This window comes from Ceratotherium simum, chromosome 39, assembly GCF_057802395.1.
Source record: "Ceratotherium simum simum isolate JZ-2026a chromosome 39, ASM5780239v1, whole genome shotgun sequence".
NCBI classification, from domain to species: domain Eukaryota; kingdom Metazoa; phylum Chordata; class Mammalia; order Perissodactyla; family Rhinocerotidae; genus Ceratotherium; species Ceratotherium simum.
The window spans coordinates 7,959,142-8,103,320 of NC_141938.1; the positions used below are offsets into that span (position 1 = coordinate 7,959,142).

Consider the following 144,179-nt stretch of genomic DNA (forward strand, 5'->3'; position numbering starts at 1 on the left):
TCTGTTTTTGTTTTTTACCCATTGACTTATTGGAGATATCATTTGTACTTAAATTGTCCTACATTATGGACTTGGCTGTTTATTTGTGTTGTTTAACTGGTTTATCTCTCTATCTCCTATTAAAAGTAGTTGGTCAAGAAGCTTGAATAGATTGAGGCTTAAATTTGTAAATTTACCCTTAAACCTAAAGAAGATATTTTAACTGGAGTTAGAATCCTAGGTTGATAGTTCCTTTCTTCTCAGTACACCGAGGATATTGTCCTGCTTTCTTCTGATATCCATGGTTTCTCTTAAGAAGTGAGCCATTGGTTTGTTTTTCCTTTTTAGGTGACCTCTGTTTTTCCCCTGGCTGCTTTTAAGATTGTGGGGGAAAAAAATCAAACACCAAAGAAGAAAAAACTATAATGAATCTAGGTGTGGATTTCCCTTTATTCATTCAGCTTGGGACTTATTGTGCTTCCTGGATCCAGAGGTTAGTGTCCTTTACTAATTCTAGGAAATTCTAGCTAGTTTCTCATCAAATGTTGTAACAAAGTTCTAATCTGGTAGTGAGTCTTTGCATTGAGTTTCTAACTTCAATGAGTATATTTTTTATTTCTAAAAATTATGTTTGTCTTTTAAAAGTACTTGACCATTTTTATTGTCTCATTCCATATTTATCCACGTTTCTCTTAATTTCTTTAAGCTTGCTAAATATAAGTTTTTTTATATTCCATGTCGAAAAAGTCTAATAATATCTGAAGTGTTGTGCTTTTTTCTTTCCTGCTGCCTGTGTTTTAGCTGCTTCTCACCCATGGTACGTTGTATATTTGCATTTCATAAATGTTTTAACTGTGACTTCCTCAGTTTATTTAGAACTTTATATGTTGGATCTGTGAGGCCTGGCTTGAAGTCGAGTTTTCCAGAGATAGGTCCATTTACTCGCACTAATTGTCTGGGGGCAGTGCCACCTAGGACCCTCTTTAAATGAAATTATTCTCTTGAGGTATTTTAGACTGCACAAATAATATGAATTTGGACTGAAACCTAAGATTTTCTTTTTCTCCTATATTTGATGCCAAGGTCTAGACCAGTATATTTTCTCACTGTTCCCTTCTGTATGGAAAGTTTCTTTCTTATCTTTAAAACTTTTAATTATGGATTTTCAGATATACTCACGAGTGGAGGGTGCTATGATGAAGCCTCTCTGTACCCATCACCCAACTTCAATGCTTACCAGTATTTTTCCCTTCTTAATACGTCAGTTCTTTCCCTAGCTAACTATTGTAATTGAGTTTTGTGTTCCTAGAGCATTTTAAAACCAAATACCAGACATCATATCATTTCACCCATAATTTGAGTTGTATCTCTAAAACAAAAGGTCATCATGAGGATACAACCAACCTTAACCCCGTTGGGGGCTAAAACAGGAAGGGAGAACTGTTATAGATCCATTGATAAGAATAAACTTTTGACAGAAGTTTTTTAGCATTATCGCAATACCATTATCACCCCTCCGCCCCCCCCAAATTAACCATAGTTCTTGATATTTTCAGTGGTCTTTGGCTCAACAAGTTGGGTCACACCTATAGTTAAATGGGTTGGGTTTATTCTCATGGCAGCAAGGCAGAACACACACCATGGTGAACTGTGGGACGTCTCAGTAAGAGAGTGTTAGACTTAAAGGATTTGGGTTTGTGTTAGGTGCTTTTGGGGGAGGGTTCTGCATTAGATGTTGTCAGGAAGCGAGGGTAATTCTATGATTGCGTATCTTAGTAAAGCTTACCTAGGAGGAGGAAAAACTAGACCAGAGGTAAAGTTGTTGATAAAGAAACAGCAGTTGCTCATATTAGCCAGAAGAGGGGGATGTGTGGTCATTTTTGAGGCCTAGATAATTTATGTTTTGCCTGTGTTCAGACATACAGAGTGGCCTTGTTTTTGTTAATAAATCATGGTCCCAGAGTAGCCTTGTCTGCTGTTGCTGTTCTGTGAAATTGTTTATGTTCAACAGGAGAACACCCAGACCTAACTGATGGTTCCCAGGCAGCTCCTGGGTGTCGGGGGCTGCTTTTCTCTTTAACTATATTGTCTAATACCCAGTCTGTGTTCAGTTCACCCCAAATGTCTCAAAATGTGTTTTTACCATTGATGTTGTTCGAATCAATATCCAAGGTCCAAACATTGCAGTGGATTGTTATATCTCTTAAGTCTGTTAGTAACAGTTCTCATTCCATTTTCTCCCCCAAACTGGGTTTGGCTGATCGTAACCTCATGATGTCATTTAACATGTCCCTCAGTCTCTCTTCCTTGTCTCCGTCTGTAAACTGCTAATTAGATGAAAAGACTTGTCAGATTTTTTCTTTGGCAAAAATATTTACAGTTGGTGCTGTTTCTTGTTACATCATATCAGAACTCACGTGATGTCCAGATGCCTCTTTTGTGATGTTAAGATTTATCACTTGGTTCTGGTGTCAGCTTGATCCTTCCTTTATAAAGTTTCTCAGCTTATTTATAGAGTCTTAAATTATCCCCTAACTAATAAGATTCCTTATTAATTACAAAAGGAGAAAAGTGTAGCTTAATGGAAAAACCTGTTGCTTACCACCTTAACCAAGTGATCAAAGTTATCGCCAATAATGAGACAAACTGGTGACATATGTCTCCTGAAGTTATGCCCTGAGAAGGACCTGCATCAATTATGTAATGCTTCATCTAAAAATGAACTTTCTGAATCTAATCATAAGAAAACATCAGACAAACCAAAACTGAAGTACAGGCTGGAAAACGTTTGGCTTGGACTCTTTATATCTTGAAAGATGAGGAAAGGCTGAGGGACTGGTCAGATTAAAGAATATTAGAGAAAGATAGTTTGAGGGCATGATCTAGATGGGAAATTTAAAAAGTGATTGCTATAAAGGACATGATTGGGCCAGTTGGTGAAATTCTGCATATGGACTGTATGTTGGATAATAATATTAAATCCATGTTAAACGTTCCTGGTTTTGATCATTTTGATTATGATAGAGAATGTCCAAGTTCCTATGACACTGAAGTATGTAGGAGAAAAGAGTCATGACATCTGCAGTTTCCTCTCAAATGAATTCCTCTCAATATCATTCTTGCTAAAACACACACATGCACACACACACACCCTTACCTACAAAGAGAGCAGAGAGAAAGCAAATATGACAGAAGTTTGACAGTTGGTAAAGAGTCTGTGTGAAGAGTATATGGAAGTTCATCATATTCACATTATTCTTACTTTTGTTTGAGTTTGAAATTTTTTCAAAATTAAAAGTTGAAAAGAAACATCCCCATTCACTTTTCACCTAATATTTTAGTAGCCATTGAGTCACTGCCTAGATCATTAATTTGCTACTGGTTGCACAATGGTGACTTTCTAATAGCATTGTCTTCATAATAAATGAAGCTTCTAATAAGGCTTCTGTGATTCTTCTATAAAGAAGAATTTTTCTTTATCACAACTATTTGGTAATCATAAAATATTGTTCATAAAGGAGAGGGGGCTATATACATGCTTGATTCTTTCCTTTTATGAATTTTCAGAATGGTGAATTGATATCCTGGCCACCTCCAATAGTGACCATTGAGGTTTTTTTTTAGTATTGTTATGGACTCATCATTTTCTTTTACGTTTGATATATTTCAACTGACAGCAGTCATTATTCTTTATTAAATTGTTCCATCTGAAGCCAGTGGGAGCCCTTTTAAGTTGTCTCCTGTGTCTTTTTGACACAACTCCATTAGTCTTTGATAGGCTCCTTGCTTTCGTGGTATAAGATGTTTCAGGCTCATCTTGAATGTTTTTTGTTCTGCACTAGACTCAGCTATTTCCCAAATGAGTCCTCTTTTCTTTCACAGGCAAATGGCATTTAGAGGCATTTTGGCACTACAAGCGCTCATTGCTCTTGAGTCGTTAAAGACGCTAGGCATATTTTGGTGGTTCAGTCTAGGAAACAGTTTAAAAAGAAAAAATAAGTACATACCATATTCCCAATTCTTAATAGTTCTTGGGTAAGGAGATAACATCTTAACAGTGAACTGTCCTGTGTGTTTCTATATGTGTGTGTAGTTACTCTGAAGCTGGTATGAAGAAGCTTCCAAGCCTGTCAGTAATGAATATCTGTCAAGCCTAGACTCATTGCTGCTTTCTTCTTCTCTAGCTCTGCTTGCTCAGAACCCTGCGTGGCCAAGAGGGAGACACAACAGAGGAAGGATGGCTGCAGGATTGCTGCGAACCTGGTCACAGGTATGTGAGAAATTATTCTGTTTCCAAAAATACATCGCTGTTCCCAAAGGACACATCTCTTCCCCTTGACTCACAGCTTCACAGCCTAACCAGGCTGGCCTCAGGCTTCCGCAGTTCTCTGGTCTTCTTAGAATGGGAGAGAGAATGCCTTAGGAAAGGCTTCTATTCCTACAACATTTGTTCATTTTATTTTTTCAGATATTCCTCCAGGGTAAGTATTAGTTCCATATTCCGCTGGGTGCTATGAAGAAAAGAAAGATTTTTCACTAGGAAAATCATTCATTTTTCAAGTATTTTTCTCATCCTGCAGTATGCTCAGTCTATACTTGATCTTGAATAAAACTGGAAGAGTCCTCACAACCTAGTTGTGGAAGTGTCAGGCCAACTATGTGTTAGAAAAGCTGCTAAAACTACGAGCCTGAGTGAGATGGTCCAGGGAGTGAGAGAGAAAGAGGAGCGTTCCAAGAACTGAGACTTGGATCGGTAATGGGAGGCCTCTGAGGCATGTCTGAGCTTCCTAGGCATTGGGTCTCCCTCCCCAGTCCTGTCAGCCTCACCCACCGTCCTCCTGGTTCAGCATTAGAGATGGTCCTTGGCTGAGCCAAAATGTGTGTGCAATGTTTTAGGACTCAGTGACCTTCGAGGAAGTGGCAGTGGACTTCTCCCAGGAGGAGTGGGCATTGCTGGACCCTGCTCAGAAAATCCTCTACAGAGACGTAATGCTGGAGAACTTTAGAAACCTGGCATCAGTGGGTAAGGTTGGCATCATTCCTTCATGTGTGCATTTGTTCATGCACCAGATAGTTCTTCATCACATATCATGTTCCAGGATCTCTGTGGAGAATGGCAATGTGTGGTAAACCCAAAATGCGTGGTCCCTACCCTTGTGCAGCAGTCTTGTGGCTTCCCATGAAAATGCACTAATTTCACTTTCTATGTCATTAAAAGATTTAGGTAGTTTGCAGCATATCTGTGATCCTGGGCATGGATTTCAAGGGTCAGTTCCTTGTAGGATGTGGAGTATGGGGGTTTGTTTTGGGGCCCTTGTGAAAGAGCTCTGATCTGATTGCTTTGCTAGTCCTAAAGTTGCACTTACCTGTCTTCAGAATCCTTTAAGACCAAAGTATTAGAATCAGTTTTGTGTAAGGATTTCTTATCTCCTACACAGTGCCCTGTCTGTCCCCCATGATGTGTCTTTCCCATGAGCAGGGTATCATCTCTGCAAACATAGTCTGGTCACTGAGGTGGAGCAGGAAGAGCTGAGGCCAGAGGAGAGAGGAATTCTCCAAGGTGCCTGTACAGGTAAGCCCCAGGTAGAAGGGTCACTGGGTGGAGCAGCCATAGGTGGTGAGGGGAGGTACATTTGGGAATGTTAATCAGTGCAGGAAAAGAAGGTTGAGGCCACTACGTGAGCTTTCCTTCTTTTACCATCTCTCCATTCATTCATACTTTCATTTGGTCTTGGAGAAAAAAACTGTTGTAATTCCTCTTTCAATTTCACATTTCCTTGAATACTTTTTGTTCAGTTCTCCCTACTTTGCTTTTCAGATAATATGCTCTCTTGTTGTCTCAAGCCTCCAGAATCCTTTCTATGTAAAATACCTCCAATTTCCATTTTTTTGTTCTTTCTTTGGCATCTCTTCCCAGAGCCAAGTTCCTAAAATAATTTCTCTGGTCACTGGTTGCATCTTCTCTTTCACATTTTCTTCCTATGTATATTGTTATTATTTGAAAACAAATCCATAGGGTGCCTGCCTCCTTTTTTCTTTCATCTCTACTTTTTCTCCCAGTAATTATAAAAATTTTCCCTATTCAGTTTCAGACTGGGATACTCAACTGAGATCAAAAGATGCAATCCCTATGCAAAATGTTCCTGGGGAAAAAACTTCCAATGGCAGAAAAATGGTAAGATTCACTAGGAATGATTGCTGTTTTTTTTACAGTAGGAGAAGTCTGTGAATTTCAATGAATTAAAACAGCAGCAGCACTCAAACAAGGGGAGACAGTTGAGGCAAGTGGCATTCACTCACCAGAAAGCTGTCTCAGGAAAGACTTTAGGAGTCTCATAAAATTGGAGGAATCTCCAAACCTACTACAACACTTGGTGCCTTGCAGAGAATACCAAAAAGTAAACATTCAATTAAATGTGATTCCATTATTAAGTATTTAATACGTAATTCATTCATTCACTCATTAGAAAAACTCCATATTTAGGATGCCCTTTGATGGTAATGAATATCATGGAGCCTTGGGAAGAGCATTCAGCTTATTCAACTTGAAAGAACTAATAGAGCGAAAATTATACACACTCCCTAAAAATGGTAAAAATGTCAGTCATAATAATGTGCTTCCTCTATATGGCAGATTCCACATGGAAAGAATTCCCATAAATGTAATGAAAGTGAGAATTCCTTTAGTCACCACTTATTCCTTATTCAACAGGCACCAACTCACCCTGGTGAGAAACCCTTGGGATTTGATCGTTGTGGAAAATTCTTCAGAAGGAACTGTCACCTCATTTGTGCAAGATATTGCAAGGGAGAGAAATGCTACAAATATAAAGAATATGGGGAAGACTTCAGCCATCCCTCAGCTCTTAGGAGTCATGTGATTACTCACACTGGAGAAAAAACTCTTGAATTTAATGATTGTGGAAGAGCTTTCAATCAAGAGTCATCCTTGAGGAAATGCTTCAGAACTCTCACAGGAGAGAATTCTTATGAGTGTTATCAGTGTCTTATATCCTTCAGCTTACACTCTTCCTCTTCAGTACATGAGCCTATACCTACAGGAGAGAAACTCTGTGAATGCAGTGACTATGGGAAAAGATCTTCTCTGAGGGTCCACCAAAAAGTGTGTACTGTGGAGGAAAGCTCAAAATGTAATGAACGTGGGCAAATTTTCACTGGCCCCTTGTCTCTTCAGAAATATGTGAGACCCCACCCTGGAGAGAAACCTTATGAATGTAGTGACTGTGGGAAAGCCTTCATTTTTCAGTCTTCCCTTAAGAAACATGTGAGATCACACACTGGAGAGAAACCTTACGCATGTCATCATTGCGGAAAATCCTTCAGCCAGAGCTCTCATCTTAATGTGCACAAAAGAACTCATACTGGAGAGAAACCCTATGACTGTAAGGAATGTGGCAAGGCTTTCACTGTTCCTTCATCCCTTCAGAAACATATGAGAACCCACACTGGAGAAAAACCCTATGAATGCAGTGACTGTGGGAAAGCCTTCATTGATCAGTCATCTCTTAAGAAACATACACGATCTCACACTGGAGAGAAACCTTATGAGTGCAGTCAATGTGGAAAATCCTTCAGCACGGGCTCTTATCTCATTGTGCATAAGAGAACTCACACTGGAGAGAAAACCTATGAGTGTAAAGAATGTGGGAAGGCCTTTAGGAATTCCTCTTGCCTAAGGGTCCATGTGAGAACTCACACAGGCGAGAAGCCCTATAAATGTATTCAGTGTGGAAAAGCATTCAGCACCAGCACTAACCTTATAATGCACAAGCGAATACATACTGGGCAGAAAGTCTATGAATGAAATGACTACAGGGTAGCCTTAAGTGGTCCTTCACGCCTCACTTCTCATTTTAGAACTCACACTGGAGAGAAACCTACATTGTGACCAATGTAGAAAGCTAGTAGGCACAACTCTTGACTCACATTATACTGGGACCAACCTTATAAATGTTATGGTTCTGTGATTACTCTATCAGTGAGTATTTCATCCCTAAAGTGCAACAACTCATTAACTGTTGAGTGTTAAAGGTTATGTTGCACTCTAAATTCTCCTTGATCTACATCACAAAAGTTTTGATATATAATGTTTTCATTGTAATTTAGTATTAAATATTGTCTGATCCTCATCAAGATGTCTTGGACCTATAGGTTATTTAGAAGTTTATTTTTTAATGTGCAGACTCTATCATATTTTAATTATCTTTTTGTCCTAGATTTGTAACTTAATTGAACTATGCACAGCATGCATGATCTTTGTGATGTAGATTCTATATAACATAGATTCAAACAGAAAATTGTTGGAGACTTTCTGTGTGGCCTAATGTGTGAGACACTACAAGTTGCCATCCCAATATCCATTCCTCCCTTCCTTCCTTAAAGTAACAAAACTACAATTGTGTTCAAGTTGGCAGGGTGGACAATTTTTTAAGGACTTAACTCCCAGCTTTCATTGCAGCTATGACTGCCCATAAGCCCATAGTCCTGGCCAATTAGCAATAGGCAAAGGTCACTGCTTGTGGGTTCTAAAGATGCCCATGGAAATGGTAGCATCTCATCTGGCATCTTCTCTTTACCCTTTGCCCTTCGTCTTGTCTGTTCTTTCCTAGAAAATAGACCAAGAGGCTGACAGTCATAGGCTACTGATTATACAACAGTGACATACAATATTATTTGGCTGTACCAACCCTTGGTTGCTTATTTCTGGACTTCATGGAACATGAGAAAAATAAACTCCTACCTGGTTTAAACCACTCTTGTGGGAAGATTCTGTTACAATGGATATCAGTCTCACCTGATACATCTCATATTTGGTCAAGTTTTATGAATCCTTCAACTATGGTTGGAAGCAATGTGTATTCTGTAATTGTTGGGTATAATAGATTCTCAGTGTATCTAATGGATAAATCTTATTGTGTTTTTTACATCTGTATCATTACAGACCTTATCTCCTCATCTGTCCTTTATTGAGAGTGTTATGTTAAAATGCTCCACTATGACTGTGGGTAGTCAGATTATTTTTAAAATTCTTCTCTCTTTTATTTTGAGGCAATATAACTGGATGCATACAAGTGTAGTCATTTTATGTTTCTGCTAAATTGTCCTTTCATTCTTATATAGTGCCCACCCTTTTTCCCTAATAATGAATGTTCACTAATTCACTTGATATAAATGTGAGCTGTTGACCTAGCTGATAACATTTTCTCCCTATCAATTTATAAAGACAATCAGAAACAACTTATCTTTCCTCGGCACGTTAATTATGATGTTCCTTGCAACACCAAGAGGGATATCCTCGGCCATGACATGCCCTGTGGGAGACAGAGAGATCAGGGGTTCCCCAGCAAAGACACCAGCAGCTGTTGCATCTCTCTGTTGTTCCTTGCTTTGCTTCTGTCATGATTTGTGGGATAGGAGGGATCTGATCAATGGGGACTGGTGGCTCAATGTTTAATAAAAGAGGAAAAGGGGTGGGGCATTTTGTTGTTGCTCCTAAGAAACCTCAGGACGTTTGTAAACTTCCTGGTCAATGTCCTTGGGCTCTCTTGAGTGCCACTGCTTATCAACATGTAAGAGCATCTTCCTAAAAACTAAATTTTTACAAAATTGGGATTCCCTCATGTTGCTCTCTTGGATGTTGACTCCAGTCCCTCTGAAGTTGATAGGGACAATCTAGAAAGGGAGGCTGCTGCTCACAGCAGGGGCCACTCAGGACCATCAGGAGCTTATCAGGTAAATACCTAAAGGAAAAGACAGGGAAAGACAAGAGACCAACAATAAAAAAAAAGAAGTATAAAGGCCTGGGCTTTATGTGGCTGCAAGCAATGCCCTCCTTGCAAAAAAAAGGGAACTTTAAATTCTGTGTACCAAGTAGCTGTCAGGTCTAGCAAACATAATGCTAGTCTTAGATTGCTTACTGATTTAAAAACAACAATGAAAAATAAACCCCTAGAATAGGGAAGAAAATAAAAGGTAAATAAGTAAATTATATACATATATGTAATACTTAATATTTGATGTATATAAATAAATTATAATTATATATACACAGACAAATAGAACTAAAAACAAAGATCCATAAGTCAAACCAACTGGAAAACCAAAATTTATATATTAAAAATTTATATACTAAAACTTACATAACAAGTTATATATAATTATCATATATGTAACAAATATGTAAAGAATTTATATACAGTCATGCACCATGTAACGACATTTCAGTCAATGACAGACTGCATATACAATGGTGGTCCCCTAAGTTTAGTACCATATATGATACTAATATGGTACCTAGGTATGTAGTAGGCTATACCATCTAGGTTTGTGTAAGTATACTCTATGATGTTTGTACAACAATGAAATCGCCTAACCACACATTTCTCAGAATGTGTACCCATCGTTAAGCGATGCATGACTGTATTTAAAAATTTATATATCAAAAAGATAAAAGGGACACTGTGATTGGCTTTTGTGCCTCCACAACATGTTATAAATTAAATTTAACATTTGCTAAAATATACTAATTGACGAGACTTGGTCTCAAATTATAGTTACACCTGGGGATCCCACTAAATTTAAACATGATTTCCCCTATAATTATAAAAAAGTAACTAAAAATAAAATAGAGGAAAATAGGTGTACCTCACTTCAACTGTAGCCTTGCCTAAATTTTCCACAGTCAGTGTACCCATTGTCCTAAAATATCCCATCTTAGGCATAGACGCCCTGACACAATGAAAAATAAATTTAAATTATGGTAGGTCTTTGGCATTTTTGAATTTTCTTGATAAAATGTGATTCCATGGACACTTAGTTAAAATAATTAATATGGCCCAATGTATGTTAAAACTGGGCCTTTAAGGCTTAAAACTTATTATATAAACATAATAAAAAGAGGTTTTCATCTCTACTGCTTCTCCACATAATAATTCAATTTTGCCTGTTTTAAAAACTGAAAATAAATAACTATTTCCATCCCCTGGGATGAGCTGAGAGTTCCTAGACTATGCAAATTGCAATCACTGCTAACCATCATATGAGATGAAGTGGAATGTTACTGCTTTCCATCTCTTACCTTAACACCATATACGAAAATTAATGGATAAAGACCAACCATAAGACCTAAAACTACAAAATTCCTAGAAGAAAACATATGGGGAAAACTTAATGACATTGGATTTGGTAATAGTTTCTTAGATGTGATACAAAAAGCACTTTGCAACCAAAGAAAAAATAGATACATTGGACTTTACCAAAATTAAGGCCTTTTGCACGTCAAAGGTCAATCATCAACATTAAATACTATTGTACGCCAAAGGACACATCAAGAAACTGAAAGACAACCCATGGAATGGGAGAAAATATTTGCAATTCATGTATGCGAAAAGGAACTTGTATACAGAATATATAAATAACATAATTATCCATACAATGGAATATTCAACAATAAAAAGGAATGATATACACTACAACATACATGAACCTTGAAAACATGCTAAGTGAAAAGAAGCTACTGGCAAAAGATTGTATGATTTGATTTACATGAAATGTCCAGAAAAAGCAAATGTGTAGAGACTAGAAAGTACATTTGTGGTTGCCCAGATGTTAAGGGAGGAGGGAAATGGGAGTTTGACAGCCAAAGGGTTCTTTTGGATTTTAAGCTACAAGCAAGGGTTTTTATTTGGGGTTTTACGTAGGGGAGGGGGAGCATGTGGCCTTAGGGGCTGAAGTTCTAAGAGTCCTCTGCATAGGCATGACTGTCTGTTCTATGTGTTGCGTGCGGTGGATTTGCAGTCTTTGACATCTCAAGTTTACAATCAGTCATTTTAGCTTCTCAATGTTCCTGCAACATGCTTAATCAGGCGAGGAGCTGTCAGCAAGTTCCTCTGTTATCAGTGGTCCTCCCGCTGTCCTGCAAGGCAAGCTCAGAAACTTTGGTTATTTTGTTTCCCACCTTAACCTTGTGGGTACAAGGCACAGTTTCACCCTAATGCAGGGAAATTTTAACTCTTTCATCCTCAGTTTCAGCACCTAGAGCAGTAAGATGCAACATATATTAATTACCATGAAATTTTTACCACTAAATATTAAAACAAACTAATCTAAAGAGTATGATTTGGGCATAACTATATTACTGGCACAGAAGAGTCTACAAACTGGTAACAGCATATATAAGAATTTATTATTTAATAAAGGTGGAATTTCAAATTAGTAGATCCAGAATAGTTTTTTAGTAAGTGGTACTACAACAATTGGCCATATTTTCTGGAGGAAATAAAAAAATTAGATCCACTACCCTGCAGCCACATGCCAAAATAATTTTGAGGAGGATTAAAGATTTAAATGTCTTTAAAAGAAATAAATTTAAGAAATTACAAAATCTGTGTGCAGACTTGGAAGAGACATTTTAGGCAAGGCAGGAAACAGACATTATTTTTAAAAAGATTCTTTGGCTACATAAATTTAATATTTTGTACAACAGATGAAACCTTAACCTAGCAAAATCATTATCAATTTAATGGATGCATAAAACACATTTGATAATGTGCATATGAACAACTCTTGATAAAATGTTATTAAATTTAAAAATCTTTATTAACTCCACAAAGGCCATCCACTGAAAACCACAGCAAACATGATTACCAGAAAAACTTGAGATCTATTCCTGAATAAGTTAAGAATGCCCAGTATTCAGTGCTATTTCAAATAAATAAAAAGAGAAATACATACTGGAAGAGGAAAAAAATAAAGATTTGCAGAAAACGTCATTACATTGAAAACTCAAAAGAATCAGTTTTAGAATTTAGAGTTGAGCATGGTGTCTCTTTCAAACAAAGGCCTAAAGACGGTTTTGATTGGATGAGACAGACCACTTCACGGATTGGCAGCATTATCAGTACGGGAGAATCACTGAAAGGCTCTAGGAACGAGGGGAGAGGCAGGTAGAAATCCTTTTGATGTGCTCGCTGTGGGCTGGGGCCCTACCCGCAGCCTCGCCCTTCGGGCTTGAATATTTAGGAATCCAAATACTCACTGGGTCTCATCCCACCTCCAGCCCCGCCCCCAGGGATAGGCCGCACCCTGCGCCCGTAGCTCCGCCCATACGGCTAGTTCGAGCCCCACCCTTGTCCCAGGGCCTGATTCGGGGCGCAGCGCCCGCGCCCAGCCGACCAGCAGCCCATCCGCACACACGCAGGAGGAAACCGGAATTTCTCTGAAGCGGCCGAACGTGCGCTGGCGCGCCCACGCTGGAGCCCCGCCCCTTCCCAACCCCAGACAGGAAGCGGAAGTGACGTCACAATTCGCCACGGTCTTCGCCGCTGCCGGCTCGCGGATAATGTTTCTTGTGCTCCGGCCTGGAGCGGCTTGGGTGAGCCCGGCGTGAAGGGGAGGGAAGTGGGTGGAAGAGGGAGTCACAGGACGGGTCTGGCCTGCCCGCCGGGGGCCTGCTGAGTGAGGCCCGGTGCGCGCCGCTCGCTTCCCGGGGCCGCAGGGCCGCCCGGCACGGCCGGGTCCTGGAGGCCGTTCGGGCCGTCGTTCCCGGGAGGAGCCGGATCGGATATGCGGTGAGGGCGCTTCTGTGGGGTCGTTTCATCCACTATGCTCCCCCCAGAGGCTCCACAGCAACCTCTGTGACTTTTCTCCAGGGGGAAGAGGATTCCCGCCTTTCGAGTGGGTTGACTCGGGTCCGTGCCCGCGCGTCCTCACGGACCTGGCGATTCCGGCGTGTCCGGTGAGCCCCGGGGGAAAGCTCGTTCAGAAGGTCCTCTGTTCCCTTTTGTATGCGAAAGAGTGTTTCATCTGAGAATCTGGCTTTGTCTTTGCGTGTTCCTTATTAATTTTTGACACGTTATATTCAGGTAGAAATATGTGCTTTCTTAGATGTCTGCGGTGTGCATATTTCTGTATAGACATGTAAGCGTAGGTGGACCTTAAGTCTGTCTACTAAAGAGAAACAGGAATACCCACTTATCTCCTCATCTGGATTTCCTAAGCCTGTCCGTCCCCACAAAACTTCAAAACATGGGCCTCCAAGAAAAACGGATGAAGGCTTTTTTGGCCCTAGTTCCCACATTTTTTGTTTAAAAATCTTAAACCTAAATAGAGTGTGAACATCCAGTACAATGAATGTCCATTCAAGTAGATTCACCCATTTTAGCATTTGGCATGTTTGCTCTGTCTAGACAAATAAACATCCATTTTTTGGTGAACTGTTTGAAAAAGTAAGTTGAAGATAAATCGCAGACGTGATACTTGGCCTTCAAATACTTGGTAATGCATCTCCTAAAAATAAAGACATTGTGTTAATAAAACCATGATACTATTATTTTCCCCAAGAAAATTTAAAATAATAATGTCACCTATTATCTACTCTGTGTAAAAAGTAAAATTCTCCACATTGTTCCAAAGTATGCTTTTGGATGTTTTGGATCTGGGATGCAATCAAGGTTTGTATATGGCAAATTTTTTTTTGGCTTTTGGTCTCTTTTAACCTAGAGCATTGGCTGTTGTTTCTCCATTATATTGACTTTTTGAAGAGTCACACGTTCTTTTAGAAATTCAGTCACACATTTTGATATTTGTTTTTTAATTCAGATATACCTGACATACGACATTGTCTTAGTTCAGGTGTACAGCATAATGAGTCAGTATTTGTATATTTTCTTAAAAGATCACCCCAATAAGTCTAGTTAACATCCGTCACCACACATAGTTAACAATTTTTTTTTCCTTGTTGTGGGAACTTTAGTTTTATTCTCTTAGCACCTTTCAAATGTACAATATAGTATTATTAACTGTAGTCCCTATGCTGTACATTACATTTACCCAGGACTTATTTATAACTGGAAGTTTGTACCTTCTGACCCCACCTTTACCCATTTCTCCCACCCCCTGCTTCTGACATCCATTCATCTGTTCACTATATCCAAAAGTTTTGTTTTTTTGTTTGAGTTCCACATATAAGTGAGATCATACGGTATTTCTCTTTCTCTAACTTATTTCACTTAGCATAATGCCCTCAAGGTCCATCCATATTATTGCAAATGGCAAGATTTCCTTCTTTTTCGTGGCCGAATAATATACCATTGTATATATATACCACATTTTCTTTATCCATTCATCCATAAGGTATAAGGTGATAGCTCATTGTGGTTTTGATTTGCATTTCTCTTATGATTAGTCACGTTGAGCACCTTTGCATGTACCTATTGGCCATCTATAAGTCTTCTTTGGAAAAATGTTCAGATCCTCTGCCTGTTTTTTAATCAGATTGTTTATTTTTTTGCTCTTGAGTTGTATGGGCTCTCTATATTTTGGATATTAACCCCTTAGCAGATAAATAATTTGCAGAAATTTTCTCCCATTCTGTAGGTTGCCTTTTCATTTTCTTGGTGGTTTCCTTTGCTATGCAGGCTTTTTAGTTTGATGTAGTCCGACTTCCAAAAATTCATCTCCAAGACTTATTGCCTATGTTTACTTCTAGGAGTTTTATGGTTTCAGGTCTTACATTCAAGTTTTTAATCCATTTTGAGTTAATTTTTGTTTATAGTGTAGGACAGTAGTCCACTTTTATTCTTTTGCATATGGTTGTCCAGTTTTCCCAACATCATTTATTGAAGAGACTGTCCTTTCCTCATTGTATGACTGTGTGTGCGTGGGTTTATTTCTGGGATCTGTTCTGTTCTGTTGATCTATATGTCTGTTTTTTGCTGACACCATCCTGTTTTGATTACTATAGCCTTGTAATGTGGTTTAAATCAGGCAGCATGATGCCTCTAGCTTTGTTCTGGTCTAGAGGCTTCAAAAGTTCATTATTTAAGGGAGCGATCGCCAGAGCCCTCTATTTTAATGATAGACTTTTCCTTTTGAATAAGAAAGTCATATGGGGGGTGATATTTTGACACTCAGAATATCTTGTACCCCAGCAGTCTTTCTATCGATTGTTCTAGCGTCTCTGAGTAACCAGCAGTGATCTTCTGTATATGTTGTTTCACATTTATAGAAGTGCATTTTCATGGCAGGATTTTAAGGTTGGATTTCTAGGTCAAAGGACAAATACATATTTAATTTTTATGGATGTATAAATCCCTTCCATAAATCTTGTGCCATTTGGTAGTTTCTGAATCAACTTCAAAACCTGTTGGGGCCGGCTCCATGGCGTAGTGGTTAAGTGCGTGCGCTCCGCTGCTGGCGACCCAGGTTCGGATGCCAGGCGCCCACCGACACACCGCTTGTCAGGCCATGCTGTGGCGGCGTCCCATATAAAGTGGAGGAAGATAGGCACAGATGTTAGCCCAGGGCCAATATTCCTCAGCAAAAAGAGGAAGATTGGCATGGATATTAGCTCAGGGCTGATCTTCCTCGAAAAAAAAAACAACATGTTTAAAAGTCATTCTAGAGAAACATAAGGAACAAATTTTAGTTTTAACTGCAGGGCACTTGTTTTCAAAAAGAATATCTGGTTCTTCCTGAGTAAGAATACTCAAATACACTTTCAGAAGTACAGTGTTTTGGCTTATATTGTATTGTTCACAGACATTTTATATGTTTCCTATTTAATTTTTGTGTTGTAGTTCTATTTCTTTGTGACTTCAGTTTGTGTGTATCGCCCCGTAACATTTGTGATGAATGGCACTTCTCTGACAATCCACAAATGATCATTGAATTACTCTAATGAGCTATGCTGTGTGCCAGGGACAGGGAAACAGTGGTCATAAAAACAGAGCTAGTACTGCCACCGTGAGGTTTACAGTCTGTTTAGGAAGATAAATTTTAGATGAATGCTGACAAGTTTGTTATCTGGACATAATAACGGCTTAATATGAGGGGAGAAGGTATATTGAGAGGGATTTATATTTCAGTTGAGAATGAAAGCATGGATATGATTTAGCTAATCAGGTCGTTGAGCTAGGGTGAGGAGGTGTAGAGTGAATGAAAACATTTCAGATGAAGGGAATTTCGTGAGCAAAATACCAGAGCAGTTGAGAGCTTTAGTGTATTTCTAAGCTGAGGAAAGAGGGTTGGCAGAAGCAGAATAGAACCAGAGAATAGTGGGAGGTAAATTCGAGAGCAGGGGCAGGACCAGGGGAGTTACATACTCTGAACTATATTCTGAGGCCATGGGAAACTTCTGAAATATTTTAGAAAGGGAGTAATTTGAATCTACTTACATAGATTCTACACAACCTTAAATAGAATGCACAAACTCCTATTTTGAGAATGGTCTTCAGGAAGTATGAGTGTGAAGGCATGGAGTCAGCATAGAAGCTTATGAAGAATGAGTTTTAAAACACAATGGTGGTAACCTACAACTGGATAATTATTCTGGAAAAGAACATAAATGAAACGACCTGAGAGTTTTATAGAAGGTAAAATTGAGAGAATTTTAGTTACTAGATGAAGTTATTCCTTCATCTGTTGATTTACTAGAGGACATATTGTACTTAGTGCTTCAGTGGTTGATTAAGGTGTAGTGAAAAAATTGAATTCTTTGAATTTCATCACAGTCTCACTGAATATTCTGTTTCCCAAAGAATAAATTGTATTGTTAACTGCTAATAACTTGTATATAAAATAAAAATGAGAAGGAGATAGAAGAGAATGGTTAGTTTATTGGTCTTGAGGTTGCAGTTCGTATCCATGGGTTTACTTCAACATCCAGTTCCATAGTTTCCCTGCTCTCAGTGAGAACCTTAGGTGGTCGGGGTTGTGTATCTAGTGGAGCAACCCAAATCTTTATTCCCAGAGTTCAAGTCCTTCATTGTCTTGCCTTTTTTCAGTTGTAATTTTCTGTTAACTTTTTCTGTGGAGTATGCAACTGCTAGGAGGTTTGAAGTTCATCATCCTTGCCTCAGTTTTATCACAGTAACCCAATTTGCCTTTGGTAATAGAGACCAGTTGCTCTAGGCAGTAGGTGAACCCCATTTTTCTGCCTCTGATTTAGTGGTATACGAACCCCCAGATGGCCAGGTGGCAATCTCATCTTCCATTTTGGTGGAACCATAATTGTGCCCTCTCCGGGAAGCATTCTACATTAGAGGCTAAGCTCTCCAAACCTGCAGTGCTCTAAATTCCTGGGATTGGAAGCAAAAATTTTGTCAGTGAGACATTCTCACATTTACCCATCAATTCCTGGACCCATGTATTCTGGCTGTAGGGAGACAATACCATGTAAGGCCATATGATTCAAAGCATATACTATGTCCTGTGAGACAGAATATCATTTTTTCATAGGTTTGTTTCCCAATTGGTGCTTGAATTGGGATTTTCACTGAACAATTCCACCTTTCATTTACATCAGCTTCTTTTGAGTGATGGGGATATGTGATAAGACCAGACCAGGTGATTCCATGAACATGCTCCCATTGTTGCACTTTGTTTGAAATGCAGTGTGTTTCTTGATTAGAAACAATGATGTGTGAATGCCGTGACTATAGGTAAAGCATTTTGCAAGTCCATGGGTGGTGGTACAAGCAGAAACAGGACTAGCAGAAAGGAAAATCCATATCCAGAACATGAATTTGTTCCAGTGAGGATGAATCTTTGCCACCTCCATGATAGAGGAAATCCAGTTTAATCACCCTCCCACCAGCTGGCTGACTGGTCCACTCCCGGGAATGGTGCCATATTGGATACTCACTGTTCATTTCTGCTTTGAGCACATTAGGCACACAGCAGTAGTGTTAGCTGGGTCACCCTTGGAAAGGGGAAGTCTCTACTGTTGAACCCATGCAGAGGCTTTATCCCTACTACCTTGGCCATTTTGATCATGGGCCCATTGAGCAAGCACTGGGGTGGCTGGGGAAAGTAAGTGACACTTACAGACTATGTAATTGTGTGCACCTGATTATATTAATGGTTTTATTTACAGTGGATTGCCTTTGGTGGACATTCACATGGGGCACAAATAACTTTACAGTCTGTCCATTCGGAGATGTCCATTCATATACTTTTTCCCATACTTCCTTGCCATCAATCTTCCAGTCTTGTTCCATCCACATATTTGACTGTGTAGCCATAAACCATTGTCAACTTTTCATGAATTAGTGTGTATCCATATATGTGACCATTTCTTACTTCATTCCCAGCGGACAGCCAAATATAGTCCTTGAAGTTCTGCCATTGGGAAGATTTTTAATTACTGCTATCTTTCAGGGCCATCGCGTCAGTGGGGAAATAGAGCTTCAACTCTATACCTCCATGTGGTACTAGCTTGCTATGCAGACTCATCTGTAAACCAGACTTTTGTCTCAGTCAGCTGGATGTAAGCACTACCATGGAAAGTTATAGACATGGACTGAGGGAGAGGAGGTAGTGCAACTGCAGTTGGTGTTGAAGGAGCCTTTGCAACCTACCATACAGTTTACTTGTATTCACTGTAATTGCCTAAGCTTGATCTCTTAGGAGCTTACATGTTCCCTGGTTTCTTCTGGTATATATTTGCAGAGTTGGATTTATTTTGTATGTCAGCTATTATCTCCTGCCTTATGTTTCCTACCTGTTGCTTGGATTTTGCACTAGTTGTGAATCTAGAAGCAACAGCAGGTGATTGTGGTGGGTCTTGAGTATGAGAATTCCTTACAAGGCCTCGGCTCCGAGTGAGATTATCACAGAGTTGTCAGGCAGAGGAAGGTTAGTCTCCTCAGAAAGCAAAGGGCAAGCTACTTCATGGTAAGGGAGAGTCAGAGTGTCTTGGGTGTTCAAGATTGTAAGTTTCATCTGGGTCCAACTAGATGTTCCCATTTCAAGTTTCCTCTCTCATTCTTCCCTGATCAATGCCCTCAATTTCACATTCACAACTATGTGAGACTGAATTTAACTATGGTTGAACAATTAAATTTTGCCTTTAATTTTCAGCAATATCTTCCCCCTCTGACCACAAGAGGTGAGTTTTTAAGAGCTGTCGTGGAATCTTTCTGGTCCCAGAATTTGACTTGAACTCCAAGATAGCAGATTTGAGCTTGTTGTTTTCTGGGCAACTACACTCAAAATAATCCATCCTTCATCACAACCATTATAATCATCGTTATTGCTGTAATTGTTAAGTGTAGCCTTCACTTAGCCTCCCAAGGCAGGTGCTTCAATTGGCACTGTATCACAATCACCCATAGGTACTAGCTTGACTCTTGTGACTCAGTGTCTTTCCCATTGGCAAGGAGCTCAGCTCTTTGCTGAAGTTCAAGGCTTGACCAATTCTATCCCCAAATCGCATCTTTATTCATTTGTCTCCACGGATCACTGTCATCAATTCTGTATGAGTCTGCCTGAAATCAAGAGAGAGAAATCATACTCTGATTTAAACAGGAGAAGTGTAATATAAAGAGAATTCTAACAGATATCCTAGAGTTGATGGAGAGTACCTGAGGAAGGCAAAACTTTTACAGCAGCCGTCTCCCAAAGACTTGACTTCAGACCTTGTTGGAGAAGGTGTCATGGCAGTCCATTGGATGGTGAAGAAGTTTGCTAGGTTGCCCTGGCCAGAGTTAGTCAACAGTCAGAGGGCAAGCAGGAGACAAACCTCTGGAATGCAGACAAGCCATAACTGGTGGGGTAGATGTGAAGAGTGAATTTGGTTGGCAGTACATGTGCAAGGCCTAGAGCACTAAGTGTCCATGTCAGGACGCCATAGGAATCAACTAACTGGTGTGCAGATAAGCTGAGGCTGGTGGATGAATGCTGAGAAGAAGACAGTGTTCCTTCCACCCTTACATTCTTAAGGTAATTAAATACATTTGTGAAAACTGAGATGTGTATTATGTTATGAACAGTTATTTAGCTATAATCTAGGTACAGTTGAAGAGTGGTGTGAAGGTTCACCATTGTCTGTTGATCCCAATCACTAGGTGCCTTCAGTGAGCCAGGCTCTGTGCCACTCCTTGTAATGGAAGCATTGGCATCCAAAACAGAGATGAGATGCAAAAAAAAAAAAAAATTAAAAATACTTCTCCAAAGGAAGCTGACTCTAATGTAAGTCAACATTGTCAAAAAGCATTACCAGGGTTGCAGAGGTCATTAGGATAAAAGAATCTGTTTCTCCTAAAATATAAAAATGCATATATGTATCCACTCAATAATGTTGTTGCAAATATATAAAGTATTGCTTGACAGAAGTGAAACAAGAAATAGACAAATCCACAATTCTAGTGGGAGATTTTTAATGTATTCCATATTGTTTCACTAAACAAGAGAAGAAAATCATTTAAGATATACATTTGAATTTGAGTGGCAAAGGTGGTGTAATATTTGCAGAAATAGAAGTATAATGATGTACACCTGAAATTTATACAATGTTATAAACCAATGTTACTGCAATAAAAAAAAAAATAGAATTAAAACTTCAAAATAAGTTTAGGCGCTGGCCTGGTGGTGCAAGTGGTTAAGTGTGCGCTCTCCGCTGCAGTGGCCCGGGGTTCGCTGGTTTGGATCCCGGGCGTGCACCGATGCACCACTTGTCAAGCCATGCTGTGGCGGCGTCCCATATAAAGTGGAGGAAGATGGGCATGGATGTTAGCCCAGGGCCAGTCTTCCTCAGCAAAAAAGAGGAGGATTGGCAGATGTTAGTTAGTTCAGGGCCGATCTTCCTCACACACACACAAAAAAGTTTAAACTGTTAAAAAAAGTAAACTGGAGAGTGACATGAAAAAAATATGTATGTTTGAAAATGATGTGTAAACTGCCTAATATACATATATAGAATAGTGTATCTAGTAAGTGAACTCAGAAAGTGCTTGTCTGGGAGCAATGAGTAAGGAGTGGACTGGAAGGGGCAAGAAGGCTTTCTAAGGAGATAAATATGTTCTGTATCTTGTGACTGGTGATCACGCGAGTATATGCAGTTGTCAAAACTCATCCACTGAATACTTAAGATCTCTGAATTTGCTTGTACATTAATGATATTATATGTCAATTACAAGATAAACAATAAGTAAAACATTCTATGCAGACACTACCTGACTAAACATATTCGTGGGCCTATTCAGGCCAAGGAGCCATAGTCAGATACTGTTGGTAGTAAGCGCGGTTATACTGTGAGTCTAGATACACAGTCTCTGTGACCATGTGTGTTTCTGGGTTTTAGTCTTCTTTACTGTAGAATAAGGACTGTGGGGTTGTGGGGGTGACTTTGGTTCATGGATAATGAACTGTGGAACTTTCAGTGGCTGTCATCATTCAAATAACATTTTGTAGATCAGCATTTGGTCTGTTGGTCTGAGTTGGATTTATTGAAGTTTATGCATTTTTAACAAAAAGAAGTTAACCTTTAAATACAGAATGTTGAAAGGCAAACATGAGGGAAGTCTATGGAATAAATGAATAAACATGAAAACAAATTTGGTGGAAAATGGAACTGAAAAATAATATGAACAGGTGGTTGTCTGATAAGACTCATAAAATAGACAAATATTGGGCAAAGTAGGACATGGCATTGCCCCTTTCCCAAGGTGAGGGTTAAGCTCAGACCTGCTTGATTTGAGTGTTTCCAACTAAGACCTGTGGAGGCTTCCCAGTACTTGAATGTATTCTGACTTATTTTATAAAAACTTGAACATACTTTTTCTAATCTTTTTGGGTCAAATGTGGAAGAGCTAATGATTATTTCCCTTTTCTTCCATTATCTAACCCAGGAATCGACAGAATATGTATACTTTGTGTGTGTGTGTGTGTGAGTGTGTCAGTCAGAGACACCCTTTATTTTCTCACCAGCTTGATTGTTTTCCCATGCCAGTTATGAATTGATATATCAATTATTATTGTCTCTATTCACCAATAGAAGTGTTCGATCTTTAATGCCTAGGATGTTTTCTGTATACGTTACTGCTCTCAACTGAATGCCTAGTACAGGGACATAACTTCTTCATTATTTACTGAAAGAATAAAAGAATAAGCCAGTGATAAGAACTTAAAAGGAGGCCCAGAGCTTCAAGCTCTCTAAACATCCAGCACGGGAAACTCAAGGGTGTTGACTGAATAAAATATTTTGTTTTTCTTCCGTTCATATGCCTGCCAGCACTCTACACCAGTGCTGTTCAATACAAATATAATGTGTAGGTCATATATGTAATGAAAATATTTTCAGTACCCACAATAAACAAAATGAAAAAAGTAAGATTATTTCTAAGAATGTATTTTATTTTACCTCATATATACTAAAATATTGCTTAAGCATGTAATCAATATTTAAAAATTAAGGTATTTTACATTATTTTCTTCATTTGAAGTTTTTCAAATTCACTGGATACTTTGTTTTTTTAATCAAATATAGTTTTGATTTTTATTTAGATCATACAGAATTTACAGTTGAAAGAGTAGATTTAAATATTCAAGTTGTTTAAAATATAAAAGTGAGCTACAAGCTCATTTTGAGACTTCTGGTAGATAATGGTCCTCAGTAAAGGGCGATTGATGTTACTGATACTCTTGTTATATAGCATACTGTTTTAGTAGGTTTCAACTATGTCATCTGCATAGAAAGAGCTAACTTATCATGTTGGATGACTGATAATTAATATTTGTTGATTAATGATTGATATGAAGCAGGACTCCAGATAACCCAATCTCCAGAGGGATCGAGATGGCCCTATCCACTTATATTCATAAGCTGCCCTGAAGTAATCTTGGTTCAAGGAAAGGAGTGTTCAGGCACATTTCACCATCAATCTCACAGGATGGTGGCCTATGATATGTCCCATGTCAAGTCCTTGTTAATGCCCTTTTTCAGAGACTACTTCAGGTTCTCCCTTGACAAGGTAGAGTCCTTTGTTCTGGGTCTTAGCAATCATGGTTCTGGTTCATCTAGGAGGAGCTGAAGTGGGCCAGAGAATGCTGTTCTCTAAGTCAGCTTCCTGGTATATATGCATTTGATAGAGTTGCTGCAGAATCTCATTCATCAAGTTTATTGCCTTGACAAATGAAGAGTCACATTACTCAGGGCTTAGGTTTCCTTGACTGTGAAATGAAACAATTGCTCTTTTCCTGAGGGGCATCATGGCTCATAATCCCCTTTTCTGGCTTCAGGTGAGACAGGACTACTCTTGACATTTGATGGCAGTAGTGTGGATTTTCTTGAGTGTACAGGGATATTTGGGAATTCCAAGCTAGAATGGACTGATTTCTAGGCAGGTGAATGTGGGAATCATGGTCATCTCTGGGTCTTCATGCCTTCTTTCTTTGTCCCTAGGCCTTCTTTCTAAGGACTGGGTCTCCCACTCTCAGGAAAAGATAGAGGCAGAAAGGATGGTGACTGACTGTTTGACAAATTGTTCTCAGGTGAGAAGAAAGTGTATTCTACAAAATGACATACTGCATCCACCAGACAGACACATTTCCTTCTAGGTAGACCTGTCTGCAGAGCTTCTTAAAGAAATAAAACCACTCAAGGACAGAGTTCCTGTTGAATTTCCTCACAAATTGGTGCCTTCATATTGGTGATGGATTACCCTGAATAACCTGAGTATTTCAATTATTATTACCAATACTGACTCGGATGAGGGTGGCTGTGTAACTTTTATATTAATTAGTGTGCTCACAGATGGTAAGGAAGATGAGAGTATGCATTTCTCCAAAGTATTGATTCACTAGCATTTACAAATGTCTGCAGTTTTATCAGGAGTGTCCTGCAAAAGGGCAATAAGCTTTTAATCTAGTTGTGGTGAGATAAGTTCATGTGTTACAGGTTCCATTAAAGGTATAACTGAGGGATATCTATAGTGAGAGAGTTTAGATAGAAGAGTACCTAGGGCCATTGCATCCTGGGGGAGATGATGAGAGACATTGGAACCCTCTATTCCAGTTACATCTCTCATCTTCATTCCCCAGTGAATATTGGTAGAGATGTTGCTTTATTGTAGCCAGCTTATGTGTAATCGTTTAGAGGTCCGTGACCTTTGATGATGTGGTTGTGGACTTCACCTTGGAGGAGTGGACTTCAGTGGACCTAATTCAGAGAAACCTATACGGAGATGTGATGCTGGAGAACTACAAGAACCTGACTACAGTATGTAAGGCTGCCATCATTCCTATAGCCTCTCATGAAACAGGTAAATATTATGTACTTACTGTGTTCCTGGTTGCATGATGTCAAATCTGAATACAATGGGAAATAAGAGACACATAGTCTCTGCTCTAATGAGTTTTAATTCAGCCTAGTTGCTATAAAAATGTGGTTGCAAGACTAACAGTGTCACCATCACTGTGTTAAAAATGTGTATTCTCAGAATCCACTTTGACATACTGAATGAAACTCTGGCACTGGGGCCTAGTCCTCTGTGTTTTCAGAAACAAGTGGACACGATTCTGATGGACAGCAGAGTTTGACAACCACTGGTGTAGTGGTTTCTCCATGAGAATGAAAAAATCTCTTTTTGTACTTTATTTCCTTTTTTGATGAAAGTCTTGATGCTTTGTAAATGTGTATATGTATACATCTGAATGTGGTTTCAGGGGTCAGAGATAACCTATTTGGGGCACAGAAAGGGGGTTTTTGCATTTTCATCTCATTTGAAATGATTTTACATATTCATTAGAAATTTAGGACCTGATTCTTCGAAGTGTTTATAATCTTTTGCAAGAGCTTGTCCATTAATATATCTTTCCTGTTGGACAGGGTATTAGTGTTCGAACCCAATCTGATTTCTTGGTTGGAACAAGAAGAAAAGTTGAGGACAGTGGAGAGAGGAGTCTTCCAAAGTGTATGATTGTGAAGAACAACTCTGGTCAATGAAAATTTCACCATGTTTGGAATAATAATGAGGAAGCTTTTTAAGATGTGCTTTTTCTCAAATGGCTGAGGTTATTGGTTTCTGAATCTTTAGGATGTCTTCAACTTCACATACATTCTTACTGTACATTTACTCAAAATTTACTGTGATTTCACAAAAAGACCTGTTCTGGGTTTCTTTTTAAGTTTATTATTTTGATGTATGCTCTTAGTCCAGAACTTTCTTTCCCTGATAGTATTCTGTCTCTTTTCCCATCATAATTTAATTTTCATAGAATCATTTTTTAATCAACTACTCAATTTTAGCTTCATATCCTTATCATTGTTAAATTGTCGACCTGGCCAAACTACTCAAATCTGTCATGCTTTTTCTCTTTTTACCATGTTTAATTTGTAAATAATACAAATGAGCCGTTTTGGTTTTAATTCCTTTAACCTACCATTTCTTTTTGCAAACTTTTACATTTGTTGATCTCTTTTACTTTAGAATGGGAAATGCAACTTAAAACCAAAGACTCAGCAATTCCTCTGCAGGGTATTTTAGGGGAAAAAACATCCAATAGGATAGAAATGAAGATCAGTAAGTTTGGAAAGAGATATTTCTTATTTTCCACATTCACAGAGGATTGGGAATTCATTTGATAGAAGATAGCACAACTGGTAGATATTTGAGGTAAGTGGCATTCACCAAAGAGAGATATAATGTCTGTGGTGAGATATTGTGAATATGATGAATTTGGGGAAAACCTAACTTGAAACTTATTGCTTCACAATTTGCACAAGTACTCATTCCTGCATATGTAACTAGACGTTGGGTTTTTGAAACAATTGCATGAAACTGTACAGGAATCTTGTATCATCAGAATAGATCACACATCATTTGGGCAGAAGGATTCCATCATTCAACTTGAAAGAAATCAGCAGGCTAGGAAGTTGTAGGAATGTAATGAAAATGGTAAACATCAAATCATTATTGTAATGATGTTTCTGTTTTTAGATGGTAAGGTCAATTAATGATTCTGAGAAATCTTTTAATCCTCATTCATCAACAGGAAACAAGCCACAATGGATGGGAACTCGGTGAGTGTGAGGAATGTGGAGAAGACTTCAGTGAACACTTATGCCTCAAGACACACCAAAAGAACATTTATACGGGTAATCAGTATGGAAAAAGCTTCCTTCCTCTGCACAAGAAAACCCCTACTGGAGAGAGAGGTTTAATCAGTGTGGAAAAGCTGTCAGCCAGACTCCAAATACTGTATGCTGGAAAACTAGCATGCAAGAGAAAGGCTTTGTTAATGAATCTTACTTTTAGGAACACATGAGAAGTCACAATAGAGAAAAACTGTATGTATGGAAGGAATGTGGTACAGTTTTTATATACTCCACAAGCCTTGGTTTACATGTACAAACTCAACACTGCTAGGAAACGGTACAAATGTAAGGAATGTGGAAAAGCCTACACTGCATCCTCAAGCCTTACTAATCATATAAAAACTCATACTGGAGAGAAGCCTTTTGAGTGTAATATGTGTGGGAAAGCATTTGCCAATTCTTCATACTTTCCCATTCACTTGTGTACTCACACTGAAGAGAAACCCTATGAGTGTAAGAAATGCAGAAAGCTTTCACTTTTAAGTCAAATCTAAATCAACATGTAAGAATTCATACTGGAGAGTAACCCTATCAATGCAGCGAATGTTTGAAAGCCTTTATTAGGCATTCAGACTTAACCAGACATAAACAGATTCACACTGGAGAGAAACCCTATGAATGCAACAAATGTGGGAAAGCCTTCAGTAGATATTCAGACTTAACTGAACATAAATGAATTCTCACTGGAGAGAAACCCTATGAATGCAACAAATGTGGGAATGCCTTGATTAGGTTTTAAATCTTAACTCAGACGAATTCACACTGGAGAGAAACACTATGATTGTATGAAATGTGGGAAAGCCTTCATTGTTTCCTCAGGCCTAACTGCACACGCAAGAATTCACACTGGAGAGAAACCCCATAGATGTAAGAAGTGCGGGAAAGCCTACACTTTTTCGACAAGCCTGAGGAGACATGTAAGTATTCCTTACCTTTGAATGTAGTGAGTGTGGGAAATTCTTTACTGCTTTCTCATATCTAAGTACATATTTGAGAACTCATACTGGAGAGAGGCCATTTGAGTGTAAGATACATAGAAAAGCATATTTGTATTGCTAAACATTTTGCATCCATATGTGAACTCATACTGGAGAGAAACCCTATGAATGTAAGCACTGCAGAAAAGCCTTCACTGTTTTCTCAAGACTGAACATGTCAGAATTCACACTGGAGAGAAACTCTGTAAATGTCGGGAACGTGGGAAAGACTTCACTTGGTCCTCAGTCCTTAGTAAACATGTACAAACTCACAATGGAGAAAAGCTCTGTGAATGTGAGGAATGTGGAAAAGCCTACAAATGTCTATTTGCTTTGAATACAAGAAAGAACTAACACTAATTAGATGCCCCAGGAATTGAAGCAATGTGGGAAAGCAATCAGAATCTATTACAACCCAGCATGTAAGAACTCACACTCAAGCCCTTAGCTGTAAGATGTTTGTAGAGCTCTCGCTTATAGGGTGGTTCTGTAGATCTATTTTGAGTATGTGCCATTCTGCCCTAACCATTTGTGGGAATGATAACAGCTTTTCATTCTTCTGATAGCAATGCTAAGCCAGTGTAGTTTCTATACCTTCTGGATTGCAGACTGGCCAAAAGTGGGACTGCCAGATTTACAGTTACCTGGATTCTCTTGTTGTTATTGACCTGGTCTAAGATTGTGAAGATAGTGACCACTTGAATCAGTTGACTACTCATAGAGTCCACCTACAGTACCTCATGCTGGCCAAGGTGGGGGATATGTCATGTCTCTTCTCTGTAAATTATCTAAAAAAAGCTTTTCTCTCTCTCTCACACCTGATCCTTTTCGATAAAAGGTCAGGGTCAAGCAAGGAAAGAGTTTAGAGAAAGTGAGGTTTTACTGACTAATTGGAGATGAAAAACCCTCTTAGCACCTGAGGAGGACCTTTGACCTTAGGCCATGCAGGAAAAGGGCGAGAACAGTGAGTGTTCTTTCACCCCTGTATCTAGCACCATAGCGTAGCGTAACAATCAGGTCATCTTCCCAGCTCAGAAAACAGCTGCCGCTAGTGATATGATCTTTTTCTGTGTTTGTCATTCCATCCATGTGCTGTGAAAATGGAGAAACTCATGCATATGTGGTTCCTTCTGATAATCTGCTGTGCTTGATGCAATCACTGGCGGTTTCTGATTGTGAACCTGGGGTGCAGACACAGACCAGCACGACCTCATTGCAGTGTCAGTGATACAAATTCATATAGTTCTGATGATTGAGCAGCCTTGGGTTATATCCTTTATGGCCATCAAGGCTAGAGCTACTTCCTGAGACTTTATCTTGAGGCTTAATCAAACCATTTTAATGATAATGGAAATCCAGCTTACCAAATCCTGAGCAGGAAATACCTGTGCACCTTCATCTTTCTTGCTCCCACTCATCTTATCGAATATGTGAAGAATGCAAGACCCTGACCACTCTTCCCCTTGGCTGTTTCTTAAAAGCATGTTTGCAGTAAGGAACCATGAGAGATGAGATCATCTCTCCCACTGAGTTGAAGAGCCAGCTTGCTTACTACTTGAAATAAACTAGGTCCCATGACCTCAGCATCCCTCTTCTGTAAGACAACTCAATCTGCAGACATCTATGGGGGCCCTTTGAGTCACCTCTGAGAGACTTAGGGACAAAGGTAACCAGTACAAATATGCTGATGCTCATGCTGCTGGCCACACCATGAGTAGATGAAATATTTTGTCTCTGACTTCATTGTCTCAGCTCCCCTGCCAACATTCATGAAATAGTGACAAGATAACTGAATACCTTAGAAGAAAGGAATAATCAAACCATAAGTCCAACAGAATGGCCAATGATTATTATTTCCCTTTTTCTGCCCTTATCTTACCCAGAATATTTGTGCCTGTGTGTGTGTGTGTAAGTATGTAGGATATTCCTTATTTCCCTACCTCCCTGATTTTTCGTATATTGCTTTTGGACTGGTGTATTAATCATTGGTTTATCTTTTTCCTAGTTCCATAGGAATATTGGATCTTCAAGGCATTAGGCGTTTTCTATATACATTGCTTATCTCTTCTCATTTCCTAGCACAGGGAAAGAACCTAATTATTTGCTGAAAGAATAATGGAAAAAGCCAGAGATAAGAACTTTAAAGAAGATACAGGGGTCCAGACTCCTTCAAGGGAAAGTCAGTTGTGTCAACTGAATGCCATATTTCATTTTTCCTCTCTTTATAATGCCCAGCATCAGAAACATAATGTGTTATATAGAGTTTAAAAATTTTCAGTAACCACAATAAACCAAAAAAGAACTCACGTCAATTTTAATAATAAATTTTATTTAATGCAACATATCAAAAATATTTCAAGGTTGTAAGCAATATAGAAATTGAGATATGTAAATCCTTATACTAAGTCTTCAAAATTCCTTGGATACTGTATTTTAATCAGATGTAATTGATTTCTCTTTAGATTTCATAAATTACAGTTGAAAAGGTAGATTCGAATATCCGAAAGATTTCCAGTAATTGTCTACCTAGATGTGGGAGGCTAGAAGCTCCAAGAGCCCTGGGTGCAGATTTTGCCATGGAATGGCTGAGGAGTTGTCACATGGCCCTCTACTGCCCTGCAACCCAGGGCACCAAGAGTCACCATAGGTTGAACACAGCACATCGGTGAAGGGTGTGGGTGTCTTAACATGTTTACTGACCAAGGACTCTATGCTTTGGTCTGCATGATGTGATATGTTGAGAATTAAAGCCCCCACCAGACCCTTTCACTTTGCCATTTCCTCTGCACAAGGTACGGGTGATTCATGGGCTGTCCTAGAATCCTCAAGGCCACTTATGTCAAGTGGAGATCCCCCATTGGCACCACTCAGAAAGTGGAAGGCAGGGTGCCACTGATAAGAATAGAGAGAAAAGAATGATAAAATTGACTCCATGGATGTACTTGATTCCATTTTTCATTGATGGGAAGGGAGGAACAGGATATATGTTTCCCTGGGTCAGAAGTCAAATGGTTTATAAGCTTAGAGTGCAACATCTCACCGTCTCCTTTTGCACACAAATGGAAGCTGACCCTGCTCTACACATTGTTGCTAATAACATTTGGCCTCAATTCAAGGCTCTTACAAAACAGCATTTCCTTTCAGACTGTCTCCTGTGGAAAGACATTTCCTGGGTGCTATAATTTCCTCTGTGTCCCCCACCCACAGGCCACCCTCTATGTGAGAAGTGCCAGAGGAATCAGGGAGAGAGAAAAGGTGGGAGAAAGGTGGCTGTGATAGAGGATGATGGAGGCTAAGAGTGAAGGGTCAGAGCAGTAGGTGCTGAAGTGGTCCCATCAATGCCAGGGGCGAATGGGAAACCCAATAAATGTCACTTCTGGGGATGGGGGAAACAGCCCTGACAAGGTCTTCTGGGACAAGAGGTGAATGTGAAAGCTATATGCCCCAGGCCAAACTTTTTACCATTTGCTTCTGTGGTGATGATACCCAGCATTGGCCCAAAGGAGTACCCACATCCCTGTAAGACATATCTTCTCTCAAGTAGGAGGATCACTCCTACTTCTCAGAGGGACAACTCTAGCTTAAGTGTAAGTCAGGCAAAATCCTCTGCTCCAGCCAATTGAACACAATTGGAGAAGGATGGCAGCCTCACTACAAAACCACTCAATACCCTGGGCTTTGGGAATGCTGGGTGGTGTGGGAGGCACTATTTTAGACTGAAGGGGAGCCACTTGGGAGCTTCCACACACCTTTTCCTCCTCCTAACAGGATCAGAGGACAATGGGAGGAATCTGCGACAGGCTAGAAGATTTTCTGTAACAGTGGTTTTGGAAATCACTGAAATAACTGCTGGCCAGCTTAGGGGATTCTATCCTCTGGCAACCCACCTATATCTTATCCCATCTACAACTGTTTCTCTGAGCCCCTAACCCTGCTAACTGTTCTAGAGACCTAGAGTAGGGGAAGATGAGCTAAAATCCTGACTTTCACTTCTGATGTCACATCTGATGCCCAGTATCTCTGACACCGCTGACAAAATCCCTCACTTGTAGCAACATGGAGCCTGGTTTTGGACACACCCCCAATTTGTCACTGTGGTGCTACAGCTTAGGCTTGTGTGCCACAGGGTATGTGTATCAGGTGGCCTTTGCTGTGTAACAAACAACTCCAAAACATAGCAGAAATAGCAATCATTTCCTACCAGACATTTCTTGAAAACGAATTTGTACAACTCTGTTCTGCTGGTTGCTATTGGTCAAAGCAAGTCATAAGGCCAGCTCAGACAAAAGTATGAAAGAAATAAACTCCACCTTCTGAAGAGAGAAGCGTAAGAGTATTTTTTACATTTGGTCTGATTGTGTCACAGGGAAAATTAGAAAATGACTGCACATACCCAGAGAAAGGCTCAGAAAAGACCTGAGAGACCTGGTCTTTGCACCTTGGGCTGATCCTCAGCATGGAGATAACCAACAACAATCAAGCAAAAACGGTAACAACAACAACAAAAAGACAGCAAAATCTGGTAAAGGAGGATAATCTGGTTTCCAGAGTTACCACAGGATTAGGTGAAAATATCCAGTGTTTCACAAAAAAATTCCAATTTCCAATGTTTAACAAAAAAATCATAAGGCATAGCAAGAAACAGGAAAGTATGGCCCATTCAAAGGAAAAAAATCAATAGAAACTGTCCCAGAAAACGATCTCATAATCAAGTCTGAGTAACAGACAAAAAGAGAATGAAGAAAAGCAAACACAACCTAGGATATCTGTGGGATATCATTAAAGAGACCAACATTGCAGAAATCCTAGAAGGAGAAGGGTCAGAGAAAATAGTTGAGGAAATAATGGCTGAATACTTCCGAATTTGATATGTGAGTTGAATACAAACATCAAAGAAGCTGCGTGAACTACAAGTAGATGAGTGCCAATTAACTAGATGAAGACACATGAAAACCGAACTTTCAAAAGAGAGAATCTTGAAAGCAGCAAGACAGAAGTGAGTAGTCAGACATCAGGGATCCTCAATAAGCAGCTTAGATTTTCCATCAGAATCTGCAGAGGCCAGAAGACAGTGGGCTGAAAAATTCTACCAAGATTCCTATATCTGGCAAAACCATCTTTCAAAAGTAGGGGATAAATTAACACATTCCTAGATAATCAAAAGCTGATGGACTTTGTTATCATGAGACCTGCGCTGTTAGAAATGCTCAAGTGACTCTTGCAAGGTGACATGAAAGGACACTAGACAGTAACTCAACACATGGAGAAATAAATAGCTCAATAAAAGTAAATACACAGGCAATTATAAAACCAAGTACTATTGTAACAATGGTTGATAACTGTACTTTTGGTTTTCTATGTAAATTCAGAGTAATACATTTAAAGAAAACGAGTCACTACTGTAAACCCTATTTTTACTAGGACTTTTGTTTGTAACTATATCTTGTTTTCTATATAATTCAAGAGACTAATGCATTCAAAAGAATTATTACTTTTTGCAAACACCATATATCAAGATGTAAGTTTGTGACATCAATAAATGGCACGGATAGGGATGGAGCTCTAAAGGTGCAATTTTTATATGTTATTGAAATTAAGCTGGTTTGACGTAAAATTAGATTGTTATAACTCTAGGATGTCAAATGTTACTGCCGTGGTAACAACAACGAAAACAGCTGTAGAATATACACAGAAGGAAAGGAGAAAGGAACTTAACCATTTCTCTACAGAAAACCTACTAAACACAAAAGAAGTAATACAGGAAATGAGGGACAAAAAAGGAATAAGGCATATATAAAACAAATAGCACAGTGACAGAAGTAAATCCCTCTTCATTGGTACTTTAAATGTAAATGGATTAAACTCTTCAACAAAAACAAAGATATTGGCGGAATGGATAAAAACACATGATCCAAATATATGTTGTCTACCAGAGATTCACTTGAGAGCCAAAGACACAAATAAGTTGAAAGTGAGGGTGTGGAATAAGATGTTCCATGCAAATAGTAGCCAAATGAGAGCAGAGGTAGCTATACTAATATCAGACAAAATAGCTTTTAAATCAAAAAGGTCACAGAAGAACATTGTATATTAATAAAAGGTTCAATACAAGAAGATATAGCAATTATGCACCTAATGACAGATGATCAAAATATATGAAGCAAAAACTGACAGATTTGAAGAAAGAAATAGTTCTACAGTAATACTTGGAGACTTTAACACCTCACTCACAATAATGGACAGAACAACCAGACAGAAGATAAGTATGGAAAGAGAAAACTTAAACAACACAATAATCGTGCTAGATCTAACAGAGTATACAGAACACTACCCAACAACAGAATACACATTCTTCTCAAGTGCAAATGGAACATTCTCCAGGAAGGTCCGTATGTTAGGCCACAAATTAAGTCTGCATAGATTTAATAGATATCATACAAAATATCTTCCCTGATCAAAAAAGGATAAAGTTAGATGTCAGTAATAACAACAACAACAAATTGGAAAATCAACAAAATTGTGGAAATGAAATACTCTTTAAAACAACCAATAGATCAAAGAAGAAATTACAAGGGAAATTAGAACATATTCAGAGAAGAATGAAAACAAAACACAACATACTAAAACTTATAAGAAGCAGTGAAAGTAGGGCTAAGTGGGAAATTTATAGCTATAAAGGCTTACATTAAAAACAAGAAAGATCTCAAATCAACAACCTAACTACAATTTAAAGAACTAGAAAAAGAACAAACTAAACTCAAAGCTAGCAGAAGGAAGAAAGTAATAAACATTACAGCAGAGATAAATGACATAGATAATACAAAAAATTAGAAAACATCAATGAAACCAAAAGTTGGTTCTTTGAAAAGATCAACCTGGATGACAAACATTTAGCTAAGAAGAAACAGAGGATGCAAAGTACTAAAACCAGAAATGAAAGTGAGATCATTACTAAGATTTCACAGGAATATAAGAGAAAAATTTTTGCATCAAAAGGCATGATCAACAGAGTAAAAAGGCAACCCATTAAATGGGAGAAAGTATTTGCAAATCATATATCTGATAAGAGATTAATATCCAGGATATATAGGGAACTCGTCAAACTCAACAAAAGAAATAATCTGATTCATAAATAGGCAAAGGACTTGAATAGACATTTCTTCAAAGAATGTATATGAATGGCCAATAAACATATGAGAAAATGCTGAACATCACTAATCGTTTGGGAATTGCATATCAAAACCACATTGAGTTACCAATACACACCCTTGTGAATGGCTACTATCAAAGAACAGCAGCAAGTGTTGGAGAGGATGTGGAAACACTGGAAACTTTGTGCACTGTTGGTGAGAACATAAAATGGTAGAGCTGCTGTAGAAAACAGTATGACAGTTCCTCAAAAAATTAGAAATAGAATTACCATAATAAAGCAATTCAAGTCCTTGAATTTTATCAGTGAACAAATACGATCCTCTCAGATGCTGCAGGGAAAGTATTTAATAAATTCATAGCCATTCAGCCTCCGAAATATGAAATGTTAGGAAATTCTACACCCATATATAGAGTGGCTACAAAAGAAAAACAACAACACTAGAAACAATATTTTATCCTTAATTTAAAAACCTATTAGGCCTCTAACATTGTAAATTTAAAGCATACATGTTAACTTGATACATTATATATTTTAATATTATTGCCATTGTAGTGACAACACATCTATGACATTACATAATTATCCTTTCTTTTGAGTACTTGGAATAATTGAGTCTATTCTCATCAAATTTGATGATTATAATACAATATTTTTGGAAATAATCTTGAATCATAAAGAGGAAAGCACATCCTGTTAGAACTGGGAGGAATACAAGACTGCTGCTTTTACTACTTCTAGTCAGTATTGTATTACAGGACTCATTCAGACCAGGAAAGCTAGAATATATATATACACACAGACACACACATCTACAAACTGTCATTATTTACAGACATGATACCTTATGGTGAGAAAACAAAATATATTGTTATTTGAACTGACAAAAATATTTAGGAAGATTGCTAGTTACAAATTCAACTGCATTATCTACATCAACAACAATCAGAAAAATTCTGATAGTAAAAATAGTTACCTTACAATAGCAAGATGATTTTAAAATGCTGAAGAATAAAAGTAACAAAAATACACAATACTTTTTGAAGAAGATTAGAATATATTGAGTGTCTTTGAAGAAAAGATAGACCTTCCTTATGGATTAACAGTCCAATGCATAAAATATTCTAATCCCCTTCCCCAAAATGATTTAGAGACTCACAAACTAAGTGTATGCACTTAGAAAAGAAGAAGTAGGCCTATTTTCCTTTAAAAATTTGGGCAATGATAGAGTAAGAGTATTGCACACCAATGTTACCAAAAAATAACTGCAAAAATTCTTCTCAAAATAATCAGTAAATAAAATAATTCAGGCATTTTAAACAAGATAGTTCATTATATCCAAATTGAATTTTTGTAGAATTACAAAGTTGATTTAACATTGGAGAATCAATGCACCGTATTTAAAAAAACACAGACATGTATATGCAAATTTGATCAATGACAGAAAAGGCACCACAGGGAAAAAAAGAAAAATGATCTTTTCAATAAATGGTCCTGGAGAGTTTTATATCCATGCAAGAGAAATGATTAGACATATAGTTACACCATATATAAAAATGTATTCCAGATGGATTAAGCACATAAATATAAAAATAAAAGACAAGGTAGCAGAATATATATAAACCACAACATAGAAGAAAATTTCTGAAGATATCAGTAAAGTTGGATAAATCCGGCTCTGGCAAAATGAAGAATTCCTTTTCCTTAAGACACCGTAACAAGAAAAAAGACATCATCTTGACTGCTGGCAATTTTTCACATAAATATACCTCTCAGTCATCCACTGACCAACAGATGTTGGGAGCAAATCTGTTCAATTCATCTCATGCAGTATTTAGTCATGCTTTTACTAGGAGTTCAAGCAGTTGGATCAGGCCAACTTGCAGGATTGACCTGAACTGTGACCCCCAAAGATTTGGACTCAGGCAATTGTGAATAATTTTCAGTAGGACTTGTAGATTTTATTGCAGATAATCAACGATGCCATCTAAGGCCAGTCTATTATATTTTGCAACCCACACAAAGGAGTTAAGAGTAACCCCCTACCCAAGAGAATCACATCATAACCCACTCTTCTCCAAATACAAACATAATACGAGTGTACCCAGGACACTTCTGATCAGGATTTATCATTAAGCTTGATTTGGAGTGTATTATACCAGTTTGAGTAATTCCAATGGGAAGTGACATTAAGCAGTGACAACCTCCATGGCCATACATGACATAGCCAAAGGCTGCTCAAGTGTCAGAAGTATATGAATTTTTTATCTCTAAATTGAAACAAGGTTGTGATTGTTTGTCTCTATCCAAAGGCTACTTTCAAGAACTTCCAGTGATGGCATCAAACACATTAGAATATTAGGACCTGCCATATTCAAATGAGGTTTTTTATTTTATATGATATGGAGGGGATGAGAAACCTACCAGCAAGTCACATGCCAGGTGCAGCTCTTACTGAACACAGGCAAACAACACAATTGCTTTTCCAGGCTGTGGTGCTGGATCTAGCAATCAAAGAGACTATTCCCTGTTCCCAGCTTCTCCATGCACTGCCTGAGGTTAGAGGTGTCCTTCTCTAGTGCAGGGTTTATTGCTCTCTTTCAAGGGCCATGAAATCAGGTTGTCTCCCATGAGTAGGTAAAACATCACCTTTTCTAAACTCTTCCCTTGATTGCACCCTGACCTTTTATCCAAAAGGATCAGGTGTGAGAGAAGGACAAAAGCTTTTTAGGACAATTTACAGAGATGTATCCCCTACCTGGCTGACATAAGGCACTGTAGATGGACTCTGTGAGTAGTGAACTGATTCATGTGGTCACTATCTCCACAGTCTTAGACCAGGTCAATACAACAAGAGAATCCAGGCAACTTGATTGGGATTAATTCTAGTCCCACTTTTGACCAGGCTGCAACGTAGAAGGTGTAGAAACTACACTGGCCTCACATTACTATCAGGGGATTGAAAACATTGTTCCCAAAAATGTTCAGGGCAGAATGGCACATATTCAAAAGACATCTACAGAACCACCCTATAAGCTGGAGCTCTATATATTTCTTACATTTAATGGTTTCAGTGTGAGTTCTTATATGCTGGGTTGTAGAAGATTTTGATTGCTTTCCCACGTTTCTTAAATTCCTGGGGCATCTAACTCATGTGAGTTTTTTCATGTATTCAAAGTAAATGTGAACACTTGTAGGCTTTTCCACATTCCTCACATCTTTAGGGTTTCTTTCCAGTGTGGGTTTTTGAGTGTTTTTGAAATGAAGTGGAGTAACTGAAGGCTTTCCCACATTTCTTACATACATAGGGCTTCTATTCAGTGTGAATTTGCACATGTTTAGTAAGTCCTGACATCAACGTGTAGGCTTTCTCATGTTCCTTACATAGATAGGGTTTCTCTCCAGTATGAATTCTTAGACTTGAGGAAACAGTGAAGGCTTTCCTGCAGTGCTTACATTCATATGGTTTCTCTCCAGTGTGACTTCGCATATGGATGTGAAATGCCAAGGAATCAAATATGCTCTTCCACATATCTTACACTCAAAGAGCTTCTCACAAGTGTGAGCTTGCAAACGTGTATTTAGACATGAGGAAGTTATGAAGGCTTTCCCACATTCAGCATGCTCAGTTTTTCTCTCCAGGGTGAGTTTTTATATGTCTAATAAGGAGTGAGGGATGAGTGAAGGCTTTCCTACATTTCTTACTTTACAGTGTTTTATTCCAGTGTGATTTTTTTTTTTTTTGTGAGGAAGATCAGCCCTGAGCTAACATCCATGCCAATCCTCCTCTTTTTGCTGAGGAAGACTTGCTCTGAGCTAACATCTATTGCCAATCCTCCTCCTTTTTTTGCCCCCCAAAGCCCCAGTAGATAGTTGTATGTTATAGTTGCACATCCTTCTAGTTGCTATATTTGGGACACCACCTCAGCATAGCCTGGCAAGTAGTGCGTTGGTGTGTGCCAGGATCCGAACCTGGGCTGCTAGTAGCAGAGTGTGTGCACTTAACCGCTAGGCCACAGGGCTGTCCCCATATTCCAGTGTGAATTTAAATGATGTGATTATTAAGGCATTTGGAGTCTGTCTAAAACATCTCACATTCCTTACATTCATAGGGATTTTTAGCAGTGTACATTTGTACATGCAGAGGAAGTCCTGTTGGGTGAATTAAAGCTCTCCTACATTGCTTCCCATCATAGAGTTTTTCTCCATTGTGAGTTCTCATATGTGCCTGAAAGTGTGAATGACTAATGAATACTTTCCCACAGTCACTTCATTCAAAGCCTTTCTTTGCCATGCTAGTTCTCTCATACACAGTATTCAGAGTCAGGCTGAAGACTTTACCATGCTGATTAAACATAGAAAGTTTCTCTCTGGTAGAGCTTTTCTTGTGCAGAATAAGGAAGCCTTTTCCATACTGATTACATTCATAAGTGTTCTCTCTATTTTGATTTCTCATGTGTGTCTTAAGTAGTAAGTGTTCACTGAAGACTTTTCTACATTACTTACAGTCACAGAGTTCTGCTCCACTGTGGGTGCTTTCCTGTTGATGAAGGGATGAATGATGATTATAGGATTTTCAGATTCATTATAGATTTCACCCTTCTAAAGCTAGAAACATTATTACGATGGTAATGATTCTTATCCTTTTTATTACATGAATACAGTTCCTCTTCATTTCTTTCAAGTTAAATGATAGAACTCTCCTGCTGAAATTCAGTACCATCTACTCTAATCTTAAAATGATTCCTTTAGAATTTTATAAAATTTAAAAAAACACTCAATGACTAGTTACATATGTGGGAATGTGTACTTGTGGTATCTATGAAGCAACAAGTTTTAAGGTAGGTTTGCATTATCCCTAAAGTTATAATATCAGAGTATCTCTGAGTTGTTTTCTCTTGAGTGAATGCCAGTTATCTCAAATATCTCCCATTTGTGCTGATTTTCTATAATAGAATTACAATCACATCTTTTCTGAATGTGGAAAATTAACAATATCAGCTCAGTCTTACTATTTGTATCTCACTGGACTTTTTTCCTCCAAGAAAACCCTGGTGAACTGCTAGCCCTTTGGATTGAAGTTGCATTTCCCATTCTAAAGTAAAACAAAAAAACACAATTAAAGGTGTGCAGAAACAAAAGGTAGGTTAAATAAGTTAAAAATGATAAAGGCTCATTTGTCTTTATTTTCATACTAAAAATGGTAAAAAAATAAATAATAAATTTCAGCCTTTTGTCTATCATGGAAATTTGGCAGTAAGTGTGTGGGTCAAAATTTAGTGGTTTATTAAAACATAATTTCATGAAGATTAAAGATAGGGTAAACAGTGACAGAAGAATGATATGTTCCTTCCTCTGGGCACCCCGGGCGACCTCAGGAACCCGGGGCAGAGGCAGGGACTCGATCGGCGCCTCGTGGGCCACGAGGAGATCTACCTACCAAGTCAGGGGAAGCTTACCGGTGGAGATTCAGAAAGAGTTTGAAATGAGAGTCCGGACTCAGGTAGTGTGGTGCAACCCAGTCAGCGGCTTCGGCAGGGGGAGGCAGAGCTGGAGGACCAAGGAGCGGAGGACCGAGAAGCAGCTGCGTCACTCAAGGTCAACTCCGGGAGTCTGCTTCACCGGGAGCTGGAGGACTGAGGAGCCATTGCATCCCTCGAAGTCGACTCCAGGGCTCTGCTTCTCCAGAGGGCTGGAGGGTTGGAGAGCTGGAGAGCTGGAGGACTGAGGAGCAGCTGCGTCACTCAGGGTCAACTCCAGGGGTCTGCCTCCCCGAGCTTCGATACGCTCGGGATTTTATTGAGTACAGAAGCTTTTGGGGAGGGAAGGGGAGGAAGGAGTAGGGGAGGGGTCCAAGCAGCAGTGTGAAGTCTTTCTGCGAAGTTTTCGTCTGTGGTTTTCCTGTGAAGTCTTCTGCGGTCAGCTAGGTGTTACTTCTTTGCTCTAATATGCGCCCTAGTAAAGAAAGCAATATAATGTCCATTAAATCAGGTCTCTCTGGGTCACACAGGGCCAGGAGAATGTCCAAGTCCCTTTTAACTTGATCCCGGAGCTCTGATTCGGTATCTGGTGGTCCTTAGTTCTTGGGCCGTCCACTCATGATGCCTTTACAAAGAATAGCAGGGGAGATGAATGGGAAATATCTGGATGAGGAAAATACATCCAAACAATAAATGTAAAGAAGAAATAAAACAGGTCATTTTGTGAGATGGTAGAAATTTGGGTAGACAGAAAGTAAGAGTAAGGGAAGCTGAAGAGATCCCCAAACCTTAGAGACCAATGGCTTCATCCTGCTTAGACAAAGTGTATCTTCAAAATTTTCCATGTTAAAGTTTCAAAGATAACGAACTGCTCATTGACTGGTGAGCTTTTTCACAAACACTTGCCTTGGAGGACTCCTCTCTTTAGTGCCCTCAACTCCTTTCCTTGTTCCAACCAAGCAATCAGACTGGATTTGAACAGTTGATACCCAGTCCATGGGTAAAGGTGTATTAATGAGAAAGGCTCATGGAAGAAAGGACAAACCTTCCTATGAATCAGGAAATCTATTTCTAATGAAAGCAGTAAAAGTATTTCAAAAGGACTGAAAAGGCAAACATCCCTTTCTGTGCAAAAAGAATGTTTATCTCTGACCCCTGAAAGCCAAACTCACACATATATACACACATTTGCAAAGAACTATGACTATTCAAATAGGAAATGAGACAAAGAAATCTTTGTCCTGATGGGGAAACCACTAGAGCAGTGGTTCTCAAACCTTGGAGTACATCACAATCAACTGAAGTGCTTATTCAAACACAGAAGATGGGGAAACAAGCCCAGCTTTAAAATTTAAGTATGTCAAAAGTGGAGTCTGAGAATGTAAATTCCTAACAGAGTGACGGTATTGCTGTTGGTCCTAGGAACACATTTACAGAACAACCACAGCAGATTAAAACCCTATTAGTACAGGGACTATGTATCTGTTATATCTCATTATATTCAGATTTGGCATCACCAATGCTGGAACACAGTAAGTATATAATCTACATCTGTTCTCTAACAGGTGATGAGGAATGATGGCAGCCTTACCTACTGTGACCAGGTTCTGATAGTTCTCCAGCATCACATCTCTGCATATGTTTCTCTGAGTGAGGTCCAGTAATGTCTACTCCACCTGGGTGAAGTCCACAGCCACATTGTCAAAGGTGACTGAGTCCTAAACTATCACACACATGCTGGTGTTAGCTATGAAATACCTCCACCAATTTTCAATGGGTAATGAGGACAGAAGACCCAATACCTACGCAGGGTTATGACTTCTCTCATTGTTTTCCCAAGTTTCTGTGATTCTATGTACTTTTTTCTATCTAGACTCACTCACTGCCAATCTCCTCCAATCATATGTCTTTGATGGCATGTCTTAAACATGACCTTATCTCAGCATAACCAAAGTAGGTGGTCTTCTTATCTTATTTCCCTCTATTGCAGCATACTCCTGAGTACACTACAGACACTTGATAAGTGTAGAATGACTAAATTCTTCTAGACAGGGACACTTACATCTTGTTTACCATCTGTCAGAGCATGCAGTGAGTAAGAAACATGCAGTTGGCATCCATGTGGTTCAAGTTTGGTTACTGAGATTATTTTCTGGCTTTTTTACTTTAGGTAGTTCTTGACACAGGTATGCCTAGAAGGAATGGACCCACCTGGTGGAATTAGGTATGTCATCCTGTAGGATATGCCTTTTACTTACTTGATGATAATTTTTCAGCCAGATAATGACCATTCTCTCTGCCTCTGTGCTTTCCTCATGAAGGGAGAAAGGATCGCTACAAAGATTTCAGGGAAAAGAAGGAACACATCAGAATGCAGAATGACCATATTTTCCAGATTTACCTACCTGAAAGTCATTCCGTCCTAGTTGAGATTCCCATGTATCCCTGGACACTCAAGCAATCTCACACAAATACACATGACTACCATAAAATGCCAGAGTAGTCCTGTCTCACCTGGAGTAATAAAAGTGGATTTTAAGCCATGCTGCCTATGAGGAAAAGGGTAATAGTCTTATTTTACATGTACAGAAACTAAAACCCTGAGAAATGTGATTCTTCATTTGCCCAAGATGATAAAACTCATGAATGAGATTATGCAGCACTGATTTCCAAAGCACACGTACCAGGAAGCTGACTTAGTTAACAGCATTCTTGGGCATACTTCAGCTGCTTCTAAATGAACCAGCAGCATGACTGCTCAGGCCCAGACCACTGGACTCTATTTTGTATGGGTGACCTTTAGCATACTCTGAAAATGAGAATCCACAAGGACTTACCATGGGTCAAATTGATGACTGCCATCCTGGGAGGCTGATGCTAAAATGTGCCCGATGGGAAATGTGATGCCAAGATCCCTTCAGTGCAGCTTATGAATAAGTAGATATGGCAATCTTTGTCACTTTTGACACAGGGTTATCTGAAGTACTGTTTCTTATCAATCATTAATCAACAAGCATTACTTGTCATCAAACATCATACATTAGCTGTTTCTCTGTAGATGATATATGTGAAATTCACTAAGAATGGTATACTCTATAGCATGAATTTTAGTAACATCAATTACCATTTACTGAAAACCAGTACATGACAGAAGTCTCACTAGAAGCTTTACATATATAAGCTCGCTTAATTATTGTAAGACTCTTTATAATAGATATCATTACCCCTGTGTAATAGCTGAAAAAAGCCAGATTCTGATAACACTAATAATTGGTCCAACATCATCCAGTTAGGAAATAGAGAACCAGAACTTGAATGCAGGTAAGTTTGTCTCAAAAACTTGATCTCCTGAGGTTGTTCTTATTCCCAAATATGACCAGAAACTGGTATCAACCTGCACTGTACACTATGGTTGCCACTAGCCACATATGCTATTGAGCACTTGATATGCAACTAGGAAAACAGGTTTTAAATTTTCTTTATTTTAATTAAATAAATTTTATATTTAAAATTGTTACTAGATGCACTTATTTGAAAACTTCAATATGTTTGGAAAAACTTGGATACCTGCATTGACTCTCTCAACTGTAATTTTTACATGATGCAAGGACAAATCAAATGCATGTGATGAAAATTTCATGTGCTAAGGGTGCTAGACCAAGAAGGGTGGAATATAACAATAGATTGGGTCAAATTCATTGACATGGATGCAATTAATAGACAGTCTGGATTTAATATATTAGCTGATAGACCTTGGAATGGCTCTAACAGCTTACTTGCTTAGATTGAAACTGAGACTCAATTGAGACCTAGAGTAATGAGTTGATATGCCAGAGCTTCCCCAGCAAAATATGATGGAGTGAATCTAGAGAAATAGGAATGTTACACTGTGTTTATCATGTTGTGTGCACCCCCAATTCCCCATTCTATGTTGAGGGAACGGAAGAATCTCTTAACAAAGATATTGAGCAATAGATTAATAAGTAGAGCACCTCCATCCTTGAAAAGCTCTGTGAATATTTTCCTTTATAGGCCAGATATAACTGGAGAGGATACCATCATTGAGATGAATTCCCTGATTTCATTGGTGATGATGAGAACCCAGAGTAGCAGAAATCAAGTAGGTAGCACTTAATCTCCAAAGACGAAGTGGTACATAAACCATTAAGGGCATTGGGAATGAAGCAGGATCAGAATGCTTTGACCTGCTGAGATCTTTAGTGGTGGATAACTGATCCCAGGCTAATTTGTTCCTAGGAATGAAATACATACACAGCCTATTACAGCAGTGGTCAACAAACCCATCTCGAAAGGTCCATATAGTAAATTTTAGGCTTTGTGGGCCAAATAGTCTCTGTTACTAAACTCAACTCTGCCATTGTAGTAGGAAGAAGCCACAGACAATATGTAAACAAATGAATATGGTATGTTCATATAAAAATGTATTTACAAAAACAGGTGGAGGGTCAGATTTGGCCCAGGGTCTGTAGTTTGCCAACTTGTGTAGTAGAATTTTGCTTGATGTTTGTAACAAGAAATCTCCAGTCTGGTAAGCAAAAATGTGACTTGAATCACTAGTGGAAAAACACAGCCCACCTCCCTATTCCCAGACATAGATCAGTTCACAAACTTAGAATCCTTTCATCAAAGGAAAGACCCTATACCATCACCACAATCAATAGTATAAATCTTCCTTCAAACCCTCCACAAAGGGATTTGCAGTCATTTTCTAGAGAGAGTATGGATTGAGGAAAAGGAAATACCCAAATGGGCTCTAAGATGCCACTACTTCCTAGGGATCCAAAGTACCATTGTGGCCCACCACCAGTCAAAGTGGAGGTTTATGCTTGTCAGGTGATGGATGAAGTCTTAACTCCACTGAACTCATATTGGGCCCGGCTAAACCAAAGACCCACCGTGTGGTTATTTCTCCAGTTCCTAAATGTATAATTGGAACATAGACATTCTTGGCTCTTGGCAGAATTCCCTTAAATTAGCTTTCTGACCCATGGGGTGAGGACTATTATGGTAGGGAAACCTAAATGGAGGATCCTGGACTTCCTCACCACTTGACATAATAATCTAGAAATAATACAACATTGCTGGGGGAATTTCCAAAACTAATGCCAACATCCAACTTGCCTGAGGACAGGGAAATAGGGAATTGGTCTTGAAGAAGTAAACCATAGATATCAACAACAACCTGGAGACCAATTCCAGAAACATAAACTGCAGTATTTCTGCATGTTTTCTCTTTGCTTGTTATATGTATTTGTTTTCTATATGCAAGGATATAAATATACTAACCATCCACTTCTTCTTTATCATTCCTATTTTCGTTAATATAAAAGTTACAAGATAACATTACAATTTAGTCTTTACCTAACAGAATGTTCATGAGATAGTAACTAAATTTGAGGAGTACTCTGGCCTGTGATGGGATAAAAATGACTCAATATAAATTTATAACTTCCTGATAGAATGTAATTTTCTTTTTTGCGGAAGATTGGCCCTGCACTAACATCTGTTGCCAAACTTCCTCTTTCTTTCTTTTCTCTCCCCAAAGCCCCAGTACATAGTTGGATATCATAGTTGTAGAGTTGTAGCTCCTCTACATGGGACACCACCTCAGCATGGCCTGACGAGTGGTGAGTAGGTTCGCGCCCAGGATCTGAACCAACAAACTCCAGGCTGCCAAGGCGGAATGCGCAAACTTAACCGCTGCACCACCAGGCCGGCCCCTAGAATGCAATTTTAAGTGTACTACATCAACTACAAAAGATTTTGTAAAAGATCTTTTGAAGCTTCTAGACTGGAAGTTGGCAAACTACAGCACACAGGCCTGTTTTCATAAAAAAAAATGTTTTCTTGGAACAAAGCCATACTTATGTGTTTACTAAGGTTTATGACTGCTTGTGCACTATACAGGCAGATCTGAGTAATTCCAGACCTTATGCTTTGTAGAGCATAAAGTACTAACTACCTGAACCTTTTTAGAGAAAGAGTTTGCCAGTCTATTTACTGGGCCCAATTACTAGTTTACAGGAATTACAAGACATGAAGGAAACATTTAAACACACCATAAAAATAAAATCAGGAATATCAAAAAATGTGAGTTTCTAAAAGAACACATGACTCTTCAAAGTCAATATTTTGGAGAAACAATAGCTCTGTTCTAGGTTAAAAGAGACTAAGAAAACCATAAACAATTGTCACATATAATCCTTGATAGAGTCCTAGATCCAAAAACATTTTGGAACAATGAGGAGAATTTTAGTTTTTACAGAGTAGATATTAGATGATATTACTTTTAATTTTCTTGGGTGAAACAATAGTATTATGATTTTAGTCCTTATCTTAAAGAGAAGTATTACCAAGTATTTAAGGGTTGAGTATCATGTCTGCAATTTAATTTCTACTTATTCTCAAAGCGTTCACCAAAAAATGTATTTCTTTATCTAGAGAGAGAGAGCAAACTTGCAAAATGCTAAATGGATGAATCTACTTCAATGGACACTGCTTGTACTGTTGTTTATGTAACCACAGGACCAGTTCAAACTGGCCCTCTCATAGCAAAGTTATCTTGCAGGGGTAGTGAGCCAAAACTGAAAGTCATATAGCCAGAGTATGGGCAGAGGAGAAAATTTTGACCCAAAATAACACCTAGAACCAAAGATTCTCCCCCTTATGGAACCCAAAGGACTAGACATAACCAGAACTCAAAGGATGGTCCCTTTACAGAAGTGAGGGGCCTATTGTCCAGGAAGATCCAGTGTTAAACCCCTTTCTATACCTTATCATAAATGGTCTTGTTTAGAGTCCTTCCAATGGAAACTTGTCCTGCCAGCTCTTTTGCATACCAGCCTGCCATCCCTGATCCCTTAAATTTTACCCCAAACTCTGGATTGGGGAGACAGATTTGAGAGCCTTGCCTCCTGTCTTCTTGCAGTCAACCTTGCAATACAGCCTTTTCTTTTATCAATAACCTGTCCTATAGTTGCCTTTCATGCACATCAGGCAGTGGGCCCTTAGACAGTAATGATTTCTGGTGACCTGAAGGTACCTCGGACCTGTGACCACCTGCCTGAGGCTCTGTAGCTCCTGGCAAGATGTGGGTCTCAATGCTGACCATAAGCAGCTGCCTGGACAATTTTGTCTAGAGGCTCAGCTGATTGGGTTTCCATTTCCCTGTTGCAAAAAGAAATTGCTTCTGGATCAGCTGTCTTTTGGGGGAGTGATCTTGTTAAAACACACTTATGTCTAAATTGTCTGATAACCTTGTCAGGATTGTGGGTTAGAGTCCCAACCTAGGGAGACAATATGAAAGGTTACAACTGAGGTTCTCAAAGCGTTGGGTTAGAGTCACGAACCATGTGTTAGAGTCCCAGCGTATTGGATTTCTCTGTTCATGTTTGTCTATGTCTGACCATTTTATTTGTCTGATAGAGGGACACTCTTGGATGGCCACAGCAAAGCTTTATGAGACCTGATATAAATAAGGGACCTACCAAACTGCCATCAGCCTCAGGGGGATTACATTGGCCATTAAAAGGAAAGTTCTGATTAGATAAGATCATTTAAGAAGGATAGGTATTAAGTCTTCTTTGAATGTTTGGTAGAATTCACCAGGGAAGCCATCTGGTCCTGGACTTTTATTTTTGGGGAGGTTTTTTATTACTGTTTCGATCTCCTTACTGGTGATTGGTTTATTCAAATTCTCTATTTCTTGATCCAGTTTTGGAAGGTTGTATGATTCTAAGAATTTATCCATTTATTCCAGATTGTCGAATTTGTTGGCATATAGCTTTTCATAGTATTCTCTTATAATCTTTTGTATTTCTGAGGTGTCTGTTGTAATGTCTCCTCTTTCATTTCTGATTTTACTTATTTGAGCCTTCTCTCTTTTTTTCTTGGTGAGTCTCGCTAAAGGTTTGTCAATTTTGTTTATCTTTTCAAAGAACCAGCTCTTGGTTTTATTAATTTTTTCTGTTGTTTTTTTAGTCTCTATTTCCTTTATTTCTGCTCCGATTTTCATTATTTCCCTTCTTCTACTGATTTTGGGCTTTGTTTGTTCTTCTTTTTCCAGTTCCTTTAGGTGCATTGTTAGATTGTTTATTTGAGATTTTTCTTGTTTGTTGAGATAGGCCTGTATTGCTATAAACTCCCCTCTTAGAACCGCTTTTGCTGTATCCCATAAATTCTGGCATGTCGTATTTTCATTTTCATTTGTCTCCAGGTATTTTTTGATTTCTCCTTTGATTTCTTCGTTGACCCAATCATTGTTCAGTAGCATTTTGTTTAATCTCCATGTATTTGTGGCTTTTCTGATTTCCTTCCTATAGTTGATTTCTGGTTTCATACTGTTGTGGTCAGAAAAGATGCTTGGTATTATTTCAGTCTTCTTAAATTTATGGAGACTTGTTTTTTGGCCTAATATGTGATCAATCCTGGATAATGTTCCATGTGCATTTGAAAAGAACATGTATTTTTTGGTTTTTGGATGGAATACTCTGTATATATCTACTAGGTCCATCTGTTCTAGTGTGTTGTTTAAGGCCAGTGTTTCCTTATTGATCTTCTGTTTGGATGATCTATCCATTGGTGTCAGTGGAGTGTTAAAGTCCCCTACTATTATTGTGTTACTATCTATTTCTCTTTTTATGTCTGTTAATAATTTCTTTATATATTTAGGTGCTCCCACATTGGGTGCGTAGATATTTACAAGTGTTATTCCTCTTGTTGGATTGTTCCCTTGATCATTATGTAGTGCCCTTCTTTGTCTCTTTTTACAGTTTTTGTTTTAAAGTCTATTTTGTCTGATATGAGTATTGCTACCCCAGCTTTCTTTTCATTGCCATTTGTGTGGAGTATCTTTTTCTATCCCTTCACTTTCAGTTTGTGAGTGTCTTTAGGTCTGAAATGTGTCTCCTGTATGCAGCATATATATGGGTCTTGTTGTTTTATCCAATCAGCCCCCCTATGCCTTTTAATTGGAGCATTTAGTCCATTGACGTTTAAAGTAGCTATTGATAAGTATGTACTTACTGCCATTTTTTAACTTTTTTTTTCTCAGCGTTTTTGTAGTCCTCCTCTGTTCCTTTCTCCTTCTATACAGAATTGATGGTCTCTTTAGTTTGACCTCTGTCTGAAAGCTCTACTCTTTAACTCCCCTCCTCCCTCCTTTTATGTTTTTGATATCATATCTAACCTCTTTTTTGTGCATTTGTATCCATTACCCTCTTATCATGGAAATAGATAATTTTTCCTATTTGTGGTCTTCTCTTTTCTTCTAAATCAGTCCCTTTAACATTTCTTGTAGCACTGGTTTCTTGGTGACAAACTCCTTTAATTTTTGCTTGTCTGGGAAACTTTTATCTCTCCTTCCTTTGCGTTTTCAATGTCATGACATCTTCTGTAAATCTTTTATTCTGTTTCAAATATGTATATCTATATTTATTTTTGTGAAATAGCACTGATACCTGGCATTCTTCACTTATTCAGGAATGGTTTTAACGTATCTCTGGTAATCATGTCTGGGGTTTTCAGTGGATGGCCTTTGTGGAGTTAATAGGATCTTTTAAAATACTGATTTAGTAACACATTTTATCAAGAGTTGTTCATGTGCATCATCAAATGTGTTTTATGCATCTATTGAATTGATATCTATTTTGCTGTTATGTTTCATGGTTTTCTGTACAAATCATTAATTTTTCTGTAGCCAAAGAAGTCTGTTTTTTTAAGATAATATCTGGATTTCTTGCCATGCCTTAAAAAGTCTCTTCCAACTCTAGATTGTATACAGATTTTATACTTTTCTTCTTAAATGTATTATATTTAAAGACATTTAAGTTTTTAATCCTCATGTAATATGTTTTGACATGTGGTATGGGGTAGTAGATCCAATTACTTTTTTTCCTAGAGAAAATATGGCTAATTGCTTTAGCATCACTTGTTGATAAAACTAGTCTTGATCTACTGATTTGAAACTCCACTTTTATTAAGCAATAAATTCTGTATCGGTTTCTAGACTCTTGTGTGCTAGTAATATATTTACTTGTGCCCATGTCACACTCAAATATAGTGGTTTTATAGAAGTTTTATGTTTATTGATAAATATATAATGGTAGGTAATAATTGCCGCATCTTACGGTTTTAGGTGCTCAGCTTGGGTACTTGACAGGTTAGCTGGTAGTGTGTACAGGCAGGTGGGTTTGCTGTTGGGGTCTGTGCATTCGAAGGAGCGAATACCTCTTTCAGTGTTTACAAACTGCTTTCACTAGATAAAGAACATCTCTCTGGTCCCTGAGCTGATGGTTTTGCCTCTGGGATCATAGTTGAGTGGAGATGGAGCCAAGTCACGTGGCTGCTGCTGGGTCTGTGGTAGTGTCTCTGATAGTCCTATTACCAGGGAAATTGACCCTGTCTGGTCCCTGGGAGGACAGGACTGCCTCCAGGACCTTGGTCAATAGAGCTGATACTGGGACAAAGGTTCTCTTCAGGGTCCACAGATGAAAGGACTATTACTAGTTGTGTGGACACATGTGGCTCCCATGAGGTCAGTTGGCAGATTCCTGAGTAGGCGGGAATGGCCCCAGACCACAGCTGAGACAGTCCTGGAGTTTCCTGTCACAGGGCTGCTTTAGGGTCCACAGCCAATACCAAGTTCTGCAGGCCTGCCTCAGGGGGCACTCATGGGTGTGTCTCCTGCTGGGTCCCTGCGTGGGCATAACTTGTCCTTCCTCATGGCTGGGAGGATCTGGAGCTGAGATGGACTGCTTCAAGATCTACGCTGAGACCAATGTCAGCAGGCCTGCCTTCAGGGACACAGATGGGCGTGTCTCCTTCTGGATTCCTACCTGGGAAAGGACACTGTAGACCACAGCTGCAAGGGTCTGGAGCTGGGTCACAGGCTGCTCAGGGTGTGCATCTTGGACTAAGGACATCAGGCCTGTTACCTGAGTCATGAATGGGCATGACTCCGTCCTGGGCCTTGATGGGTGCTGGTGGCAAGAGCAATGCCCAATGCAGCTCTAGCCAAGTCCACATCAGGCGTGTTTCCAGATCTGTAGTCAGGACCACAGTCAGCGAGTCTGCCACCTGGGAATACATCCACTTTTGCAAAATTGCCTTCCTTGTTCAGGGCTGTCCTGGAGTTTTGCAGCCTTTTGCCTAAATTCCAAAACTTCCGCAAAGGTACTTTTGGTGTCCATGGATGGCTGCCAAATTATTGTTGCTGTGGGAGGATATGAGTGGGGGACCTTGTACTCTGCCATGTTGCTCAGGTTCCAGGAATTTAAATGTGCTTCAACTTTAGGATACCTATTTACATTTATTTATCACATAGATATATCAAAGCAAAAGAGAGCAAGTTCAATAGAATACAAAATGTATTTGATCATTTTTAATAGCCATTGCTGCAAATGATGCATGTGTTGTGGGAGAGGGGAGGGATTCAGGCTCTCAAAGTAGAGAAATAAGTATATATCTTTAAAATCATAAATAATGTTGATTTTTTAAATAAGTGATAACATTCAATTGATCATGGAAGCATTAAGAAATGACAATGAACATGCAAAGTGACAAGAGATTTTCACATATTGAGGGATATGGCGTAACTATTTGGGTTCGAAACTGATTCAGCATGAACTAAAAAGCCTGACTTATGGCCTATCAAACATACATTGTACATCTGCTTTAACCATTAAAGTAAAGAATGCACTCTCTTAAGATACGAATGCATACTTCCCCTCCTATGCCCTATTGGTAACACCCCAGTGGTAATGTCCTGTTGATAATGCCCTCATTAGTCCATTTCCTGACATCAGGGTCACGTTGACCTGCTAATTTGCAGCTGAATACCTCTTCAAAATTTGATAAATATGTATCCTGGGCGTGTTTAATATATAATTGTGTGGGAGATCAAGATTTGGCCACCCTGAAATATATCTCTTTACCGTGATTGTTTTTTCTGACGGACATTTGACCTCCCCCACTAACTGCCTAAAGAATTTGACATAGTAACTCCTTCCTGGAACAGATCTTCTATCTGATGGCTGTAATATAATGTAAAATAGATGTTACAACAGGAAAGGCACCAACAAGCCCATCTTATGGGAAGTTCTGTCTCTCTGGCCACATTCTCTGGATGGCCCTTCGAGGAGTTGCCAGACAACATTTACATTTATAAGGGAAATCTCCATTTGTAAAGGTATCTCCCTCACTGTTTTGGGAAGAGGGGGGATGACCTCATTTCTAGAAACTTATCATTGTGGAAAGTGAGGCCTTAAATCTGCATAATAACCTTACCCTTGTTTATTTACAATGCTTTAGTGGTAATCTCCTGTAACTGACTCCCCCCACCCCCAACATTCTCCTTTGTCATTTGCTGAACATGGTATTTAAGACGAGAATTTCTGCTATTGTGTGGAGAAACGCAGTGTCCCTGCTTTCTCCCGTGTATACATGTTATTAAACTTGGTATTTTCTCCTGCTAACGTGTCTTGTTAATTATTTGGCCAGCCATAAGAACCTTAAGGGAAAGGGAAGAGGGGGATTCTCCCTTTTCCCCCACAGTTGTTTGTTCTAAAAAAGTATAAGACTATACTAAAAATCATGCTTCTCCAGAAGTCTTTCTTCCTTTCTGGAAAAGTCCTTCCTGGGTAATAATCCTCAGTTTGGCTCAAGTAAAACTCACCTCTCTCTCTTATCTATAGAATGGGTATTGATTATTTTGCATCAACAAAAGGATTGCTGTTATGAACCATAAGTTTTTAATATTATTGTGATAATTCAAATAGATGTATAAGATGAAAAAAAGAAGTAAAACATAAGCATTGCAAAGTAAAAAACAAATATATGATTATTTGTAGATAAGATTATTTGTAGATAAGGTGGAGGGCCCTGAGAGCTCTGAAGATGCAGCCCTGTGTGGGTCCCTCATCATGCATTTCAACAAATCCCCTAGGGCAGTTGTTTTCAAATTTTAGCCATGCCTGAGATCCATCTGGTTAGCTTACTAAGCACAAATGTCTGGGCCTGATGCTGGCGTTTCTGATTTAGTGGATCCGGGGTGAAGGATAAGAATTTGCATGTCTAACAAGCTCCCAGAGGCTGCTGGTGCTGCTGGTCTGGAGACACTTTGAAAGACACTTGTTTGTGTCCCTAGTACTTTGATCTAATAAAAGTTTTCCCTCCAATCTTTACATCTCCCCTCCCACACCCCACCCTCACCCATGTCCTAAGGTACACTGGCTCTTTCAGATGTTCAGATGGCATTATGGAAACCCCTGAGGGCCCTGCCTCTTTCTCTTACAGTGATTTTTCCCCAGAAAGTGTAGGAAGATGCTCCAGGCGGGGAATTCATTACTCATATGTCTGGGAGGCCCAGGATGTTTTGCCCTGGGGACACTGAAACTTTATGTAAAGTTTCCAGGACCTTGGAGGCTGAATTCTCAAACCTTCTCATTAAATAAAGTGTTCCGTTGTCATTTTATTCTTTAGACAATAAAGCTCCCTTGGGGTAGAAGGAGAAAAATGGAAACAAAATTTTCTGCCACTTCCATTGCCCTGAAGATAGCTGCAGAGAGAGCCGGATTTCTTTTTTCCAATTATTCCTTCTTATCTGGCACACTTAAACATTTGCTGTCAATAACATCATTCTCCTGGAGATTAAAAAAGTTTATTTATCTTCTTCAAAGAAGTCTCCCAGGGCTCCTTAAGATACTGTCCTAATTCTTGCCTCCCCTTCACAGGATTTAATTTCAAAGTTAGGAGTTTCTTCCTGAGGGATGCATTAATTTTACAAGGAGCCCAATAGACTTGACTCTCAGAATTGTCCCAAAAATGAAATACATGAGAAAGGTCCCTATTTCCAGAAGGAGAGTACAGCTATTAGTGACATTGCTACTGAAAAATCAAGCATTTTGAAGAATGGAAATATCCCTTAGAATTTATTGAGCACATGACTGTCACTGCAGACTTCAGGGAGAGTAATTGTGGTGGAGGTAGAAAGACTTCAGATGAGTTGATTGAAGAGAGAGTAAGCAGAGTGGAAATGGAAGTTGTAAGTATAGACCTAAGTCTCCAAAAGTTTAGAGCAATACCCAAAGGGGAGTATGGGTTCATTAGTGAGTTTCATTTTCATTGAAAGAAATGGGAATGTGGAATATCCCCATGACATTAGAAATTATAACATTGCATGTAAACACTGGAATATACAGGATAAAGGAAGGATTAGTGATAGCATAAGTTCCCCCCAAAGTTAGGAAGGGATGGGATTCAAAGATCAGATGGAAGTTTTTAAGAGGGAGTCATTAATAAAATAATTATGCAAATATTTAATTATTATGGTGGCTAATGTTGTGATGGGTGGTATACTGTTCAAAGAGAGCATATATCCTGTGATTCTTTATAACTGAGAACTGAAGGATCACGGGTAGGACTCAACCCAGTGTCAGATTGTCTTTCTAACTCCCAACTCTCTCAACAGGAACTTCTCCCTCTTTCTCTACAATTACTTGATTTATGCTGCCACGTGTGCAGACTGATGATCACCAGACCAACACATTTGACCTCTGAGATAATAGCACAAATGTGGCATTCTATTCACCCCTCACTTCAACCTTTCCAAGATTCAACTGATGTTTTATTCTCCCTAAAATATTGTTTTGCCTGTTATTCCCATACTGTGAAAGCTAACACCATCAACTCTGGCACCCATGGATTTGTTCTATTCCAATGATTCTCAATCAGGCTGATTTGCCCTCTGTAGGACAACTGGCAATGTCTGGAGACATTTCTGGTTATCACAACTCTGTTGGCATCTAGTGTGTAGTTAAAATTCTTACCATACACAGGACAGCTCTTCACAACAAATAATTTTATAGAACAAAATGTCAATATTGTGGTGGGTTAGAAATTCCAGTAAAGACAGTTGAGGACTAATGTTAAGATTTTATCTAAAAAACCCCAACCATTCTCTATTATTCTATAAGAATATTGAAAATATTATCTGAAGAAAACTCACAATCTGTCTCCATTATTTTGTGCTACTTCATCTTTTTTATGGTAGTTAAATTTATATAACATAAAATGTACCAATTTAATCATTTTTAAAGTGTACAATTCTGTACATTTTGCATTAAGTAGATTCACGTTGTTGAAGAACCATCACCACCATCTGCCTCCAGAACTTTTTCATCTGCCCAAAATGATATTCTGTCCCCATTAAACACTAATTCCCCATTCCCCTCTTACAGTCCCTGGCACCCACCACTCTACATTCTGTCTCTATGAATTTGACAACTCTTGTTACCTCATGTAAGTGGAATCATATAATATTTATCCATTTCAAATATCTCATTTTTGACATTTCAAAACCTGAAATTTTTTTTTGTTTTTGTCTTTTTTTAATTCAGAAATTTATTATTAATATAGTATTATAAGTCTGAACTAAAAGAAAACAAATATATAATTATGAATTAGGAGAAAACAAATCTTATACTACTATAAACCAAGATTTTCAGTGAAAGAGGAAAGAGATGCAAAAACAAATATTAAATCAAAGAAGTTAAAATAAAACACTGTAAGACTAAATTGGAATTGAGAATATCCATATGAACTCATCTGGATATATATGTCTTGCCTAGATCTTTCCACTGAAAGGGCCTAGAAGCAGTGACACCCTAGTGTCGGTGAGCACACCTTGCCCCCAGATTTTGGTTTCTAAATATTGTTCCTTGAAGAAGAATGTCCTCATTCTTAGGAGATGCATATTGAAATCTTTAGGAATGAAATGGCGTGGGTCTATAATTTATTTTCAAGTGCTTCTGCTGTGTATGGGTGCATGTGGATGGGTGGATGAGTGGGTGGTAAGGATATAATTATTGCACCAAGTAATTCTCTTTCCTGCACCTGGCATAACCTCAGAAGAATTAGCTCTAGCTGCTCACACTTTCTGGAGGACATGGCCTCCATTCTGAAGAAGAACCAAAGCCTGGAGGAACACTCATGAAAAGATCCAAATTATTAAATTACATATCCTTGACTCTCAGAGATCCTAAAAATAGAAAATGCCCTGTGTGCTCTAGTTTTCTGCTTAAAGCTACTTAAATCCTTTCAATTCAGATATTTAAAATAGAACATATGATACTTAACCTTACTAGTCAAATGCATTTATTGAAATACCATTTTTCAGTGCTTTTTTTTGGCAAAACCCGAACTTCTGATGTCCCCTTTCCTTGCCAAATTTGCTCCACCCACAGCCCTCTCTATCTCAAAGGATGCAATTCCATTCTTTCAGTTGTTCTGGGTCCAAAACCTGGAGTCATTCTTGTTTCGTCTCTTTCTTTCATATCTGTTTCCTGACTGAGGACAAAGCCTCTTGGCTCTACCTTCAAAATATAGCTCAACTGACCACTTTTCAACTCTTACACTACTGATCCCACCCAGGTCCTAGCTACCTATATCTCACCTGGCTTGCTGCAGTCAGCTCCAAGCAGGCTTCCTCACACCCTACAATCCATTCTCAACCCGACAGCCAGAATGATCTTTTGAAGTCCTAATTATATCATGTGGCTTCTCAAAATCCTGCAATGACTCCTTACATCACTCATAGTAAATGAAAGCAAAAGCCTTTCAATGGCAGAGGAAGCCTCATATGATCAGCCCCTGATACTGGTCCATCTCTTCAACTGTGCACCCCCTCACTCTCTTTGCTCCAGCCACATTCCCCCAAGGCAGCCTCCCACCCTAGGGTCTTTGTATTAAGCTTACTCCCTGCATGGAGTACTCCTTCCCTAGATATGCACTCACCTAAGTCATTCACTGTTTTTACAATTGTAGCTTTCTCAATGAGGTTTGTTAAGATCATCCTTTGTAGTGTGACGTCCTGCCCTCCACACACTCCTGATCCTTTTTGCCCTGTGGAGTTGAGCCTGAAATAGAGATTGACACATACTAAATATTCAGTAATAATAGGTTTGATAAATTGAATAAACATGTGTGGTTCTGAAGGTGCTGCCAATACTATTGTCTCCAGAGCATTGTTGATTGGCCCAAGGTGGGAAGAGCACATGACTGTGTCAATTAAAATCCTTTTCTGAGATGTTTTTCACACATGAGGAGATAAAATAAATCCAGTTCCTCTTTAGTAGTGAAGCTTTGAGATGTGAGTTGTGAGAACTGTTGTTTTCCGTTTCTCTGTCCGTGTTGGGGTAGGCAGTCTAAGAAAGTAAAACTGACAATCTGAACAGAAATCTTCATAGTGTTTGAGCTCCTGTGTCCAGTGTCCAACTGATATTCTGCTTGGCTATGTTCAGTTGAGTCAGGAAATTCTCTTCTATCCCTTGCCACCAAAGCAGACCTTTCTGGTGCAGCCTTACCTTTACGTGAGCCAGGATCATAAGACGATCATGCCCAATGAAAATCAGCAAGGAGTGCTGTAACAGACCCTCCACCTTCTCAGCTCAAGGCCTTATCAATGAATTGTTGGCAAATTCTAACTCACACACATCTCTTGTGGTAGGTTGAATAATAGCCTTCCAAAGATGTTTAAACCTGTGAATATGTTACCTTAGATGATGAAAGGCCCTTGAAGATGTGATTAAGTCAAGGATCTTGAGATGGAGAGATCATCCTGAATCTGGATGGGCTTAATGTAATCACAAGCATCGTTATAGGAGGAAGGCAGGAGGGCTAGAGAGAGATTTGAATATGCTATACTCTTGACTTGGATGATGCAGGAAGTGGCCACAAGCCAATGAATGCAGGGGGGCTCTAGAATTTGGAAAAGGCAAAGAAACAGATTTTCCTCTAGAGACTCCAGAAAGAAAGCATCCCTGCTGACCTGTTAGATTTCTGACCTCCAGAATTGTTAGATAAGAAATTTGTGTCATTTTAAGCCACTAGTTTTAGGGCAATTTGTTATAGCAGCAATAGGTAACTAATACATCTTTCTTCCATACTCTACTCATGTCATTGCTACTGTTTTTGGTCAAGTCCCCATTGTCTCTCCCCTGGACTATTTCCACAGCCTCCTAACTGTTCCCTCTGCCTTCAATTTCTCCCACTCAGGGTGATGCTAAAATCTTCATATTGTATATATGATTACAGTATGGCACTGGTGCTTAATTGATTATAAAATCCTTACTATGTCAAATTAGACTTTCAGTGGTCTGTCCTGCATTGCGTATCTAACCTTATTTCTAATATCTCAGCCATAAGTTCCATATCTACCTTACAGGCCTCACTCTTGAATGTCATCAAAACCTATTCTCTATTTAAATTTCTACTCATTATTTGTTATTCAACATTCAAGCATATTCTCCTTTTAGAAGTTTTTCCTGAATAACAAGCATGGGTGAAGATGTGGAAAAATTGGAACCTTCATGCTTTCCTGCTGGGAATGTAAAATGGTGCAGCCACTTGAGAAAATGGTTTGGCAGTTTCTCAAAAAGTTAAGCATAATTTTCCATATAGCCCAGTGATTTCTCGCCAAGGTATCTACTCAAGAGAAATGAAAATGCATGTCAACAGAGAGACATGTGCACAAATGTTCATAGCAGCCTTATTCGTAATAACTCCAAACTGGAAATATCTAAACGTCCATCAACTGGTAAAAGCAAAATGTGATATATACCTATGCTAGAATAGTATTCTGCAATTAAAAGGAACAAAATATTGATACATACTTCCACATGGATGATCCTCAAAACATTGGTAAGTAGAAGAAGCTGGATACAAAAGACCACATATTATATGATTCCCTTTATATTAAATTATATTAAATCTAATAATCTATTAAATTATATTAAATATCTAATTATATTAAATATCTAGAAAAGGCATGTTTATAGATGTAGAAAGTAATAGGGGGTTTTCTAGGGCTGAGGTGAGAATGGGAATTAACTGTGAATGGACACACGAGTACTTTTTAAGGTGATAGACATATTCTAAAACTGAATTGAGGTAATGACTGCATAACTCAATAAATTTACTAAAATCGTTGAATTTACATTATCATGGCTGAATTTCGTGTATGTAAATTACACCTCAATAAAAATGTTAAAAAATAGATGTCTAAAGAGTTTTTCCTGGAATTATTCAAGATGAGTTGAAAACTTTAACCTTTGTTTTCCACAGGATCTGTTTACACAGCAATTTTATTATGCTAACCCCTCTGTATTGAAGTCATTTGTATCTCTCTGGCCCTCTATTCAATTTGTACATCATAGACAATAAATGCACATTGGATTAAACTTAATGGAATCAAAGTGAATTGAAGCCACATCAAATAAGTCTTTTGTCTCTAACAAATTATAATTCTTGAGTAGTTTTGCAGTCCTTACTAGGTCTCCATAATTACTTTCTTTTTTTCTCTCAAAGTCCCTAAATCCTTTCATGATATTGTCTTGATACATCACAGTCTATTATCTGTGTTGGTTTTGGTTCCCACAGAAGCAGATGTTAAGCCAAGGATTCATGTACAAACACTTTATTGGAAGGAGCAACGAATGGTTAAGAGTTAGGAGACGTGGACACAGGGAAGAAAATACATCCAATAAAGCTTAAATTAAGTCAGCTGCCAGAGGAAATGAGCAGTTTTTATCCTGTGGAGAAATTCTGGAAAATGGTACAAAATCCAAGTCTCAGAATTATCCCAGCTAAAGGGTGAGGGAAATGGCATATCCCACACCTATCCCTCAAGGTCTGACTCTGATGGAGCATACTTTCCTGTCACTTCTGCCACCACATATTAGACAAAGGAGATTCCAGCTGGTTCTGGCCATTGGAAGTCATGCTATGGAGTTGGTGAAAGGAACCCAGGGAATGTGGGAGGAATGTTGACAGTATCTACTACTTCATCCTTCCCTGAAGACTTAATTCTATCAACATTCTTCTCAAAAAGTGAGCTAAGTTCACAACACCTTCCACACGTGTGTAGCTATGATTCCTGATGGCACTTCCAGAGAGTCTCAGAAAAAAATTTAACATCACGAGAAATAATATAATAATTGTATTCATTATTACATGTTTTAGGATCTTCTAGGGTGGATCACAAAATTGCAATTATGGGGAATAAAGTTCAAATAAAAGAATGAAAGAAAAGAATGAAGGAAGAAAGGAAGGTTCACAAAGAATGAAGCAACATCTGAGAGTTATTCTAGGTGGTATATTACTATGAATCATCTAAACAAACTGACTTTTACATTTATATTTCTCTTTGAAGTAGAAAATTGCATCACTGTTCTTAAGAAAAGTAGGACAGCCAAGTCAGTGTTAGCTAGCCAGGTTAGAGCCCAACTCAATCTCAGTCTCTCTTTTTGAAAAGCAGAGTGAATGAGAGAAAATATCTCAAAGATATGTTTTCAGGATGAAGTTAAGTCACACGTGTAAAGAAACAAGCACAGTCCTGATGGGTAAACACTTTGTTTTGATGACTGTATGATTTTCATTCTGTTTTTTTTTTTTTTTGAGAAAACAAGTACACAACCAAGTGAAGGTAAAGATTATCAATGTTCGAGAGGATGATTTTGGAAGAAACTACGTCAACACTTGGTGTGACAAGTGCTTTAAATCTAAAGGTAGAACATACAACTTTTGCATCTTTCATATTTGTTTATGCATATTATTTGTAAGGATGCGTGTGACTGGTCCTCAACTTTGGTTTATATCGGAGTCACCTGGGAATCTTTAAAAATATTGATGACTGCTTCTCACTACAGATTATAATTGAATTGGGCTGAAGCGTAGCCTTAGCCTGAGGATTTAAAAATTATCCTGGTTGGTTCTCACGTATAACCAACCAAGTTTGTGAACCACTGATGTAATCACATGTTTTGTTCAAAGATGTCTACTATGTTTGCATCATTCACTGCTCATGAGCAGATGCTGAAGTTCTTAAAGTCCTCCTTGCTCACAAGAGGGATAATATGAAAAAGTTCACCCTTGTAACAGGCAATGTGATTTTTCCCAACATTTCTGATGTTTCTTTAGAGACATTCTCCTTCCATCCCATACAATTAGTCATCTGTGCTGGTTAATAATATATTGTCCCCTTGCTCCAAACTCACCCTTCCATACCTTACTTCATCAAAGCTTCCTTCTTTCCATTCACTAGTAACAGTATCTTGAGGACTTCACTTTGAAGATATTCTTCCCTGTCTCTTGTCCTGAAGAATCTATCCTTGAGCTATGATCTGTGTCCACTCTGTTTGTATCCATCTTTCCTTTAGGGATGTTGCACATAGATTCTGAGGCAGTGATCTGGGGCTCTCTGAAAACCTGCCTACTAAATAGTTTAATTTACTTGGCCTTTTGTCACTAAGCTCAATCATCTACCAATTTCACTGATCAGGAACTTTGATACTGGAGAAGGAAATGCCCTTTACAAGGGATGAAGCCCTACCAGCCAGTGAGAAGAGATACTTCCTATTAAAAATGACTAAATTAGTGTTTTGATTCCTTCGTTTTCATGAACTGAAATGAGAATGTTTGGGTCTTATCTACTTTGGAACATTGAGTAGGCTATGTCTCCATTTCTGAAAACCTAAGTAATGTGCCAAATCCCTTGTAATTTGCCAAGGTAATTGTGATGGTTAATGTTATATGTGAACTTGGTTAGGCCATGATGCCCAGACATTTGGTCAAATATTATTCTGGATGTTTCTGTGAAAGTGTTGTATGACTGAGATTAACGTTTATATCAGTGGCCTTTGAGTAAAGCAGACGACTCTCTATACTGTGGGTGGGCCTTCTCCAATCAGTTGAAGGCCTTAATAGAACAAAGACTGACCTCTCAGAGGAGGAGGAAATCCTGCCAGCAGACTGCATTTGGACTAGAACTGCAATTCTGCCCCGAATCTTCTGCCTGCTGGCCTCCCACACAAAATTTGGACATACCAAGCCTCCCCAATCACATGGACCATTTTCTGAAAATAAATTTCTCCCTATATATAAATAAATACACATCCTGTTGTTCTGTTTCTCTGGAAAACCCTGACTAATGCAGTAATGTTGCCTTAGACATTTCATTATATATACTCCCCACAGGTAATGATTTCTTTTTCCTCTTTAAACTTCAACATTTAGAATGAGTGCTACAAATGATTAACTCTATGCTTAGGGTGAAAGTCTGGATGGAAATATGCCAAAAAGGTCCCCAGTCACTATGTAGGAATGGTGCTACTCTCCTTGATATGAGAGAAGCATCACAGGTAATATAAAGAGAATGGGATTGGAAGACACAACTCCATCTAGATCTCAGCAAAAATTTGACACTTGTAGCAATCAGTGCACTTTAGATTCCTCATCAGTGAAAAGGCAATCTGTGGAATGGGAGAAAACATTTGCAAGCCAAATACCTAATCATTGGTTGATATCCAAAATATATAAGGAACTCCTACAGTACAATAGTCAAAAAACTGATAACCTGATTAAGAAATGGGTTAAGGACTTAGACATTTTTCCAAAAAAAGACATACAAATGGCTAGCAGGTATATGAAAAGATGCTCAACAACACTATCCATCAGAGAAATACAAATCAAAACCACACTGAGATATCACTTTACACGTCAGGATGGTTATTATATATATATATATATATAAAAAGAAAACAAGTGTCAGCAAGGATGTAGAGAAACTGGAACCCTTGTACACTTAGTATAAATAGAAAATGTGGCAGCCATAATGGAAAACAGTAAGGAAGTTCTTCAGAAAGTTAAAAATAGTACTTCTATATGAACCAGCAATCCCACTGCTCGGTATTTACCCGAAGGAACTGAAGTCAAGATCTCAAAGAGATAGAAGCACTCTTACGTTCATTTCAGCACTATTCATAATAGCCAAAATGTGGGAACAACCTAAATGTCCATTGAGAGATGAATGGATCAAGAAATGGTGAGATTATATATATATAATTCTCATACATAGAAATCTATCTATCATCTATCTATCTATCTATCTATCTATCTATCTATCTATCTATATGGAGAGAGAGAGAGATTATATAGATAATAGAATACAATTCACCCTGAAAAAAGAAGGAAATATTGCCATTTGCAACAATATGAATGAACCCTAAGGATATTATGCTAAGTGAAATAAGCCAATCACAGAAAGACAAATACTGCATGATTCCACTTACATGATTTATCTAAATAGTAAAATTCATAGATTCATTGGGTAGAATGCTGGCTGCCAGGGGCTGACGGGAAGGTGAAAGGAGAATTACTAATCAAAGGGGCATAAAGTTTCAGTAAAGCAAGATGAACAAGCTCTAGAGATCTATAAAACATTGTTGATTATTGTACCTATAATCAACAATAATATATGAACACTTCAAAAATTGCTGAGGGCAGATCTCATTTTAAGTGTCCTTTCCACAATAAAAAAAAAAGTTGTCCTTAGAGACACAAATAGTAACTGAGAAAATGGAAATACTATCAGATTCCTGATATAGGAGACCTAATTATCCATACATTTTTTGGTCATTTGAATGCATTTGATGATGGTAAAATCACATGTTGATGTATGCTAATTTAAAAAGTGTGAATTATTTATTCGATGTATGAAATTTGAAAGTCAGAAGAAGGAGTCCAAGCAAGATTGCTCCTGGGAAGCGGAAGGCCTCTGATCCTACTAAGGACATCTACTTTTCCTGTGAACCTGTTCCATTAATCTTAACAAATCCTAAGAGACTGGGATAACATGGACCAATTTGGCTGATTATGAGCTCTGTGCATTGAGCTCTCAACCCCATAAAACTGTAAATAATCAGCCTGTGCCCTACAATCTTTCAGTTTTCTGGTCGTAGTATAGTTGGATCTGTATATGTGTCTTCTCTTCCCACAGTTATTGTATGCATCCTGGCGTCTGTGACTCTGTCTTCCTGCCAGTCCTGAGAACAGAGCCTGAGCCTTCATCATTCACCAGTCTTGGGAAGAGTGATGGATCATCATTCCTTTGTTATGCCACTGCATAGAGGCAGCACAGTCCAGTGAGTGCTATTGGAGATACTGGATACAGGAAAGACTGGGGCAGCATTGTTTCTTTATCATCAAGATAGGTTCGATAGTTGTAGTAGCCTGATGGGAGGGCAGTAATATGCAGTTTCAGCTCAGAGGCCTATGAAGTTAATGTTCTTGGTTCTGGTGGGGATCTGGGAACTCTCATTCAGAGTTCTGCTTTCCTCACACATTGGTTCCAGCTCCCGTAGGCATCTTTGTCACAGGAGCAGGAAATGAGTCCCTCTAAACTGTCCCCTAAGCACTCCAAAATGATCATGAAGGTGATGATGAAGATGAGTGGAGGAATGATGCCAGATGATCATGTACATGATATCATGGACCTATATTAATGATTCCCAAGGGCTAGGCTCTGAACTAAGTGCTCCATATGGCTTGTTTCTTTTCATCAGCATAGTGATTCCTAAGATATATGTGCACACATTATTGTTCTTTTACAGATGAGGAAAGGATTATAGACTTTTGATGTAACTTGATCTGGGATAGAATGGGATGAAGCTAGGTTTGAATCAAACAGCCTGGCTCCAGACACGGGGCCCCTGGCCAGAATTCTCTCCCTGCCAACCCAGCAAGCCATGTCCCTTTTCTGGTCATTTCACACAGACAACCTCTGTTCCCTGTGCTCTTCTCCTTGGAGATTACTGGTGGACCACAGTGGAGAGCAGTAGGTGGCATTTGCTGCATCAACTATAGGAAGGATGGCTGAGATGACAGGCAGGGATCACAGAAAGAGCTGGCTCATGACGATTTAGGGCAGATCTGTCTCTTGCCTCAGCTCCTGGGTTTTACTTTAGCTGTCTACTTCCTTCTCTATTCTTGTAATTTAGCACTTCTCCATTTCAAAGGGGGACATGACATCAGCATATCAGAGCCATCCATGCTCAGGAAACCAGAAACTATTAAAAGAGATACAATAGATGTGTCATTGGTTAAGACCTATGGGTCTCTGCCTTAAACTTTCTGAATTTTAACAGAGTGAAGAAGTTAACTGCGTGTGCCTCAGAGATCCATAATGTAATTTTCATCCTATCTGCTCTACTTATTATCTAGTGACATAGAACAAGTTCTTAGTATCTCTGGGCCTCAACACTGTCATCTGAGTTGATTCCCAGTTGATAGCACTCCCTTGAGTAAGGACTAAATAGATAATGAATCCTACCTGTGTAATAAAATATGTGATGGGTACATATATGGGTAAAATACTTAGATATTGTTAATACTATTAGTATTAACAACTCTAAACTTCATTTATACAATTTGACCAAAATATCTTGTGATCTGATGGTTTGGTTTTCAATGGGTACCTGACAAAACATTTTATTTTTGTCCCTGTACAGTTAATATTGAGCCCTTGAAATGAAATGAGTGTGTCACATTCATTTGTGATTCCTGAGAGCTTATATCATCTTTGGCACAGAGTAGGCAACAATAACAACAAAAAACCCCAAAATATGTTAAATATTGAACAGACCCTTTTTTGATTCAGGAAACAGAGCATAGTCAATATGGCTCACACACTGGTGTTTTCCTGACTGTGCCACCGTCCATTTCAGGGACGTCCCATAGGACCGGAGACAAGAGAAAATAGCACTTGTTTGTGTGTATGTCATAGACATTGCATAGGATCTATTATTTTCCACGTAATATCATCTATTGCATTCAGTTGTTCAAAAAACATCACAGTGATTTTCAAAAATATGAAAAAGAAGAGGCAGAATGAGAAGGGGCAGGTAAATTTAATTTTTTGGACTGAGACACATTTTAGGATTTCTAGTGCTGTGAGACGAGAGCCTTCAGATTCTCTGCTGTATAATCAAATAAAAGGTTGTTAAAACTTTCTTAGGGCTGTGTTTCATCAATAAATCTGCTATTCCAATAATGACTCAGATTCTGGTTACAAAGCAATGACCAAATATTTATGAATTTCCACTTCCATTGGATGCCACATATCTCTGGAGATGGCTGTTCTCTTCATTTGCAGATCAGGAACACCAGCACAGAGAGCTTGAGGGAATTACATGCACTTCTGTGAGTTAGCGTAATGAACCAGTGGTTTTAGAGGCGCTTATGGCACTAACATGGTGGAGAATAGGACTTTCCATTAATGGTAATGTACTTTACAGCCCAGTTTGAAGATGTGAATTATGTAAATATTATTCCCTATATAAGATATGAATTTTCATATGGAGTTGTGTAAGAATGACTATTATTAGATACTTGAGAGTATATCTGATTCTATACCTTAATAACAGCATGTAGTTGATAGCAACTGATTTTTCTATTAGAAAAACAAATGTAGGCAACAAATGGCAAAATGGAACTTGCATTGATTTTTACAACACAAACAACCTCCATGCACATATCATATATAAATTCTCACTTGTATGATATGGAGAGAGGCAAAAGACTTTTCATAGGATTGTCAAAATATGGAGTTGATAAATAAGATGAAGTTCATTTCTCAGGTAATACTATGTATGAAATTAATATATCTAGTACTATAAATAATCTTGTGGGAAACAAGAACATTTTAGATGCAATATGTGTAGTAATATGCTATTTAGGCAAATTTTCAAGAAAAAACTTAATAAATACTAACGCGATCAAAACACTGACAAAAAATATACCCACCAAATTAATGACAGTGGTTGCTTCGGGGGACAGGTGTGCAGGGCAATGGAATCATGTAGGAATTTAAATACAACAAATTGTATTAGTAATATTTCAATCCCTATAAAATGTGAATTTGGAAGCAAATATTAAATGCTTATATTTTTAATACAGGTATTTGATATTAATAATCGGAATAATAGGTAATATTAACTGAACATTTTCTAAGTACCTGGCAATATTCTAAGGCATTGATCTTGACCCTGGCTGCATATTGAGAACACCAAGAACTATGTGAGTAGACATTATTGTTTATTGGTTTTAGGCTGCGGCCAGGGCCTCAGTACATTTTATAATATTCACAGGTGAACATAATAATCAACTAGGATTGAGAACCATGAGTCTGACCTCTTTAGTTTAATTTAATTTCTTAAAACAATCCTATAAGTTAAGTTCAATTATTATCTCCATTTTACAAACGTGAACTCTCCTCAGGTGTTTGATATATTTTTCTCTGTCCTTTTCTCTTTTACATTTTCCCCAAATTAACTCATGGTGTGACCTGTCAAAGAAAATGAAGATCAGAGTTGCCTTCAGGGAGTTGAGTTAAGGAGAATTGTATTTAAGGAGAATTGATTTAAAGGAGAATTGATTTAAGGAAAATCCTCCCTGTTTCAGTAAAGATTGAAGTGAAGTGTGCATAAGAAGGCAGGGTTTCAGATACGGTTTGTGGGCCCCCATGGTCCTAAATTCCTTGATTGTAAATAAAAGAGTTGGATTTGATGAGGATACAGCACTTCCAAATGTTTAGGATTAGAAATACATGTAAGCACTTTTACCAAGCCACTAAAAATGGAGATCAAAAAACAAAGAGTAGTGTCAAAACCCAGATATTTCCCTGATATTATGTAGGGTTGATATATAATCCTGCATAAGATGAGAAATTGGAATAAACTGTTTTCTTAAAAAAAATATTAAATGATTAAGAAGTGCACTGTATACTAATGCCTTCTATGGGGTCAAGGTGCTGTATGATTTTGTGCATTTGCCAAAACATATTTACCAAAATTTGAAATGTCCTAGACCAAGATTAGGAGTCATATTTGAAATAGACTTTTAGAACAACACGCATATTTGACTGAGCACATATTTTGATGGAGGAGAGATGTCAGAAAACCAAAGACTGACAGAAACCCAGGAAGATAACTGGCACATAAAAAAAAATGCTTTCTGACTATTAAATTTGACTTTAATTTAGAATTCAAATAATGTAGTCATAGCAATTATACATTTTATCCATATTCCAAGTAAAGAGAATTCTTGCACTGAATCTGAATAAAATAAAGCTGCTTCTAAGTGTCCTTCAATTAGAATGATCTTTTTTTTCTTGAAGGGAGATGGATATTTCATATACAAAATATTTCTTTAAAAGAGTAGGCTGTATTTTACGGTGTTCATGGATTTGTTGTCTCTAAACATCCTAGTTCTTACAACATTCTTCAGGCGAGTTTCGCTAAGGAACGTGTGTATAGAGAGATGAATGACACAGAAACCAATGAGCAAATAGTTCTGAGAAAATTGGATTTGAGACCACTGCCAAAGGTACTGGGGTATATGACCTTACAAGTGAATAGCTTGAATAGAAAATATAGACACAGTACTGGGTGTCCATTTACTTGTTTCCCTTTATCGGACCCTCTTTTCTTTTTCTAAAGATGTCCAAGCTACACAGAGCCATGGAATCTAACACATGTCTCAGAATTCTTCCTCATGGGCCTCTCAGATGATCCAGAACTGCAGCCTTTGCTCTTTGGGATGTTCCTGTCCACGTACTTGGTCACCATGTTGGGGAACCTGCTCATCATCCTGGTGGTCAGCTCTGACTCCTGCCTCCACACCACCATGTACTTCTTCCTCTCCAACCTGTCCTTGGCTGACATTGGTTTCACCTCCACCACAATCCCCAAGATGATTGTGGACATCCAAACTCACAGCAGAGTCATCTCCTATGTGGGCTGCCTGACTCAGATGTCTATTTTTACTCTTTTTGGATGTTTGGACAGTCTCCTCCTGACTGCCATGGCCTATGACCGGTTTGTGGCCATCTGTCACCCCTTGCACTATCCAGTCTTCATGAACTTCCACCTCTGTGGCTTGTTAGTTTTAGTCTCTTTTTTCATCAGTCTTTTGCACTCCCATCTGCACAGTTTGATGGTGTCACAACTTGCTTTCTTCATGGATGTGGAAATCCCTCATTTCTTTTGTGACCCTTCTCAGCTATTCAACCTTGCCTGTTTTGAAATCTCCACCTATAACGTATTAATCTATTTCATTGGTGCCATTTTTGGTGGTGTTCCACTCACAGGGATCCTTTTCCCTTATACTCGAATTGTTTCCTCCATTCTGAGAGTCTCATCAACAGATGGGAAGTACAAAGCCTTCTCCACCTGTGGCTCTCATCTGTCAGCTGTTTGCTTATTTTATGGAACAGGCCTTGGAGTGTACCTCAGTTCTGCTGTTTCACGTTCTGCTAGGAAAGGTGCGGTGGCTTCATTGATGTACACTGTGGTCACCCCCATGCTGAACCCCTTCATCTATAGCCTGAGAAATAAGGACATCAAGAAGGCCATGCAGAGGCTCTTCAGAAGAACAGTCTAATCTCAATACTTGTGCCATTTTTTCAGTGTGTGGGTTGAAAAAGCCAGCAAAACCAAACATCTGGAATTTGAAATCTTACCCATTTGGTTTCATAATTTTTGTAGCTTTTGTGCCTTTCAATCCTCTGGATGTTTCACATGTGAATATTGCTTCATTTGGTACATCTTTAATGGGGCTGAGGGAGTATTGAGGGATGTTACCCTCATTATAACCACTGCATGATTAAATCATATTACAGTTCTAGAGCCTTCTTTCTTTCTCATTTATGACCCAGGCATGTTTAAGATATATACAACTCCTTTTTTTTTCAGAAAAAATTACAATCCTCAACCCTTTCCAAAATTCATGTGTTTCCACACAACTTTTGTGTCTTTCAGATGTGTTTCTGCATGTTATGTGTAAGGATGCATGTAACTGGTCCTAACGTTAGCTTCTTATTGGAGTCACCTGAGGATCTTTACAAATATTGATGACTGCTTTTCACCACAGATTGTAATTGAATTGGACTGAGGTGTAGCCTTAGAATGAGGATTTTAAAATTATCCCAGTTGGTTCTCATGGATAACCAAGACTGTGAAGTATTGATGTAATCACATGTGTTGTTCAAAGATGACTGCCATTATTGGATCTTTCAATGCTCGTGAGCAGATGCTGAAGTTCTTCAAGTCCTCCTAACTCACAAGAGGGATGATATGAAAAAGTTCACCCTTGCAGCAGGCAACGTGGTTTTTCCCACCATTCCTGGTATTATTTTAATATATTCTCCTTCCATACCATACAACTAGTCATCTGTACTGGTTAATAAGATCTTATCACTTGCTTCAAGCTCACTCTTCTGTAATTTACTTCAGCAAAGGCAGGCTCTTTCCTTTCACCAGTAACAATATCTTTAGGACTTCACTTGGAAGCTATTCTTCCCTCTCTCTTGTCCTGAAAAATTGGTCTTTGGTCTCTGATCTGTGACTACTATATGGGTAGCCATCGTTCATTTAGGGATGTCACACAGAGTTTCTGTGGCAGTGATCTGGGGCTCTCTGAAGACCTGCCTACTAACTAGTTCAATTACTTGGCCTTTTGCAGCTAAGCTCAATCATCTAACAACTTCACTGATCAGGAACTTTGAACCTTGAGAAGGGAATGCCTTTTACAGAGGATGAAGCCAGTGAGAAGAGTTACATCCTATCAAAAATGACTAAGTTAGAGTTTTGATTCCTTGGTTTTCCTGAACTGAAATGAGACAGTTTGGGTCTGATCTACTCTGGAACAATGAATAGTCTGTGTCTCAATTTCTGAAAACCTAAGTAATGGGCAAAAGCCCTTGGAATTTGCCAAGGTAATTGTCATGGCTAATTATATGTGTGAACTTGGCTGGGCCATCATGCCCAGATATTTGATCAAACATTATTCTGGATGTTTCTGTGAAAGTGGTTTTTGGCTGAGAATAGCATTTAGATCAGTGGACTTTGAGTAAAGCAGATGACTCTCTAAAATATGGGTAGTTCTTCTCCAATCAGTTGGAATCCTTAATAGAACAAAGACTGACCTGCTGGAGGAAAAAGAAATCCAGCCAGCAGACTGCCTGTGGACTTGGACTGCAACTCTTCCCTGAATCTTCACCCTGCTGGCCTCCCCTGCACAATTTGGATTTACCAAGCCTCTACAATCACATTAGCCAATTACTTAAAATAAATCTCTCTCTATATATAAATATATCCATATCCTGCTGGTTCTTTTTACCTGGAAAACCCTGACTAATACAGTAATGTTGCTTTTTGGTATCTCATTTTATATTTTTCCCAGAGGTTATACTTGCTTTTTCCTTTTTAAATTTCAACATTCAGAGTGAGTGCTACTAATTGATTAACACTATGCATAAGGGAGAGTTTGGATGGAAATATGCCAAAAAGGGCCACAGTAATTATCTAAGTGTGGTGCTACTATCCTTGATACGAAAGAGGCATCACAGATAATAGAGAGGCTATGAGATATGAAGACACAGCTCCACCTAGATCTTGGCAAAAACTTGAGACCTGTGGCAAGTCAGTGCACTTCAGATTCCTTATCAGTGAAAAGGCACCTATGGAATGGGATGAAATATTTACAAACCATATGTCTGATAATTGGTTAATTTCCAAAATATATCAGAAATGCCTCCAACTGAGGGGGAAAAAAACTTACAACCTGCTTAAAAGTGGGTTAAGGACTTAAACAGACATTTATCCAAAGAAAACACACAATTGGCTAACAGGTATATGAAAAAGTGCTCAACATCACTATTTATCAGGGAAATTCAAATCAAAACCACACTGAAATATGACTTCGCACCTGTCTGGATGGCTGATTAAAAAAAAAAAAAAAGACAATAAGTGTAAGTAAGGATGTGGAGAAATTGGAACACTTGCACACTGCTGATGTAAATAGAAAATATCATAGCCACAATGGAAAGCAGTATGGAGGGTTCCTTAGAAAGTTAAAAATAGAACTACTGCATTATCTAGCAATTCCATTTCTTGGTGTTTACGCTCCAAGAATTGAAATCAAGATCTCAAAGAGATAGTAGCATTGGTATGTTCATTGCAGCACTATTCACAATAGCCAAGATCTGGAAACAACCAAAATATCCATTGAGAGATGAATGCATTAAAAAACTGTTATATAGATTCATATATATTTATATATACATCCATATATTGCAAGTACTCCATATATAATGGAGTACTATTCACCCTGAAAAAAAGAAGGAAATCCTGCCATTTGCAACATCATGGATGAAACTTAAGGGTATTATTCTAAGTGAAATAAGCCAATCACAGAAAGACAAATACGGCATGATTATACTTACATGATGTGTCTAAAATAGTTAAATTCATGGACTCATATGGTGGAATGGTGGCTGCCAGGGGCTGGCAGGAGGAGGAAATGGAGAGTTACTAATTAAAGGGCAGGAAGTTTCAGTCAAGAAAGATGAATAAGCTCTAGAGATCTGTTGTACAACATTGTCCTATAGTCAAAAATAATATACGAACACTACAGAAACTGTTAAGAGAGTAGATCTCATATTAAGTGTTCTTTGCATAACAATAAAAAAAGTTTTCTTTAGAGACACAGATGTTAACTGAGAAAATGGAAACACTATCAGATTCTTGATATAGAAAACCTAATCCTCCCTAAATTACTTGGCTATTTGAATGCATTTGACAATAAATTCACGTTGATGTATGTTAATTTAAAAAATGTCTGAATTTCTTATTAAGATGTATGAAACTTGAAAGTCAGAAGGAATACAGATGAGATTTCTCCTGAGAAGTGGATGTCCTCAGATCCTACAATGGACGTTTACTTTTCCCATGAACTTTTCTATTAGTCTTAACACAGCCTTAGAGTCTGGGATAACATGAACCAACTTGACTAATTATGAGCTCTATGCATTGAGCTCTCAAGCCCACACAGCTGTAAATAATCAGCCTCTGCCCTGCAAACTTTCAATTTGCTGGTCCCAGGACAGTTGGATCAGTATGTGTGTCTTCTCTTCCCAGAGTTATTGTATGCATCCAGGGGTCCATGACTGACTGTCTTCCCGCCAGTCCTAAGAACCGAGCCTGAACCTTCATCATTCACCAGGCATGGGAAGGAGGAGGGATCTTCATTCCTTTGTCATGCCCTAGCATAGAGGCAGCGCAGTCCAGTGAGTGTCTTTGTAAATAACGGATACAGGAGGGACTGGGGGAGCATTGTTTCTTCATCATCAGAATAGGTAGGACAGGTGTAGTAGCCAGATGAGAAGGCAGCAATTACACAGTTTCAGCTCAGAGGCCTATGAAGTTAATGTCTTCGTTCTGATAGGGATCTGAGAACTCTCATTCAGAGTTCTGCTTTCCTCCCACATTGGTTCCAGCTCCCATAGGCATCTCTCTCACTGGAGCAGGAAATGAGTTTCTCTAAACTGTCCCCTAACCTGTCCAAAACGATCATGAAGGTGATAAAGATGAGTTGGGGAATGATGCCAGATGACCATGTACATGGTATCATGAACGTTTATTAAATATTCTCACATGCTGGGCTCTGAACTAAGTGCTCCACGTGGCTTGTTTCATTTCATCTGCATAGTCATCCCTGAGATATATGTGCACACGTTGTTGTTTCTTTACAGAGGAGGAAAGGATTATAGACTTTTAATGTAACTTGATCTGGGATAGAAGGGGATGAAGCCAGGTTTGAATCAAACAGTCTGACTCCAGACACAGGGCCCCTGGCCCGAATTCTCCCCCTACCACCCAACTAACCATGTCACTTCTCTGTGCTCTTCCAAACAAACACCCACTCCTCCCTGTGCTCCTCTCCTTGGAGGTTACTGGTGGACCACAGTGGAGAGCAGTGGACAGCACTTGCTGCATCAACCGTAGGAAGAATGGCTGAGAGGACAGGCAGGGATCACAGAAAGAGCTGGCTCATGACAATTTAGGACAGATTTCTCTCTTGCCTCTGCTCCTGGATTTTGCCTTAGCTTTCCACTTCCTCCTCCATTCTTGTAATTTAGCCCTTCTCTATTTCAAAGGGAAGCGTAACATCAGTGTCTCGGGTCCATCTATACTCAAGAAACCAGAAACTTTTAAAAGATATACATTACATGTATCATTGGTTAAGACTTCTGAATCACTGCTTTAAACTCTGAATTTTAACACAGTGGAGACATTAACTGCACCTGCCTCAGAGATCTGTAAATTAATTGTAAGTCCCTTCCACTCTAATTTTTATTTATTGACGTGGAGCAAGTTCTTAGTATCTCTGAGCCTCAACATTATCATCTGAGTTGATTACTAGTTGATACCACTGCATTGAGTAAGGACTAAAAAGATAATGTATACTATCTATATGAATAAATATGTGATGGATGCATATAAGGGAAAAATATTGAGATATTATTAATATCGATTACACTAAGCTACATAACATTCAACCAAAATATCTGTGATCTTATAGTTTGGTTTTCAGTGGATACCAGACAAAAGATCTTATTTTTGTCCCTATACAAAAAGATACTGAGCACTTGAAAGGAAATGACTGAGTCACAGTCCTTCCTGATTAGCCAGAGCTTACATTGTCTTTGGCACACAGGCCACAACGACAAAAAACCCTGAAATACATTGAATATTGAATAGACCTTTTCTTGGTTTGCAGAAACAGAGCATAGTCAATATGACACACAACTGATGCTTTCTTTCCTGTGCCTTTATCCATTTCAGGGATGTCCCATAAGTCAGGAGAAAGGATAAAACAGCACTAATTCGTGTTTAGGTCATGGATGTTCAATAGAAGCTATTATTTTCAATTTAATAACATCTACAACATTCAATTATTTGAAAACCTTCACAGTGATTTTCATAAACATGAAAAAGAAGAGGCAGAATGAGAACAGGAAGGTACATTTTATTTTGTGGGCTGAGACACATTTTAGGATTTCTAGTGCTCTGAAACCAGAGAAACTTCAGATTCTCTGTGGTATAATCAAATAAACGGTTATTAAAACTTTCTTAGTGTTGCATTTCATCAGTAAACCCACTGTTCCAAAGTCCTTGGAACTTTGGAACAAGTTCTTGTTACAAAAAAATGACCAAATACTTATGAATTTCTGCCTCTGTTGGATGTCAAATCTCTAGAGATGGCTGTTCTTCTCTTCGTTTCCAGATCAGGAGCACCAGCATAGAGAGGTTGAGGGATTTACACATAATTCTGTGAATTAAGGTAATGAACCAGTGGTTTTAGGGGCACTTATGGCACTACTATGGTGGATTATAGGATTTTCTATTAATAGCAATGCACTTTCCCAGCCAGCTTGAAAATCTGAAGTATGGAAATATTATTCCCCTGATAAAATGTGAATTTTCATATGGAGCTATCAGGGAATGACTATTATTAAATACTTGAAAATATTTCTGATTCTATACCTTAATAAAAGCGTGTAGTTGATAACAACTGATTTTTCTACTGGGAAAACAAATGTAGGCAATAAATAGTAAGATTGAATTGGCATTGAGTTTACAACACAAACGAGTATCCGCCATGCCCACATCATACAGAAATTCTCACTTTTATGACATGGAGATAGGCAAAAGAATTTTCATAGGATTGTTGAAATAAGAGATTGATAAATAAAATGTTCACTCCTCAGGTAATACTACTTGTCCATTAAAGTATTATATCTGGTATTAAACACAATGCTATAGTAAACAGGAACATTTTAGATGCAATATGTGTAGTAATATTCTATTTAGGTAAATTTTCAAGGAAACCCATTACAAATACATAAATAAATACTAAAATTATGGAAACACGGACAGAAAATATACGCACCAAATTAATGACAGTGGTTGCATTGGAGGACAGGTGTGCAGGGCAATGGAATCATGCAGGAATTCAATCAGAACTCAAATTTTATCAGTAGCATTTCAAATTTCTATAAAATATGAATTTTGAAGCAAGTATTATTAAATGCATATGTTTTAAATATATGTATAGGGTATTAATTATAGTAATAATAGATAATATTAACAGAACATTTTCTAAGTGTCTGGTAATATTCTAAGGTGTTATTCTTTTTTTTCTTTGAGCAAGATCGGCCCTGAGCTAACATCTGCCAATCCTCCTCTTTTTTTTTTTTTATTGATGTTTTAATGGTTTTTAACATTGTGAAATTTGGGGTTGTGCATTTTTGTTTGTCCATCACCATATATATGACTCCCTTCACTCCTTGTGCCCACCCCCCACCCCCCACCCCCCTTGCCCCTGGTAACCACAGTCCAGTTTTCTCTGTCCATGTGTTGGTTTATATTCCACATATGAGTGAGATCATACAGTGTTTGTCTTTCTCTTTCTGGCTTATTTCACTTAACATAATATGCTCCAGGCCCATCCATGTTGTTGCGAATGGGACGATTTTCTCTTTTTTTATGGCTGAGTAGTATTCCATTGTATATATATACCACATTTTCTTAATCCAACCGTCAGTCGAGGGACACTTAGGTTGCTTCCACTTCTTGGCTATGGTGAATAATGCTGCAATGAACATAGGGGTGCATAAGCCTCTTTGGATTGTTGATTTCAGGTTCGTTGGATAGATTCCCGGTAATGGGATGGCTGGGTCATAGGGCATCTCTATTTTTAAGTCTTTGAGGAATCTCCATACCGTTTTCCATAGAGGCTGCACCAGTTTGAATTCCCACCAGCTGTGTATGAGGGTTCCTGTTTCTCCACATCCTCTCCAATACTTGTTGTTTTTTGTCTTGGTGATTATAGCCATTCTAACAGGCATGAGGTGGTATCTTAGCATTGTTTTGATTTGCATTTCCCTGATGATTAGTGATGTTGAACATCTTTTCATGTGCCTATTGGCCATCTGTATATCTTCTTTGGAGAAGTGTCTGTTCATTTCCTCTGCCCATTTTTTGATCGGGTTGTTTGTTTTTTTGTTGTTCAGTTGTGTGAGTTCTTTATATATTATGGAGATCAACCCCTTGTCAGATGTATGTTTTGCAAATATTCTCTCCCAGCTGGTGGGTTGTCTGTTCATCTTGATTCTGGTTTCGTTTGTCTTATAAAAGCTCTTTAATCTGATAAAGTCCCACTTGTTTATTTTTTCTTTAGTTTCCCTAGTCTGGGTAGGTATGTCATCCGAAAAGATTCCTTTATAGCCAATGTCAAATAGTGTGTTGCCTATATTTTCTTCTATGAGTTTTATAGTTTCAGGTCTCACCTTCAGGTCTTTGATCCATTTTGAGTTAATTTTTGTGAACGGCGATAGCAGATGGTCCACTTTCATTCTTTTGCATGTGGCTGTCCAGTTTTCCCAACACCATTTATTGAAGAGACCTTCCTTTCTCCATTGTATGTTCTTAGCACCTTTGTCGAAAATTAGCTGTCCATATATGTGGGGTTTTATTTCTGGGCTTTCAATTCTGTTCCATTGATCTGTGTGTCTGTTTTTGTACCAGTACCATGCTGTTTTGATTACTATTGCTTTGTAGTATGTTTTGAAGTCAGGGATTGTGATGCCTCCTGCTTTGTTCTTTTTTCTTAGGATTTCTTTAGCTATTCGGGGTCTTTTGTTGCCCCATATAAATTTTAGTATTCTTTTCTCTATTTCTGTGAACAATGTCATTGGGATTCTGTTTGGGATTGCATTGAATCTGTAGATTGCTTTAGGTAATATAGACATTTTAACTATGTTTATTCTTCCAATCCACGTGCATGGGATATCTTTCCATTTCTTTATGTCATCATGGATTTCTTTCAATAATGTCTTGTAGTTCTCATTGTATAGGTCCTTCACCTCCTTGGTAAGATTTATTCCTAGGTATTTTATTCTTTTTGGTGCAATTGTAAATGGTATTATCTTTTTGAGCTCTCTTTCTGTTAGTTCATTATTAGCATACAGAAATGCAACTGATTTTTGTAGATTGATTTTGTACCCTGCAACTTTGCTGTAGTTGTTGATTGTTTCTAAGAGTTTTCCAACAGATTCTTTAGGGTTTTCTATATATACAATGAGGTCATCTGCAAATAGTGAGAGTTTCACTTCTTAGTTACCTATTTGGATTCCTTTTATTCCTTTTTCTTGCCTAATTGCTCTGGCCAAAACCTCCAGTACTATGTTGAACAGGAGTGGTGAGAGTGGGCAGCCCTGCCTCATTCCTGTTCTCAGAGGAATGGCTTTCAGTCTTTCCCCGTTGAGTATGATGTTGGCTGTGGGTTTGTCATAAATAGACTTTATTATGTTGAGGTACTTTCCTTCTATTTCCATTTTGTTGAGAGTTTTTATCATAAATGGATGTTGTATCTTGTCAAATGCCTTCTCGGTGTCTATTGAGACGATCATGTGGTTTTTATTCTTTTTTTGTTGATGTGATGTATCACGTTGATTGATTTGCGCATGTTGAACCATCCCTGCATCCCTGGTACAAATCCCACTTGATCATGGTGTATGATCTTTTTAGTGTATTGTTGTATTCGGTTTGCCAATATTTTGTTGAGGATTTTTGCATCAATGTTCATCAGCGATATTGGCCTGTAATTTTCTTTCTTTGTATTGTCTTTGTCTGGCTTTGGTATCAGGGTGATGTTGGCCTCATTGAATCATTTAGGAAGTGTTCCATCTTCCTCTATTTTTTGGAATAGTTTGAGAAGGATGGGTATTAAATCTTCTTTGAATGTTTGGTAAAATTCACTGGAGAAGCCATCTGGTCCTGGACTTTTATTTTTAGGGAGGTTTTTGATTACTATTTCAATCTCTTTACTTGTGATTGGTCTATTCAGATTCTCCATTTCTTGTTGGTTCAGTTTTGGGAGGTTGTATGAGTCTAAGAATTTATTCATTTCTTCTAGATTGTCCAATTTGTTGGCATATAATTTCTCATAGTATTCTCTTATAATCCTCTGTATTTCCGTGGTATCCATTGTAATTTCTCCTCTTTCATTTCTAATTTTATTTACTTGAGCCTTTTCTCTTTTTTTCTTAGCAAGCCTGGCTAAGGGTTTGTTGATTTTGTTTATCTTCTCAAAGAACCAACTCTTTGTTTCATTAATCCTTTCCACTGTTTTTTGGGTCTCAATTTCATTTATTTCTGCTCTGATTTTTATTATTTCTCTCCTTCTGCTGGCTTTGGGCTTTGTTTGTTCTTCTTTTTCTAGTTCTGTTAGGTGTAATTTAAGGTTGCCTATTTGGGCTTTTTCTTGTTTGTTAAGGTGGGCTTGTATCGCTATGAGTTTCCCTCTCAGGACGGCTTTTGCTGCATTCCATATGGTTTGATATGGCATATTATCATTTTCGTTTGTTTCCAGATAGTTTTTGATTTCTCCTTAAATTTCATCAATGATCCATTGGTTGTTCAGTCGCATGTTGTTTAATCTCGACATTTTTGTCACTTTCCCAGTTTTTTTTTCATGGTTCATTTCCAGTTTCATAGCTTATGGTCTGAAAAGATGCTTGTTATGATTTCAATCTTCTCAAATTTATTGAGGCTTGCTTTGTTTCCCAACATATGGTCTATCCTAGAGAATGTTCCATGCGTGCTTGAGAAGAATGTGTAGTCAGCTGTTTTTGGGTGGAGTGCTCTGTATATGTCTACTAGGTCCATCTCGTCCAGTTTTTCATTTAAGTCTACTATTTCTTTAGTGACTTTTTGTCTGAATGATCTATCCATTGATATAAGTGGGGTGTTAAGATCCCCTATGTCTCCTTTCAGGTTTGTTAATGGTTGCTTTACGTACATTGGTGCTCCTATGTTGGGTGCATATATATTTATAAGTCATATGTCTTCTTGGTGGAGTGTCCCTTTTATCATTATATATTTCCCTTCTTTGTCCTTCTTAACCTGTTTTATCTTGAAGTCTACTTTGTCTGATATGAGTATGGCAACACCTGCTTTCTTTTGTTTGCCATTAGCTTGGAGTATTGTCTTCCATCCTTTCACTCTGAACCTGTGCTTGTCTTTAGTGCTAAGATGTGTTTCCTGAAGGCAGCATATTGTTGGGTCTTGCTTTTAAATCCATCCTGCCACTCTGTATCTTTTGATTGGAGAGTTCAATCCGTTTACATTTAGCGTAATTATTGATATATGAGGGCTTAATGTTGCTGTTTTGTCACCTATTTTCTGGTTCTTTTGCATTTCCTTTGTTTCTTTTTGCTAAGACTGGCCCTGGGCTAACATCTATGCCCATCTTCCTCCACTTTATATGGGACGCCACCACAGCATGGCCCGACAAGCGGTGCATCGGTGTGCACCTGGATATGAACCGGTGAACCCCAGGCCACCGCGGCGGAGCCCGCGCACCCAACTGCTTGTGCCACTGGGCCGGCCCCCAAAGGTGTTATTCTTGACCCTGACTGTACGTTAGAACCACTAAGAGATGTGGGTATAGAGATTACTTTTTAATTGGTTCTAGACTTGCCATGGTATTGGTATATTTTACAGTATTCACAGGTAAATACAGTAATCAACTGGGATTGAGAACCACAGGTCTGAGCATTTTATGTTTTATTTAATTTAATTTCTTAAAACAATCCTATGAGATAAGTTCAATTGTTATCTCCATTTTACTGATGTGGAAACTCCCCAGGTGTTTGATATATCCATCTCTGTTCTTTCTTTTGCATTTTCCCCAAATTAACTCACAGTGTGACCTCTCAAGGAAAATGAAGATCAGAGTTGCCTTCAGGGAATTGAATTAAAGAAAATTGTACTTAAGGAGAATTGATTTAAGGAAAATCCTGCCTGTTTCAGTAAAGATTGTAGTAGCCATAAGAAGGCTGGGTTTCAGACATGGTTTGGGTACCTCTCATCGTCCAAAATTCCTCAATGGTGAATTAGAGAGTTGGATTTGATGAGGACAGAGCACTTCCAAATGTTTAGGATTAGAAGTACATGTAAGCATTTTTACCAAGCTACTACAAAATGGAGACCAAAAAACAAAGAGCAGTGTCAAACACCAGATGTTTCCCTGAGATTATATAGGTTTGGTATATAATCCCGAATAAGATGAGAAATTGGAAGAAACTATTTTTTAAAAGTTACTTTTAGTTGAATGATTGAGAAGTGCACTGTACACTAATGCCATCTATGAGGTCAATAATGCTGTATGAGCTTGTGCATTTACCAAAACATATTTATGGAAATTTGAAGTGTACCAGGCCAAAGTTAGGAGTTATATTTGAAAAGATTTTTATTTCCAGTTTTATTGAGGTTTAATTGACATATAGCACTGTATAAGTTTAAGACGTGCAGCATAAGGACTTGACTTACATATATTGAGAAATGATTACCACAGTAATCTTAGTTAACACCCATCATCTCCTACAGATACAAAAAAACTTTTGTTGTTATGATGAGAACTTTTAGGATTTACTCTCTTAACAACTTTCAAATATTCCACACAGCAGTGTTAATACAGAGTCATCAGGCTGTACATTACTTCCCCAGTACTTGTTTACCTTATAAATTGAGTTTGTACCTTCTGACCACCTTCATCCAATTCCCTCACCTGCTACACATGCCACTGGTAACCACAAATCTGATCTCTTTTTCTATGAATTTTTTTTTTAATTCCACATATAAGTGAGATCATACAATATTTGTCTTTCTCTGTCTGACTTGCTTCACTTAGCATAATGCCCTCAAGGTCCACCCATGTTGTCATAAATGACAGGATTTCATTCTTTCTTATGGGTGAATAATATTCCATTATATATACATAACATTTTCTTTGTGCATTCATCTATCGATGGACACTTAGGTTTTTTCCATACCTTGGCTATTATGAATAATGCTGCTGTGAACGTGGGAGTGCAGATATCTCTTCAGCAGTGTATTCTTTTCCTTTGGATATACTCCCAGAAGTGGAATTGCTGGATCATATAGCAGTTCTATTTTGAATTTTTTTGAGGAAACTCCATACTGTTTTCCATAGTGGATGTATCAATTTGTAATCCCAACAACAGTGCACTAGGGTTCCCTTGAAAAGACATTTAAAAGACAACCCACATATTTGAGTGAGCACATCTTTACATGGAGGAGAGAAATCAGAAAACCAAGAATCATGGAAACCCGGGAAGATAACTGGCACGTCAAAAAAAAAAAAAATCCTTTCTGGTTATGAACATTTTGACTTTAATTTAGAATCCAGATACCGTAGTTCTAGCAATTACACTGTTTATCAATATTCCAAACCAAAGGAATTTCTTCCACTGTATCTGAATGAAATAAGGCTGTTTCTAAGTGTCTTTTAATCAGAATTATTTTCTTTTCCTAAAGGTAGAAGGATTTTTCTTGTTCAATATGTTTCTTTAAAAGAGTAGGCTGTATTTTATAGTGTTCATGGATTTGTTATCTGTAACTGACCTTGATCCTATAACATTCTTCAGGTGAGTGTCTCTAAAGTAAGTATGTAGAGACAGGGATGAATAAAACAGAAACCAATGAGGAAACAGTTCTAAGAAAATTGGATTTGAGACACTGAAAAATGTTGCTGAAGACACTGGGATGCACAACCTCACAAGTGAATTGCTTGAATCCAAAATATGGACACAGAGCTGGGTGTCCATTTACTTTGTTCCTTTTTTCTAACCCTCTTTTCTTGTTTGAAATGTCTCCAAGCTACACAGAACCACAGAATCTAACATTTGTCTCAGAATTCTTCCTCATGGGCCTCTCATGATCCAGAGCTGCAGCCTTTGCTCTTTGGGCTGTTCCTATCTATGTACCTGGTCACCATCTTTGGGAACCTACTCATCATCCTGGCTGTCACCTCTAAGTCCCACCTCCACACCCCCATGTACTTCTTCCTCTCCAACCTATCCTTGGTCGACATTGGTTTCATCTCCACTTCTGTCCCCAAGATGATTGTGGACGTCCAAACTCACAGCAGAGTCATCTCCTATGTGGGATGCCTGACATAGATGTCTTTTTTTTATCCTTTTTGGGTGTATGGATGGTATGCTTCTGACTGCAATGGCCTATGACTGGTTTGTGGCCATCTGTCACCTTCTGCACTACTCAGTCATCATGAACCCATGCCTCTGTGGCTTCTTAGTTTTAGCATCTTTTTAAATTAGTCTTTTATACTCCCAGCTGCACAATTTGATTCTGTTATAACTTACCTGCTTCAAGGATGTGGAAATTTCTCATTTCTTCTGTGACCATTCTCAACTCTTCAACCTTGCCTGTTCTGATATCTTCACCAATAACACAGTCATGTATTTTGTTGGTGCCATTTTTGGTTTTCTCCCTTTCTCAGGGATTTTTCTCTTACTATAAAATTATTTCCTCTATTCTGAGAGTTCCATCAACAGCTGGGAAATATAGAGCCTTCTCCACCTGTGGCTCTCACCTGTCTGTTGTTTCCTTATGTTATGGAACGGCTATTGGAGTTTACCTTGGATCAGCATTGTCACCTTCCCCCAGGAAAGATGTCATGGCCTTGATCGTGTACATCATAGTCACCCTCATGCTGAACCCCTACTTATCTTGTGGTACCAGAGTGGGTCTCTTGAAATCACTGCTCTATTTTCCATCTGGCTTTCTTGTTACGTACTTTTAATAATGGTCAGTAAATTTCACTACACATTGAAGTTAAGTAAAGTTCACTACTCCATTTACACCCCTACGCCCTTGGTATTTATTGGCTTCCATCTGGCATCACATTGTTCCATTATTGCCTTCGTATTGCTGTAGCTCTTTACCCAACTCCCTGTACTCAATTTTCTTCATTGAAATAATTAGGTTGTTTTTCTTGACTGAACCCTGAATGATAAATCATAACATAGGGAAAGGTATATTAATTGATGCAATTGGAATATTGCATAATGAGCTCATAAAAAAGTGGTTTTAAATGTGTATTTGTTTGGAGTGCACAACTGACATTTAAGTACTGGAATCATATTTCCAGTTGATGTGTGGCTTTAAGGGTGTCTGAGGATTATTAAATCACAAATTTTCATCATAAATAAATTGAACTTTGTCTTCCTTTACTGTACTCCATGCAGCAAAGGTCCATGTTGTCAGCAAAGGTGAACTCTTCCCTTTCACTAGTAACAGCCTGGTTAGGACTTCATCTTGTTACCATGCTTTCTTTCTTTCTTTTTTTTTTTTTTAATTTTTTGTTTATTGCAGTAACATTGGTTTATAACATTGTATAAATTTCAGGTGTACATCATTATGATAACTCAGTCTTTGGGCTGCATTTGTTTCTTCAAAATGAGTATCCACCTTTCCTTAGAGATGTCATGCATAGTTCTTTGGTAGTAATCTTAGTTCTCTGAAAACTTGTCCAACAACTAGTTTAATTTACTGTGACTTTTTAGTTCTAAAGTAAATCACCTACCAGCTACATTGATATGGAACTTTGATGTTGTAGAAACAAATGAACTTGAGATATGATGAAGCCGTAACAGTTATCGGGAAAATATCACCCACTAAAAATTATTGGGTTTCTACATTTGCATATCTGTTTGTGCAAGCCTATGTGATAGCTAAAGGACCTTGATAAGTGGGAAAGTATGTTGTCTTTTGATATCAAATGGTAGACTCTTCCCAGTGTAGCACTTTGGTTTTTTTTATATTTATATTTAGATTTAGAAGAGTGCTAATGATGAGTTAACACTAAGCACAGTGTGACAATATTTGATTAGAATAGGAAACACAGATAATAGAAAGAATGTGGGCTATGAAGACACTGCACTGCCCAGATATCGACTCAAAAATTTGAAGCTTTGGCAACTCAAAGTTCTTTTCTGAGCCTCAAAATCCTCAGCAGCAAATTAAGTGCAATACTGCTTATCTTCCAAGGCCATGCAATAATTATATATAATTGTGTCATGGACCAGTCAAATAGCAGTTTCCCATCAGATGATAAATCCCATTGTAACATTAAGGAAGTTTATGTAAATCAGCATTCTAGTAATTTATAAGTAGCCTCATGTCACAAACTGTGTAACTTTAAGTATCATAGGTAAAATTTCTATTTAAATTCCTCATCTGTGGAGTTATGATAACAAGAGCATTTACCTGAGGCTGGTTGAGAAGATATTACCAAATGAACTGAATAGAATACTGTTTAGTACATAGTAGTGGATCAATAAGGGCAAACAACCATAATCAATAACTAGTAGGCAGTGTATAGTTTCAACATATCGACTTTGCAGGCTAAAATTTGATTTGCAACATTAGTTCCTCTAACTTATTACCTGAGTACACTGAGATAATTTTTATAACTCTCATGGTCTCTAATGCTTAATTTTTAAAGATATTTGGCTGAAAGTACTCTAGGTTTAAACAGACCATATGCACATGGTAAGAACTAAGTAAATATTGATATCGTTGTCATCATCTACCCTAAGTTTGATGTATTTCTTTTTTCAACTTTTCTGAGATATGATTGACATATAATACTGTGTAAATTTAAGATGTGCAATGTGTTGATATGAAACACTTACACATTGCAAAGCGATTACCACCATAGAGTTAGCTAACACTTCCATCACATTACATAATTACCATTTCTTTTTTGTGATGAGAGCATTTAAGATCTAGTCTTTTAGCAACTTTCAAGTATATGATATATTATTGCTAACTACAGTCACCATACTGTACATTGGATCCCCAGAAATTATTCATCTTATAAGTGGAAGTTTTTACACTTTGAACAACATCTCCCCATTTCCCCCACCCACCACCCCCTGGTAACCACCATTCTACTTTCTGTTTCTATGAGTTTGGCTTTTTTAGATTCCACGTATAAGAGATATCATGCAGTGTTTATCTCTCTCTATCTGACTTATTTCACTTATCATAATCCCATTGAGTGTGTCCTGGGCCTAGTGACTTGCTTATATCCAACACAACATGACTGAACTGATGACACATCACTTTTGAGAGTAGAGTACAAGAAGACTCTGGCTTTCATCTTCCTGGCCCTTGTTTCTCTGTCACCTATCTGCTTGTTCTGATGGAAGCCAACTGCCCTGAGTGAGATTTCCCATGAGAGGCCTGTGTGGGAGAGAACTGAGGAAGGCTTCTGGCCATCAGTCCACAAAGAACTGTACCCTTCCAACAACCATGTAAGAGGGCTTGGGAAAGGTCCTCTCCCAGTCAAACCTTGAGGTGACTGCAGACCTGGCTGACATCTTGATTGCAGTCTTGTTAGATACCCTGGTTTATTTAAGAGAAGTAGCAACTTATAGTAAGAGCATAAAAGTCAATAGTTTTCTAATATACCAACAAATATCAATGAAAGAGATAAACTAGAACTTGGGCAATCATTTAAGTAAGCAAAAAAGCCCCCCCAAAAAATGAAATAGAAAATTTATCTTCAAGCCAGAAATCTTAACAGAGAAAATGGACATGGTTTCGGATTTTTGTTAAAGAAAACCCAAGTCTCCCTAATTTACTTCAACAACACAATGGATTTGCAGATGTCAAAGGCCAAAAGTCATAAATTAAATTGAAAAAGAAAAGAGTCTGCATTTTATGTAAAGATTCTTGAACTTGGAAATCACAAGCAAGGTGTACAAATGAGCTTTCTTCTGAGAAGAGGAAGGGCCCGCACTCTTCTAAATACATTCACTTTTCTCCTTTTCCTCTTCTGTTAATATTGGGAAGTCCTCAGAGATTGAGATAACATGAACCAATTTCACTAATTATGAGCTCTCTGCATTGAGCTCTCAAGGCCTTACGGGATTAAGTAATTAGCCCATTTCTCCAGCCTTTTAATGTGCCAGTCCCAGCTAGGCTATATACTTGTACCTCCTCTCTCAGAGTCATTGTCTCCATTGGGGGATTCATGCCTGAGTCTGTCTTCCTCCAAGTCCTGAGAACAGAGCCTCAGCCCTCATCATTCACCAGGCAGGAGAGGGCAGTGGATCTAATCTCCTGTCATGAACCAACAGAGATACAGCACAGACCAGTGAGTACTCAGGGAGATGGTAGGTGGAGGAGGGATTGTGGAGGATTTTGGTTCCTCATTATCAAAACAAGCAAGACAACTGAGATAGCCAGATGGGAGGGCATCAATACACAAGTTTCAGCTCAGAGGCCAATGAAGTTTATGCCCTTTTTCTGTTGGGGTTTTCAGAAATCTCTGTCAAAATGCTGCTCTCCTCTGCTAACATTTCTAGCTTCCATAGGCATCACCCACACCAGAGTAGGAAATGGATCTCTCCAAACCATTCCCTAAGTACTCCAAAATGATCATGAATATGATGATTATGATCATGACGGTGATGAGGAGAATAACCTTAACATTATGAAGCTTTATTGAGGGTTTACTGTGATAGCCTCCGAGCAATGTGCTATGTAGCTTTTTAATTTTCCTCTACATAATCACTCCCCAACATATAGGTGCACACATTATCATAATTTTACAGTTGAGGAAAGGAGTACAGTATTTTTATTTAATTTGAACCAGGTCCTGGGGTAAAAAGTGGTGAAGTCAGATTTGGATCTGAGCAGCGAGACTCTATTCACAAGGTGCGGGACAATGCCTTTCCTAAGAATTTAGTTTCATGTGGTTATTGAGCCGTTGAAGTGTGCCTGGTCCAAATTGAGATTTGCTGTCAGTATGGAATACCAGATTTTGAAGATGTACCAAAAGAATGTAAAATATCTCAATTTTGTATATTGGTGAAATTATAATATCTTTTGTATATTGGGTTAAATATAATGTTAAAATTTAATTAAAAAACAACCATCATACTCAACCTTTCCTTTCTCTATCCAGGTCACTCCAGGCAGAATGCTAGCAGGGAAATGACTGAGTCTCATTCATTTCTGATTCCCCAACTGCACACTGTGGTTGGCACAGTTCAGGCAACCGAAACAAATATATGGGTATACAAAAATATCTTTCAAATATTGATTACTATTTGTTATTTCAGAGGAACACAGCATAATCAATATGGCTTCCACACTGGGGGCTTTCCTGCCTGGGCTTTCATCCCTTCCAGGGATGTCCTGTATGACTAAAGAAATGAATAAGATCGGTCATTTCCCTCCAAGCACTCTTCACAGAGTGACAAATTAATTGAACCTAAGGAGAAGGTCATGTGAACCTCCAATTTGTAGTAAAGTGGAACAGAATTTGTGGGTAACCTGATGACCTACTACTTATGATTGGCATCTGAAATGGGAGCAGTCTTGGGGGACTGAGCCTTTAACCTCTGGGATCTGACACTCTAGGCAGATAGTGTCATAAGTGACTTAAATTGTAGGGCTTTCAGCTGATGTTGTGGAGAATTGCTTGGTGTGGGGAAACCCACCCACATTTGGTGACCAGAAGTATCAGAAGTGAAGGGTCTGCAAGAGAGTAAAGGAGACAGAACAGGAGGTGAAAAACTACTTAGGTTTTTCCTATATAGTGCCTAAGACTAAATTTAATTTTAATTTAGCCAGAATATCCATGCCCACTATAGGATTTTTGAGGGCAATGGGTGCTATTGCAATGGGGAATTCAGGGAAGATAATAGTTCCAATGGTGAAGGTGAGGCATACTGTTTGTCCACTAATTTTATGTTCAAGAACCTCCCTAAGATTATAGAGAGTACCTCATTCAAATTTAGTGGGATCTCCAGCTATTCTGTAATTTGAGTCCCGGTATTTGTTGAGGACATGAAGATTTGCACATTGGTGCTTTTCAGCAGATATTAAAGCTAAATCAGAACCTACTTTGAAGAGATGCAAAAGCTAATCAGTGCCATTTCATTTTTTATTCTATACACTCTTTTTTTTTTTTTAAAGATTTTATTTATTTATTTTTTCCCCCCAAAGCCCCAGTAGATAGTTGTATGTCATAGCTGCACATCCTTTCAGTTGCTGTATGTGGGACGCGGCCCCAGCATGGCAGGAGAAGCGGTGTGCGCCCGGGATCCGAACTCGGGCTGCCAGCAGCGGAGCGCATGCACTTAACCGCTAAGCCACGGGGCCGGCCCTATACACTCTTTTAATAAATGTGGGACTTCCAATGGGGTCAAATTGTGTACTTCTGTTTCAGTTTTTTATTTCCTCCCTCATATCCAGGTTTCTTTCTTTCTTTTCTTTTCTCTTTTTATTTATTTATTTGTTATCACTAGATATACTTCAAGGGAGGTCTTCTCTATCCTGCTCATATTTATAAATTTCTTTCTCCAGACATCCTCAAACCAGTATCTTCAGGGTTAGGGACCTCTTCCATGATAACGGTTGTTTTATGGGGATTATATACCTTGTGCTTAAATCAGGTATGAATTAACCCCTTCACTGGGCTACAGGGATGTCATGGGTGTTTCTCCCTATAACCCTGAAGAACTGGATCTTTGTTGCTACCAACGCATGGGGCAACGGTAGCCCCAGGGCTATTTATAAATCCTAGTCTATTTTTAGGAGTGCAGACCTCAGCATGACAGACAATGGCTGCTTTTCTTCTTCTTTTCCTCCTCTTTCTTCTTCCTCTTCTATTTTTTCCTCCTTGTCTTTCTCCCCTCCTTCTTCCTCTTCTTCTTCTTCCTCTTTCTTTTCTTCCTCCTTCACCTCCTCTTTCTCCTTTTTTCTCCTTCTTCTCCTTCTTCTTTTTTCTCTCTCTCTCTCTTCTTCCCTCTCTCTTTCTCTCTGTGTCTTTCTCTCTCTGTCTTCCTCTCTCCTAAGTCCCTAAAAGACCACTCTTTCATAAGCAACCACTCAATGGGCCTGTATGTTGCTCAGGGTGTACTCTTTCCACCCACAAGGGCCAACGCCTGGTTGAAAACACACAACCAATCAGGGTAAGAGTCTTTCCCCTGAACCCAGTGTCAGTCACAGCTTCATTCTAAGACATACAGATAGATCTGAGCTGAGACATAAGACCCAGGGCCACATTAAGGAAGGACCCAATCCCATACTCTTGTCTCTAATAGCCAAGTAATTATTGAAATGTCTAAATTAGGTAAGTTATATCTATAAGAGAAGGTTGTGTTACTGAACACAAACACAGGTTCACTATGTGTCACACAGGAAAGACAAATCATTGAATATCAAGCTTGTGGCAAGGAAAGAGGTTTATTATTAAGAGGCAGCCAGATGAGGAGATGAGAATAAAACTCAAATCTACCTCGTTGAAAAGGAAAAAAGGTAGGGGTTTTTATTGGGGCTTTTATGTAAGGGAGGGGGAGCATGTGCTGGGGTTTTAAGTAGAGGAGAGGGAGTATGGGCTGTGCTGGTTGGCACCTTCCCACCAGCCTGCATTTGGCCTTGAAGATGAAATCTCTTTTTCCTGGAGTGTCTGGGCTTTTCTGGTTACTTTTCATCCTCAGCCTGCATTTGGCTGTGTGAGGCTGAATATTCTTTCTTCATGATGTTTGGACCTTGACTTCCTGGGAAAAACAGCTCATTCATATATGAAGGAGGGACAGAAAGACCTGTTTTAAAAAACAGTTGATTATGCTGAGTATGCACAGCTGCAGTTAACAGAGCTTATCTCACTTTTTCTATCTTTTCCTAGCCCAGGGAAGATTTAACCCCTTAATTCTTGGTTTTAGTTGGAAGGACTCAACAAATGCAGCACAGTCTGAAGTGCAATCTTCTAACAAGCAGTAGCTCAAAGTGCATGCTTGTCATCAGGCAGGAGAGCTAGAGGGAAAACCAGAGCAAGAGAAGGAAGACCTCTGAGAGTGGTGGTCATTGTCTCAGTGCCCTACTTGCTGCATCAAGTGTAGTGGACACTCTGCAGAAACAGGATGGACTTCCACTCTAAATTTGGCTTGGATGTTGAGGCTGATAATGCCACACACACACACGAGGATATAAAATGTTTTATTCCTCATATAAAGCTCTCCCTGTCTGGGGAGAACATAGCAGGCCTTCTAAGCTGGTCTGAAATGACAGAAGAGTTCAAAGAAAGTGGCTGGCATGGATTTTTTATTGTAGTTACAGTGTGGGCTCACAGTGACAGTTCCTGCATATGTGCATGGGCTTGTGAGGTTTCAATCTCTCGCTGTCGCCAAAGGAGGATGGACCCAGGCTTTCCATTTTTTTAAATTAAGGTATAATTGACATATAATACTATATTAGTTTCATGTATATAACATAATGATTCAGTATTTGTGTATATTGTGAAGTGATCAGTACAAAAAGTCTAGTTAACCACACATAGTGGTTACCACACATAGTTACAATGTTTTTCCTGTGATGAGAAATTCTAAGATCTTCTCTCTTAGTAACTTTCAAATATGTAATACAGTATTATTACTATAGTTACCATGATGTACATTACATCCCTAGGACTTATTTATTTTATAACTGTAGGACCCAGGCTTTTTGATTAGGTAGCTCAGATGTTGGGCAGAAGGGGAAGAGAGAGAGGCATGATTTAACAATTGTTAGCAGCCAAACATCACACGCAAAAAAGGGAGCCAGGCACTTTATTACATAGTTCTTATAGGGTGTTTATAAATAGGCCAAATCAAGGGAATTAACTCTCCTGCATTTGGATAAAATAAAGTACATTTGAATGCTTATTAATGTCCTTTAATTAAAATATTTTTTCTTTAAAGGAGATGATATTTCTTATTCCTTTTGTTTCCTTCAAAGAAAGGAACTGCTATGTTAACATGTCTATGGATTTTTGAAGTCTGTAACTATCTTTGTACCTCTAATTTTGTTAGTCCAGTCTTTCCAAAGTGGATGCACATAGAAACAGGTGAATGGAGCAAAAGCCAAAGAGAAAAAGAGTTCTAAGAAAATTGGATTTGAGACACTGAGAAATATTGGTAAAGGGGTATGCTCCTCAAGCATGAATACTTTATTTACGAATTGCTTGAATCCAAAATGCAGACACTCTGATGGGTACCTGTATACTTCTTTCCTATATATCAGCTCTCATTTATTTTTCAAAAGGTGTCTCTGCTACGTGGAACCCCAGAATCTAACAGGTGTCTTGGAATTCCTCCTTCTTGGGCTCTCAGATGATCCAGAACTGCAGCCTCTAATCTTTGGCCTGTTCCTAAGCATGTACATCGTCACCATGCTGGGGAATCTAGTGATCTTCCTGGCTGTCTTCTCTGACTCCCACCTCCACACTCCCATGTACTTCTTCCTCTCCATCCTATCCATGGCTGACATCAGTTTTACTTCTACCACGGTCCCAAAGATGATTTTGGACATTCTAACTCATAGCAGAGTCATCTCGTATGTGGGTTGCCTGATTCAGTTGTCTTTTAAAAAATTATTTGGATGTTTGGACTGTTACTATTAGCTGTGATGGCCTATGATCGATTTGTAGCTATTTGTTATCCCCTGCACTACCTGGTCATCATGAACCCCCACCTCTGTAGCTCGCTGGTTCTGGTGTCTTTTTTGATCAGCCTTTTGGACTCCCAGCTGCACTGCTTGATGGTGTCACAACTTACCTTTTGCACAAATGTGGAAATCCCTCATTTCTTCTGTGATCCTCCTCAACTCCTCAAGATTGCCTGTGATGATACCTCCACCAATAAAATATTACTGTATTTTATCGGTGCCATCTTTGGTGGTATTCCAGTCTTGGGAATCCTTTTCTCTTACATTCGAATTGTTTCCACCATTCTGAGAGTCCCATCAACAGGTGGGAAGTACAAAGCCTTCTCCACCTGCGGCTCTCATCTGTCAGTTGTTTGCTTATTTTATGGAACAGTCTTTGGGGTGTACCTCAGTTCTCCTGTTTCGCATTCCCCCAGGAGGGATGTGGTGGCCTCAGTGATGTACACTGTAGTCACTCCCATGCTGAACCCCTTCATCTACTGCCTGAGGAACAGGGACATCAAGAAGGCCATGCAGAGGCTCCTCAACAGAACAGTCTAGTCTCAATATTTGGGCCTTTTTTTTGTTCTGTGGATCAGAAATGGTTGAACAACTAAACATCTGGAATTGGCAAACATGCCTCTTTGGCCACATAATTTTTGTACCTCATGGTTTTCATTCCTCTTGATTTATCATATCTGAAAATTGCTTATTTTGGCACATCTTTGATGGGATTAAGGGAGTATTCTGGGATCCTATGTATGTCAAAATCACTGCACAGTTGAATCCTATTACATCTTTGTAATCTTCTGTGTTTGTCACCTATGACCCAGACATCTTGTAGAAATTTAGAATTCTCTTTTTTAATATATACACAGTTCTCAACCATTTTCGCTTCCCATAACTATTTTCCATAGAACTTTGACTTCAATCAAATCTATTGATGAAGGTTGTGTGAGAGAATGTATGTCACTGGTCCACAATCTTGACTTCATACTGGAAGCATCTCATGAACTTTAAAAATCCTCATTCCCAAGTCCCAGAGTCATAGATTAAGATTTAATTGGACTGGAGAATGAAAAGCGCATGAACGGTTTTAACAGCTTCCCACGTGAGTCTATTGTGCAGTTAAGGTGGAAAACTATTGAATTTTGTGAGACCTTTCATTCAAAGAGGACTTGTATGTCTTGGATCCTTTACTGTTCATGATTAGATCCTGAAGATCTTAAAGTGATCAGGGCTCATAAAGAAGAAGATGTGAAAGAGTTTGCCTTAGTCAATGGGCAATGTGATTTTTTTCTCATATTCCTGGTAATATTTTTTCACATATCTTCTCCCTGCACACTCCAGAGCTGGTCCTATATGCTGGGTATTAAGCTATTGTTTTTCTGCTCCAAAGTTATCTTTCTGTAATTTAATTTGTGATCCTGGGGGAGGGGAATGTGGGTCTGGGAATCTGTAAACCAATGCTCCAATTTTCTGTCTGGCTTCCCTTTATATTCTTCCCATTATGGTCAAAGTTCACATGTGCTAATGCCCAACCTTTTCCCTTTATCCCTTAGCCTATCATATTGTCACTACATCTTACAGCTATCGCTCTGTGTTACCATATTTTTCTTTTACGCTTTTCATCTTTTAATAACTATTTAGCCATACCTATATTAAATTATTTTTATTAAAATAACTAGTGTGGTTTCTCTTTTGTTGATTGAACCCTGGCTGATAAATCCTAAATCTACATCGTGAGATGCAGTTGGAAGATTGCAAAGTGAGCTCAAGGTAAAAAGGTGATTGTGATGACTATGTCTTGGTCAAGGCATACAATTGATATTTAAAGTAATGGTTTGATATTTCCAGTGGCTGTGTGGTTCTACTTGTGCCTGTAGATCATTGTCACCCAAGTTATTATGAATAAATTTAACTCTATCTTCATTTTCATTACTCGAGGATAGCAAAGGACCATGTCCTCAGCAAATGGGAGATCTTTCCAGTCACTAGGAACAGGGTCTTAGGGATTCCACTTTATAAACATGCTCCCCTGTCTTCTGTCATGATCAATGTGTCGTGGGCTCCTTCTATCTTCTGCTACATAGCCAGGTACCTATGTATATATCAACCTTTCCTTTAGCAATGCTACCTATAGTTTCTGAGGTGGCAATCTGAGCCTTCTGAAAAGCTATCTAGTAACTGGTTTAATTTACCCTGCCATTTACCTCTAAGGTAAATTGCCTACCAACTTCACTAACAATGATCCTAGTATTTGATTGGCTCTTCCCATTAAATTCATTCCCATAAAATTACTTGAGCTTTCTTTTTGATTTTTCTTCCCACCCAAACATTCTAAAATGTCTCAACACTCACGCTTCCTTCTCTAATACTTCTCTGTACTCCTGCCATTTGGTCATTTGGCCTTCCTAAAATTTTCCCCTGCCATTGATGCACACACACATAATTAGAATACTTTCTCACATATCCAACTGAATTGGGTAAATACTAAAGTTTTCCTCATCATGGTTAATGAGAAGTCAATCTCTGAGATCCTTATACAGAGAAATGCGAGCCAATAAGGCTGCAAAGATAAGATATAGAGGTTGCCATAAATCGTGATTCTGTTATATGCCACCTTATCTCATTATAATAAGCCAAAATCACTTTTTTCATTTTTGGTTAGGAAGATTGTCCCTGAGCTGACATCTGTTGCTAGTCTTCCTCTTTGCTTGAGGAAGATTGTCCCTGAGCTAACATCTATGCCAATCTTCCTTCACTTTGATATGGGTTGCCATCACAGCATGGCTTGACGAGTAGTGTGTCGGTCCATGCCCGGGATCTGAACACTGGGCCACTGAAGTCGAGCACACAAACCCAACCACTACCCCAATGGGCCGGCCTCCAAAATCGCTTTTTTAAAAAGACTTCAAGAGTTCAAATACAAAGATTCTAAGGAAGATATATTTGGAGAGAGATGAGCCCTTACTAGTTGAGCAGAAATCAGAAGCTTCTAGAGCTGTTTATTGAACTGGTCCTGAAATGGCTGTGGCTTCTCCTGGCAAAGATGAAATGACTCTGTTGGCATAAGAGGAACCAGGGAGACTTCTTCTTACGACATTGTCAGGAGCAGTATGGTAGGATTGGCAGAAGTACCCAAAACAGAGCAAGTTTTTCCATCTACCAGTTCTTCTCCAGTAAAGTTTTGTTGGGAAGATGGTGATGTGGAAATTGGGGACTCTACTGGAAAGCAGAGAGACATCTCTCGAATCTTGTTGTGCTTATAGCCCAAATTCCTGATAGAGGGTAAGGCTTTTGTGGTGGGCAGCTTATAAGATGCTCCCAATATCCCCTGCCTCCTGTTATTTGTGCCCTTGTATTTACCCATCTCTAATTGGGCTGGACCTTGTGACTTGCATCCAATGAATAAACTATCAAAAAATATTGGGATATCACCCCACCATTAAAGTGCAAATAGACTCAGGCTTTCAACTTGCCAGGCCTCTTCTGCTGTCTCACCAGCTCACACGGATGGAAGATAGCTGCCATGTTTTCAGCTGCCTGGTGGAGAAGCCCATACAGCAAGAAACTGAGAGATGTCTGTGGCCAACAGCACACAAGGAACTGCATCCTGCCATTGCCACATGAGTGAGCTTGGAATCAGATCCTCTTCTAGTCAATCCTTGAGATGACTGCAGCCCTATATTTAAGATGCAGACATCTGTGAAACACCCTGTAGTAGTTAAGAAAATTGTCAATTTAATAAGTATGTAAAAATAATTATTTAATGTGCCAACATACATAAATTCTACAGAAAAATTAACTTTGACTGTCATTCAAAATAGCAAAAACATACATCTCTGAACATAAAATCCAAAATCCCAAAGCAGGAATATGGAAAGAAACTTAGGAAATTCTCCTTAGAGACATAAATTTCATTTGAGAAAATGGAAATTGCACTAGATTCTTGGTATAGAAGACAAAATTCTCCCTACATATGGTTATAAATTCAATGAATTTGCAGACATACAAGTCACACATTTCTTTTTTTGATTAAAAACAATCATCTAAATTTATAAAGTCCCTGCAACTTGGAAGTCAAAAATTAAGAAGTATGGGTAAACTTCCTCCTGAAAGAGGACTCTGTCATAGACATTCACTTTTCCCTTTTCCTCTTCTATTAATAATAGCAAGTCCTCGGAGAATGGGATAACAGGGACCAGTTGTGCTAATTATGAGCTCTGTGCATTGAGCTCTCAAGGCCATACAAGAGTAAATAATAAGCCTGTGCCTCTAGCCCTTCAGGATCCTGGTCCCAGTCCAGCGGAGTTCACATCTGTGTCTTCTCCTCTCAGAATCTCCGTATGCATCAAGAGGCTCATGACTAACTCTGTCTTTCTGCCAGTCCAGGGGAAAGAGCCTGAACCTTCATTGCTTGCCAGGCAGGAGACGGGCAGCGGATTCCCATTCCTTGGTCATACTCAGAAGAGACACAGAACAGGCCAGTGAGTACCACAGAGATGGTGGATGAAGAACAGACTGCATGGATGGACATTGAGGGTATTATGCAAAGTGAAATAAGTCAGAGGGAGAAGGTCAAATACCGTATGATTTCCTTCATTAAGTTGTAGATAACAACAACAATAAACAAACACATAGAGACAGAGATTGGATTGGTGGTTGCCAGAGGGGAAGGGGGAAGGGAGGAGGGCAAAAGGGATAATTCGGCACAGGTGTGTGGTGATGGGTTGTAATTAGTATTTGGGTGGTGAACATGATGTAATCTATGCAGAAATAGAAGTATAATGATGTACACCTGAAATTTATACAATGTTGTAAACCAATGTTACTTCAATAAACAAAAAATTAAAAAAAAAAAAAGAACAGATTGTTAGGAGCATTGTTTTTTCATCATTAGGTCAAACAGGAGAGTTGAGACAAACAGATGGGTGGGCACCAATATGCAAAGTTTCAGCTCACAGCCTCGTGCAGTTTACGTTCTTGGTTCTGGTGGGGATCCCAAAACTCTCATTCAAAGTTCTGCTTTTCTCCCACAGTGGTTCTACCATCATAGGTATCTCCCCATGACAGCAGGCATGAGTTACTATAAACTGTTCTCTAAGCACTGAAAAGGGATCAGAAAGGTGATGAGGATGATAGTGATGAAAATGATGACAGTATCACAATATTACAAACCTTTATTTAGGGATTCTAAGTGCCAGGCTTTGAGCTAAGTTATTTATGTAGGCTATTACCTTTTATCTGCATTACCACCCCAAAAACAGGGAAACATGCATTATCATCACTTTACAGTTGAGTACAGGAGCGCAGTATTTTATGTAATTTTTACCAGGTCTTGCAGTCAAAAGGGGTGAAGTCAGGTTTCAGTCCAGACGGTGAGACTCCATTCTCAGGGCGGCTAGACAATATTCTCTCCTGCCAACACAACCTGGCATTTCTCTTCTTTTCATTATAGGCAGAGCCCTCCGCCCGCACTGTGCTCTTCTCTTTGGGTTTCTGGTAGACCACAGTGGAAAACAGTGGGTTGCCCTGGTTCATAAGATATAGTACGTACGGCTGAGACTACATGCAAGAATCACAGAAATTGTTGACACATGATAATTCTGGGAAGATCTCTTTCTTGTCCTTGCTCCCAGATTTTGTTTCAACTGTTCCACTTCCTCCTTCATTCCTGTAATTTATCCCCTCTTGTTCTAAGGGAGACATAGAGTCAAAGTGTTGGGTTCCATTCTTACTCAGAAAACAGTTAAAAGGTATACCCTAGAAAGTTTGGAATAGGTGTCTGATGTCTGCTTAGACCCCCATTGTTAAACAGTGAACAATTTCAGTGCCTGGTCCTCAGAGATACACCATTTAATTTTGAATCTTACCTGTTCTATTTATTATCTGTGTGACACTGGGCACGTTGGTAGTATCTTTGAGCCTCAATGTCATCATCTGAGTTGATCTCCAGTTGATACAACTACATTGAGTAAGATTTAAATATGAAGTGTATTGAATATGTGACTAAATATGTGATGGACACATACAGTAAAGGCAAAGTAAATTTTAGGCCTTTTTATTAGTATCAAGGCTAAGCACCAGAGACCCAGCTAAATTATCCTGTGATCTACAGGTTTGGTGTTCTCTAGATCCTGAGAGAACATTTTATTTCTATCCTTACACAAGTAGACTCTTGATGCCTCATGGGAAACAACTTAGTCTCATTCATTTCAGATTCCTCACAGCCTATCATTGCTTGGCATAAAATATGCTACAAGAACAGCAACAATCTCTGCTGTATATTGAATACACCCTTCCTTAGTTCTCAGAAACAGGACAAAGGTAACATGACTTCCACATACCGAGCACTTTCCTGCCTGTACTTTCATTATTTCCAGCGACATTACACAGGACTAGACAAAAGATAAAAGTGTGGTTGTATCTATGTCTCAAATTTTCTAAGAGAGCCTTCATTCTCCATTTAATAGAATCTAAAATATTCAATTATAAAACGTGTATATTTTCTTAAAAATGAAAGAAAAAAAAAAGAGAGAAAAAGAGAAAGGGACGTAAATCTTATTGTGTGAACTGAGACATCTGTTAGGATTTCCACTCATTCTGTGACTGAATTACTTGGGACCTAGGCTTCTGTCTCTCTACTATATAATAGAATAAAAGGTCATTAAATCTTTCCTGGGATTGTGTTTCATCCATAAATCCACTATTCCAATAATGATCCAATTCTGATTTAAAACCATGGGTGGATATTCATGAAGTGCAAACCTCTGTTATGTGCTACACATGTCCTAGAGACGGATGTTATTCTCCCCATTTCTAGGTAAGGGATACCAGCACAGAGACGTGTGGAAATTGACACACACTCCACATTTAGTGAGAAAGATGTGGGACTCTGACAAAGGTCTCCTGACTGCCATCCCAGGGCTCTGTCCTCTTGAACAAGCAGAATGAATGCTTTCTTTTGAAACCTGCTTTGGTCCCAGATGCGCAAATGGAAGCAAAAGCATAGATTCTTTCTCTTGGAATTTGGTGAGTTCATCTGTGAATTAGGGCAATGGGCCAAATGGTTTACAGGGGCCTGTAATTCATGAATATTATAGAACATAGTATTCTCTATGAATAGTACTGCATTTTGTAGCCCATTTTGGAAATCTGAGATTTGGAAATACTATTTCCTATACAAGATGGGAATTTTCACGTGGATCTATCGTGGAAAGGCCATTGCAAGACAGACTTGAGGGATCTTTCTAATTCTGTACCTTGACCATAAGAGCATGTAGTTGATTTTGTCTACATTTTCTACTGGGAAAATAAATGTAGATAATTAGTAGTAAAATTGCACATTAATCATTTTTACAATTCAAACAATTATCTTTCATGCATATATCTTATGGAAATTCTCACTTGGGTCATATGCAGATAGGTGCTAGAATATTATTAGGAATATCATAATAAGAAATTGAAATATAAATTGAACTTCATCTCTCAAGTAACACTATGATTCATTTAAATTGTTTGAAACAGGTGTGTGTATTTCACAGAGACTTGCAATACAATATTTTGGTAAATGAGAACTTCTCAGGAAACAATACTGTATTATCGTAGTATTTAGGTAATTTTTCAAGAAAACTATTTATGAATACGTAAATAGATACTGATATTATGGAAACATTGAAAGGAAAATACATCCACCAAATTCGTGACGATGTTTGCCTTTGGGCAACTGAAGTGCAAGACAATGGGATCATGCAGGGATAGCAAAAAAACTTAAATTAAAAACTCAAAAATAAATATGAATTCTGAAGCAAGAAGGATTAAATATTTATATGTTTAATATGAGTAGCAGCTAATAATGGTAGTGATGATAAATGTTAACATTAATGGAGCATTTACTACGAGCCTGGCAATGGTTCTCTACCCTGGCTATGTGTTAGTATGACCAAAGGATTTACATGTAGAGATCCTGATTTAATTGGTTCTAGATTGTGACCAGCACATCAGTAAGTTTTTAAAGATTAGCAAGTAATTATAATGGCAAACTGGCATTGAGAACCACTGTCTAAGCACTCTATCATTATTATTTAATTTGACTTTTATAGCAACTTGATAAGATAGGTTCAATTAATATTCCCATTAAACTCGTGAACAAACTACTTTGGTGATTGTAATGGTATTCTCTGTTCTTTTTGCATTTGCATTTTTCCCAAATTAAATCATTTTTGACCTGCTAGGAGAAATGAAGACCTGACTGCCTTCAAGGAGCTGAATTTACGAGAAATGCTATACATTTTATCAAAAAGGATTGACTTAAAAAGTTCTTAAGCTGGGAAAAGAAGGCCATCTTAAGGATTCAGATCTGGATTTCGTTCCAAATTTCTCAACTATTCATAAGAAGTTGGATTTGAGGGAAAAACAACCCTTCACAAATGTTTAGGATTAGAAATATATTTAAGAAGTTTTACAAAGCCACTACAAACAAAAACAGCAAAAAGTGACCTTAACCTTGGATGTTTCCCTGAGATTGTGTAGCCTTGATAGAAAATAATCTGGCAAAAAATGAAAGATAGATACTGATTGTTCATCAAAATGTAATTATTGCTTAATCATTGGTGCATTGTAAATTAATGCCATCTTCGTGATCAGCAATGCTATATGATTCTGTGCATTTACCAAAAAATTATCAAAATATTAAGTTCACCAAGGTCAAATATTTATATATTTGAGTTATTTTGAAAAGACTTTGACCAGACAATCCACACGTTTCAGTGAACATCTATATTCATGGAAGATGGATGTCATACAATCAAATAAAAATGAAAATCCAGGGGGATAATTGGCATATAAAAATGCTACCTAATCATGAACATTCCATTTTAATTCAGAATCTAGTTAATGGGGTTTTAGCTCATCCAGGTCTACATTCCAAATTAAGAGCAATTCTTGCTCTGCATTTGGATAAGATAAAGTACATTTGACTGCTTTTCAGTGTCCTTTAGAATGATTTTTTTTCTTAAGAGGGAAGGATATTTCTTCTTCATATTTTTCCTTCACATGTAGGATGCAGATATTTTACTGTGTTCATGGATTTGTTATCTCAAATGTCACTGTTTATCTAGTAATCTTTGGCTCAGTGGCTCTGAAGTGGGTGTATATTGAAACAGGTGAATAGTTTCAACATGAATAAGGAACGATTTCTAAAGAGAATTTATAACTGAGAAATATCTTTGAAGGTAATGGGGTGTTAGTTTTCAAGAGTGAACGCTTTAGTTTTGAATTGCTTGAATCCAAAACATGAAGATTTAGCTGGGTGCCTCTACCCTTTGTCTTGTTTATTCAACACTCTCTTCTTTTTCAAAAGGTGTCCTATCTAGATGGAACCACAGAATCTAACAAGTGTCTCAGAATTCCTCCTCCTGGGTCTCTCAGATGATCTGGAACTGCAGCCCCTCCTCTTTGGGCTCTTCCTGACCATGTACCTGGTCACTGTACTTGGGAACCTGCTCATCATCCTGGCTGTCAGCTCTGACGTCCACCTCCACAGCCCCATGTACTTCTTCCTTTCCAATCTGTCTTTGGCTGACATCAGTTTCAGCACCATTACAGTCCCCAAGATGCTGGTGAACCTGCAGATACACAGCAAATCCATCACCTATGCAGGCTGCCTAACTCAGATGTCCTTGTTTTCTCTTTTTGCATGTTTGGACAGTCTGCTCCTGGCTGTGATGGCCTATGACCGGTTGGTGGCCATTTGTCACCCCCTACACTACCCAGTCATCATGAACCTCCATCTCTGTGGCTTGTTGGTCCTGGTGTCATTTTTCATCAGTCTTTTGGACTCCCAGTTGCACTACTTGATAATGTCACAGCTTATCTTCTGTGCAGATGTGAAAATCCCTCATTTCTTCTGTGACCCTCCTGAACTCCTCAAACTTGCCTGTTCTGACACCCTCACCAGTAATATGTTAATTTATTTTATTAGTGCCATCTTTGGTGGTGTTCCACTCACAGGTATCCTTTATTCTTATACTCGAATTATTTCCTCCATCCTGAAAGTCTCCTCATCAGATGGGAAATACAAAACCTTTTCCACCTGTGGCTCTCACCTGTCAGTTGTTTGCTTATATTATGGAACAGGCCTTGGAGTGTACCTCAGTTCGACTGTCTCATCTTTCTCAAGAAAGGATGTGGTGGCCTCAGTGATGTACTCTGTGGTCACCCCTATGTTGAACCCCTTCATCTACAGCCTGAGAAACAGGGCTATCAAGAATGCCTTGTGGAGGATTATCAGCAGAATATCCTCACCTCAATAACTGTGCTATCTTTTTGGTTCATAGGACTGGAAAAGGCAGCAAAATCAAACATGTGCAGCAAGAAATTTTGAGTCTTCAGTCATATAGTGTATATGTACCTACACAGCTCTCTTCTCTCAATTTACGCAATTTTCCCTCTTAGTGTAGTTCTAAGGAAGTTTTGAGATTACTTTGGACTCCCCATGTAAGTCATAGCCCCTCGAGGATTATGCATCATACATCAGTATACAATTCTCACTTTCTTTAATAATTACTCAGGACACTTGGTCATGAGCAGTCTTGTTTCTATCATTGCAAAATAATCATAGCTCTTTCTTTCTTGTTATTTATTGTTTCTATACTTTTCCCAAGATTTTTTCTATATGTTAGGAGGATCTAAACCCTATCTTAAGGATAAAGACATCTACTATATTTTTGCTGCCTAATGATCTTGGTCAGATTCTTGAGCAAGTAGGATGATAATTTAATTTCCTGTCCAAACCAGGGTAGTATTTTGAAATTGAAATGGAACACTGTTAATACTGAGTTTGAATAAACAGTTATCAACTTGGACTTTCCTAGGAAAACTGGGATGTATGATTCCCAAGGAGAAAATGGGACAGGATCTACCAGAGCAAAGGCAATTCCCGATTTTTCTGGTAATTCTCCCTCCCATTCCATCTAACATCTCCCCAATCATATTAAATGGCCAGACAAAAAGGGAAAAATTCTATATGATTTCACTTATAGTCAGTCCCTAGAGGGGTCAAATTCATAGAGACAGAGTGTAAGATGGTGGGTGCCAAGGACTGGGGGAGGAGGATGGGGACAAAGTTTCAGCTTGGAAAGATGAGAATGTTCTGGGGATGGATAGTGGCGTAATCCACCAGAATTCTGGAGTTCTGTGGCACAACAATGTGAATGTATTTAATGCCACAGAAGTGTACACTTAGAAACGGTTAAGATGGTAAATCTTATGTTATTGTACCACAATAATAATAATAAAAAGATCTCCTATCTGGAATGAGGGACATGTTGCTCCAAATGTTGGATGTGTTACTCAGCCCTCAGCAATCAAGCCCTGTAGGGGTCTGCCTCAGCTGGAGACAGCCACCTTAACCAAGGGCATGCCTTCTTCCTGGAGCAGCCCACATCTGATGACTGTTTGATGTGAGGATATAAACATCTGGCCCCTTTGCCCCAATTCCAGCCATCTCCATGGGATTATCCTAGCTCTAGAGCTCCCTAGTGGTTTTTGGAGGCCTTGGATGGTTTTCAATTTGGCTTGACTTTTTCCATTGCTCTTCCTTGCTACAAAGAATTTGCCATACTGTAAAGTCTGAAGGAACAGTCCTGCAATACTGCTCTCATTTCAGACAACAGCTGCAAGTTCAGGGGTCCCCAGGGCCACCCTCACTTCATACCAGTTGGCTACAAATTCGGGGACTCCCTCACCTTTGATAATTTCCTAGAATGATTCAAACTGAAGGGACTCCTTCAGGTTTGATAATGCACTAGATTGACTCACAGAACTCATGAAAGCATTGTACTTATGATGACAGTTTTATTAGAGAAAAAGTATACAAATTAGAACTATCCAAAAGAAGATACACATGGGGCATACGTGTATGGATGGTCCCCATAAAAAGCTTCTTGTCCTCTCCCCTTGAAGTCCAGACCCCAGACCTGTTACCTTCTCCTGTATATGATGTGTGACAATACTCAAAGAGTATTTCCAACCGGGTAGCTCACCTGAGCTTCAAGGTCCAGAATCTTTATTGAGGCTTCATTACATAGACATTGTTAGTTGAATTGTTGTCCATACGTTTGAACTCAATTTCCAGCCTCCCTCCCCAGAGATTGGGCTGATATCACTTTGCCCAAAGCTCCAATGCTTTAATCACATGATTGGTCTTTTTGGCATGCCCAGCCCCCATCCTGAGTCATCTCAGCAGCATAAATTATCAGGAATGGTCCACAGGAGGGGTGCCCACCATGAATAACCAATCACTCCTATCACTAGGGAGATTTCAAGGGTTTAAATGGTACCTCCCAGGAACAGGGACAAAGGCCATATCTCTCTTTAGGTGAGGCTGAATTCCTCACTACACATCTACCTTTCCATAGGTGTTGATTTCAGGAGGACTGCCTTTTAAACATCCTCATGTTAATCACTGTCTCAGAGTCTGCTTCACAAAGAACTCAACTTGGGATGCCTTGTTACTAATAAGATCAATTCGAGAAGATTTTAAAGACATTTCCAAGATAGTTCTTTGAATAGTCAGTGATATTTTGTGAATTACAAACCCAATGGGGAGCTCACTGATGGGAAAATTCGAAGAGAGGAGTTGAAGAATAAAAATTGGGACACATCAGGGTGGTCCCCGTAGAAAATCTTAATGAATCTGGGAACCCAAACACAGAGGTGTTTTATAGAAATAGAGCGCAGAATTTAAAATAATGTCTGCATGTGTATTATGTTTCAAAAATTTTATTTAAAAATATTAAACTCTAGGGTGTAAATAAAATATGACTTTAGAATAACAATTTATTTGGCCTCTGTCATCCTCGTGGAATTTCTCCTCCTCAAATTTCTAGAGCCAATGGTTCAATTATGAGCACTCCCTCCGCCGCCATTTTGTTACAAGTTTGACCATGGCCCCTCAATTCTTCTGTTCATTAGATTTTGAAGCCACTGAGCATGGGGATGACCTCATGGTTTAACACTGAGGATATCTCTGCCCTTCTGGGAAGAGGAGGTTTCTAAAGAACTGAGGAACATGAGAAGGCTTGTCCATTAGAATAAAGAGATACACAGACAGTGACACCAACTAGCGGAAGGTGCTTTAATTTCATGCTGGCAGACATACTACTTAACTCTCTTCTTGTTTCCACTGTCAAAATTCACGAGCATATAGCTGTTGAGATTTTCAGATCACTTAGGTCCCCAAACTTTGTCATTTTACTATTACTTTTTAAAACTATTTTATTGAGGTCATATTTCCTTATAACATTGTGTAAATTTCAGGTGTACATTATTATAGTTAGTTTCTGTATAGACTGCATCGTGTTCACCACCAATAGTCTAGTTTTACCCATCACCATAAATCTGTGCCCCTTTACCCCTTTTGCATTCCCCTCACCCCCTCCCCCTCTGGTAACCCTAATATGTTCTCCTTATCCATGTGTTTGTTTTTCTTCCACACATGAGTGAAATCATACTTTGTTTGTCCTTCTCTGTCTAGCTTATTTTGCTTAGCACAACTCCCTCAAAGTCCAACCATGTTGTTGCATATGGTACGAGTTTGTGTTTTTTATGGCTGAGTAGCATTCCATTGTGTATATATACCACATCTTCTATATCCATTCATTCATTGATGGGCACTTGTGTTACTTCCATGTCTTGGCTATTGTGAATAATGCTGTGATGAACATAGAGATGCATAAATCTCTTTGAATTGTTAGTATCATGTTCTTTGGATAAATGCCCAGTTTATGGGATAGCTGAATCATATGATATTTCTATTTTTAAGTTTTTGATGAATGTCTATATTCTTTTCCGTAGTGGCTACACCAGGCTGCATTCCCACCAGCAGTGCATGAGAGTTCTCTTTTCTCCACATCCTCTCCAACATTTGTTATTTCTTGTCTTGTTGATTATAGCCATTCTGACACGTGTAAGATGATGTCTCATTGTAGTTTTGATTTGCATTTCCCTAATAATTAGTGAGGTTAAACATCATTGCATGTGCCTGTTGGCCATCAGTATATCTTCTTTGGAGAAATGTCTGTTCATATCGTCTGCCCATTTTTTGATCAAGTTGTTTTTTTGTTGTTGTTGAGTTGTTTGAGTTCTTTATATATTTTGGAGATTAACCCCTTGTCGGATATATGATTTGCAAATATATTCTCCCAGTTGGTGGGTTGTCTTTTCTTTTTCTTAATAGTTTCCTTTGCCTTGCAGAATCTTTTTAAAATAATATTTTTCCTTTTTTTTATTTGAGACTACGTTAAAATTATTTTTACAGATACTCATTATTTTATATAAGTGCATAAATGTGATTATGTTTTTTAAGTGCAGGTTTTATTTAAAAAAATTTTTTTATATGCAATATGATTCCTGCATCTTTGTTTTTATTTATTTATTTTTTTAATTTTTTGTTTATTGCAGTAACATTGGTTTATAACTTTGTAAAAATTTCAAGTGTACATCATTATACTTCTATTTCTGCATAGATTGCATCATGTTCACCACCAAAATACTAATTACAACCCATCACCACACACATGTACTGAATTATCCCTTTCATCCTCCTCCCTCCCCCCTTCCCCTCTGGTAACCACCAATCCAATCTCTGTCCCTATGTGTTTGTTTATTGTTGTTATTATCTACTACTTAATGAAGGAAATCATATGGTATTTGACCTTCTTCCTCTGACTTATTTCACTTTGCATTATACCCTCAATGTCCATCCATGTTGTCACAAATGCCTGGATTTCATCGTTTCTTGTGGCTGAGTAGTATTCCATTGTGTATATACACCACATCTTCTTTATCCATTCGTCCCTTGACGGGCATTGCAGAAGCTTTTTAGTTTGATGTAGTCCCATTTGTTTATTTTATCTTTTGTTTTGCTTGCCTGAGTAGACATGGTATTCGAAAAGAGACTGCTAAAACCAAAGTCAAAGAGTGTACTGCCTATATTTTCTTCTAGGAGTTTTATAGTTTCAGGTCTTTCATTCAAGTCTTTAATCCATTTTGAGTTGATTTTTGTATATGGTGTAAGATAATGGTCTACTTTCATTCTTTTGAATGTGGCTATCTATTTTTACCAACACCATTTATTGAAGAGATTTTCCTTTTTCCATTGTATGTGCTAGGCTCCTTTGCCAAAGATTAACTGTCTGTAGATGTGTGGTTTTATTTCTGGGCTTTCAATTCTGCTCTATTGATCTGTGTGTCTGTTTTTGTGCCAGTATCATGCTGTTTTGATTACTATAGCTCTGTAGTATATTTTGAAGTCAGGGATTGTGATGTCTCCAGCTTTGTTCTTTTTCTCAGGGTGGCTTTGGTTATTCAAGGTCTTTTGTTATTCCATATAAATTTTAGAGTTTTTTGTTCTCTTTCCATGAAGAGTGTCATTGGGATTGTGATTGGGGTTTTGTTGAATCTGTAGATTGCTTTAGGTAATATGGACATTTTAACTATGTTTATTCTTCAAATCTATGAGCATAGAATATCCTTCCATTTCTTAGTTTCTTCTCCAATTTCTTTCAATAATGTCTTATATTTTTCAGTGTGTAGATCTTTTGTCTCCTTGGTTAAATTTATTACTAGATATTTTTTCTTTTTGTTGCAATCATAAATGCATTGTATTCTTGACATCCTTTTATGCTAGTTTGTTATTAATGTATAGAAATGCAACTAATTTTTGTACATTGATTTTGTACCCTGCAACTTTGCTGTAGTTGTTGATTACTTTTAATAGTTTTCTTACCAATTGTTTAGGGTTTTCTATATATAGAATCATGTCATCCGCAAACACTGAGAGTTTTATGGCTTCCTTTCCAATTTAAATACCTTTTACTCCTTTTTCTTGCCTAATTGCTCTGGCCAAAGCTTCCAGTACTATGTTCAATAAGAACAATGAGAGTGAGCACCCTTGTCTTGTTTCTGTTCTCAAAGGGATGGCTTTCAGTTTTTCCTTGTTAAGTATGATGTTGACTATCAGTTAGTCATACATGGCCTTTATTATGTTGAGGTATTTTTCTTCTATACACATTTAATTGAGAGTTTTTATCATAAATGGATGTTGGATCTTGTCACATGCTTTCTTCTTATCTATTGAGATGATTATGTGATTTTTATTTCTCATGTCAGTAACGTGGTGTATCACATTGATTGATTTGTGAATTTTAAAAAATCCCTGCATCCTGGAATAAATGCCACCTGATCATGGTGTATAATCCTTTTAATGTATTGTTGTATTCAATTTGCTAATATTTTGTTGAGGATTTTTGAATCTGTGTTCATCAGCAATCTTGGCCTGTAATTTCCCTTTTTGTGTTGTCCTTGTCTGGTTTTCGTATCAGGGTAATGTTGGCCTCATAGAATGAGTTAGCAAGTGTCCTGTCTTCTTCAACTTTTTCAAATAGTTTGAGAAGTTTTTGTATTAAATCTTCATTGAATGTTTGGTAGAATTTAGCATAGAAGCCATCTGGTCCTGGAGTATTGTTTATTGGGAGGTTTTTGGTGACTGTTTCAATCTCTTTACTTGTGTTTGGTCTATTCAGATTCTCTATTTCTTCTTGATTCAGTTTTGGGAGGTGGGATGATTCTAAGAATTTGGCTATTTCTTCTAGGTTATCCAATTTGTTTGCATATAGCTTTTCATAGTATTCTCTTATAATCCTTTGTATTTCTGTGGTATCCATGGTAATTTCTCCCTTTTCATTTCTAATTTTATTTATTTGAGCCTTTTCTCTTTTTTACTTAGTGAATCTAGCTAAAGGTTTGTCCACTTTTTTTAATCAACTCAAAGGACTAGCTTAGTGGCATTGATCCTTTCTATTTTTTTTTAGTCTCTATTTAATTTATTTATACTCTAATTTTTGTTATTTCCATCCTTCTGCTGACTTTGGGCTTTGTTTGTTCTTCTTTTTCTAGTTCTGATAGCTGTAGCTTAAGATTACTTATTTGATATTTTTCTTCTTTGATGAGGTAGGACTGTATTGCTATAAATTTCCCTCTCAGTATTGCTTTTGCTGAGAGTTAGTATGCTGAGAGTAACCCATAAGAGTTAGTATGTTGTGTTTTCATTTTCAGTTTCCTCCAGGCATTTTTTGATTTCTCCTTTGATTTCTTCATTGATCCCATGGTTGTTCAGTAGCATATTGTTTGGTCTCCACATATTTGTGATTTTCACAACTGTTTTATTGTTGCTGACTTCTAGTTTCATAGCATTGTGATCAGAAAAGATGCTTGACATGATTTCAGTCTTCTTAAATTTATTGAGCTTTGGCTTGTTTCCCAACATATGGTCTATCTTTGAGAATGTTCTAAGTGTACTTGAGAAGAATGTGTATTTTGATGTTTTTGGATGGAATGTTCTATATATACCTATTAAGTCCATCTGGTCTAGAGTTTCGTTTAAGGTCATTGTTTCCTTGTTGACTCTGTGTCTGGATGATCTATCCATTCATGTAAGTGCAGTGTTGAGGTCCCCTACTATTATTGAGTTGCTGTCAATTTCTCCTTTTAGGTATGTTAATAGTTGCTTTATATAATTTGGTGCTCCACTGTTAGGTGTATATACATTAATAAGTGTTATGTTTTCTTGGTGGAATATCCCTTTTATCATTATATACTATCCCTCTTTGTCTCTCATTATCTCTTTTATCTCGAAGTCTGCTTTGTCTTATATAATTATGGCTACACCTGCTTTCTTTTGCTTGCCATTTGCTTGGAATATCATCTTCCACCTCTATGTTTGTCTTTAGAGTTGAGATGTGTTTCTTGGAGGCAGCATATAGTTGGATCTTGTTTTTTAATCTATCCAGCAACTTTGTGTCTTTTGATCAGTGAATTCAATCCATTTACATTTAGAGTGATTATTGATAGATGAGGGCTTAATACTGCCATTCTATCTCTTGTTTTATGGTTGTTCTATATTTCCTTTGTTTCTTTTCCCTTGAATATATGACTGCCCTTTCAGTTTGGTGGTTTTCTGTGATGGTTTCATCAGTTTTCTCTTTATTTATTATTTGTGACTCTGCTGATTTTTTTTTGAGGGAAGATTGGCCCTGAGGTAATATCTGTTGCCAATATTCCTCTTTTTCTCCCCAAAGCCCCCAGTATGTAGTTGAATATGCTAGTTGTAGGTCCTTCTAGTTTTCTACGTGGGATGCTGCCTCAGCATGGCTTGATGAACAGTAAGCAAGTCCATGCCCAGAATCTGAACTGGAGAACCTTGGGCTGCAGAAATGGAACACGTGAACTTAACCACTGCACCACCAGGCTGGCCCCTCTGCTGATTTTTTGTTTAGTGATTACTATGAGGTTTGTATAAAAGATCTCATAAATGAGATATTCTGTTTTCCAATAGCCTCTTATCTCCATTAGCCTAAGCAGGATCCATCTCTTTCCTTTTCCCCTTCTGTGTTTTTATTGTCACAAATTATTCTTTTTTTGTGTCATGAGTTTGCAACTAAATTGAAGTTTTTATGGTTATTTTTGATGCTTTCTTTCCCTTTATCCTTTATGTTATATATGTTTGCTAACGTATTCTGATAGACAGCTGCAATTTTCTGATCTTTTCTATCTGTGTCTTTGCTCAACTCTTTGTAAACCTTTGCCTTTTTGTTTCAGGTAAGAGGGCTCCCTTCATCATTTCTTTTAAGGCATTTCTAGTGGTGAGGAACTCCCTCAGCTTTTGTTTATCTGTGAAAGCTTTTATTTCTCCATCATATCTGAAGGATAATTTCAGTGGTTAGAGTATTATTGGCTGATAATTTTTGTCTTTCAGTTTATTGAATATATCATTCCATTCTCTTCTAGTCTGTAGGGTTTCTGCTGTGTAATCTTCTAGAAGCCCGATGGGGTCCCTTTGTGGGTTATTTTCTTCTGTCTTGCTGCCATTAATATTTTTTCTTTGTCATTGACTTTTGACAGTTTTACAATTATATGCCTTTGAAAAGGTATTTTTGCATTGATGTAGTTAGGAGTTCTATTGGCTTTATATGCTTGAATGTCCAGTTCTTTCCCCAGGTTTGGGAAGTTCTCAGCTACTATTTCTTTGAATAATCTCTCTGTTCCTTTCTCCATTTCTTCTCCCTCTTTAATACCTATAAACTTTATGTTGCTTTGCCTAACTGAGTCAGATATTTCTTAAAGAATTTCTTCATTTTTAAAAAATCTGTTCTCTGTCCTCTTTCACCTGAAGTATTTCTAAATTTCTATCTTCAAGATCACTAATTCTCTCCTCTGTAAGATATGCTCTGTTTTTTGCTTTCTACTTTACATTTTGTCCCATTAATTGTGTTTTTCATATCCAGAATTTCTTTCTTTTTTTTTTTTAGGGCTTCTAACTCTTTCAGTATTCCTTCTGTTCATCAATTTTATTCCTTAGCTCATTGAACTATCTTTTTAAGTTTTCTTGTAACTCACTGAGTTTCTTTATGAAAGCTATTTTGAATTTTCTGTCATTTAGATTGTAATCTTCTGTAAATTCAGGTTTGTCTTCTGGAGAGTTGTCATTTTTCTTCTGTTCTGCTGTGTCACTGCAGTTCTTCATGATGTTTGATGAATTAATCCTCTACTGGTGCATTTGTGGGAGTAATCACCTTTTCTTAGTTGGCTATAGCTTTGGTTACTTTGATTCTTGTCCCCTGGGTCTTGTATTCCTCCACTGGGTCTCCATGGGCTCAGATGCTGCTGTCCCATGCACCACCTGTGCTGCTGTTCATAGGTTGTCTTCCGGTACTTGTTGCACTGCTGCCATTGGTCCCAGGTTTATGGGTGTCACTGTTGCTGGTGGGGGTCTGGGGACCTGGAAACTCTGCTGCTGGTGGAGCTGGTGTCAGGGTTGCCACAACTGGTAGGTTGGGTCACTGGTTCTCTGGTGGTTCCTGTTGCTTCTGGTTGTAGTTTCCACCTGCCACTGCTGTGGTGGTGGGAAGCGGAGGGCAGGGGTTGTTTTTTCTGTTCTTCTCTGACTGGTCATAGTTGTGCTTGTTGGGCCACTCTATATTTGCACAGGCTAGGCTGCAGCTGCTGGGTGAAGTGCTTTCATATGAGCTGGGCTGCCACCTGTCAGTGGGTTGCACTCACGCCGGCAGGGCCTCTATGTTCAGTGGGTGGGTCCTGCTCATGGTGGCCAGGCACTTTCACATGGGTTGGGCCACTATGCTGAGTGGGCATGTCACACTCAGCAGGTGGGGCTAATGCTGAGGTGGGCTGCCTTTTTGTGGACTTAGCTGATGCCACTCAGTGGGGAGCATTCACATGGGTGGGGCTGCCACAGCATGGTGAGTGCTCCCAGAGGGGGCTACAACTGAATAAGTGCGTGTGGGCCGTGCTGCACTGCCTCCACTCACAGTAGTGCTGGCCTCTGTGTGAGGATCCATGACCTGGATCACTGCTGCTGGGGAGGGGGAGGGAGCCACTCCACTAGTTCCACTGTTTCCCAAGGGTCCAGTCTACCTTCCTTCAGATGTATAGCTGCATGAATCTCTCAGCCTTCCTGTTGTGCTGTGTATGGAATCCTGTTTTAAATAATGGATGTCTGTTTAGTTGTCACTTAGAGGGGAGAGACAAAGAGAAAAACTCAGTCCATCATGATTCTGACATCACCCCCCAAATTTTGTCATTTTAAATCCTTATTTCCTTTTTCCAAAGCAATGAAATGATCTGAACAGCACTCCCTCAGTTATACGATTTGCTTTTCCCACTTGTCAAGAAAGTTCATATAAACATTTTGCTCTTGTAAGAGTGTCCTAAGTGGCTTCTCAGTATTCAATTTATCCCCCTTTATGCAGCAGCCAGATTGACTTTTTAGGTGTAATCAAAACTTGTGATTTCTCTGCTTAAAACTTTCCAATCATTCTCTCTTACTCCTAGAACAAAATTTGAACTTCTTGCCAGGGTCATTATTTAGTCTCTCCTATTCCTTTCAAACTCCCTCCCTAGTTCCTGGACCAGAATCATTGGCATCACCTGGGAACTTATAAATCAAATATTCAAGCCCCACTGCAAGCCTGCTGAATTAGAACCTCTGCATCCAGAACCCAGCTATCTGTATTTTAACAATACCACTAGGTGACTCCATTGCACACCAAGTCTGAGAACCACTTGTCTAGATATATTGGCCTCCTTGTAATTATTCAAACAGATGGTGTTATTTTCAGCCTCTAAACCATTACACTTTGTCCTCTCTGCCTAGAGTTTTCCCTTCCCTACTCAACTTTTCATGTAAATATCAGCACTTAATAATGCCTTCCCTGACCACCCATCTAAATTCTCTTAATGTGCCCTCCATCAAGTTAGTCTCTCTTCCTTTTTCACTAGCATTACCTTCTGAATGAACTCACATATTTTGAGTTTCATGAGGGACAGTCTTTATATAAGGCTGCCTCAGCTATTCTGGTCCAAATTAAATTGATGCACCAAGAAAGTGAGTTTTTCTCCTCTTCCAGTCTGAAGTCCTTTGTGAGATGTGATATTATCAGCTTACAGAGACAAGACATTGGGAAATTTCATTGCCAAATAATACTTTGGTGGAAATTTGTTATGAAGTCTAGATAGTCATTGATTTTACGAAAGGAAAATTGCATCATAGTCCAATGAGTAAGGATGACTTTATTCAGGACTATGCAATACGAGTCAAGACTATTGCAATAAGGCAGAGAGATTAAACTTATCTCCACTGAAACAAAACATGGGAGTATTTTAAAGCTGAGGTGAGCTGATGGAAAAGTACTGGAAAATGTTAGGGGGGAGGTTGGTTGATGTGATTAGGCCATCTGTATTTGCTAATCACTGCTTATTTAATTTAGGCTCCTATCTTCCGCCAGAAGCTGGAAGAGAGGGATGCTCTTTTTCTTGAGGATTACATTTCAGAGGGATGGCTCCCTGGTCTTTAAGAAAGACATTCCAGGATCATAAAACTGGCAAGAACCTGGGAGAAGATTATGTACAATTCAAGAGGGTAGAGAAAGAATTTGCAATGACAAGTTTTTAAAGTAAATGCTCTAAGAAAAGAGAGGTCAAGGGGTCTTTATCCCAGAAGAAACCTGGTTAAAATTTAGTCAAGCTGAGGGGAATGTTAAGATGGTCTTAGTCAATGGATATCCAAGGTTTCCACTGATGTTCCAGCTTTGAAATTCTTGGGTTTTTGCATATGGCCCAGTTAGCTAACCTCCATACTGAAGCAGAAGTTTTAAATTATGTTTACAAGTTTCTTGAGATTTAAGCTCAAATGGCAGCTTTAAACATGAGAGGCAAGGTGGATGATTGAGCAACAAATCTGGAATGGCAGCCAGGGTCCTTGACCCACAGGGATCTGTGGTAGTGGAGAAAGATCATAGATGAGCACACATCAAGAGTATTGTTTGACTTAGATGACCAAAAATATCAAGAACAAGTCAGCAAAAGTCAGATGTCAGCTACCACAATTGAAAATCATGATTCTTCTCCCAGTTTCCAAAGCCAAGCCTCTTTCCAGACTCAAAGCCTAGTGATTAAAGGGGAGGTGGGTACCCTCCTTAGAAGCCAATTATATGATTCTTCAAAATGGTGATCTCCCGTGAGGACTCCACTTGGCAAGTTGATTCCGTCAGACTCTTTCCATCCCGGAGTGGGCAGTGATTCATCTTTATGAAGTTGAATATTAATGCATTTATGCTTAACTTTTCTTCCTACAGTGCCTTGGCAAACACTACAATCCAAAGACATGACACATTATCCAATGTCCTTATGGTGAAGAAGATATGAAAGTAAGTGCTTATCAAGAGATACACTGGTCCTCGCATATTCTACATCAGCTGAAGCTGCTCAGCATGACATACCCAGAGTGCAGCAAATCTGTGATCCGATTCTTACTCTCCTGAATTGTAATCCAGTGCTCTGTCCTGACACTATACTTGAAGGTAGTTCCCTTTCAGCTAGATTTTCTCACTGTCTGGCCTCCTGTGTTTGGTCCTTGGTGAATTCACATGCAAAATGAAGCAACTAGACAGAAAAACATCTTAGAGCCCAATTTAGTTCTAATATTCTGGACCCTGTGGTTTTCCTATCTCTAGTGATATATCTTGACAGTTTATTTTGGAAATGCACCAAACATATGGAGAAAAGTTCAATCTCACTAATCACATAATAAATAATTTATCCACCAGTGTATTTTCTGTTTGGACACATAACGTGATCTGATAAACTCTGAGATCCGGAATTTAAGCTCTATGAGGGCAAAGATTTTGTCTGTTTTTTTTTTTTTTCTTCACTGCTGTCTTCCAGACAGCCACAACAGCCTGGCACACCAAAGGTGTCCTGTAAATTTTGTCAAATGGATGAATTTGATAAGAACTAGCAATGGTTATCAATAGAATACATTATTTCATAGTTCTTATTGATCTATTCTGAGTCAGTACTTGAAGTGGCTGGTGTCAACCTGCAGGGCTGGAAATTCAAGCTGAAGCGTAGTAAGGGATAAGTAAAAGGAGGGATGAGGAGAGCAGACCTGAGAATAACAGAGGAGTCACCATAAGAGGTTAAGACAAAGAGCTCAGAAGGGAATTCTGACCAAAATCACGCATGGAGGTGTGTAATGAGCAAAATTCCATGTGACTAAGAGGCAGGATTTCATTAGCCAACAGCTGCTGCCACTGTCAGCTTAAACACCAAGGATGAGTGTTCTCATCGCTGAACACAGAGTGTTCTCCTGAGAACCTTTTGTAGGACCCTCTTGATGTCCCTGTTCTGCAGGCTGTAGATGAAGGGGTTCAGCATTGGGGTGACCACAGTGTACATCACTGAGGCAATCATGCCCCCCTTCAGGAAGGTGCAGCAGAACTGAGATGCACACCCAGGCCTGTCCCATAGAATAAAGAAACCACAGACAGGTGAGATGCAGGGGTAGAAAATGCTTTATACGTCCCATCAGCTGATGAGATTCTCAGGATTGAGGAGACTATTTGTGTATAGGAGAAAAGGATCCTTGAGAAGGCAAAAACGACAAGAAGGCCAGTCACCATATATTGCAGAATGTGATTGATGAGTGATGCCTCTGAGCAGGCAAGCATGAGGACTTGAGCAAGTTCACAGTAAAAGCATGGAATTATCCAATTGGTACAGAAGGGCAGTTGAAACATCAGCAGACTACAGATCAGAGAGTATAAAAAGCTCATGAACCAGGACACAAGAACCAGCAGGCCACAGAGCAGGAGTTCATGATGACTTGGTAGTGTAGGGGGTGACAGATGGCCACAAACCTGTCATAGGCCATCACAGTGAGGGGAAAAATGTCTATACCTCCAAAAGCCATGAAAAACTACATCTGGGTGATACAGCCTGCATAGGTGATGGATTTGCTCCGTGTCTGGATGTTCAGCAGCATCTGGGGACAGTGGTGGAGGTGAAACAGATGTCAGCAAAGGACAAGCTGGAGACAAAGAAGTACATGGGGTTGTGGATGTGGGAGTCAGAACTGATGGCCAGGATGATGAGCAGATTCCAGAGCATGGTGACCACAAACGTGGATAGAAACAGCCCCACAGGATGGGTTAATGCTCTGAGTCTTACAAAAATCCCAGGAGTAAAAATTCTGAAATACATGTTTGATTTCCTGGTTCCATGCTGCCGATAACATCAGCTAGATGATTGATGAAGAGAAAGGACATGAAACTGACACTGGACAGACTCTAGAGTCTCTCTACCTTTTTACTTCTTGAAGTGAAGGGTTGGGCATAAACACCTTAGCATGATAAAATTTAGGAATCCTACTTTCTGTTATTTGTTATAAGCAGCATTTCTCAATGTTGATCAACCCCTGTCCATTCGTCTCTGGGACATTCATCCATCCTCTTTATCTTTGGCTTAGAATAAAAAAATGTAAAAAGTTAAGAGCAACTTTGGAACTTAGAGATAAAATAGTCCACACTTGCTGTAACAGAAATGTGGAGCATGAGATCCAGTGAAGCTCAGTAACTTGATCTGGGTTATCCACCTTGTCTGGGACCCAGAAAAGGGTTGGACAACCATGCCTCAGAGGTGAGAAAATTTGAGAGAGTATCTTAAATATCTGGACAGAGTATTTCAGGATGAGTAGAATGTAGGTTTACTTATCAAGGGGAATAAAAAGAAAGGAAGAAAAGTGTTTTCACCAAATACTAAACCACATTCACAAACAATGCTTCGTGTACAAGGAACCATCAACATCCTGCAGGAACAAGGCCAGGTGCTTTGCAGTTATTTGGCCACTTGATAAAGTGGCCTTCGTCTGTGCAGTTAAGGAGTTGGTTAAACTATCCAAGGAAAGCAGGAATATCAAGGCTTAAACCATTTCAGTATGATAACGTAAGATACTACAAAGGTCGCAAACAGAATTTTGAGTAAAATCTTCTATGTGGCACATTAAACACTGGAGGGAGAGAGAAATTGCACCAGGATGTTTGCATATGAGCCTGAAAGAATGAGGGTCAGACATGGCAATAACATTAGGGTGATGTTTAGAATGGGGCTGTGAAGATGGGGGCATTCATGTGGAAGACACCTACTTTCTGATTCTCTCCACTTCAGATCCTGAGCGTCCTGTACCCAGACACAGACGAATGGATTCTGTAACCAGGGACAAGGAACAGCATAAGATCATAAAATGATCTTCAATTTTCTGTTTTCCCTTGTTAGAAGTATTTTTGCACAGTTACTATTCTGTAATGCCCCTAACTAGAAAGGAAATAGGCCACCATTGGCTGTCATCATTTTCGGTCTTCTTAGGCATAAAAAAATAAAAGCAAGTGGTGTCTCTGGAGTGATAAAAATGGCCATATCATACACAAATTGTTTAACTATGGATGAACATCTTTATTCTGGCCCTTTGGAGGATGGGCAGTTTGCAATCATCTCTGTTGGTTTCTCTGATCTCTGATCAGTTGAGAAGTGTTCTAAGCAATTGTCATGTTGCATCTTTAAAGTATGATAGCTTGTAAAAGATTCCCTTGACTTTTAATGAATGTGGATTGCTCTCTTGCATTCCAATTTATTTTATTTATTTTATTTTTACTTTTTGTGTGAGGAAGACAGGCTCTAAGTTAACATCCATTGCCAATCTTCCTCTTTTTGCTGAGGGAGCTTAGCCATGAGCTAACGTTTGTGCCCATCTTCCTCTATTTCGTATGTGGGATGCCACCATAGCATGGCTTGATGAGTGGGCATAGGTCCATGCTCGGGATCTGTACCTGTGAACCCCGGACCATTGAAGTGGAGCATGTGAACTTAACCACTACACTACCGGGCCAGCCCCCAAAGTGTCTGTGTGTGAAATACCCAAGATTCTGGGTCTTCCCTGGAGAGTGCTGTGCATGTTAATGGCATCAGTTGCTTTGGAAAAGAGGAAAAACAATTTCCATTCTTACTAGATCTATTGCTTAGATCTAGTAAGATCTAAGTCTTCCTTCCTGGTCTCCAGCCTCACATTCAATTCCCCTACACAGTCAACTGACTGATATTTCCAAAATGGAAATCTGATTGTATCACTTCCCTATGTAAAACCCTTAGAACACCTTCCTACCACCTTCCGAAAACGTGCAAACTCCTTGGTGTATCATCGCTCCATTCTGACCCTCCAGCCTTATTTCTTAGCACTTCTCAACTCTTAAACTAGATTCTGATCATTCTGAAAAGTTTCCCTTTGTCCGGATCAATCATACTTTCTTATGTCCCCACAATTTTCAATACCTTCTTCCTCTGCCTAAACCTCTCTCTACTTTCTTCCCTGAATTCCTACCTGTCATTCTATATTGGCACAGATCTCACCTGCTTAGGTGATTCCTGACCTCCTCAGGTCTCAATACTAGCTGAGTTCTTAGCACACAGGAGACCCTCTGTATTGGTTTGGTGACTTACTAGTAAATGAATGAACATATAAACCAATATTTTTCCATTGCTGCAGCTGGTCAAAAACCCCTGGGTGTCTATGACTCCAAAACTTTCAGCAGTCCTACCCTCCAGGAGGTTACTATATGGAAAGGATAAAATAAAGATGATGGTCGTGGAAGGAAGGTAGGAAGTGAGACAGAAAATGAGTATAAATGTCTGCTCATTAAGTAGCCAGGGCCTCCTCTCAATCCTCATTCCAAATGTTGACCCATCCCTGGTCCCAACAATTTAGCCCATTTTCTCTTGCTCTTGCATCTACCTACTTTCTAACTTGGAATCTTTACCCAAAGAAATGTCAGCAACTGCTTTTCCAGAGCCTTTGTCTGAAATACCTACATGCTTGTCCCTGAATTTCTGTCCTAATTATCTAGAGGTACAAACAGGAGGTCACTGAGAGACTAAATAGGGTTATTACACATTTACAAGAGATTTCACAAAGAATCAATTGTCACACAGTTATTTTTCTGGGATTATAAATGAGGACATTCATCATCTTCCATATTCTCTTCTTGGAGGTACCTCAACATTCATATACTTAGTCCTTTTTCTTGCCTGTGAAACTAATAAATACCCTCCAATTCTGAATGAGGAGACCCTGCCTCCTTTGCACTCTTTCCTCAAACATTTGAAGATCCACTTTCCAGGAGAGAGTAATAGAAGAAATGTGGATAAATTTGCTCATTTCCTTATCTCTGGTAAAAGACCTGGAAAGGAGAGAGCCAGAGGATGGGCAGAAACTGGACAAATGCCCCCCTCTCTCACCCTCCCCAGTATAATTCTAAGCATTGCTTCATGTCTGACCCTCATCCTTTAGGGCTCATAAGTAAACATCCTGGTGCAATGTCTCTTCTTACAAATTTAATGAGCACCATAGAGGATAGTACTCAAAATTCTTTTCATGACTTTTTCTGGCTTGGGAAATGGTTAAAGAAGAAGTCAGCCACTGAAGCTGGAATATGTTCTCAGCTGCATATTGCTTCCCTGAGAAAGAGATATACAGTCCATGCAAACCTTCAAGGTTCAGAAAGTAGGTGTGTTTGATGAAAGTAAGTAGGTAACTATTTGGCCACAGAGATTTTTTTTTTCCTAGTATGGTCAAATATTGCTTCCTCAAGCCAAATAAAAAGATTGAGACAATGAAAAATATTCAATGAAAAAAAATGAATATTAAAATAAAAATAATGAATATTAAGGAGAGAAACAAGCAAGAATCAATCTTGTTCTGATGGACAAAGCTGAGGGTCTGGCTTCTGCAGGGTTTCTGCTTAGGTTCTCAAAATTCAAACTCACTACAGCAATTACTTCTTTCATAAAGTCTCATCTGAAGTTGGAGCAGTGTCCAAGTTATGAATCAAATGGGTCATGAAATTACAAATAATAACATTCACCTTAGGAAGAAGTTTCCCACCCATTACAAGCCTTTTACCTTAGGACTAGAGGTTAGAAATTAGGAGTGGAGGATAGCCATTTGTCACTTACACCTTCCCCTTTATCCGTGCACCAAATAAATATGTCCTATTCTGTTTCTAGTGTCTAGTGTTAGTAAGCAATTTCGCTGAGTCATGCCAGGAAGTATAGAAGAATTGAAATAGACTGTTTGTCAGTCACTGAAAAAGTTCTGGATGCCATTCTGCAAGAAGGGCTTCTTTGGCTCCAGCTACATGTTAGCTGTTGGGGATAGACAGATTAATGGTGTGGTCTTTGTTCTCAGGGAGCACACCTTCCAGAGGTAGAGATGGGTGCAGAAACTGGTCATTGTAATACAGTGAGTTAAATCCTATGGAAAAGGCAGCCTGCAGAATGGCATAGAAAAAGGAGTCCCAACTAGAGCCTGGAGTGATGGATTCAAGGAAGGATTCCTGGAGGAAAAGAATTATGGGTGAGGAGTTATCTACATGGATGACTGAGTAGAGGCTTTTCTGGCAGAGAAAAGAGCAAGAGAAAAGGGCCATAAGCAAGAAGCAGCAGAGATAGAATGCTTTTAGATCTTGCTTAAGCACAAATTGGGATATGAGAATGGTGAAGAATGAGGTTGGAGAGGTGGGCAGGGATCACATCTCTGGGAACATTGAAATGGATAAGGGATACAGGATGTGGGCTGTGTAGGGACTGTGGCCAAAGGAGTAATATGATCCATGTCACAATTTTCACTGGGTGCATGCAGTGAAAGATGGATTTAAGGCAGCAAATCTAAAGGCAGAGAGTTTTTTTTTGAATCCTCACATCATTAGAGTTGAAGGGACCAAACCATTTGTTTTAAGGAAGAGGAACAAAGGCCAAAAGATGTGAAGAAATGATTCCAATGTCTTGCTACTGATTCCCCGTCCCTACTTAAGGATGAGGCCTGGCACCCAAGTGGAATGAAGAGGAACTATAGGGAAGGGATGTGTGGGTTTTAATGTTTCCCAGAATATCCCCAGATTAAAAGGGTGGGACGTTAAGAGGGGACTGGATGTTGGACTTTCTTGTGTGCTTCCCCTTCCCTCTCTTAGCTACCCCACCCCAGTCTTCACACACTGCAGCCCTACATACCAGGGAACAGAGACTCTGCTCTTTTGAAGGCCTCTAATGAGAACTCTGGATAAGGGTGGAATGAGGGGGAAGAACAGATCCTTTTGGAGAAGCAGGAGATGTTCTTAAGCAGATAAAGGTTACAGAGAAGAAATCAGAAATATTTGTGTAGACTGAGTGTTGATGGAGGCTCTGGAGTTCTCGGGCCAGGTAATAGGAAAAAAGAACAAGAAGAGACAAAGACTTCACTGTGAAGGATGTAAAGCTCTATCAAGTATCTAGCAGCATCTGTTTGTACACCTCAGACTGGTAACTGTATCACTGCACAGTGTGGTCCTGGGAAGAGCTATGGTGTCCAAGAGTGGACTGGGGTTTAGCCTCTCCCTCGCCCTCTCCATAATCTCCATCAGCCATCCACCCACATAACATACAATTGAAGTAAAACCTCACTATGCAATGGCAACTTCAAACAAGGAGTCTAGCCGTTCACCCTCCCAAGCAATTATTCCAGAGCACCTGCTCTATAGACATCGTTGGGTTTCCCCTGTCCTGTGCTTAACAATAGTCAATACTGTTTCCACTTGGCCACTTCTTTTCCTGTTTCCCACAACACTTACTGGGCTATGCGTGCTTGGCAATGTGGGCCTACCACATGGACCAACTCCTCTGAATCTTTCTCTCTCCTGGAGGATGGGTGATGAAGAAAAGTCTTTCCTCTAAAAATGCAGGGATACAGAGCCAAGGATGTGGTACAGGGCTTGGCTGATTTCTCCTGGAGAAGGCATGAGTCTCTTGAAAAGGCCACATGGGAAACTCGGTGACTGTAAGTTGATGTGTTACAAGTTTTGTGGATCCCCTCTAAAGCTTTTTAGAGGGATGGATCAATGGATCTTCCATTCCCTAATCATTTTGACTCTTTAAGGGTAGGGGCCACAGAGGAAGTGGTGTCTGACCTGCCAATTCCTTGTACTTGAGAGACTAACAGTGGGGCCAGCTTTGATTCCTGTCTCCTGGGCCTTTTTCTCTGAGAAGAATCATACTAGTCTTCCTTGGATTTTCTCTTGGGGACAAGTACCAGAATTTTCTGACTTGTAGTTTCCTCATCAGGAAGAAGGCTAAGTAGTGAAGGGTCCCAGGAGTCACTAGGGTAATGCTTCTCAAATTTCAGCCTTCATCAGGATGATCTTGAGGATTTGTGAGTCCCATCCCATGTTTCTATCTCAGTAGGTCTGAGTTTGAGTGTGATAAGTTTGATTTTTCACAAATTCAAAATTTTGCTGGTCTCCATGACTATCCTTTTAGAACCATTGTCTTAGTACAATATTTCCTCATTTAGGTTTCTCAAAAAAACCTATTAACTCAGGCTTTTGCTAATATATAGCTTCCCATCTCATCCCAGACTTACCTGGTCAGCATTTCTAGGGGAAGAGCCTGAGAATGTACTTTTAAAAGAAAATTACCACAGTTTTACTTTGTTTTATTATTTACTTATATTTCATTTTGTATACATACATATATGTATAACAAAGTTTACCATTTTAATAATTTTTTAAGTATATAGTTCTGTGGCGTTAAGTACATTAACAATGTTGTGCAACTGTCACCCCTATCCATTTCCAGAAATTTTTCATCATTCCAAACAGAAAGTCTATATCCTTTAAACAACAACTCCTCATTCTTCGATCCCCCCAGGCCCTGAAAACCTCTATTCTAATTTCTGTCTCTATGAATTTGCCTATTCCAGGTACCTCGTCTAATTGAAATCGTATAATACTTATGCTTTTGTGTTGGCTTATCTCACTTAGCATAACGTTTTCAAGGTTTAACCATGTTTTAACATGTATCGGAATCTCCTTCCTTTTAAAGGTTGAATAATATTCCATTTTATGGATATACCACATTTTGTTTATCTATTTATCCATTGGTGGACACTTGGTTTCTTTCTATATTTTGGCTATTATGAATAATTCTGCTATGAACATTGATGTGCAAGAATCTATTTAAGTTCCTGCTTTCAATGTTTTTGAGTATATAGCTACACAAAGAATTGATAGATCTTGAGAGACTACTTTTAAAAGTGTGCCAAATGATCAGACATACTAAGAAACACTGTCCTCGGACACTGAAATCAAATCCTGGACAGTCCAAATGACCTCTATTCTGCAAGTTGATAGTCCTTAGGAGAAAATGGAAAAGACAAAGAATCAATACATGGAGCTGAAAGATTTTGAAAGTGGTTTTTCACCTAGATGTCACTAATTAATTAATTAGTCTTGTCTTTATTGAGTGAGTTAGGTGAACTACTGTGTAAGACCCCAGTATTAAGTGGTAAACATGACATCAGACAGAATTCCACTATAGAAGAGAGATCATTGGCTAATGCCTTGAGAGAGGGGCAGATATGCTTTCCAAAGAACAATCTGGGTTGAAATGGCAACTTCCCCAGTAGATGTCAGGTAGACATTTTTTTCTTTGTTAAATCACATCAAAATTTAAAAGTGAGCAAAAAAGTATACTTCTTGTAGACTTTAAAATGACAGAGGATGTGTAGTACAATGGGAGAAATAAAGTGCAAGAAAACAAAACAGGATCCAAGACATCCATGCATGTCCAAGTACTTCTCCCAGAAGGCCAGCATGTCTATTATCTTCAAGTTACAAATGATCAAATTAAGTGTAGATATCTCAGTGTCAGGGAAGTAAAAGCATGAGTGTGCTGAAAGGACAGTTAAACCCCATTGGTCACAGAGCCAAACCCAGGCTATGCAACCCAGTTGCGGATCAGCAATGTATAAATTTTCAATAAACAATGTAGAAAAGCTGATACAGGAGCAACTGGGGGAGATTTCTGTATTTAAACAGCACATTATAAGTTATGACATAGCAATATTTCATTTCTATCTTGGACAGGACTTAGTATCCTTATTCCAAGTGACCTTGGAAATAAGCCTAGAGATACTAAAGACCAGCTGCAAGTTAATCTTATCCTTGCATTCCCATCAATAGGGAAATAACTGAATAAGCATGGCAAGCATTCATTGGATTCCTATGCAGCACGTCAATGAGGAAAAATAGCAAAACCATATAATCAATACAATCCCATCTAGTTAAAAAACACAATACAAAATTACACATTTACTGTGGTTATAAATGTATGTATATGAAAGAATAGAAAATGTTTTCATGCTAGATGACGGGCGATCACCATGGACACCCCTCTCTCCAGCATGCAGAAACTTTGAAAAGTATAACTGGTGCCAAGAGGCAGCTAGGTTGGATAATATATGAGAATTATGAACCACCTATTTCCTCTCTCTCCCTAAGAGTTTGATCTCTTAGGTTTGGGCAGAAAAAAGAGAGAATTGGATATCTTGAGTTATGGAGATTGTATTGTGTTCTGATGTGATTCCCTAGAAATGGAAAGACCATCAATTAGGATAATTGATACTTGTTGGGGCTAGAATGAAGTCAAGCCTTGGGGACAATTGTAGGGACACTGGCAGGGAAATAGTGCAGATTCAGGTGAGCCACAGGTAGGGCCATAATGTCCAGAAACATGAAATACCATCGGATAGAAGATAAGGACAGTGGAATCTAGTGACTGCCTTTTAGAATAGATGAAAGCTTTACCATCCTCTTCCTTTCTCTCTGTCTCCTTCTATGTCTTACCATTTCGTGTGTGTGTGAGGAAGATTAACCCTGAGCTAACATCTGTTTCCAATCCTCCTCCTTTTGCTGAGGAAGATTGGCCCTGGGCTAACATCCATGCCAATATTCCTCTACTTTATATATGGGACACCTGCCACAGCATGGCTTGATAAGCAGTGCATAGGTCTGCGTCCAGGATTAGAAACTGTGAACCTTGGGTCGACAAAGTGGAGCACGTGAACTTAACCACTACCCCACCAGGCAGGGCCCTATGTCTTACCAATTTAAGAGCTATTCAGTCACACTGTGATTCTCCATGCAGCTCCCTCAGTAAAGCCATATAGACTCAAATTGTGGCAGTTTTAAAACTGGGCACCCAAGTTATTTGATATTATTCTCATGAGGAATGTCTTGTCCCCTGTCTTGAATCTTAATCTGTGATGCTAAGTTTGAATCATAGTTGAAACTACTTGCTACCTCTGGAAAGCTGTAGGTAAGTTTTCCAGCTCCTAAAAACATCAGTTTCTTAGTTTTACAAATGGGACCAATAACAATTACACTTTTGCAGAATATTTTTTAAAAATTGAGAATCAAATATTGCAGTATCTCATCTGTTATTCCCACATGACAAACCAAGCCAAAATTTAATGGCTTAACAAGAACGATTTTACTTTGATCTCTTGATTTTGTGGGTCAGGAGTTCAGGAAGGGCTCAGCAGTTCTTCTGCTCTACATCACATGGTGCTGTTCAGCTAGTGGTTTGGCTGCTTGAGAAGCCTAAGATGGTGATATTCATATGTCTGCTTTCTTAGCAGGGATAACTGGAAAGTTAGCCTCAGCTGAGACTGGTACCAGAGCACCTACACATGACCTCTCCAGCATGCCTTCTCAGAGTAGTCAGGATTCTTATATGGTGGCTTAGTGCTGCCAGAGTAAACAGCCAAAGAGTCCGAGGATTTTATAACTTAGTCTTTCTTGTAGGTGAGGCAGCATCTCTTTTTCTGAACTCTCTTGGTCCAGTCACTGGCTACTCCAGGTTAAAGGAGAGAAGAAATAGACATCACCTCTCCGTGGGAGAGAATTTGTAGCCATCATTAATTTGTTACAATAATGAATGAAAGCTTAGTATTCAATCTAGCACATGGCAAATAATAAATGTTGGCTCCATTAGTATCATAATGGTCTTTTTTTTTTTTTAATTTTATTTATTTATTTTTTTCCCCCAAAGCCCCAGTAGATAGTTGTATGTCATAGCTGCACATCCTTCTAGTTGCTGTATGTGGGACACGGCCTCAGCATGGCCGGAGAAGCGGTGTGTTGGTGCGCGCCCGGGATCGAACCCCGGGCCGCCAGCAGCGGAGTACGAGCACTTAACCGCTAAGCCACGAGGCCGGCCCATCATAATGGTCTTAATCATCGTGTGTGCAGAAATAAAAATATGTGAACAGAAGCAATGTTCATAAAGACACACTCAATCATTAAACTAAACTAAAATTTAACAAACAATACTTTTAGATCATTGTTATTATAATCGTCATTGTGATCATTATCATTGTTTCACAATACTCTTATTTCATGGGATACCTAGAGATGCTTCAAGTCTAAGCTTGGTACTCATTGGTGTAGGTGCCGGAAAGTTGATGAAAGAAAGAAATTTATAGGTAGCAGAGAGGGTAGGAATTCTCAAATAATTACACAAAGAAAACTTGATTTTCCTAATGAGTAAAAATAAAGTTGTAGATGCCCAAGGAATAGTGGGCAAGAAGCAAAGGTATTGAAAGATGAGCTAGGTTTTACTATTGCTACCTACATGTAGGATCCATTTAAGTCACAAATTCATCATGGACAAGAGCATGTTCTGTTGAGGAATGTTTCCAGGCCTCCCATGCAGAATTCTAATATGTTTCTCCAAGATTCCAAGCCCCTAGCATGCACACTTCCTCCCAGTTATTCAATCAAACCCTAATCAAAGTGCTTCTGTGATGGGATTTTGCAGATGAAATTAAGATCCCAACTCAGTCAACCCTAAAATAGGTGATTATCTGGATGATCTTAATCTAATCATACGAGCCCTACAAAACCAGAGTTTACTCCAGCTGGTCAAAGAAGAGGAAGTAGGAGATTTGAAGCATGAAAAGGATTTGTCGTGTCATTGTTTGCTTGAAGAAGGAAGAGGTGATGTGTTAAGGAATGAAGGGAGCCTCTAAGAGTTGAGAGTGTCCCATGGCTGACAGCTACTAAGCAATAGGTACTGTGGCAGACAGAATTATAGAGCTCAAAGATGCCCACTCCAGAATTCCTGGAACCTGTGAATATATACCTTACATGGCAAAGGGAACATTGTAGATGTGACTAAATGAAGGATCTTGAGATGGGGAAATTATCTTGAATTATCCAAGTGGCCTAATCCCAATGTAATCATGAGGATCTTTGTAAGAGGACAACAGGAGGATTAGAGTGAGAAAAGAAGATGTGAAAATGGAAGCAAATGAGAGTGAGAGAGAGAGATTGATGATATTACTATCTTTGAAGATGTAGGAAGCGGGTGAGGGACCAAGAAATATCAGAGGGCTGTAGAAACTGGAAAAGACAAAGAATGGGTTCTCTCCTAGATACTCCAGAGAGGATGCAACACTGTTGATCCATTTTAGACATCTGACCTCCAGAAGTGTAAGATGATGAATGTGTGTTGTTTCAAGCCACCTAGATTGTGGTAATTTTTTTTTTTTTTTTTTTGTGAGGAACATCAGCCCTGAGCCAACATCCGATGCCAAACCTCCTCTTTTTGCTAAGGAAGATTGGCCCTAGGCTAACATCCATGCCCACCTTCCTCTACTTTATATGGGATGCCGCCACAGCATGGCTTGATGAGCGGTGTGTTGGTGCAAGCCCTGGATCCGAACCTGTGAACCCTGGGCCGCTGAAGCGGAGAGCATACACCTAACTGCTTGCACCACAGGGCTGGCCCCTACTTTGTGGTAATTTTTGTAGCAGCAGCTATAGGTAACTAATACAGGGGCCTCAGTCCTACAACCACAAAGGACTGAATTCTGCTAACAACCCAAATAAGTTTAGAAGCAATTTTTCCCTAGAGGCCCCAGATGAGAATTCACCCTGGCTGGCACCTTGATTTTGGCCTTGTGATCCCCTGACCAGAGAACCCAGTTTAGCCAAACCTGACTTGTGACCTACAGAACTATGAGATAAAAAATAGTACATTGTTTTAAGCCACTAAACTTGTAATTTCTTAGATAGCAAGAGAAAACTGAGCCTGATACATCAATTGGTAGATGCAGGGGTTCAGCATGGACACTACTATGGGTGCACATCACTGGAGCTACTGGGCTTTTCTGGGAAGAATGAATCATAGCAGAACTGAGATCTGACCCATGCCTGTCCCAGAGAACATGGAGCCCAATAGACTTGACCTTCAGAGACCCATTTTCATAAAAATGAAATGCATAAGAAAGGTCCCTGTTTCCAGAAGGATAATGCAGCCATTAGTGACATTGATACTGAAAAATCGAGCATTTAAAGAGTGGAAATATCCTTTAGAATTTATTGGGGACATAAGGTCACTGCAAACCTCACAGAGAACAATTTGTGATGGAGGTAGAAAGACTCCAAGTTAGTTGGTTGAATAGAGAGAAAGCAGAGTGGAAATGGAAGTAACAAGTATAGACCAAATTCTCCAAAAGTTTGGAGCAATACCCAAAGGAGAGTATGGATCTAGGCATGATTTTCATTTTCTGTGAAAGAAATAGGAGTGTGGATCATTCCCATGACGTTGGAAATTATAACATTGCATGCAGACATTAGAATATATAAGAGAAAGAAAGAATAAGGGATAGTGTAAGTTCTGTGAAAAATAATGAAGGGATGGGATTCAAAGTTCAGATAGAGGTTTTCAAGAGATAGTCGTTAATAAAATAATTATAGAAATAAAGATTTAATTACAATGGTGGCTAATGTTGTCATGGATGGTATAGTGTTCAATGAGCCCCATATCCAATGGGGCCTTATAACTGAGAACAGAAGGATCATGGGCAGGATTTAGCCAAGCATCAGCTTATCTTTCAAACTCCCAACTCTCTCAACAGGGACTTCTCCCTCTTTCTGTGCAATTAGTTGATTCATACTGCCACCCAGACAGATGATTGCCAGACCAATACATTTGACCTCGGAGAAAGTAGCACCAAGGGGGTGTTCTGTAGTCCCCTCAACTCAACCTTTCAAGGTTAAACTATTGTCTTATCCTTCCTAAAATGTTACATTTCCTATTATCCCACCTCTTTGAAAGGTAACACCATTAACTCTGGCACCCATGGAATTGTTTTATTCTTGTTCTCAACTTGGCTAATTTTGCCCCCACTGGATCAATTGGAGATGTCTAGAGACATTTCTGGTTATCATAACTAAGTACTGGCATCTAGCAGGTAAAGGCCAGGGATGCTGTGAAGCATCATACAGTACACAGGACAGCCCCTTATGACAAATAATAAAGACCCAAAATATCAGTATTGTTAAAGTTGATAAACCCTAATCTACAATGTTGAGGAATAATATTAAAATTTTTGTCTAAAAATTCCCAACCCTTCGCTATTATTTCATAATGATATTGAAAATATCTCAAGGAAATGTTTTCGAGTTGAAATAAATCATACATGTGAAGAAACAAGCACAGTCCTGATGTGGTAAAGCACTTCTTGTGAGTACTGTATGATTTTCATTCCATTTCTTCTGGAAAAAAACAAGGTCACAACCAAATGAAGGTGAAGAACATCAACATTTGAGAGGATAATTTTGGGGGAAACCATGCCAGCACTTGATATGATAAGTGCTTTAAGTCTAAAATTAGAAATCTTAAGAATGACTGCAAGAAAGCTGACCAAACATAAAACTTTAATGCACGGTGTATAAGGGAGAAAGCAAAAGAGGAATTACTGAGGAAGCTGTTGAGGAGAACAGATACAAAAGCAAATAAAAGTGAAGTCAAAAGTGCTTCAAGAATAGAAAACTTCAGGCATGAATTTATGGGAGAAAAACAAAAAGGAGATTTAAATTTTCAATATTTGCCTTTGGAGACCATAATGTCCACTAAATTCTGAGTCCAGTGACCCATCATGGACAAGAAACTGCTTGGCTGAGGAGCCTTCCCAAGGCCCCCTTCACATCCTTGTTCCTCAGGCTGTAGATGAAGGGATTCAGCATCGGGGTGACCACGGTGTACATCACTGAGGCAATTGAGCTTCTGTGGGAAGAATGGGTCACAGAAGAACTGAGGTAGGCCCCCAGGCTTGTCCCGTAGTACAAGGAGACTGCAGAGAGGTGAGACCCAAAGGTGGAAAATGCTTTATATTTTCCTCCTGCAGAAGATATCTTCATTAAGGAGGAGACAATCTGAGAGTAAGAAAAAAGGATCCCAGTGAGAGGAAACACACACAGCAGTGCAGTGGCCACATACAATGAGATATTATTGATGAGAGTGTCAGAGCAGGCTAATTTAAGAACATGAGCTAGTTCACAGAAGAAATGTGGAATTTCAGCACCTATACAGAAGGTCAGCCTCACCATTAGTAGAATACGAAACAGGGAGACAGATAAAATGATGAACCAAGACATCAGAACCAGGAAGCCACAAAGACGTGGGTTCATGATGACCATGTAGTGCAGGGGGTGGCAGATGGCCACGAACCGGTCATAGGCCATTACAGTCAGGAGGAAACCATCCATTCCTGCAAAAACCATAAAAAAATACACCTGGGTGAGACATCCTGTGTAGGAGATGTCTTTGTTTTGTTTCTGGATGTTCAGCATCTTAGGTACAGTGGTGGAGATGAAGCAGATGTCCACAAAGGACAGGTGGGAGAGGAAGAAGTACATGGGGGTGTGGAGGTGGGAATCAGAGATGATGGCCAGGGTGATGAGCAGGTTCCCAAGCACGGTGACCAGGTACATGGACAGGAACACTCCAAAGAGCAGGGGCTGCAGTTCAGGATCCTCTGAGAGACCCAGGAGGAGGAATTCTGATACTTCTGTGTGGTTTCCTGCTTCCATATTGGTGGTATGTCTGCTGGGTAAGGAAGAAAAAGCAATGATCAGTGCACATCCAGCTGACATCTAAGCTACTCAGCACTACTTGATTCCATCTCTAGGTGGACAATCTTCACCCTCCATTCAGTCTTTCCAATGAGAAGTTTCACTCATTAAAGTGGTAGCCCATTTCCACTTTAAATTTGTGTAATAATTCAGACTATCCATAATTTAGCGAAATCTCTGTCTCTCTGTCATTTTATCTCCCACTCATATTTCAAATTCTTTTATCCAAATCTATGCACATAAACCAATTTCTTCTTTGATAAGACTCTTCCAAAATAATTAAAGACCTTGAAAGTCCTTTCTTTGGTAATCTCCATCCTTCCTTTATTCTAATAACTTTGTAATAGTGATTAAGCCATGGGTTATCAATCCAAACAACCTCAATTCTGTGACCTGATCCTTCCTATTGATGTCATAGTTAACTCTCACTTGTTTATTTTTTTCTTTCTAAAAATGCGGTAACTGCTATTACATTCTTTGTCAGGTTTAGAAATGCCTTTGTGCATAGTAGGATCTCAATAAATGATAGCTATTATTATTGTTATTAATCTGTTCCTTTTATGATGATTAATTTGATATATAACTCTCCCAAAGTACAGTAGAGAGATGTGATTCAGTAAATGGGATCTTGGAATAGAAATTGATTCCTCCAGCTTACTATCGCTGTGATGTTGAGGAAGTTATATAATCTCTCCTAGCTCATGATACCTCACCTCTACAAGGGGAGTAGTAAATATGCCCTAAATTGTAAGACTGATGAGTAAATTAAATGAGATGATGCATGTAATTTTTCTTCTGATTCCTGTGACATACAGTGGACACTTGATAAATGTGAGCTTCTGTTCTGAACATCACAATAAATCTATCTTGCGTGGCCATCATTTACCAAATATCTCTTACACTAGGGCAGTCATTGAAGATGGAGTTTGATCATTATAAGCACAGCAGGTCTGTGACTTCTGTTGACTACCATGCAGCAGTAATTAATGCAGATCCCTATGGCTTCCTCTTTCAGAGACTGTCTGTCATATGTATTCCTCCAAGAATAGGGAAAAGCAAGTAGACTATATAGATAAGAGGAGGAAACATAATCATAAAACTATTAAATAAAATACAAAGCATGTGTGAGAGTGTGTGCACATGTGTACATCCTTAGAAGTGGAGATGTGTTGTATTAACAATCAGTGGAATTAGTTTTGAAAAATATGATTGATAGATTTGATAAAAAATATTTAAAGCTTTTACAAAATATATCATCTTAAAAACTGAAAGGCAAATTTAAGATTTGAAAATAAATGTTTACAATCTCCATGATAGAAAAAATTTAGTGTTATTAATGTCTGGAGAATGCTAGTTAGTTAAAGAGAGAAAAATCATTAAGGACCAATTTAACCTGGGGTGGTGGGTAGAAATGAAGGTGGGCTTCTATGAAGGAGGAATATTTGAACTGTGAGAGGAAGGATGGGTAATAATTTTCAGAGGAAATAAGGAAAGGGCAAGCATTTTGGGCTGACACAACAGAATTCCTGTTTGCCTCGTAGGTCAGTGAACTTGGGAATGAGAGGATTTGAGAGGCCAGTGAGATGGAGAACAGAGACTGAGGGTCAGGAGGACAGAGTGAGTGAGACCCACAAGTCCAGCATCCTGTACTATTCGTTGATGTGCCTCTCATGTTGATAATTTTATGTTTATTTGTAGGTCAGAGGATGTGAGTGTTTTTGCTCACCACTGTCTTTCCAGGGACTCAGTTGGTGCCTGACACTTAGTAGGTGTCCAACACATACAAATGTTAGATGTATAATAAAGATTGAGACCCAAAGCATTAACCATAACACAAAAAAGAAATCTTCAATCTCACATATGCCAGATATAGATAAAAAATTCAACAAACAAATTAAATGGATTCATAACCATTTTAAGAGAATAGTACATCAAGAATAAGTAATATCTATTCTAAGAATGGGAAGCTAGTTTAATACTTGTGGGTTTGCTAACATAATTCTTCACAAAAATAGATCAATGAAGACAAATCTTAACCATAATCACAATAGAAAATGCATTTGAGGAAATGTAACAGCCAGTACTATGGTTAGCAGCCTGGACAGAGCCTCTCACTCAATGAGGAAAGTAAGGACAATTTCTAAGCTCAATAAAGAATAGCTATTTTAAAACTGCAGCCAACAGGGTATTCTAAATTAAAACGCTAAATTATTTGTGTTAACTTCATGAACAGACCAAGGCAGACTACTCCAACTTCAATCACTTGATAGTCTCTTGAATATTTAAAGTGATTGTTAAGATGAAAAAAGAAATCGGCCTGAGTACTGAATATCAGAAATAATTACATTATTTGTATATGATATTGTGAACACTAAAGTGAAACAACAACCACAATCAATACAGAACTATTAAGTGCTATCAGTGAGTCAAATCTGCTTCAAAAATAGGGAATATAATAGAAAATCCAATCACTTGAAAAATAAAATAGATAGTACCTTGTGCATATTAGGTCTCCAGTAAGTAGTTAGTGAATAATGATTGGACTCAGAAATTCCAAAAGGAGCCTACAATTGTGGGAAAGAGTAGAGAAGAGGTGGAGACTCTCCAGAAAGTAACTCTTATCAGAGAGAGGCTCTGGATTCCAGAAAGAGACAGAAGGAAAGAGAACAAGAGCTGGAAAAGACTGAGTTCAGTAGAAAGTCAAGTACCTTCAAACTACAGAGACTGCACCATTGTACATTAAATAAATGTGGGACTGTTCCAGCCTCATTAGTCTAGAGGTAAAGCCCAGTACACACTTTCTCTCCTCTTTTCCTCTTACTCCACCAGCCCTCACTGGATACACTGACCCTCTCTGATGGTTATCACTGAAGCTTTCTGTTCTCTGAAGTCTGCCCCTGGGAAGCCCAATTGAGTTTGCATTTGTTTGAGATCAGAGAATTATATGTAAGGGATAACAGAAACATGTTTAAAGTTTCCAACATCTCAAGGGTTGAATACTCAGAGCTCCTCATTAAATACATTGTTCTACTGACTTTCTTCTCTCCAAGCAATTCAGGTCCCTTGAGGTACAAAGATAATGAAATGGAAAATTTTCAGCCAATGTTGTGTCTGTGCAAGCAGCAACAGGGGAAAGGAATTTATTTCCTTCAAGGAGAAACTTAGCTTTCTTTGATTTGACTTAAAAGTCATAAAGTATCCCCTAAGGAAAGTTTAATTTCTCCAGGAGCCAAACCCAGGAGCCAACTATCTGTGATGTTCTTCCCTTGAGGAATCTTGAGAGATTTTATGGATCACTTAATGTCAAAAAATTCATGGAGGCAAAGAGATGTTTCTGAAGAAAATTAGACTGAATAATAGTTTTGGTTGTGTTGAAAGGACTAACTATATGAAGACTTAAAAATATCCCTTGACATTTGCCAGTGACATGGAGGCCTTTGTTGATATTAAGGAGGGCTGCATTTATTACCTCTAAGTAGAGGGGCAGGGGCAGAAGTAATCCAGGTAGAGTGAGCATTGAGGCAACATAGGTGGCAAATATAAATCATATATAAAGTTTCACAGGGAAGAAGAGGACAGAGGTAAATCGTAGCCTAAGGGGAGTATCAAGTATGGAAGAGATAAAAATAAAAATAGTGGAATATATAGGGAGACATTTAATAAAATTAAGGTCCCAACTCAATTGACCTAAAACAGGAGATTATCTGGATGATCTTAATCTAATCATATGATCCCTAAAAAAACAGAGTTTTTCTCCAATATGTCAAAGAAGAGGAAGTAGGAGATTAGAAGCACAAGAATGATTTGACATGTGATTGATTCCTTGAAGAATGAAGGGGTATAGTGTTAAGGAATGAAGGGAGCCTCTGGGAGTTAAGAATATCCCTTGATTGACAGCTATTAAGCAATAGAGACTGTGGCAGACAGAATAATAGAGCCACAAAATGCCCATTTCACAGTCACTGGAATCTGTATATATGCACCTTACCTGGCAAAAGGGACTGTACAGATGTGACTAAATGAAGGATCTTGAGATGGGGAGATTATTCTGGATTATCTAAGTGGGCCCAAATCTTAAAGTAATCACAAAGATCTTTGTAAGAGGACGTGAGGAGGATCAGAATAAGAAAAGGAGATGTGAAAATGGAAGCAGATGAGAGAAAGAGAGAGAGAGACTGACTACACTACTAGCTTTAAAGTTTAGGAAAAAAAAAAGTTTAGGAAGGGGGGCGGGGACCAAGGAATACCGGTGGCCTCTATAAACTGGAAAAGACAAGGAATGGGTTCTCTCCTGGAAACTCCAGAAGGAATGCACCACAGTTGACTCATTTTAGTCTTCTGACCTCTAGAACTGTAACATGATAAATGTGTTTTGTCTTAAGCCACTTAGTTTGTGATAATTTTTATAGCAGCCATAGGAAGCTAATACTAGGGGTCTCCGTCCTACAACCAAAAAGGACTGAATGCTGCCAGCAACCCAAATGAGTTTAGAAGAAATTTTTCCCTAGAGCCCCCAGATGAGAATTCAGGCTGGCTGGCACCTTGATTTTGGCCTTGTGATTCCCTGGCCAGATAACCCAATTAAGGCAAGCCAGGCTTCTGACCTACAAAACTGTGTGATTAAAAAAAAGTACATTGTTTTAAGCCACTAAACTTGTGTTATTTTTTTTCAGATGGCAATAGAAAACTGAGCCTGGTACATCAAGCTGTAGATGCAGGGGTTTAGCATGAGTGTGACCATGGTTCACATCACTGAAACTATTGGGCTCCTCTGGGCAGAATCAGGGCAGAATCACAGCAGAACCGAGGTAGAACCCCAGGCCTGTCTCATAGAACATGGAGTCCAATGATTTGACCCTCAGAATCCCACTGTCACAAAAATGAAATGAATGAGAAAGGTCCCATTTCAAGAAAGAGAAGGGAGACATTAGTGACATTGTTACTGAAAAATCAAGCATTTTGAAGAGTGGAAATATCCCTAAGAATTAATTGGGTACATAAGGTCTCTGCAGACCTCTGGGAGAGCAATTTGTGATGGTGGTAGAAAGACTCAAGACGAGTTGGTTGGAGAGAGAGTGAACAGAGTGAAAAGGGAAGTAGCAGGTATAGACCAAATTCTCCTAGTTGTTTGGAGCAATACTCAAAGGCATTATGGGTTGAGGGGTGAATTTCATTTTCCTTGAAATAAATGGGAATGTGGAACATCCTCATGACATTGGAAATTGTAACATTGCATGCAGACATTGGAATATACAGGATGAAGAAAGGATAAAGGATAGCATAAGTTCCCGCTAAAGTTAAGAAGGGAGGGGATTCAAAGTTCAGGTAGAGGTTTTTAAGAGGCAGTCATTAATAAAATAACTATAGAAGTAATTATTTAATTACCATGGTGGCTATTGTTGTGATGGATGGTATAGTGTTCAATGAGAGCATATATCCAGTGGGGCCCTATAACTGAGAACTGAAGGATCAGGTGTAGGATTCAGCCAAGCATTGACTTGTCTTTCTAACTCCTGACTCTCCCAACAGGAACTTCTCCCTCTTTCTGTACAATCGCTTGATTTATGCTGCCACTCATGCAGACCGATGATTGCCAGACCAATACACTTGACCTCTGAGATAATAGCACCAATGGTTTATTCCTTAGACCCCTCAACTCAACCTTTCCAGATTAAACTAATGTTTTACTCACTAAAATGTTACTTTTCCTATTTCCCATATCTTTGAAACCTAACACCATCAAATCTGGCACCCATGAGTTGTTTTATTCATGTTTTCAACTGGACTGATTTTGTCCCCTCTGGAACAATTGGCAATGTCTGCAGACATTTCTGGTTATCACAACTAAGTACTGGCATCTAGTGTGTAGAGGCCAGGGATGTATTAAACATCATAAAGTAGACAGAACAGCCCCCTATGAGAAATAATACAGACCCAAAATGTCAGTATTGTTGAGGTTGATAATATTAAAATTATTATCTAGAGGCAGGTCTGGTGGTGTAGTGATTAAGTTCAGTGTGCTCCACTTCGACAACCTGGGTTCATGGGTTTGGATCCCAGGCGCAGACCTACAACACTCGTCAGACCATGCTGTGGCAGTGACCCACATACAAAACAGAGGAAGATGAGCACAGATGTTAGCTCAGGACCAATCTTCCTTACCAACAACAACAAAAAAAAGTATGTATATATTATCGAAAAATTCCCAATTATTCTCTATTATTGTATAATGATATGGGGTATATCTCCAAGAAATATTTTGAAGATGAAATAAAGTCATACATGTGAAGAAACAAGCACAGTCCTGATATGGTAAGCACTTGTTGTGACTACTGTATGATTTTCATTCCATTACTTCTGAAGAAAAGAAACACACAACCAAATGAAGGAGAAGATCATCAACATTTGAGGGGATAATTCTGGGGAAAACCACATCAGCACTTGAAATGATAAGTTCTTTAAGTCTAAAGTTAGAAATCTTAAGAATGTCTTCAAAAAAGCAGACCAAACATGGAACATTAATAGGCAGTGTATAAGCAAGAAAAGTCAAAAGGAATTACAGAGGAGGTTGTTGAAGAGAAACTGATACAAAAAACAAATAAAAAGCAAAGTCAGAAGATGCTTTGGGAAGAGAAAAAAATCAAATATGTGTTTTAGGGAAGAAAATGAAAAAGAAGATTTAAATTTGCAACGTTTACCTTTGGGGCCCACAATGTCCACTATGTTCTGAGGCCAGTCACGCATCATGGACAAGAGGTTGCTCAGCTGAAGAGCATTCCTAAGGCCCCCTTCACATTCTTGTTCCTCTGGCAATAGATGAAGGGGTTCAGCATGAGGGTGACCACTGGGCACATCACTGAGGTGACTGAGTTTGTCTGGGGAGAATAGGTCACAGCAGAACTGAAGTAGACTCCCAGGCTTGTCCCATACAGCAAGAAGACCGCAGAGAGATGAGAACCACAGGTGGAAAATGCTTCCTATTTTCACTCTGCAGAGGACATCCTCATTAAGGAGGAAACAATCTGAGAGTAAAAAGAAAGGATCCCAGTGAGAGGAAACACGCACTGCAGGGCAGTGGTCACATACAAGGAGACATTATTGATGAGGATGTCAGAGCAGGCTAATTTCAGAACCTGAGCCAGTTCACAGAAGAAATGTGGAATTTCAGTGCCTATACAGTAAGTCAGCCACATCATCAGTAGAATATGAAAGAGAGAAACAGACAAAATGATGAACCAAGACATCAGAACCAGAAAGCCTCAGAGGCAAGTGTTCATGATGACCATGTAGTGTGGTGGGTGAGGTTGGGTAGATGGCCACAAACCAGTCATAGGCCATCATGGTTGGAAAGAAACCATCCATTCCAGGAAAAACATTAAAAAAACATACCTGAGTGAGACTTCCTGTGTAGGAGATGTCATTGGTCTGTGCCTGGATGTTCACTAGTATCTTTGGAATAGCTGGTGAAGATGAAGTAGATATTGATAAAGGAAAGGTTGGAGAGGAAGAAGTACATGGGGGTGTGGAGGTGGGAATCAGAGCTGATGGCCATGATGATGAGCAGGTTCTCAAGCATGGTGACTGGGTACATGTACAAGAACACTCCAAAGAGCAGGGGTTGCAGTTCATGATCCTCTGAGAAACACAGGAGGAGGAATTTTGATACTTCTGTGTGGTTTCTTGCTTCCATATAGCTAGTATGTCTACTGAGGAAGAAGGCAAATGCAGTGTTCACTGTGTTCAATGAACATCCACCTGGCAACTCAGCTGTCAGCACCTCCTGATTCCATCTTTAGGTGGGCAGACTTCACCCTCTGCTGAGTCTTTCCAATGACAGTGATTCACTCAGTCAAGTGGTAACCCGTTTCCATTTTACGTGTGCAATAATTCAGAATTTCTTAAATTTAGCAAAACTATCTCTCTCTGTTTATCTCCTATTCATTAGTTCTAATTCCTCTAGTCAAAACTATGCACCTTTCTACGGGAACCAACTCTCTGTGATGTTTTTCCCTTGAAGAATCTTGGGAGATTTTATGGATCACTTGATGTCCACAATGTCATGGGTGCAAAGAGGTCCTTTCCGAATAAAAGCAGAGTAGTTAATAGTTTTGGTTTTGTTGAAAGAACTAAACAAACGAGGACTGAAAAATATCCCTTGACATTTTCTGGTGACATGGAGTCCTTTGTTGTTATTAGGACAGGCTCCAATATCCAGAGAGGATCATGGTCAGAAATAATCCAGGTTGAGTGGGTTGAAGAGTGAATATTGAGGAAATATAGGTGTCAAATATAAATGATGTATAACATTTGACAGGGAAGAGGAGGAAAGTGGTAAATCATAGCCTAAAGGGAGTATCAATTATGGAAGAGTTATTTTTTTAATGGAAGATATGGGAAGACATTTAATTTCAAAGAGAATGATCGTATTTAGTGCAGGCATTAGAATACACAGGAATGCTGACCACATATTTTACAAGATGCAGTAAACACTCAAAATTAATGACAATCATAATGTGCTATGTCTCCAATTTGGAGAATAAATGGATTCAGAAATCAAGGGTTTGGAGTAGAAGCAGTGGTGTCTAACACCACTCCCAGTGAGCCACCTGGAGATTTTGTTTCATATCTCCATATCTCTGGCCTCTGAAAGGTTAGAGTTCTTGACTCCTAAAGGGAAAACACTTCCAGATGCACGGAAAAATCGTTTTGACTTCTGCTGCCAGACACTTCAGATGCCTCATGCCAAGGAGAGGAGTTGCTGTCCTGGCAGGAGTAACTGACCCTTGTCATCAATGTCACTGTGTGACCGTTGGACTGGGCATGCACTGGTACCCTGCTGTGCTCAGTCAGTGGCTGGGAGCAGCCCAGGAGCAACCTCAATGGAAATGCAGTGGTGGATGCAGATGGCTGTCGGTCAGTTATGCTCCCACAGCAAGAGATCTGAGTGGGGTGACCTTGAGTGAGGCATGTTCCTCAAACTGAGGGCAATTCTCAAAGAGGGCTGAGGGCTGTCAGATGGGTGCACTCTGTGCGTCTAGATGAATAAGCCCTTTATCCTGTAGGAGGATCTGGGCAACGCAGCATGGCATTCACTAGAGTCCTTTCCATGGGACATTTAAATCACCTTTTATGTTAATTGAAATATAATTGACATATAATCCTTTATTAGTTTCAGATGGACAGCATGATTATTTGGTATTTTTATATATTGGGAAATGATGACCGTAATAAATTTAGTTAACTTCCCTCATCATGGCAGGTTACAAATTGTTTTTCTTGTAATGACAGCTCTTAAGATCTACTATCTTAGCAACTTTCAAATATACAATACAGTATTGTTAACTATAGTAGCATGCTGTATATTACATCCGCACGACTTATTCATCTTATAACCAGGATTTTTTACGTTTTTATCACATTCACCCATTCCTTGGCCCCTCTGGCAACTAACAATCTATTCTCTGAATCTGAGTTTAGTTTTTTGCTTGTTTGTTTTTAAAACTGACTTGATCAGTATGGTGAATAACAATACACCATGAGTCAATAATGCTTATCCCAGGAATTGAAAATGATTCAACTTAGGCAAACTATTTACATTCATTTATTTCATAAATATATCAAAACAAAAGATGACAAGTTCAATAGGAATCAAAGTGTGTTGGATAATTTTCAAAAGTCATTTCTGCAAATGGTGGTCTCTACGTGTGTGTGCGGGGGACACATATCTTCCAAATGATAGATAATATTGATACTTCAATGAGAGACAATGTTCAAATGAACATGGAAGCATTAAGAAATGACAATTAATGACGTACAAGAATTGCTGCTATGAATCATATGTATTTATATTATTCTGATAATTCAAACAAATGCATAAGATAAAAAAGGGAGACATAAGTATTATAGACTAATAGACTAATGTATCACCAGTAGATAAGATTTTGGAGGTAGATAGTCCTCAGATCTCTGCACATGCAGCCCCATGTGCATGCTTCATCATCGATTTCAACAAATCACCTAGGGCAGTTGTTTTCAAATTTTAGCCATGCATAAGACCCACCTGGATGGTTTATTAAACACAAATGGCTGGGCCTGACCCTGGAATTTCTGATTTAACATATCTAAGGTGAAGGACAAAAATTGGCCCGTCTAAGAAGCTCCCAGGGGATGCTGGTACTGCTGGTCTGGAGACACGTGGAGAGACACTTGTTTGTGTTCCTAGTACTGTGGTCTACCAAAAGTTTTACCTTGACTGTTTACATCTCCCTTCCCACACTACATCCTCAGCATTTACAAGGATACACTATTTCTTTCAGATGGCATCATGGAAATTCCTGGTGGCCTTGTCTCTTTCTCCTACAATGATTTTTCCCCAGAAAGTATAGAGAGATGCTCTAGGCAGGGACTTCATAACCCTTATCTCTTGGAGGCCCAAGATGGTCTGCCTTGGGGACACTGAAAACTTATTCAAATTTTCCAGGATATTGGGGCCTGAATTCTCAGGTCTCCTAATTCATAAATTGTTCCATTTTCATTTTATTCTTTAAACAATCAAGCACCCTTGGGGTAGAAAGATAATGATAGAAACAAAACTTTCTGCCACTTCCATTCCCCTGCAGAGAGAATGGATTTCTTTCTTTCAATTATTCCTTCTTATCTGATACATTGAAACATTGGCAGTCAACAAGATCATTCTCCTGTAGATTAAAAGTTTCTTTATCTTCCTTCAAAGAAGTCTCCCAGGGCTCCTTAAGGTACTGCCCTAATTCTTACCTCCTCTTCACAGGACTTAATTTCAGAGGTAAGAGTTTCCCCCTGAGAGATGTGTTAATGTTACATGGAGCCCAATAAAATTGACATTCAGAATCCCATTGTCACCAAAATGAAATGCATGAGAAAAGTTTCTATTTCCAGAAGGATAATGAAGCTATTAGTGATGTTTCTACTGAAAAATCAAGGATTTTGAAGAATGGAAATATCCTTAGAATTTATTGGGCATATGTGGTCACTGTAGACCTCAGGGAGAGGAAACATGATGGAGGTAGAATGACTCCAGGTGAGTTGGTTGAAGAGACAGTGAACAGAGTGGAAATGGAAGTAATAAGTATAGAAAAAACTCTCCAAAAGTTTGGAGCAATACCAAAAGGAGAGTATGGGTCTATAAGAGAATTTCATTTTCATTGAAAGAAATGAGAATGTGGAACATTGCCATGACATTGGAGATTATAACATTGCCCTCAAATATTGGAATATACAGGATGAAGAAGAGGTAAAGGATGGCATAAGTTTCCCCCAAAGTTAGAAAGGGATAGATTTCATAGTTCAGTTGGAAAGTTTTAAGAAGCAGTCATTAATAAAATAATTATACAAATAACTATTTAATTATCATGGTGGCTAATGTTGTGATAGATGGTATAGTGGCCAATGAGAGTATACATCAGTTGGGGCATATAACTGAGAACTGAAAATTCTGGTAGGATTCAGCCGAGCATCAGCTTGTCTTTCTACCTCCTGACTCTCTCAACAGGAAGTTGTCCCTCTTTCTGTATGTTTGCTTGACTTACACTGCTAATGGTGCAGACTGATCATCGCCAGGCCAATATATTTGACCTCTGAGATTATAGCACCAATGGGGTGTTCTCTACGACCCTCACCTCAACATTTCCAAGATTAAACTGATGTTTTGTGTTCCCTAAAATGCTGCTTTTCCTCTTATCCCATCCTCTTTGAAAGCTAACATAATCAACTCTGGCACCCATGGAATTGTTCTACTCCAGTGGTTCCCAGTCAGGTTGATTTTAACCCCTACAGGACAGCTGTCAATGTCTGGAGACATTTCTGGTTATCACAGCTTAGTGCTGGCATCTGGTGGGTAGAGGATGGGAATCTGTTAAGAATTTTACCATAGGGAGAGAAGTCAAGATGGTGGCGTAAGCAGACTCTGAACGCACCTCCTCCCGCAGACACAGCCAATTTACAACTACTCGTGGAAAAATTACCCCTGAGACAGAACTGAAAACTGGATAAGAGGAACTCCTGCACCAAAGGACAATCCTAATTGAGGTGGAAGAGGCAGAAACTCCCTTCTGAAGAGAAAAAATGCCGCCTTCACGAGCCGCAGAGCTTAACAGCTGCCCTGGTGCAGCCCAAGGGTACGCAGCCCTCCCTGGAGGAGCGGGGCCCTGAGCTGGGGAGCGCTCCCGCTGTAGGCATTTTGTGGACCCAAGACAGTTGAGACAAGTGGCATAATATCTGATGTTGCCTGCTACTAAAACATTGGGGACTACCCCCAGAAAAGCTGGTGCACAAAGAAACTAAAACTGGCTCTTAAAGGGCCCATGCACAAACTCACCCGTTTCAGAAAGCAACCTAAAATTACCAGAAAGAAAGGTGCACAGTACTTTGGTGAAAAGAGACTCACCTGACAGGCTCTGAG

The 144,179-nt window shown here is 38.8% G+C and overlaps 5 protein-coding genes and 4 pseudogenes across 25 annotated transcripts; 5 read left to right on the top strand and 4 right to left on the bottom strand.

Annotated features, from left to right (window-relative positions):
- The first annotated feature begins 4,169 nt into the window (after positions 1-4,169).
- On the top strand, positions 4,170-8,955 carry LOC101392633 (zinc finger protein 177). The gene is made up of 5 exons (XM_014790480.2): positions 4,170-4,249; positions 4,876-5,002; positions 5,459-5,551; positions 6,066-6,154; positions 6,692-8,955. Exons 1-5 carry the CDS (start codon positions 4,217-4,219, stop codon positions 7,802-7,804), a joined length of 1,455 nt encoding a protein of 484 aa, XP_014645966.1. The 5' UTR covers positions 4,170-4,216; the 3' UTR covers positions 7,805-8,955.
- A 4,251-nt stretch (positions 8,956-13,206) lies between these two features.
- LOC101402716 (olfactory receptor 7E178-like) lies at positions 13,207-70,143 on the top strand. 21 transcript variants are annotated; one of them, XM_087425545.1, is made up of 7 exons: positions 13,207-13,372; positions 13,650-13,735; positions 24,182-24,270; positions 42,653-42,706; positions 60,958-61,064; positions 64,334-64,478; positions 68,832-70,143. In XM_087425545.1, exons 6-7 carry the CDS (start codon positions 64,429-64,431, stop codon positions 69,772-69,774), a joined length of 993 nt encoding a protein of 330 aa, XP_087281671.1. In that variant the 5' UTR covers positions 13,207-13,372; positions 13,650-13,735; positions 24,182-24,270; positions 42,653-42,706; positions 60,958-61,064; positions 64,334-64,428; the 3' UTR covers positions 69,775-70,143. The 21 variants fall into 21 exon arrangements, 8 of the variants coding, with proteins under 8 accessions (XP_087281671.1, XP_087281672.1, XP_087281677.1 ...); XM_087425547.1 differs by lacking the exon at positions 13,207-13,372 and adding an exon at positions 13,394-13,568; XM_087425546.1 differs by lacking the exon at positions 13,650-13,735.
- LOC147912145 (uncharacterized) lies at positions 38,175-39,725 on the bottom strand (annotated as a pseudogene).
- A 12,862-nt stretch (positions 70,144-83,005) lies between the features above and the next one.
- LOC101402455 (putative gustatory receptor PTE01 pseudogene) lies at positions 83,006-83,862 on the top strand (annotated as a pseudogene).
- Positions 83,863-92,274: 8,412 nt separating this feature from the next.
- LOC101392105 (olfactory receptor 7E178-like) lies at positions 92,275-93,112 on the top strand. Its single transcript, XM_004434177.2, is given in 2 exon segments — positions 92,275-92,506; positions 92,509-93,112. Coding segments are annotated over 2 exon segments (828 nt in total). The 3' UTR covers positions 93,105-93,112.
- An 8,793-nt stretch (positions 93,113-101,905) lies between these two features.
- On the top strand, positions 101,906-102,859 carry LOC101402199 (olfactory receptor 7E24-like). Its single transcript, XM_004434356.2, has one exon. It carries the CDS (start codon positions 101,921-101,923, stop codon positions 102,857-102,859), a length of 939 nt encoding a protein of 312 aa, XP_004434413.2. The 5' UTR covers positions 101,906-101,920.
- A 13,387-nt stretch (positions 102,860-116,246) lies between these two features.
- On the bottom strand, positions 116,247-117,184 carry LOC101401947 (olfactory receptor 7C1-like; annotated as a pseudogene).
- Positions 117,185-130,765: 13,581 nt separating this feature from the next.
- Positions 130,766-131,713, bottom strand: LOC101391852 (olfactory receptor 7D4-like). Its single transcript, XM_004434176.3, has one exon. The coding sequence runs from the start codon at positions 131,699-131,701 to the stop codon at positions 130,766-130,768; it is 936 nt and encodes a 311-aa protein (XP_004434233.2). The 5' UTR covers positions 131,702-131,713.
- Positions 131,714-138,504: 6,791 nt separating this feature from the next.
- LOC147912146 (olfactory receptor 7D4-like) lies at positions 138,505-139,433 on the bottom strand (annotated as a pseudogene).
- Between the last annotated feature and the right edge of the window lie 4,746 nt (positions 139,434-144,179).

Bases quoted from the DNA above. Each gene is read 5' to 3' on its own strand.
- LOC101392633 (XM_014790480.2), top strand. From the start codon at position 4,217: ATGGCTGCAGGATTGCTGCGAACCTGGTCACAG. The intron at 4,250-4,875 runs GTATGTGAGAAA...GCAATGTTTTAG, and splicing joins TGCTGCGAACCTGGTCACAG to GACTCAGTGACCTTCGAGGA. The intron at 5,552-6,065 runs GTAAGCCCCAGG...TTCCCTATTCAG, and splicing joins TCTCCAAGGTGCCTGTACAG to TTTCAGACTGGGATACTCAA.
- LOC101402716 (XM_087425545.1), top strand. From the start codon at position 64,429: ATGGATCATCATTCCTTTGTTATGCCACTGCATAGAGGCAGCACAGTC. The intron at 64,479-68,831 runs GTGAGTGCTATT...CTTTTTCTAAAG, and splicing joins CATAGAGGCAGCACAGTCCA to ATGTCCAAGCTACACAGAGC.
- LOC101402199 (XM_004434356.2), top strand. From the start codon at position 101,921: ATGGAACCACAGAATCTAACAAGTGTCTCAGAATTCCTCCTCCTGGGT.
- LOC101391852 (XM_004434176.3), bottom strand. From the start codon at position 131,701: ATGGAAGCAGGAAACCACACAGAAGTATCAGAATTCCTCCTCCTGGGT.